The sequence below is a fragment of the Netta rufina genome (genome assembly GCF_964035555.1).
Source record: "Netta rufina genome assembly, chromosome: 16".
In the NCBI taxonomy this organism is placed as follows: Eukaryota; Metazoa; Chordata; class Aves; order Anseriformes; family Anatidae; genus Netta; species Netta rufina.
Genome location: NC_140140.1, coordinates 6,391,722 through 6,494,137, shown reverse-complemented (window position 1 = coordinate 6,494,137; position 102,416 = coordinate 6,391,722). Strand labels below are relative to the sequence as shown.

General features: G+C 47.4%; 1 protein-coding gene across 1 annotated transcript; it reads right to left on the bottom strand.

Annotated features, from left to right (window-relative positions):
• Window positions 1-3,747: 3,747 nt before the first annotated feature.
• On the bottom strand, window positions 3,748-71,142 carry TOP1 (DNA topoisomerase I). Its single transcript, XM_084296462.1, has 21 exons — window positions 70,949-71,142; window positions 70,274-70,298; window positions 39,632-39,734; window positions 29,478-29,604; window positions 28,818-28,876; window positions 26,041-26,136; window positions 24,687-24,762; window positions 23,572-23,669; window positions 19,768-19,883; window positions 16,329-16,450; window positions 15,513-15,635; window positions 13,800-13,987; window positions 13,081-13,225; window positions 11,868-12,011; window positions 10,531-10,716; window positions 9,271-9,339; window positions 8,504-8,618; window positions 7,640-7,767; window positions 6,499-6,593; window positions 5,569-5,718; window positions 3,748-5,184 (listed from the first exon to the last, which is right to left on the bottom strand). The coding sequence occupies exons 1-21, from the start codon at window positions 70,979-70,981 to the stop codon at window positions 5,082-5,084; spliced, it is 2,301 nt and encodes a 766-aa protein (XP_084152588.1). The 5' UTR covers window positions 70,982-71,142; the 3' UTR covers window positions 3,748-5,081.
• Window positions 71,143-102,416: the final 31,274 nt, after the last annotated feature.

Sequence of the window (102,416 nt, the reverse complement as noted above, 5' to 3'; positions counted from 1 at the left end):
GGACACGCGTGGGGTTCTCAGGGGGCCGTGGGGTGCGCGGCACAGCCGGTGGGGGGCTCCGGGGGGTGACAGGGTCCCGCCGCAGCCTCCTCATGGCACTGGGGGGCCGCACGGCATCGCCCCTCGGCGCAGCCCCCGGAGCTTCGCGCTCCCACCCCAGCGCCCCTCGTGCTCCGGGGGGCACGGGCACCCGTGGGGGGCCTCAATTTTATGGGGACACTCAGGGAAACGGGGGGCTGCAGGTCCCCAGAGATCCCCACAAGCATTGCGCCGGCAGCTGGACCCAAATCGGATCTTTTGGGGGACAAATGGGGGGGCCAAGCTGCACCTGGGGACACCGGGAGAAGCAGGCGGTGGCACGGGGTTGGGGCAGAGCCCCCCCAAACCACCCAGGCAGCCCCCCGGCCCCACAGCCGGGCTCAGCTGGCCGGCAGATGTGTGGCTGCCAAACAGCTGCAGGAGCCGTGCGGGACCACGGCCGTGCCCCATAGCGGGGGGCGGCCAACGGGGCTGCTCGGCGTGGGGGGCCTGGGCTGAGGCGGAGGGGACACAAAACCAGGGTTTTGCAAGGGAATCAGTTGGATTCGGCAGCGTTTCGGGGTGCTGTGCTCCGTTTGTGTGGTTAAAGCCCGCGGTTTCCTGGGGTTTGGTGGCCGGCAGCAGGCAGCGAGGGCGAGCACGGCCCCGGTGCTGGAGAGCAGCGTGGGGTGGGCAGGGGTCACCATCGGGGGAGGTTGACGGGATGTACCCCCGCGTGGAGGCTTCACAGGGACATGCATGAGCAGCCCTACAAGGTTCACAGTCATTTAGGATCCTACCCAGTTTAGGATCCTACCCAATTCTAGGGCATTAGGAAGGCAGGAAAGGACAAACAGTGGGATAAGAGCCTGGACCTGCCCCACAACCTAACCGGTGTGCGACGGTGCTGGCGAGGCAGTCGGGTGAGCCCCCAGCCCGGGGGGAGGCCCTGTCCCGGCCCCCTGCTCCCCAGGGAAGCTGCTCCTTGCTGGTGGAGCGGCCCCGCTCGGGACCAGCAGGAAGCAGCCAGCTCCCAGAGCCCTTAAAATAGCCGAGCGTTACGGGCACACCCTTGTTTTTGAGGGCAAAACCTGAGCAGGGAGCGTGGCCATCGAAGAAGCAGAAAAGGTGACGGCCTTGCTCCCAAACACCTCCTGGGCTGGCTCACGGAGAGCGTCAGCAGATGCTGCCAGGGAGCCCGAGCCCCCCGTGTCGCCCCCCGGCTCCGCAGACCTGGCTCGCTCCTGCAGGCGGTGGTGCCTTGCGATGAGGTGTCTTGGCTGGGATTTTTTTCTTCCCCAAGTTTGCCTAATCGCTTTGTAGGCTTGCATAATCTTCCAGCGTCCGCGATGCTGCTGCGTGCCGAGGAATTTCACGGTTTAATTTTGCAGCACGCAAACCCGCTTTTGTTTGCCTGCTGCCTGCCAGCATCCTTCAGCGCACGGCTCCTGCTCCGGGCAGCAGCGATCGCCCCCAGCAGAAACCTCCCTCGGGGCCCGGCTGTCCCAGCCCAGCTGCCCTCACTGGGGTCGGGGTGCAGCGGGTCAGGCTGGGGGCACTTTGCTTTTGGAGAAATTTCCCCTTGAACTCGCTGCACGTCTCCTCGCAGGCGCTGTCTGGAGAAGGGCCTCGCTCTGGGGCTGGGGAGCAAAACCCAGGGAAACAAAACCCTGGTTCACCATCCCTCTGACACGAGTGCCCCAGCACCACCACAAAACCCTGGGGACCACGTGCTGCGAGGAGGTGCCCAAGCACCTCGCAGTCCCCAGGAGAGGTGAACCCCCTGGATTATTTATTTGTTCCCCATCTGTTCTGCACTGCTGCACTTGGAAACACAGCCCCCAGGGTGGGCAAGTGAAAAACCAACCCAACAGCTGAGAAAAACCACCTGGGGTAGAGCTTTTCTGGCCCCGCAGCAATTGGAGAAAGAGTCCTGGAGCGCCTTAGGGGTGGTGGTGCTGAGCTGCCCCGTCCTGGGGAGCTGGCAGCAGCCACAGGGCAGCACGAGGAGGTTTCCTGCCCGTGATGGATTCAGGAGAACCACTGGGGCCACACAGCTGGCGATGCTGGCACGGTGCCTGCTGCATGAGTACCCCCCGAGCCCGCTCCCCCTGGGGTCCCGCTGCCCCTTCCAGGCTCTTCAGAGCCCCGCTGGGTTCTAGAAAACACCCGAGGGGAAACCTGCCCCAGCCTGAGCCCGCTGCCCGGTGTGGCTGCGAGGCACACGCACTTTCTTTCACCTCCTGCCTTCACCTGGTTCCAATTTGCAGCCCGTAAGGCTCCGAGGGGGATGGGGCCGCAGCCAGCGGGGTTTGCAGCACACGGGGTCCAGTTTAGGGGCGTTTTGCCCCTGCTCCGCTCACGTCACCGCTCGCTGCCTCGGTTTCCTTCACTGCCAAGCACAAACCGGGTCACGGGCACAGTGCCGGGGTCCCCCTGCTCCAAACCCACCTCCTCCCCTCCAGCTGGGAGCCGGAGGAGCCGCGCGCCTGGCCCAGCCGTCCCCCAGGTGACCCCAAAAGCCCCCCGGTGGCACAGGGAGCAGGAGGCCCCCCCGTGATGCCAGCAGCGGGGGCACCCCGAGGTGGGGGCACCCCAGCAGGCGAGGACTGGGCGCTCCAGGGCGGTGCTGGTGGGACGCGGAGCAGGACGCAGCAGCTTCCCCGGCCGTTTCTCCATCAACACCGAGCCGCCAGGGGAGGGAGAAGCACTTTTCCCCTGCTCAGCAGCACGGGATCCGGGAGGTTCACTCGGGCAAGCTGTATAAATAGAAAGGATATTTTTACGGGCCGCATTGTTCCAGGCACGGGCAGGTTGGGAGCACAATGAGCCCTTTTCCTCGTCGGTTGGCATTTTCTCCGCTGCACCTTGGAAAGGCCCCAGAGAGCAAACGCTGCCTGCTGCCAAGCCGTGAGGCTTCGCAGCCACAACAAAGCACCTCCAGCCAGCACGGCAGGGAGCTGGGGCAGGCTGGGGAGAGGCGGCAGGGCTGGGCCTGACACCACAGCCACCCCTGGGGGGTTTGGGAGCCCCAAAAGTGCTGCTCCAGCCTCGGGGAAGGGGCTGGGGTCTGCTCCAGGCTCGGCTCCCCAGCACCAGGGCTGGTGGAAGGCAGCAGAGCACGCCAGGAGCTCGGGGCTCACAGGACGAGGTGAGCGCAGGGCCCCAGCAGCTCTGTGCCAGACGAGCTCGGCAGGTCAGGCTGCTGCTGTTTCACTGTGGTTTGCACAAAGCCAGGGAAGCACGCTGCCACGTAGGGAGAGCAGCCAAGATTTGGGAACCAACCACGGCAGCACCACAGCAGAGATGCCCACGGGGCCACCGCAGCTCAGCACAAGGAGTTAAAGCACTGCAGCAACTGCTTCCAGCTGCCCTGGGAAGCCTCGTCCCCTCCAAGAAGCCAGCTGCAGCCAGCTGCTTCATTTTTTGATCCCTGGCATCCTCCTGAACCCACACACAACTCATCCCTGGTGGAGACACGTCGCTTGGTCCCTCCCCACGCACCTTGCCATGCGCTCAGCATCCTCCCTGCAGCCCTGGTGGGACGAGCAGGGCTCCAGGGCCTCACCGTGGAGGCAGCAGCCGCTCTACAGGGCTGCAGGGACAGGGGCTCAGCCCCATTTTTGGGACCATCCAGCGTGGCATCAAGCCTGACAGCCCCCCAAGCTAGGGGCAGGACCGGGGACCTCGGCCCAGGGCCTGAGGTGAAAGAACACACGGACGCCAACACTCAGTTAAGTTGTAGGAATTTATTTTAAATAACCTACAGTTGATTAAAAGGGAATTCATGATAAAAATAGAAGATACTTGTTGAGGAAAGGCTGCAGGAAATGGTCTTCGCACACACACTACGCTAACAATGCCTCTAAAACTAATGATTATAGCAAAAAAAGGTTTCACATTAAAATTCTGCTTTTTAATTTTTTAAAATTTTTTTACACAATTACAAAAGAAAAAAATAAAAGCCCTAAAATCTTAATTATTTTCCTTTTTTTTTTTTTGGACCGATGCTCATTTCCCTCGAAATTTATTGACCTGTGAAACTTCTTTTTACACAATAAAATCTTTCAAGTAAAAGAGGGGAGTGGGGCTTAGAAAAAAAGGGGGAAAAAGGTAAAACAGTCTGACAAACCTAAAAAGTAGATATTCTTGAAGTGTACAGAGCGTGCTCAGAACAAAGGGTGATAGGAATGTCATTTGTTGCAGATTTCACTTGTCCTCAGATTTCACACACATCTCCCTATCACGCGGCCCCCCCCACCCGCTCCCCCAATCTACACGATCTTTAAGATCAAGAAAAGACAGTTTAAATATTTTAAAATAATTAAAAGAAATAAAAATTCACATTTAAAAAAAAAAGGAACACTCAAAAGTCAGGAGGCCGATTTCCCATCACGCTTTGCTTTGAACAAATGCGGTGGATATTTGGAATTCATGTTCCGATGCCACGACTGTTTCAAGTGACAATTTAAAAAAAAATTGGGTATTTCCATGACTGTAAGTGACAGCTGTAACAGGTGCGTTGGGTTTCTTACATTTTGTTTTTTTTTTTTTTTGTTAAATTCTGAAATGGGGCGGGAGGGGGAGGGGAAGGGCAGGGGTTAAGGAGTCCATTTTCTATTAAAATATAGAAGTTATTGCAAAACCCTAACTGTAAAAACGCACCAATATAATTGGATTTTGTATACAGTAGCTAAAGATTCCCACGCTCTCAGTGTGATGGTGAATTTGCCTGGCGGAAGGTTGACAAATCCCCCATCCACTTGCTCTGCCTCAAGAGAAAAACCACACAAACCAGACAGCTAGAATTTGGATCTCTGAAACATTTTTAAATAAGTTGTCCATAGGACAACTGGCTCAGCTCCTTTAGGATATTTCCAGGTTATGCTTTCTACAAGATGTTGGCTGTTTTATCTGATGCTCACTTGCCCCTTTCCTCCCCCTTCCCCAGTATATCCAAGGACAAGTAAGGCTCACAGTTTATCAATCTTCCTAAAAACCAGGCTACTCCCCCTTTTTTTTTTTTTTCTTTCCCCCATAACATTCAGCTCATTAAAAACAGGTTAAAACTCATAGTCTTCCTCTGCCATGTCGATAGCCCAGGCGAATTTCTCTCGCTGGGTTTTGTTATATATCTTCTCTATAGGAATTCCCCACTTCTTACACCTGCAGAAGAGGAGATGCTGTTAGAGTGAGCACAACACAGGCCCCCAACCCCTCGTGGCGCAGCAGAGCTGCTCTGCTTCCCCCCCAGCACCTTCCTAGCTCTGCTTTGCTGCGAGGCAAACCACCCAGCTGAGCAGGAGCAGCCTCCCAGCCGCACACCCTGCAGCTTCTCTGACCCACCACCTCCCAGTGCAGTGCTGGCAGGGGCTGGCACGTGGCAGCTGCCCCAAGAGATTCGTTTAAAGCTTCCCAAAACCATTTTAGCATGTCAGGGAAGGCCACAGAGCTCTGTCTCTCTGTGCACGGGGGCACTGCTCTCAGCCACAGCCCTTGCACACAGGGGAAGGAGCAGTTCCCTCCAGCATCGCCCAGGGCAGAACTTACCAAGCAACAGAGATCCTGGGATCCAGATAGTTGAGTTTGGAGGTGCCCAAGGCAATCTGCTTGTTCTCCTCCCTATCTGTAGCCTGAACCTCCAGCTTCATCAGCTGCTCCTCAATCCTCTGCACTGCTTTCTTCTTGCTCTCCACTGTCCTGGGGTGAGGGAGGAAAAATATTTAATGCCTGATGCCCTACTGGGCTTGAGACAGCAGCACTGCAGGAAGGCAAAGGGACCCTGCTCAAGGTAAGCAATGCCACCAGCCTCAAAAGGCAGTTGTGTCAGCACAGATAATGACACAAAACAATCAGCACATGCAATTAAGAATAGACGTTTTCAAAGAGGCAGCGCAGAAATCCTAAGCAGCAGTTTTGCTTTAAAGGGTTGGAAGCAACAGCCTCAACTATACTGACACTACGCCCGCTTTAAACCCAGCCCAACTTTCCCTCTCTAAAAGTCACACAGAGATTCTGCCTTCAGAACTCCCTTAACTCAGGACCCCTGTGACTATTCCACAGAGCGCGCACAACGTCTGCACTGTGAGCTTCCAACAGAGCAGAGCAGGATCCAGGAAAGTGCATTTGCAAGTGGGTAACTCCTGGCTCCCCTTAAAGATGGCAATGTTGCACGCTCGATCCATTACTTTGCTTGGTCCTGGGCAGCAGGGTGGCTACCGTGGCACTGGCGGGTGCTCAGGGACACAGTGCAGACTAATGCTAGTGGCCACATCAGGAACTGCGGTGTCGAGACACCCTATGCTCCTCAGCTTGAAGGCCATTTCTTCATGCACAGAAGAAAGAGGGGACAAGAAAGCTTGAGAAAGTCTTCCCAAATCTCCTGGATCACAGGCTGGGGAAACAGAACACAGGGCTGAAGCACCCATCGGGAGCTCAAAGTACTGGGAGCATTGCACAGCCTCGTAACACCAGCCTTACTTTTTAGACTTCTCATCCCTCCGGACCTTGGCATCAGCTTTGGCGCTTTTCAGTTCTCTCCTGGCATCAGCTAACTGCTCCTTCTTGGCATCGATCTAGGAGAGGCAAAACCAGAGGGCAGCACTGTGAACAAGCTGCAGACAACTGTGGCGGTCACCCCTGGACAGCATGACCAAGGGAGCGAGTTTGTGAGCACTGTCAGAATTTATCAGCCCTCAGACACAGTTCTGCAGCACAATTGGGTGCCTAGCCTTTCAGTTTGCTGCAAGTCCTATCGTGGTGAAAAGTTCCCCTCAGAAAACAGGGCCCTAGTATTGTGTTCCCCCAAAACAGGGCCAAAGACAAGGTGGTGCTGACAGAAAGCTACTGGAAGCTTTCTCACACAGCTACACCCAAGTGAGTCTCCAGCATGTCCCACCAGTACCAGCTCTGAAGGCACCACAGAAGGATGATCCTTGTTCCCTCAGCAGGGATGGGTTCTTGCCACCAAACCCTACAGGCTGAAAACTGTTAAGGCTTCAGGCAGCTCTCCTCTGGTAAGTTTAGAATTCAGGGAGATTTAGCATTTTTCAGCCCCTTCAACCATTCCCCAGGCTCTAAGATCTAGGGTGAAGGCAGCCATGTTAGGTGTTACAGAAGCAGGGGTCACTGCAGTGCCAAACCAGAAGTCCTTATGTGAAGGTTATTCTAACGCCAGACCAGGAACAGACCTAACCCCTTTGGACCTCATGGCCTTCACCAGAAACAATCTGCAAAGGAAGAGGTCAGGTCAGAGGGGCGTAACGCACCACGTACACAGCCTGCACTGACAGGGGCCCGGGATTCACGCAGTAGGAACAAATGTCCACTCTGGGCCCTTTAGGGGATGCAGATCAGAGCTGGGCTGCTGCCCTGAAATTTTGATGGCAGCTATGTGATGAAGGGCAGATAAAGGGTCCGGTCTTGGTCTTTACTAGTAAAAGATGACTAACTGAAGTGTGGTCCTTTCAGCTCAATATTGTGCTTCTAGAGTCTGCCTCTCCCAGCAGGCCCATCTCTGATGTAACACTAATCAATTCCTGACAGGGGAGAGCAGGCTCTGCTTCCATTTTTCCCCATCTGAAAGGAAACATGACTTGTGAGATGCAGCAACTCAGAGTACCTTGCTCTGAAGGTTCATCATGGACTTCTCGAAGGTCTTCGGCGGAGCCCTCTGGTGGTTACACAAAATGGCAACCGCTCTGTTGGCACGGTTATAGGAAAGGATCTTCGCTGGGATGTTATCATCCGCTGCAAAGTACAAGAAAGTGGTGAACAACCGGTATTCTCCAGGGCCAAGCAGTCCCAGCCAGCACCCCACCATCCCTGCAAGCTCACAGTCACTGCAGAAGTGACCTTGCTCTCTGATGGAACCGTCTCAACACGTCTCTAACCACAGTGCTAAGAGCCTGACCACTTCCATCCCAAACCCTAACTTTCTGTGCTGGTTCCATCAATAGCAACAAAGACATTTGCCACTCAGGAGACAGGGGAAGCACATCCATGCTCAGAGTGAGAAGAGGGCAGCATGACCATACTGCTCAAGATGCTGTTGGACTTCAGTTTCCTCCAAACGTGTCCATTTCGTAAAGCTGTTGAAGTGCAAGTGAGCAGTGCTCAGCAGAGAAGTTGTTAACGAGCAACCAAGAAACATGGGGCTGTTACAGCTGTATCTGCCTTGCCTGCCACATACAGCCTTTTACAGCTAAGAGGAAACAAATGAAAGATTTGGTAAAAGCCAGGCATATCTTGGCAGGCAAACCACAGTATGCTCACAGATGAGCTTTGCACTGCCCCAGTGCTGGGCTGCTCAGCTACCCCAAAAAGATTGGCAGCAGATTTTTGGTCAGACTTCAGCTGTTTGACATTTACACTGGGAGAACTGCAACCAGGCGGTGGTATGCAGATAGAAGGTTAAGCTGAGGAAGGCAGGTCTGGATTGCACGATGGGAGCTGTTCCCCTCACAGTTGCAAGGACAGGACTTACGATTAGTGAGCTCCTTGAGCTGCTGCTGTAGCGTGATGGAGGCGTTGTAAGTACGGAATACCTTGGCTGTCAGTCCCTCCATAAGGTCTTGAAGATGTTTATTTAAGATACTGGTCTAAAGAAGCAGAAAAAAGATGACAGCATTAGAATTGACTTCAGTAGTGAAACCTCTGGACCCACTGCTAATGAAGACACACAGTTCACAGCCAAAACCTAACTAGGGGACTCAGACCTGACACCCAATGGCCAAAACTTCACTGAAACCCCAGGAAAAGTGAATAAAGAACCAGCAAGTATTAGACCAGGATCAAGTATCATAAACAGTCAAATTTTCTTCATTGTAGAGGTTTTGGTTCCCAGTAGGTAGGGACATGCCTGTCCCATCCCAGGGAAGGTGCTTAAACCACCACAGTGCTCCCACAGTGCCAAATGTGCAATCAGGGATGGCATTTGAAAATCTGTCAACTCACAATCATCTTTTCTGAATTTTGAAAAAACCTTCCCATGTCAGAGCCAGCCAAGCTCCACAGGGCCAAAGCCCATCAGTTCAGGAACCTGCAGGCACAGTGAGCAATACAGACACCAGATTGAGAGAGACTCTCACTCAGGTGTGTGTCTTTCACTCAGGTCACCCAGGACAGCTCTGAAATAAAAGAGAAACAAAATCTGCCACTGAAACCATTTTTGGAACAGAGCAGCTGTTATTGCCTGGTGCGGAGTGAGCCTGGTGCTCTACCACCATTCCTCACCAGTAACTACATGCTTACATTGAGGCGGTCGAAGAGGTCATCCTCAGGCTGCTTGTTCTCCATGAACAACTGGAGATTCTTAAAAACCTGCAAGAAGACAAAACACCCACCTTAAGGCACTGGGACTGAACAGCGCTAGGTAGAAGCAACACTGCCGAGACACCACTTAAACTGTTTTCAGGCAACACTGATGATGCGGGACATTACTTCCCAATGGGCAAAGGCCATCATCTCTTAAGACACTTGTGTTTAAAGTTCTTCCCCAGCAATCCTGAGTCCTGAGCATTTGATGTCCTTTATGCTCATTCTTTAGATCCATATTTCAGAAGACTCGATTCTGCTCTGGCTTAGCTACCTAACAGAGAAAGACTCCAAAGCTACCACCTACTTCCCTCACTCTCCATGATTATTCCGACCAAAGAGACCCCTGAGCAATTTCCCATGGAGTTAAAGCTACCAAAACCCAGCCCTTCTCATTACTGCATTAAATGTTTCATACAAGCCCATCCCAAACAAGTCTCACTGGGGCAGGGAAATAATCAAAACCTTCTTGATTACACAGAGACCACAAATCCCAGCTCTGTGTACTCCAAATCCCTCGTATAGATACCCTATGCAGAAAGATTTCTAGTTCCAAAATAATCAATTCCCCATTATAAGCATTAAAGAAAAGACATCAAGAGAGATCAACACTAAATAAATTTAAACTTAAAAATGTTTTGTTTTGTTTTTTTTTCTTTAAACAAAGAAATAAGAATTCTAGATTCCTATAGCACTATAGTTTATCTCCCCCCCCTAGCATTTCATTTGCCAAGAGGTTGACACTTCTGGCTCTTTGTCATTACAATTACCACAGTATTGCACATGTGTTATCTAACATTCTGTGCTAACTGCAGAGGTGTGGGTGAGGTGCGAAGCCTGGTTATACCCACAAAAGCAGCCTTTTTGGACAGTGCCCTCCAGTTCACATTGCTTTATGGGTATTTGTTCTGGAATAATGGCAAGATCGCAACAGATTAGTAATTGGTGGGTGACGGGAATAAAGAAAATGACACTATCTAAGAAAGAAGTCTTGGTTGGTAGGTACCCACGTACACAGACCGTAAGTATCAGTGTGTAAGCCTTCTCTCTTTCTAAGGCACAACCAGTAAGAAGGGAAGGACATTAACTGACTTGCCTTCTGACCAATGACAAAGTACTCTCTTATTGCCACTAAGACTGCGCTGACCAGATTTTTCTGCATTTCAGACTGTGTATGTGTTCGTGGAGGTGCCTTACCCTCTTCTCCACAGGGACTTTGTTGTAGTATCGGATGGAGTCTTTTCCGAGGAAGTCAAACTCAACCACGTATTCCTGGCCATCCAGTTCAGGATGCAGCTTGATATGTTCTACTCTCAGAGAGCAGCAGCCCACGGTGTCAGCTGTCTCTCCTTCTTCTTTTTCATTTCCAGCTCTCAGAGCAAGCTACATTTACACCAAGACAAGCAAGGTAAGCATTTCGGACTATCTCAGTCATAGATAGATACTAGAAACTTTCTGACACGGGCCTACAAATCAGGGGTGCCCACAGTAGAAGAGGGAGAAATATGCTTTTGAAGGGACAAAACAAAATTCTCCGAAACTCCCTAGATTGCCTTTAAATATTTTAACTAACCCTACACTAACGCCAAAAGTCTTCTATCAATCTACCAAATTACCTTCGTTTTAAAATGGAAGATTAAAGCAAGATGTTTTACCAGCTTTCTCACATTAACTAACTCAAATTATAAGGTAGTTCTGATCAACTAACAAAAGTTCATTTCAAAATGTTTGGTGTTTTTTAAATATTAGACTGACTTCCAAGTGAATTCAACCTGATACAAAATCAGAAAGTTCATTAGTTATGCATCTTCTTACTCTTCACAGGATGCTAAAGAAACACATTTTAAACAACATACATGACACTTTCTTCAGGGTACTTAAGTAATCTAAAAGCTACATTTGGCTGCATAAAAATATGTTGTAACTGTAGTGGCTAAACCAATTTCTGATTTTTGAAGAAAACCTTAAACATTCATATGAAACCACAATTATTCAAACCAAAGTTCCCCTATTTACATCAAACCATTCTGAACACAAACTGTTAATTTGGTTGGTCAAAATCAAACATAGCAGGGCAATAGCTCTATGGGAGCTGGCTTCAAATAGTGTTAAGTCAATCAATACAACTTCAGTTTTCTTTATTCTGCGGTGTGAAACTGAGCATAATTATGAAACCTTGCGACTATGAGGTGACCAAGTAGCAGAACTCCCAGCAGGAAAACTGAAACAGCTGGAGACAAAAGGTCCACACAAAGTTCCCAGTAATCCAACTGGGAGATTCTGGAACCCAGCTGTGAATTTTGAGCTAAAACAATGCTGCCTGAAATAGCCATAGGCAGTACAATAGTTTATTGCTCTTGATTTCCAGGTAATGGGAAGGAAAAGGAGAGGGGTGGGATTCCTGCCCACCAGGAAGTCTCAGGATACCTTAGTAACTGGGCTCAATTCTGCTTTAGGAACAGACACACAGCAATCCTGAGTATTCCCAACAGGACAGGAAAGGTAGGAGGGGTGTGCTGGGGAACGAGCCTTACTTTATCAATGAAGTACAGTGCCACAGCTCTCTGCCGTACTTTCATCTCTTTGGATTTCCAATCTTCTCTATATTGATTTCGGATTTTATCTACACACTTCTTCAACCTCCGAGCTGTCTCGTACTTCTGCCAGTCCTTCTCACCCTGCAGAGAAAGTTGGAATACAGTCAGCATCAGAAAGCAGGCAGAGGACCAGTTCCAATCTGCCTCTCAAGGTTTCACAAGTATGAGTGGCAAATGGTCTCACTGCACAAAAGCACTGAGACTTTACTGCTAAAACAGCTCAGCTCCAAACTATGCTGCCAGGCAGCTGTAAGCAATTCAGATTTCCATGATATGAAATGCTTGAACGGAAGCAACTAGAGACACAAGGAGACATTATGTCTTCTGTGCTTCTCAGTATATAAATGGTTTCCTCTGCTCTATTCAGATAACGCTTAGATTCTTTCATCTGTTTAATTAAATACCCATAAAACATACAAGCAACACCACCAGTTCAGTTCATCAGTATTATTATATGTTCAAGTCATGGCAAAAAGAAGACGTAAATTAACAAGGAACAGATTTCTCTCACACTTGTAGGACAAACTCCTCCTTTCCAATACAGGAAAAAAAAATCTCGTACAAAAATGATTTCATGAGAAGAACTTAAATTCTATCCCCAAAACTGGAGACTACTTATCTTTCAACAGGCTCATCATTTCTTTTACAGAACTGATCCACTGTCCACTTATTTGCTCCCACAGCAAGGATTGCTTTTCTTCAGCCATGGGCTCCTTATCAGTCTTCTCAGCCAGTAACCTGGCCATGTTTTACATTTCAGTACTGACTAATCATCAGCCCATGGTTAGAATTTCACGACATGATTAGGCAGGGGCCAAATCAGGGCCAAAAGAAAATAAAATATCCACCAGAACAAGCCCATTCTTGGGTGAATTACCACCTTTTCAACTTATAAAGAGTAAAGGATTCCTACAAGGAATGAGACAATATTGCTTTTCAATAGGTATAGAGTTTTCAGATTTCATCTCTCTTGTGCAGCAGTTGCATTCTATTTTTTCAAGGCAGAACAGAAGCACGTGTACTTTCATATGAATTCAATCAGCACAGGATGAAATAGCAAGATACTTACTTCCTATCACTCTCCTAGCCAACTGCTACATTTGCTTCATGACCAGTATTTTCTTCTTAATAGTATTAACTAAATCTGTACCTTAATTCTTGAGCTGGGGTTCAACATGATGTATTTGATAGAGCCTTGGATGTTCTCAGTCCACGACACTAGCCAGGTAACCTTGTTATCATGCCGAACCTCCTTCCATTTGTGTCCTGGTGGAGGGGGAGGGATCTTGGAATCCCTGCACAGAGTTAAGAGGACAACAAAAAAAAACTATTTAAAGAGATTTTTAAGCTTCAAAATTGAGAGAAGTAATGAATACCATCACACGAAGAAAGCACAGGTAAAGAAACCACGGCAAAGTAATTACAAATTTCAACAAGTGGGAAATCAAGTGAATCACAGTCGCAAAAGATCAAGTGTAATTGCTATCAGTGGGAACACATTCCTAGGACCAACTTTGATTTGTGGACACTATGATAGTGAAGATGCTTACCAGGGCAGGACCAAAGAGAAGCCCACCGAACCCTAGCCTTTAACAAAGCAGAACAACCTACTTAGCAGAAAATTAATTTTAGGTATTTGCAGCAGGAAAGAACATTTAAACACACAAGGATGAGGAAGAAAATGTGTCGATGAAGTTCTAAATGAAACTTGTGATAATCTTGTTCAGTCTCTGCTTGTATGACGCAGTTTCTTATCTACGTAAGTCTAAGATAAGCAGCATGTGTATCTCTACATGCTTGCACAGGAATCCCTACCGGATTTTAGAAAAGAAGCTATCCTAACCAGAAAGCAAAGCACCCAGTGCTTACTTGCTGCAGTTAATGATGATATCTTCTGGCATGATACGTCTCTTCAACATGCCCATCTTGGGATGGTTCCCACGACCTCGGAAGAGACCTGGAGGTTCAATCTTAAAGTTCGCGATCCTCTCTTTGTGGTTGTCCATCACACAGTAACCATATTCCTTCAATAGCCGCTCATTTTCCTCTTTGATTTTCTGGAAAAAGCCAAAAGCAAAGATGAAGTACTATGCCCAGCACCACACATCTCTACATAATAAGACTGAATAATTTTGATGTTTGCACTCCAGTAACACCGAAGACCAACTCAAAGCCAGACTCCAGTTGTGCCAAGTGCTGGACCAACACACAGGGCAGCAGACTGCTCAGGTAAGCATCCATAAAATGCAAGAAGCAAGACAAGCAGGAAAAAAAAAAGAAAGAATGTACAAAAAACCCTCCTAAAATCTGTATTTGAGTGGAACAGATTAATATTTATCTTCACCAGCCCTACTTTGCCACAATAGAAGCATTTACCTCCACCACATACCACATCTACAAAGGCCATTTACCACAGTACTGCTGGTTTATAATCTCTATTCAGCCCCAGAACAAGCACGTGACATCCACTGGACTTTACATCTTGTTGTTTATATAAGGGAAAAAAAACGTTTTCTGTGTCTGAACTCAGCATCAGAAAGCAGGCAGAGGAATGTCTCCAGTCTGCTGCTAAAAGCATGTGAAGTCTGTGTCAGCAAACGGTCTTAAAGGCAGAACACAGCCTCCTAAGATCATGCTGAGATTTCACTGCATACTTCTGTACTTGAACTCTAATAACATGGAGGGAAAAGTAGCAAAAAATAAGAACATCTCAGCCCAAAATAAACTATCTGTCCCATAGACAGCACTGGTGCACAAGCTAAGAAACTTAACAGTAAAAGCCACTTTTCTCCACTTCAATAGTGACTGTGAGTGGGAACGGGGAAAGGCTCCCCCATGTATATCAAACTGAAACAGCAATATGACATGGGCTCTCTACTTTGGCAGGACTCCTGACCCCAAAGACTGTAATTCCAAGCCACCAGGCCCCACAATTCAAGGAGAATTACTGTAGTGTTGGAAAGGATCAAGTGAGAACTTGGGGCCAGTTTCCAACTTTTATTGCCGTAAGTTTCATGTAGTACTTTTCATTCATTCAAAATCTACTTTTTTGCCCACAAGCCACTGCAGCCACGCTACTGAAAATAAAATTCCATTTTTGATTACAAAACTGCATTAAGTGGAGACCTAATTTTAAAGATTTTTTCCTCAATATATCTTACTCACTACCATCCCTCTATTGTTGCAGCATCCATTTCACTATCCTCAATTTTGCCCTTCAGATCTAAGGAACTCTTAAAATAAAAATCTGTCCTTACCTGAGCATACACTGCCCATTACTGGCCAGGGACCAAGGGTCCCATCAAACATAACACATCTTATTCTCTTTATTTACCTAAGCAGGGTCAGGAGCCTTAACCCTGATCAATATCATTTCGAGTCAGGATGAAGGTTCAGCTGCAAACACAGTGCTTTACATTACTTAAGCTGCAGAGTGAAGATTTCTACAATTAACATGAATGTAACAGTGTGAAAGCTAGTAAACACTGACTTATAAATGGCAAGGCAGGCAGAGAACAATTACACTAAGGTGTTTACAAGCCAGCTAAGCATCAAGAATTCTCCTAGAATTCCCTCTGGTACCTGTTTCTCCTCCTTGGACATCTGTTTCCTAGCTTCCGACTGAGCTTTGAAATACTGGCTCATGTGGGTGAAGTCACACTTGCTGAGGTTGGTGATAGTGCTCTTCTCTTCAGAGGTCATTTCCTTGCAGAAAGAAAAATAGTGCTTTACATTTTCATACACGTATAATAGAGCTTACCCTACCCGTGACAGCTTAAAACAGAGACAATGCACAGGTTCTCACGGTAATCCCCCAAGAATCCCTAAATTCTTGTACATGCTGACTCCAGCTAAGGTCAAAGAGCAAAGGACAAGGAACAGGGTGTATGCAATGTGTGGCCTCATCTCTGCAAGCACTGGGCAATGCTGCACCACCTTGCAAAGTGCTCTCAACTAACAGGGGCTGGCACTGTTGAGGGAGTAAAATCCAGTAACCCATCTGGAAGAACTGGGACATCTATCTAAAGGGTTGACCTTGTGGCTGGTAGGTTCACTGAGGAAGGTTTGGCTTTTAGGTCTTTGGAAAGGGCTTCCTTCTGCTATAAGGAAGGCCCTTCAAAGCATTTAATGGTCAGATCAGCTATAACCCATCACGCAACAGGCAAATTCGTTTTGGAAAATTCTGACATTCAGTTTAGAAACATCTGAGGGCCTTTCTTCCTGGAGAAGCTACAGGACTAACTGGAAACCTCATGGCTAAGGCCTGAGGCAACTTGCAGTTGCCACAAGCTAGCTCTCCTAGGCAGGAGCCTAGGACAGCAGCCTCTGTTCACTGCCTAGCAGTGAGGAGACACCAGCCACGCCTGCAGTCACCACAGCCTGAGACTACCTGCATACCTTTCTCCAGTCTTTGAAAAAGTTTTTCCTGAAGATCTCCTTCGTAGTGTATTCGTGATCAAGCATTTTTGCGAAGAATGTGGCAACTTCTTCTGCTTTGGTGCTCAGCTTCATGACTTTACCTACAAAGAAAGGTTTTATTTTTAAAGCACGTGGTAATATTAGGAACTGAAGACAGAAGGAAGCTACAGTAACTCCCTTAAAGAACAGCATACTTTTACCACTCTGAAGTTTTTCACAGAAGTGTTATATAGTACTGCAAATTGGATGGGCAAAAGAAACAGAGGAACACACTTGCTCGACCTACCATCAAAGATTTTGAAAAAAAGTTCTCTCTGGAAGTTAAACATTATAAAAAAAGCAATAACAGTCTGATGTGAGGTCTGAGAGACACAGGGCAGGAAGGGGAAAAGGCCTCTTGCAGGAAACCCTGTGCTGAGCCATCCCTGTGGTGTGTACGCTCCTGGGGAGATACTGCTGTTTGAAGTGGAAGAGGCAAGGAATTTCATTAAAATTCATATTCCGGCACTCAGACATATGGGAAATACAGGCTCTGTATTCCTCTCCTACCCACAGACAGACATGCTTTGGAACACCCCTCCTAGCCTTTAGCTATTTCTAGCCAGGAAGAGCCCTTCCTATATATACACACCACAAATAGGCTGGAAAGCGATGCCAAATATTTAATTCCCCTTCGTTGCAGGGAAATGTGTCAGGATTCTGCTAATAGCCTGAGTCCCTCACTGTGGGAATGCATCCCTCTGTCTCCAAATCAGGCTCAAAAGATAGTCGTTTTTGAGACAGACTGAGCTTTGAGTGAGCAGGAAGGTCACATTTCAGCTTATCTGCAAGACTGCAGTACAGACTGAAAGTGCTGCAAGGAAAAAGACTAGGACACAAGGGAGCAGAGGCTGCTGCAACACCGGAGCTGTAGATTCAACAACATCTAACGTTCCTATTGAGCGTCTTTTCAGTCCAGATTGCATTCCTGACAACGTGTGAGTGAACCCCGTGAAGGACTTTGCATGCAACTCACATCTCCAGCTAGCTGCAAGGAATATTTGAAGTCCCCGTGGGCTGGCAGACAGTCAACACCTGGGGATTTTTAATGACTGTTTTACTGCACAAAAGTCAATACAAGAAACACTACTGTTGATTCTGTGCTAGTGGAAAAAAATAGCATGCTTTTGATTTACTCCATGGTTGGAAAAGTTACAGCATCTCTAAAATTAAAGCACAGGAGTTTTCTGTAGAGCCTGAAGATCCGTAAAGTCTTGTAAAACAGGGCTTAGGCTAAAAGTCCTCCCAGCGATCTGAGAACATCGTGCAATTAAACAAAACCAACAGAAACTCTGCCAGTTTGTAAGCTGCAACCTAAAATACTACATTTGTTTGCCTACAACAGGAAATGGGGGAAGGGAGAGACAGCAAGGGAAGTGTTTTTTTTCCAGGCTGCAAGTCTAGCTCGAAAGAGGCTATCAAGTAAGCAACACATTATGGGGCTTAAATGACCAAAGCTGTTCCCAAATTGCTACAGAGTAGTACAGGCTCAGGCATCTTTACCTAACCACTTTAAAACAGATTTCATTGTACACAATTCCCACTTTTAAAAAACTTGGAAAAAGCTCTCAGTGACAGTTCTATATATTTAAAAAACTGATTTATTTCAGAGCCCTGAGCATTAGCTTGCAGTGTTCAAAAACGAAATTCAGGGAGCAACCCAGGGACATAACAGGCAGGAGAGACCACACCGCAGTGACAAACACCACTGCCATCATCTCCACTGTTATCTTGTCCATCTACAGAAAAACAGCGAGTTCAGGGTGCCTTAAACACACGAGTTCAAGCTGCCTTTGTGGTACAAGCAGTAGCTCATTAACCCATAGTCACTCAAAAATATAGCCAAGCCCTTAAAGATGGCTTTTGGCATTTCAGGCTCCCCGAGCGCGGTATTGTAAGCACTGACAATAGCCCCGCAGTCGTGTTGGATGAAATCAGGGCCAGTCTCGCTGCACTGCAATCACCAGGCACGGGAGGGATTCCTCCAGTGAGCTCTGGCAGCTGGCTGGCCAGCCACAGCGTGATTATTGGACTCTACAAATCATCCTAGGCTAATCTTGAAATTAGACAATGCCTTGTAAGCACAGACAGCGGTCTCAGCAGCTGCTGTGTAAATCAGCCATCTGATGCCCTCCCCCCCTCGGTTTCTCAGGGAAGATGTATGCGATTGCTTTGTTTGCCAGGATCCATCCCCGCCCCTAATTTTTGAGCCTATTGATCAATTCTTGCCATGACAAAGACAGAGGTTGCAACAAATCCCTGCGTTTCCAGGAGGTTTTGTGAAATAGGTGGCAAGATAGAAGCTCATTGCTGCCTGCACGAAAGGGATAATTATAGCATAATTCGCCCCTCTTCTTCTCTAGACAGCAGGAGAGATCATATATATTCTTCACTAGAGGGGGAAATAATATTTCCAACCTTACTACAAGTTCTTATCGAGCCCTAAGACAGCTAGAGGAAAATGGGCACCCTTGATCATTGTGCTGTTTGCTTAGAGATGGTCTTCAATAGGATGCAGCACGTTTATTTCACTGCCTTGTTGCTGAAAGTGAGTGCCACCTATTCCTCAGTATTTCAGTATGTGTCACGTCACATGAAAATATCGCCTTGCTTCTGGAAGAGTTCCACGCACAGATGTCCCCTTCGCCAAAAATTACATTTTCATCCACTCAAATGCCTCCCACTTAATTTAATCCTGGGCTAATTTGATCCTTCATTTAACATGATCACAGAACTAGAAGGAAACACACGGGTCATCAAGTCCAGTCTCCATCAGGCATCACATCATATAATCCTATCCACATGAGCCTCTAACAACCAGTCAGCCCAGCAGATTTGAACCCCACATCAATTAGTTCTACCATGCACAATAGTAGCTAAATGGGAGCATGACACACACTGGAGGGCTACATCCTTGAGATCAGGCTGATCCCACGCATTCCTGCAACATCCTAATCATTTGTAACAAAACTTATCTAGTTTTGTTCCATTAATGCCACTGAACGATCATGAAATTAATTACAGATTATGGAAATTTCAATTCGTAATATTGAAGAACACAAAGCAAGCCTAAAGATGACCAGTGACGAAGTCACTGCTCTTATTATGTACTGTACTGGTTACACAATACTTCTCTTGGGCATAAGACCCCCTCTCACATTATTAATGAAGCTGACAGATTTACCACAACAGAATGGGAACAAGTTCATCTCTGTGTCAATTCAGCAGGCTGCTCCCTTTACTTCTACCAAACCGTCCTTTTCTAAGCTGTTGAAGAACTTCTCTTAAACTAACCACTGAAACAAATCCACCTCCTCATCTCCTCAGAAAATTGCAACAACGCCCTGAGAATGCAAGCTGGAATTGTAAATTAACTCACCATCATAGTAGAATTTGACATTCTCAGGCAGAGGTTCATATGGTGGAGCAAACACAGGACCTTTATGCTCTAGGAACTTCCACTTAATTCCTTCAGGGTAACGCTCTTCTTCCCACCTTCAAGAGAAACATACGAACCAGTATAATTAAGTTCCTAGTCTTCATTTTATTGTTATGTTGATGTAAGAGTATGCTACAGAAAATTAGAAAGCAGTCATTACTGTGCCAGACACTGGCCAAGAACAAATATTCACACTTTTTTTTTTTTTTTTTAACAAAAACAAAAGCACAGCAACATCCACAAACAGAACACCTCGGGTCACAGATATCTGATACAGCATAGTCCTCACCTGCCACTTGCTCCTCCTTTCACAAAGACACAGCTGAAAAAGCTTAGAATTTGAGAAAATGAAGAATTCAGTCCCGTAAAGCATCAAGGATCATGCCAAATTATAGTCAGCTGTGATCTAACATCAGGTCCAGGATGCCTGCTCAGCAAAGCCAAACAACTGTAGTATATTATGCAGCTGCCTTCAGATGTGGACAAGTATCCCATTAAGGGCAGAGATAAAGAAACAGATGTTCATTTACGACCTAAATGAGAACAAACCTGCTTAGACAAGAAAGACTAAAACCTGCTTTGTCATTTTGAATTCATTGAAATTCTTTGGGTACGAAGAAGTGTTCTTGAAGAAAAGCAGAGTAGCAAAGAAAAAAGCAAACTTGCCTTGGAGCACCTCTATAAAAAGTGTTTTGTAAATGACACATCAAGCTTCTCGACACAGCAAGGTAGGCGCCACCAATCCCACGTTCCAGCTGAACAAACTCACAGGGTCAGCAATTCCTCTACAGAGGAAAGAAAGGAGTCCCACCAGGCCCGCTTCCTCCCCCAGCTCCTGGTGTCCTGTGCCCAAGCCACTGACTCCATATTCCTTCCCCTCTCCGCTTCTTCCACCATTACCAGAGCACTCCTGCTCCATACAGCTGGCACAGGATCCCCTGCTGAGACAGGCTGTTTTACCTTAGTGATCAATCAACTGGAAGGCCATTAACCTGTCACAGTGCTCAGTCTTTGAATTACCCAGAGCACTCTGTTGACCAGCCACGACGATACAAGAAGTTTAAACTTCCCCCTCGTGCCAGCCCTATGGAGTAGTTTCCTTCTCAGCTGCTGCTGCACCCAGAAGAAGTGCACACGTACTGCAGTGCAGCTCAGGAAGCGTGCCGCACAATTAAATACCTCATTCCTAATGAGACGACATGGCCACTGTACAGAAGATGAGCATTGTTCGCAGAAAAGAGCTTCTGCTAGAAATTACTCAAAATGCTTCAGCAGTCCCTGTATATCGGTAATTTAGGAAGAATAACAACGGTAGGAGATAGTATTTTACTCTAGCTAGAAAGGCACCACCTTTGACTGAAGCACTAGACCTTAATTTTTTTTTAGGTAAGGTAACTCTAAGGTAATTAGATAGCTGAAGCATACTACGCCTGTTGGGAGGGCTGTAAGGAAACATGAGATCCATACGGTGGTTTCTAAACCCACAACTACCAGAAAGTTTCCCACAAAGAGATCACAAATCATTTTCAGTCCCACCTCCACCTTCTTAAACCTCCTCGTACATAAACATCAAGACAAAAGACGAAGTAAGCCTCCTGAGTTCAGCCCTTTTTTTGGTCCTCATTTGGTTTTAAACAATAAAAAACCTGCCTGTGGTAGCTCTTGATCCTAGAGCAACGTTCTGCAAATGTTTTGGCAGGAGCAAGGAGAATGGTATCTATCAGGAAAACCACCTTACTAATTTCAGCAGAAACCATGCCAATCAGTCACACAGGCTCCTTATTTAAACCTCACACCAAATCCAAGAAGGCCAGGGTGACTCAGGAAGGTAGTTTAGGATTGGTTTTCATTTGGAATGAAAACAGAAAATTCTGACAAAAACCAGAATATACCTCAGGGATATGTTATTTCAAGGTAATTAACTTATTCTAACACAAGGTGGGAAAAGTGCTCGTAAGGTGTGCTTCTGGATCTCATATTTCACGCTGACAGGGTGTGAAAACGACCTCTAAGAAAGATCTCCACATGGTGATGACCAATGCCAATGCCTTGGGAACGGCTAGCATCAAGCATCCATGTAAGTGAGGATGAAAATGATCAAGGCAGCAAGCACTTGAGGAAGCAGCCAAAAAAAGATATCAGACTTTCAGAAAATTGGCTCAGATGGAACATAAAATGCCCTTAAGAGATGCAATTGAAGTGCAGATGAAACCCTGTCCAGCAGACTTGCTATACAAAGCCACAGATGGATGACACGAACCATCAGCAGAAGGATGCAGTTACCTACTGCCAGGTTTTGCAAAACGTGCTTTCAAAGGCAGTTTTCCCCTCAACAGTAAGCACAAATCTCAGAGCTTAACACATCTACCCGGAATTGTGCTGCCGAGGCAGATGAGGGGAGAATTGTAAGGCTTTCCAGTACAGCTCTGCTGTTGAAGGATACAGACTACAATAAAAGGGAGCTGTGGTATTAGTTATAGTAAAGTCAGACAGAACCAGCAAGAAGAGCTGACACAAAGTCAAAAAAGACAGATCATTAGGCTTAAAGAGACCTTCAGTGGCTTTCTCTCACTTCACGTTTCTTCCATGTCAAAGCACATTGAAAATATGCTGTCAGAGGGACCGAGGAAAAGCAGACCACTAAGAAAAAAAAATCAGAACAGTTACGGGGAAAGGCCTGAAAATGAAATTTCTAAGAAGACAAGTACGAAAAAATACTCAAGTGCTGATTTCTATTTGAGGAAGCTGTAGCAATCAAAGGAATATGCAGACTATGAACACTGCAGAAGATTTTTTTTTAAGGTGAATCAATAATAGAGACAATAAGGGTGTGTGCACATGCACGTATACACATGTAAAAGACTGAGCCTGAAAGGATTTAAGGGAATGCCTTTGCAATCCTCTGACACCACAGATCTATTTAGAACTGCCAAATGATCTAAGGAAAGAAAATGCTCATGGAAACAGCTCCGAAAGGTCATAAAAACACATTACAGAAGACTACAGGAGTGAAGAAAACACATACACTTTTGAAAACCACATACACAGTAAATCCAGGGAAGTACTAAGGTCTGAACTTCAAAACACACAAGTTCCTCAAATCTAGCATTAACAATAGGTTATATTACTGTGGATAGTTAAAAAAATATCTAGCATCTTTCTCATAGAGCACTAGCGTAGGACAACAAACCATGAAGTTCAGATCCATTAGAAAAGGCTCTAAAAATTTAAGTGCCAAATAAAACAATGTCAGTTAGTGATTTTACTTTAGGATCATGGGCAAGAAAGCGCTTTCCATTCAAAGCTTATTTTCAAAATTCATTTTCCAAATAGCCCAAGCTTAACTGGCCACTTGACCAGGTACCTGAGACAGGACCGGTTTTGAGAGACACACACTTGACATCCAACTTAAACAGCAGGGTGGACACTCAATGTTGTAGCCTTGTGGGCCAGGTTCTGGGTACAAGAACATCAGTAGCTAATCGTTATGAGTAGCCTCTATGTTCTACAGATAGAAACGTTTTTTGTCTTTGGTAGAGCAAAAAAGGGATTTTCACTTCTACTTGAGAGGATGAATATCCTGAATGAGAAGTTTATTTAAAGCTTATCAGAAAAGTAAGCCAATTATTCAGAACAAATCCTCATGAATCAACAAAAAGTCAGATGTGCTTACTCAGTCAGCATGGGAGGTAACAGGGAAAGTGCAGGTGCAGAGGGTAGCAGACATCATCAATATATAGTTACCATTTCCATTTTTGCTCCTCTTCTTTTTTCGGCTTCTTTCTCTTGTCTGCTTCAGGAACTTTCTTATCTTTGCTCTTAGCTTTCTTTGCTTTGCTGTCCTGTAAAATGAGTAAGAAGCTGTTAGAACAAGCTACCACATCCCACTCCTTCCTCTTCTCCCAGGAAAAGGTGCTTTAAAACTAAACAACCATCTCTTGGGATGCATTAGTTTGGCCACAAACAACTGAATTACCGAGGCCTAAATACCTAAGTGTGCTCTTAGACCATCTTCTTAAGTCAAAGTCTACTGCTGGCCCCACTTCAAAGTTTTAAGCCAAATTATTTTGCTATAGTAGTGGGGCATGTTAAGCGCACAAAGCCAGTTATTGTGCCTCACCTGATAAGCAGCAAGTCTGGGCCACAGTAACACGATTGTTCAGTTATAGGAACACCCTCCTGGGCCTGCATGAGTTGTATCTACTCTGGCAAATGCTACAAAGCACAGCTGTAGCACTGTAAGGTGGCTTCTGGGAATGTATGGCATACGTTCACTATAGAGACACTTCTGTTAAAAACTAGAGAATAAACCATGCTACCAGAGGCTGCCTGCAACATGTGCTTCACAAGGGTGGCTTTGCTAGATGCAGCAGCACAGACCTTTAGTCTCAAATTATGGCTAACCTCTCAATGCCAACTCCCTTTCCTAATTTCCATCCTAGGCTTCATCTAAAAGCTGTGTCTTTCTAGCAGCTAATCTAGGTTTCATCTCCTCTGCTTCTGAACTGTGCTACATCATTTGTGCAACTACCAGATACTGTTAATAAAGCTCCTCTACCCTCTACAAGCTTCTTAACAGAAAGACTGAACTGGCAAGAACAGGCTGTGAGTTCATAATCCAGAGGCATCTTCTCCATCTCTTGTTTTATGTCTAGGAGAGAAGCTTCTCCTGACTTTATCCATTATGGCACAGACAAGTTAACTCGCACAATCAGCGTGGATCTACCACATGCAGCTTTGTCCCAGGACTGATCCCTGCCTTTTTTCCCTTGAATCAGATTCCCCCTGCTCTACATAATTCAACATCAAATTGTCAGTCTTGCTTTTCTTGCAAGAAATAAACTTGTCTTCTGCATTACCTCTTCATCCTCTTGTTTCCTTTTCTTTGCTTTCTTTATGTCTTCTGTTTTGATTTTCTTGGGTTTGTACTCAGCACTGTAAGAACAGAGACTAGCTGATGAAAATAATCAACTTTTGAGTATAAAAATAAAATCATACACATACAAAACTTGTGTGCAAGTTCACAGTATTACTGGCATATTTAATCTCTAAAGAACATAATTTTGTGCCCTGCTCTTTCAGAAGGCTGAATAATCCCTATCCAGGAGAACAGCCTATAGAAAACAAACAAACACGGGCTGTTGCTGCAAATAATTGTCCAGAACTTTCAGACTGCTGAAGCACAAATCTTCCTTGAGGAAGAACCCATTCAAGAGCATTAGCAGCCACCCAGTGATTGCATGGGATGGGATAAATCAGCAAAAGCTTAGTGGCATGTTCCCCTCCAACCCGCTGCCCCTCTTCTAGTCATCAGTCTGGGATCTGCCCACAAGGCCCAATTTTTGCATCCCCCACTAGTTTGAACAATAGCAAAATTGACTGCTGGCAAATTCTTAATCTTTCCATTGCAGGCACAAGATGGGAGGTCATGAAAACTTAACAGAAGGCAGCAAATGATTACACAAAAGAAAAGATGTCACACCCGTCTCTCTTGGAAACTGAGAACTACCACATAGGAACAGAATGCTGCTATGGTTAAACTCCTCCAGCCCTTTAACTCGAGACCTCTAACGAGGTCACACCATCTGAAAGTTGGACATACATGGATGGTGACAGATCACAGCACGATGGAGCAGCACTTTTATTTTACTGGGTGGGCTACTATATATCAAACATCATGAGTATTTTTCTTTCGATTTAGACAAACCCTCAGCATAACCCACAATGTATTTAGAACTTTTTAAAAGGGAATCATGTCAAGCAGCGCATGCAAACCTCCTCCCTACCCTGAATAGGCTGACTGCATTTTCTTCCTCTTGAGCAGTTGTTTCCTCATCCAACAGAAGCCACTACAGCCACTTAGCTAGCATTAATACCTCACTTGTTCAGGTTTAGGCTTTACAGTCTTCATCACTGTCTTTGTTCCATTTACCTTCTGCGTATTTTTCTCTTTATTATTATTATTTACTAACACTGCAGTAATTTCCAACACTCTCTGCAGAAGCAGATAATGGTATTTTTCCATAGACAGCACAAATACTACCCTTGCCCTGCTCATAGAGCTTCTCACAGAATAAGGCAACTGGTCTCAGATCTTCAGTCCCACATCTGAACCAGCACATGCTGAATATCTGATCTCCTACCTGCTCCCTTAGTGTTCTGCTTTTAAAACTAAAGGCAAGCATTCAAGTCGCCAGTACCCAGGCCACTTACTCATCATCTTCTCGAGGTCTCTTCAGTGGTTTGGAGTCCTCTTTAGGAGAAGCATAAAATCCATCATCATCTGGTTCATCTTTAATACGTGGCGGACTACAAAAGGAAATAAAGGTGGTTCTAAACTTCAAACAGCAAGATTCATAGCAACCAACACCAACTCAGTTTAAGAAATGATAATCTGCAAAAAAGACACGTCCTTCCAGTTCTGGTCTGGGTTGTCTTCCTCAGACCCCAAACACCTGAGGTGCATTGTTCTCCGAACTTCCACAGAGAGCACAAGGAAAAAGCCTTTCAGCATCTACACATTTGCTATTTCTCAAGCAACGCCAGGATCGATTTCAACAAACAGCTTGAATTTCATTGTTTCTTTGAGGTTCTGAGTAAAAGCAACTGTAGCACTTCTAAAACAAAACTGAAATCCATGCATGTGTGTAGTCACATAGGAATGTTACGTAGTTTCAGCTCAATATCCTTACTGAGCCTGATAAAACTAAAAGATCATCAAGTAAGTAGAGACTTTAAAGCTATTCTCCTGAATGTTTTGCCAACTAAATATTGAGGCATATGAAAAGCAGAGAAGGAAACAAAGATCTGGCAAAGGTAAATTGATTAGTCTATTTTCACTATCCAAACTGCGGGAAACAAACAATCCTGTTCCTCTCCAACCACAAATATTAAATTAGGCTCAACGCTTTCAGCCATAATGTCCCCCAGACACCAGTAATAGCAGAAAAATACAGTATGAGTGGGTAGAGAGACTCTCTCTTTAAACAGGCTCATTATTTCTCGATTTCACAGAAGCATTTCACTTATCTTCATAAATAAAAAGACATCACAAAGAGTCCAAAATTACATTTTGAAGCACTTAGTGCTACTCTACTCAGGTACAAAAAGTAACAGTGCCATCTTGGGCTTTCCTATTCATATTCAATCCAAAATTTCTGTATCAAATTGACTCAGTTTCCAAGTCAACACACACGTTCTGCGATTGGGTGGAGTGGGAGAAAAAAAAAGCAGCATTTTGCTTTGTAGATCACAGACAGCAAGAGACATTCTGGAGTCTTATTTTAGCTGGTAATGTGCCCATGAAGCAGAACAAGACAGTTTGCTCTTTCACAGCTGTAAAGCCACTGCAGTGCTGGCAGATGCAACTCAGAGCAAACAGAGCCGTGCTACTGTAAGAAGCCATTTCTGCGGCATCACGTATGATCAACTAAGACACGAGTCTGCAGCACGCAGACAGCTGCAAAACATCTATGGTAAAAGAGATTTGTCCCATTTGTTTTCTCTTCCAGGCAGAAACCTAGTAGTACTGTTTATTAAGCTGTTAGGAATTTTATCTATTTTAATACTGAAACATTTCCCAATGTTTTGCAATAGTGGGAAATAAAGCATGAAAATATTAAAAGAAAGGAGCTGTATGAGCAAGCTGAACCTTGACTTGCATTGTTCCCGAGGTTGTAATATTGCTCATCCTACCAAGTCTTAAAGAAGAAAATCAAAACCATCTGAACTTGTAAAAGAACATTTCAGCTGGAGAATAAGAATAATTGCCCTTAGCCAGATCTTGGCCTTCAAGAAGGCACAATAGTGATGATTCCTCCAGGCTTTTTTTTTTTTTAACACAGAAAACACTCAGACCAGAAGAGGGCCCAGTTACTTTGACGTGAGAACATCCAATGTCCCTCACATGCATGAAATTCTGCCAAATGGCAGAGGTTAGAAAGCATTATAAAAATAGTCTCCTACACCATGAAACACCTAAACATCATTGCTTTATTTCCAGAGTATCCTCCAAAAGGCCTGGAGAGGGCGCCTCTTTCCTGTGCCAAGCATAACTACGGAGTCTGCATTTTTAAACAGGAGTAAGAAAATGAAACGGATGAGGGCACATTCAAAATGTGGAAAGAATCACTAACAGGCACCGGCTAGACAGATGCCTTCTCCCAAACTCTCTGCATCCACAGAACATGGTGAGACAAGAAGGTTTTTTTTTTTAATTATTGGTTTTCTAAGTGGACTCAGAACTGGATATAATTGAAAACTCTTCCTGAAAGCAGATATGGACACACAGACACACCTATCACACCAGATACATCTCCAGTATGTCAGTGGACCAGATGCACCACCTTAAAAATGTCACTGGTTAAGTGGCAGATATTAGCTGGTCAAATATTAAGAAAAAACATTTTTCTAACAATTACCCACTTCAGGATTTTAATGAAGTTATTCAGTGATGACTGATCCAACACCTAAGTCCAGGAAGCTCTATATGTAGGAGGAATTCAGCAGACATTAGAATTTTTCTGAAGGCACCTCATTTTACATAACCATTTCCCTTACCTGGAAAGGCTTTAGCCTCTAGTCACTTACATGAAAGACACTCAAAGGCAATCTGGACTGCCTTTACAAGGTCCCATCTCCAAGAGACTACTCGCAGGATTCAAGTACCCATTTTTACAGCTACAACAGAGATGCTTTCAAGTCCAGCTATCAATTTTTCCATGGTTCAATCTGTTCTCAGCAGAAATCAACTATTTGATACTTGGACAAAGCCAGCACGTGCAGGCAGACACCAGGTGTTCAACAGCTCCATCTCTAGTTACTAAGTCAGTGGATCAATTACCAGTTCCCTTAGATGGGAAGGATATATCATCTGAAGGGGTCAAAAGAATTCACAATTTTTTCCCCAAGACCATGTGAGAGTAGTCAAAACTGAGCACCTAAAAAGCCCCAAATGCTACTTTTTTCAGATCATAGACCTTATTTCTTACCTGGAGAAACCATTTTCCTTTTCCTTCTTTATCTTTATATCGCCAGAAGATGATTTCATCTGAAAAGCAAGAGAAGCAGGAGCTGATTAGCACTGCCCAGAGCACCTTGTTTTTCCAACATATACCATGGGCAGGATACTTAATTTGCTGAAGGAACCAAAGGGCACCTTTATCCCCTGCAGTCCTGAGAAAAACACGACGCACCAAAGAGCCAACATTTTCTGTAAGTACTAGTTGATTCAGTATTTTCTGGCCCTTGACTCCCAGCTATGGAAGGAACTGAAGTATGTAATCAGTCCAACATTCAATGCTTGTCTGTTTATCCTCATACAGAAGGAATGAGATTAACAGATTTTTTTCCTTCCTTGTCTCTGAATTTAAGTTTGGCAAAGTGAAAAATACTAACATGGAAAAATGTAAAACAAGCAGACGCAGCTCCACTGAGGAACTGTTTCCATCTCCAATCCCTGCAGATAAAGCCCTTGTATCTTCTCATCTAGCACTCCACAAAACACATCTCTCTAGTCATCAGTGTTGGGATACCTCTCTCCAGGTTCATAAAAACTCTGAGGCGTAAGCCACATGCACCCCATTGACTTTTCACCATTCAGCAGTATAAACCAGAACCATCCTCTCATCTGTCCCACAGGAGACACCTACCTTCTCTTCCTTTCTCTTCTCCTTGTCTTTATCTTTGTGTTTGTCTTTGTGTTTCTCTGAGCTGCCATCTTTGTGTTTGGTTTTCTCCTTGTCTTTGTGTTTCTTTTCCGAGGAATCTTTGTGCTCACTGCAAGACAAGAGTGTACATTTGGGGACACTCGAAGCAACGTAACCAATACACTGAACCCCCAATGGTAAAAAGAAAGCCCACATCACTACCAACCCCAAAACGTAAGTGATAGCCTGAACAGGAAGATCCAACCCAGCCTCCTGTTACACGTCTTCCATTTTCCTCAGGAGGAAGAGGAACGCGCCACAAAACCACAGCCACCACTTCCCATCAGGAAACCCCCGTCAGCCTGGACTGCCAACGAAATCCACAACTGCTCCGCTTGAAGTAGTACAACGCTTCAGGTTCAATTCCCACCGTCTCTGCTTTTCTTCTTTATGTCCACAGAAAAGGTCACTGCAATCGAGCTGTCCATCCTGTCAATGCCCATGTGAGCTTTTGTTCCGACAACAAGTTTAACAGCCCTCATCTCTGGAACCAAGAGAAAATCGCTGATCTCCACTGTTCTCAAACAGATGGGAAAACCAGAGCGAACAGGATATGCGGTGTCCTTGTGTTTATGCAAAGTCAAACAGAAAAGGCAGGAATAACGCCGCAGTCCTCACTCAGAGCTGTTTCAGCAGCTGGGCCCCAGAACCACTGCAGGCCAGGACGGGGACGGGCACCCACCAGAGGAGCTCTGCTAGAGCTCAGCCTGACATTACAGCACTGCTTTCCTAATGCCCCAAGTCGGATGGGAAGAAAAAGACACCCCCAAGGAAAAAAAAAAAAAAAAAAAAAAGAGGTACTTTTAAAATCCAGTTTCATCCCTTTCTGATTTTGGAGACGTTTGGGTAAATTCAGAGCGCATTTTCCAACTTTCCCCATCAACCAGAAAGCAAGCTAGGAAACATCCCCGCTTACAACTGAAAATGAGTTTCTTGTGGAATGACAGCTTGGAGCCAGAAAATGAAAAAATGCTCTCACCATACTCGCGGTACAAACTGTAAGGACTGAGCACGTGGCTTAGTCGCATTGCTGCAGAAGCCAAACAACGAGCCTGTCAATTCAACGTGCCTCAAATACACACCCGTACATGACGTGCCTCCAACACACACCCGTATGTATGGCTGGGTGCACTCCGGCATCACGGCGGGCTCAAGCAAGCCACAGGCACCGTGGAAGTTGGGCTCTCTGCTGCTGGGCATGGTTAGGCACCAAGCAAGCTGCCTTCCTCACGCTGGCAGTTCACGCTCCTCCTCACACTTGCATACTCCATCCCTGAGACATCGCTCTCTGGGGCCCTCTGCTCCTTCAGAAGACGCAATTTAATGCAAAGCTGTACCAGAAGCAGGCAGCTTCCTTATTTTGGTTATTTCAACACTGAAGTGAAGCCCAAACCAACCTGGGAGAATACAGCCCTGGAAAACAGCAAGCCTGGAATGCCAGGGGGAGGTTTAACAAAGACATAGGCTTCAAATCTTGTTTCTATAAAAAAACAGACTGCAGGAGGCTTGGATATTTGATGCCTACGGAAAGCAAGCAGCATGTTAACCAGCTCCCTTAATGCTTGCGTGTGACTAAGAGGAAGGCAACCAGTCACAGACACGTCAACCCACACCCAGCCGCAGTGTAAAGTCCAGCGAGGTTCAGAACCTCACGTAACACCAGCACAAATGGCCCTGAACCTACGAGAGGTTTCAGTTATTCAAGCTTAGGGTAGCGCATACTCCAATAAATACACGCTGGCCTTCCAAACCCAAGTGGATAAAGTAAGAAAATTAATCTCTAGAGGAAATCAGTACCTTCGTATACTGTGTTGCATCAAAAGAGATCAGTAGGAAGAGAAACCAGTTTCATTTTTAACTCTCTAGCAACTTCTCTTTATACCACGTATAAAACTGAAGCGAAATGCCTAAACATTAAAAGGCCACTGGCACTCTAGAAATTCTTGCAGACAGACGCACAGCACCACATGTTGGCTGTGAGTGAAGGTTCAACAACTGCAGACTATTCTTACCCAGCAGATCGTGTTATGTACACGGTGTGATCAAGACATGCAAGTACATACAGAACATCCCGACACTGAACCTCAGAAACCCAGGAGATGCCTGCTAGTCTTGCTCAGATTAGGCGTGCTAGTTTCTTTATCCTGTTTATTCATCGGTAGCTCAGACTCCAGATACCCATTTCTTTCTTCCTTTGCTTCAACTAGATTCACCAAGCAACCGAAAGCACAACCCCCCTGGGTGTTAGCAATCTTTTTTAAACTCAAAAGTCTGGAAATCCTGACCTGACGCCTTGTTCTGTTATCTGTATGCAAGACAGGCACCTCGCTCACCAAAGATTAAAGTATTTCAATTACAAACGTGTACCATCATACAGAGGAAAAACAAAAACAACGAAACACAGGGCTTAGATCCATCTTGCTTTCTGTAAGTCTGCTTACATCTCCTTTTTGACACTTTATTGTTCTTATTTGGGATTTAAATTCTACTTGCAACAACATGTTCTACTCTGTCAACAGTTTGCATCTCCAAAGCACAGTATCCACTGCCATCAGTGGGGTTAGCTCTCTAGGGTACAGTTCATGACTGTGCCTGTTGCATTGGGAATTCGAAATAGAAATATTTTTTTTTTAAAGGTAAGTTTTCAGAAGCACCATACTCATTCTCACTGGCAGCCAAAAGCACAAGCTTTCAGTGTGCTGAGTAGAGCCCAGGAAGTACACAAAATGTGACTAAGAACAGATTAATAGATGGCAATCTACACCTGCAAAGCTAAAACTGACAAAGGCAGAAAATCCAATTGGCCTAGAAAAGCAGTGACAGTCTTTACGTTTGCCGAATGCTTACACGCTACTGCTGGAAGAAAAAAGTGCTAAAAACTTTTGGTGGCTTCAGTAGAAACCTGAATGATGTTCAGAGGGCCACCATCACGGCCACCATGAAAAGCAGTACGCAGGCTGAAGCTGACATTTACCATCGCTGGAGTCAGAAGCTAGAAGGCTGGATTCCTGATTCAGTCCATCCTCTTTTTTTTTTTTTTTCCCTTAAATAAATCACAAGACCATCCTTCCTCTTTGCTTTGCAGCAAGCACTGAAGCAGATTTCTCACAGAAGCAACACGGGCTCAGATAACCCGAGATAAGTCGGTCTCTGGTTTCACTCCGCAGCTTCGTTTTCAAAACAACGGCCTTGGTGGCCAGACCTGAGGCCCTGGTTGTTGTCCCTGGTACGAGGCTGGAAGAAATCCCCCAGGTGACATGAAGAGACAAAGGCATGTGCTACTCGTCCCTGGGAGAGCCTGAAATCTGCGGCTCTTGATAAAGCTTGTTTGGGAACACACTGACAACAAAGTCATCGACCAACAATCCTAAAAGAAATGTTATTTTTCTCCAAAAGCAAAGCAAGTTTGTCACATACCAACTGCAGCCAGCAAGCTGAGCAGCTTTGGTCTTTCAGTTAGCTAAGACACTTATGCGAGCCTCCAGGGGAACACAATTTAACCACCACGCTAATCTCAAAAGAAAAGAGGAGGCAACAGGATGCCTGCCTTACCCTAAAGAAGAGGCTTCAGCCTTCCATCAGAAAGCTATTTCCAGACATCCTCAAAGCTATTATTAGGAGGGATTGGGAACAATTTAAAGATCCGAAGTCTGTCTTCCTTGCCAATTCAAAATTGGGGGAAAAACTCACTTTTCTTTAAAAGCAAACAAACAGAACAAGCGAACAAAAAGGGCTCGATACCACAGGCACCCAGATATTTTTTATCCCGAATCCCTGTCTCAGAGCACTGCGGATCCCGTGCTGTACCTTCCTGCTGACAAACCAGCTGCGAGTCACTGAAGTGGGACAGCAAAACCCCCAGGAGACAGGGAATTTCACTGCACGTGAGCCTGACGAGAGGACGGCTGGTGACAACACGCTTGTTCCCACGCTGTGTTAGAAATGCCCAGCCTCGCCGACAGCACCAGGCCTTCCTCGGCACCCCGGCCACGACAACTGAACAGCGCTCCGAGTTCCGCACCTCTGGCAGTGCTTAACGCTGACATCCTGCTCCACTTGGCATTTTGAACGTAAAATACAAGCGAGTAGGATGCCATAACCCCACCACGGTGCAGGCAGAGCCAGGGGTTGCATCACCCGGGGCCACCCCATGGCACTGGCGTTGTTCAGACCAAGGGCAGACAAGCAGCAGCGTGTCTCCTAGCGCACTGCAGCCTTTTTGCTAGCGTGCTGCCTCGAATTTTAGTGTGAACAAGGCCATTGGAAGGCCTCGGGGCTTTGAGGCTGACGTGCACGAGGCGATAAACCTACCAGAAGCGACCCTCTGCCTGCAAGCACAGCTGCGGTGCCCGGCGAGGATGCCCGCAGGAAGGCAGGAGCAGGAGGCAGAATGGGCACCTGGCAGCAGCTGCTTCGGCTGCGACCACTCGGGAAAGGCGCAAGTGGAAAGAGCTCCCAGAGGGCAGCAGATGTGCCGCTCACGGCTTCCTTCTCCAAACTGCAACAGCTTCGTCGTAATTCAACGCTGGATTCTTCAGGTGCCATTTATGTACGTTAATAATCCCTTCCCAGGACCTCTTCCATTCCAGCTTCAAAATCACAAGCTGGGAAGGATGCTTTATCTGAAGCGTCTCTTATTTCTCCTCTCTCATTTTCTCAGCTGTAATTAGCTCGTGGCTGAGAAGCTGCTACTAGCAAGCAGCAGAGCCTGCCGCAAGCAGAGCTCCGCGTGCCTCCTCGCTAACTGCTGCAGCACCACTGAAGCGTAAAATAAAAGGAAGCTGTGATTTTACCTAAATCTAAAAGCACAAAGGGACAAAGCCTACGTTACACGGCCCGTGTCTCCTTTGACGTAGCATGGGACTAATGGAAAAACGGGCTCACGTGCAGACTAACGCATGCCAAGGACCGGCTGGCTGTGCGGGGAGAGTTTCAGGAACAGGAGGCACCCCAGCAAAGGACAAGTTTTCAGCTGCCTTGCAGTGTTTCGTGCTCGCTGCTAGAGAGCTGTAGTATGGTATTACAGGGCATGAGCACGTGAGCCTCGATGGTTCTCTGCTGGGATTTCAGCATTATGGTAAAAATCTGAAGCCACTTTTTCCCAGAGCTGGAGCCCTTCCTTCGGTGCTCGCAGATAAGAGATCAAGCTTTCAGCAAGGGGAACGAGATAAAAAGCTGCATTAATCAATAGGTGACAAAAATACTCGGAAGTCAAATTTACACCATTAAATGTACACCATTTGTGATTCTGTAATTTGTAATTTACACCACTAAATGTACACCAGTACGCCATTAACTGAAAAAGCAGAAATTTCTGCTGCTAGAAGGGATTGCATTAGAAAGCTAATGGAGGTCAACTGCACTCAAGAGGGGGAGGAAAACTGAAGCACCCACACCAGGGGGTGCTGAAACCCCAAGTCAGATCTCTCTGCCTCTTCGTGCCCCAGATGTACACAGTTCCTCGCAGCTCGGGATCACGTAGTAAATCAGTCAGGAGGTGTGTGAGATGCCAGAGCTGAAATTTATTTTCATTCACCACAAGCAAATGCCTTGGATCTGTTTTTCCTAGCAAAACCACAAAACTCAGAAGATGCCAGTGAAGATCAGGTCTATAAATCCCGTATGTTCCCTGCTTCTGTTCATCTCAAGCTGTGATCACAGGAGATTTTGTAAACGAAGGGAATATGCAATCTGACAGAGGAGTTTTTCCTGCAGCTCAGATGCCTGTCACACTGACAGCAGGGATCAGCACTGCGAGAGGAGCCTCTTTGCTCCCTTTCACTGTCACAGCCAGTTCTGCACGGCGCCGGCCACGCTCCATGCAAAGCCCAAGACACCCAGCAGAAAGACACTCATTACTGTGAACACTTCGAAACCAATCTCTTGCACGCCTTGGCTTCAAAGGGACCATTATTTCATTATTTTACATGGCTTCCTTGTTTGAAATGCTCGTCACCCAGAGATCAGAAACCTATTGCCACATCAGATTTGTTTCATTTTATTTTTTTAACTACTGACATTTATATTTAATGAGTGTGTGTAGGATTTTCTTTGGGGGATCAGGAAATAAAGGGTTGAGAAAAGGAACAAAAGAAAACACTTTGCTGGGTAGTGATTGCTCGATAACGATGTGGATTTATTCTGAGTTTTGTTTTATGGGCTTTGCACTTTCTTGGAGGGTGAAAGATCTTTGAGAAGACCCTCATGAGGCACATGAAGGCTCTCCCAGTACACTACAGCTACAAGTGATTAAGATACAGGAGTGTCATCTTGTGAGTGGGAATGGAAGAAAGCAAGAAGCAAAATTAGGAAGTTCCACATCCCAGTCCACACACTTCTGCCATATGAAATTAAGATAATCTATTTTAGGTGTTTCTGGGATTTATCTTGACAGCGTAGATACTTCCTTCAAAGTCTGGATACAGGAAACATTTATTCGGAAGTTTTTCTGCCTTGTTGACGTAGGTTTTATTTTAAAAAGCTTGTTTTAGTACCAGGCAGGAGATGAAACGGTGAAACTACCGCAGACAGACATTAAAAATGATCTGCTTTGGATGCAACCAGACAACGCTCTAAAACTGCGTACAATGCGTGACGCAACACCAAACTTCTCAGCGAGCAGTCAGGGGATGCTTCACACGCGGCACAATGCATCCCACAGGTACAAACCCAAGCTTCTCCAGCAACAACGGCTTGGATTTCTGCTAACACACAGCTCAACCTCTTTAAGAGCTAAAAAAGATACAGAACATCTCCTGCAATATAAAAGCTGATGACTGGAAGTACAGAACGGAATTTCTCAAGATTTAAGTGCAATGCTATTAATCTAAGAATTTTTTCTAAATGATTCAGTTTCAGTTTTAGCAAGAGGTTTGTATCAAACGCTGTAAGAACTCCCCGTACAGGTAGAAACCATTGGAAAATCCCACATTCTTGGTGCCTTGTAAGTTTTGTCTAATTTCTAGTGGAGTACCAGCTATTTTCACTCACATTTCATTGCCAAATGCAAAATGTATGGCTATTGGGATTCTCATTAGCAGGGCAGAGCATCTCAGAGCCTACCAGCCACTGCCTCTGCTCACCTGCTGTGCTTTACATCTTCCTCCAAGGACTCTGTCTTGTCACATCACAGCAAAGACAACCCTTTAGACAGGGGACAATTCTCCAGTATTTCCCTGCAAAGCAGCTTCCTCCCCTCCAACTGCTGGTAAAAATCAGAAGCTATTAAAAATGGCAAAGTGATCAGTAGTCCCCTTAACCTGTTCATTGCGAGCTGTCTGCTTAGCAGTAAGATAGCGAGAGGCGCTTGACAGTCATTGAAATGATTCCCAACTATTTCACACCAGTTGCACACTCACAGAGGACATCCTAAAACCCAGACTTCTCATTTACTCTTGGTTCTGTCCAAGGAAGTACTTTTGCACAGCAACCATATTAACAGAGCCATAACTGAAGTTCATAGAGGAGCATGTGCAGGACCAGCAGGAGTTTCAGGATGGATGCTGTTGGTTTTTGCTCCCTCCCAGGCTCACGTTGTGTTTAACCACCCCAAGTTTTGTATTAGGCTGAAACTCTGCATTTTAAAGACAGGACTTCTAACTGTACACTTGTGCAGCTTGCTCTGGTCCTTCCCCATCCTGTCGTGTAGTCTGCCCTCTGCCATCCTTGGAGTCTCACCTTCCACATCAACACTTGGCAGTAATCGGCCCACAAGGACACGCTCCATTCAGATCCTTCCAGAAGCTCCCCTCTTTAATTCCATGCTCATCACAGATCTTCCTCTACCCCCATGCTGTGAGCTGCTGGGCTATCTCCTCCATAAGATAATTGTTACCTAACTCTAACCCTTACAGGCACAGCTTAATATTCATGGAATTACACGCACGACAGCTGAATCAAAAGTCTCGGAGAGGAAGTGCTTAACTTTCAATTATGGGGTCAGTTATTTCTAGAAGGTTTGTTAGAAGACAGCTGGGCTTGCATCGCCAGTGGCCACGTGCCTTGTGCACGACTGAGCACGACTGGGGCAGTGCAGATCTTAGAAGACTCCTGAAGGATGGATCCAAGCAGAGCACTGCACACGTTTCTGTGTACGTTATCTTCCCTGAATGACACCTCCGTGATTCAGCAGCCCAATACATTAATTTTTATGGTGTCAGTTTTAAAATGCAGGAAACACTACAGACAAACGTTGCAAGCTGTGCACTCAGCTGGGGAACTGTCCCACCTTGTGCAGTGGCCTAAGGGGCAAGGCAATATCATGTAATCTCTTCCCAAAATATGCCTCAAAGAACAACCCTGCAAAACATGCATTCAGTCATGTTATCTACACAGGTGCGTCCTTCTATGACACAAAAATGTAGTATATTGTGCTCAAAGAACAAACAAATATTTAAATGAAAATAACTGGAAGCTTTAAGCGCGGTGTCTGGAAAAAGTGCTACCTTTCTTAAAGGGACTTTGAGGCAATGCTGAAGGGAGGGAGGAATTACTTCACGATAAAGAATGTTTACCTGTCAGCTCATGACAAAGCTACAGCTCACACACCACATTAGCCGTTCTTATCTCCTTTTTAATGTTTTGTTATTTATTATTTACACAATTAGCACTGGGCAGCTTCAACTTACAAGCCATAATTAGTTGGTAAAAAAATATTTCTTTCAGTTAAAAATATCCTTCCACCTCCTACACAGAGAAAGCCAAATCATTAATGAATTCTGGAAGTTTGAAAAGATCGTGCTTACATTACTCCTTACAAAAGAATGTACTTTGCTAAGATTGCAGGAGAATGGTTTCCAAGTGAAGCAATAAGCACTTGGAAATGTGAGGCAAAATCAGTTTTGGGGAACATGCTTGAATATAAGAAAAAACAGAACAAAAGCAATAGAGATACATGAGAAAAAAAGTGCAAACAATGCGTCCAGAGCATTTAGTCTTTGCCATGGAAGCCAGTAAATGCTGCAACTTAATTTGCCTAGATTTTTTTTTTTTTTTGCTGTCATCTATTTGTGAAGAAGAAACTAAAGAAAGCTATACAACTTCTTAAAAGGTCACAGAAAAAGTGTGACCACAATAAAACAAACCCACTGGTCAGCACACACTCATTTTTAAAATTGCTTCTTAATAGAAATTGTTAATACAGACCACTCATTTGTTTTTAGTTTGTGTTGTCACATTTGCACAGCCATTATTTAATAACACTTGCTTGGCCATAACAATCACTCCCTGCCATTCACCAAGTGCTGGGACAGAAACTTACCCTCCAGTGCCTGATTTGCAAATACTCACTTGCACATCAGGAGTTACAACCAGGAAAGCTTCTCTGTCTAATGTCCCGTGTGTGCCCCACACTGCGTTACACCAAGTCACCAAGGACAGACCTGCATATTCTGGTTCTTATAACTCACCCAGCACCACTGCAAGTGCCCTCCATCACCACAGAGTAAACAAATGCTTATCTTATGTTCAGTGTGGATGATACTGCAGGTGCGTCCCGTGACACACATTCCCCAGCCAGTGGCAGTGTAGTTGTCATTCAGACCAGACGAACCAGCAGGCAATCCTTTCAGATTTATCATCTAACCCAGCAGCTAAGATGTGCTCATAATGCCTGGCAAATGTAAAAAGGATTGCCCCACAAGCTGCCTGACAGTGCTGAGATATTCAGTCGTTATAGGAAAAGGCCAAGGACATTGCCATCACTCCAGGGGACCATTTTTCCAGATGCTACTAATTATTAGGAGGCTGAGTAGTCACATCAGGTTCATCTATGCTAAAACAGCAGGGTTTACAGCAACACTTATGAGTGCTCCACGTTTCTGACAAACAATTGCAAACACACAAAAGATTACGAGCAAAATTCATCAGTCTCCATGAAGATGAGGTTAAACTAGTTTTCACCTTCAGTCACACTGTGCTACATTAATCTTATATACAAAAATATCGGATCCCATTTGCAAGATGCACAGCTTAAGCTACCCATATAGAAATGCATGCAATTACATAATTGAGACTTTAATCACCTACACTCGTAAATTCTGAGAGTGCATGAGCAACAGAGGTTTAACCTACGAGGGTTTGGTCAATTTTTTCCTCACCTATTACTGTGCTTGGACTTTTCCCGGTCTTTTTCCTTGTCCTTCTTGTGCTCTTTGTGCCGGTGTTCTCGGTCTTTGTGTTTATCTTTGTGTTTGTGAGAATCTGCAAGCAGAGAGGCAAAAAAAATTAAGCAATGAAGTTGGGAGAAAACTCCATGCCTCCCTCATGAACCTCTGCATGTTTCCCCACCCCATTCCAGTATTTTGTGAGATGCAAAATTTGTAACAAAAATCTTAGTTTTCAGAGCTCCTAAAAGGATTTATTGTTCCTGCAGGACAAGTTAATTTACCTTGGCAACAGCTGCATTTATACGGTCCTTAGTTCAATGATCTTTAAAACCTTTACGGATCCTGAAGAAACACAACCCATTTTGTGAAATAGTTAAGTATGGCTACAGCAAGTTGAATCTTTCTGCATAGATGGGAATCCTACCTTCCTGTGCCTGTCAGTAGTTCATGTCAAACAGATTACAAGGGTACAGAAACCAAGCATAAAGCTGAAACATTAGGCTTGCTGGATCTAAAACGTAGCCACTATTTCCACAAGTATCTAGTCTAGACAAAGAGTACCAACTCTCCCCCCCCCTCCCCTTAAAATCATCTTATTTTTACGCCCACATGGCATGACAGGCACGCAGCGAGGGAAAGATCAAATGATGAGGGAAGAGGAGAACAAAAGATGGAGGAAGAAAAACAGACAGGGAACTCTCTCCTCGTGCCCTCTCCTGCAGGAGACGCTAGGAGACACTTACCTCCCTTCCACAACAGAGCCCAGACAGTGCAACGGGAGAGCTGTAATGAGCACGCGCTGGTGGAAACCCACCTACACAGGTCAGGGCTGGTCCAATTTAAGTGACGAGTCAGAAATAGGAGATGGCACTCAAGTGAGCGTACACAAACACTGTAATTTTAGTGGTATCCATTTCTACTTCCAGTAACATTTTCCATCCTCGGTGACAACTGCACCATGCAATAAACAATGAGGTCCTCCCAAAGCACCAAAGAAAACAAGATCCGCCACAGCGAAAGAGCAACAGAGCTGGAATTGTAACTAAGCACTGACAAGCATTTTTAGGCCCATAGATGTTCTTTTTAAGTAGATCAGGAAGGAGCTGAGGCTGAATTAGCACCTCAAACCCAGGACAAAAGGTGCAACCACCTACAATCAAGGTCACTCCTGTAAGCCATGCCAAAACACTCCCCTCAGCTTCTCTCTTTTTTTTTTCTTTTCTTATTTTATACACATTTCTCAAGCAACTAAAATTAAATAGCTCTTCAGGATACCTAAAAGGCTGTGATGACTTTGGCAACCGCTTTCGGATAATAGTGCCAGCACTTCCACCACAGATCTTGGATGTAAGGTGGTAATGATTAATTGATTGTAAAGATGTTAACACGCCTCTGAAAAGGCGACTGCCCCCATATGAGAATAGGGAACTGCAACAGAAGGAGTTTGGGATTTCCACAGTCACAAGGGAAATGCATTGCAGAGCCAGGAACTGCCTCATCCTGCACGTCTTTTGCCACAAGTTCACTTTTCTCCTTACCTGACACCGGTGCTTACAAACCCAAAACATTCAGCTGTTTTTTGGGGGGAGCCCCCCCGTCACACATTTCTGCTCGCAACCTGCTGCTGCCCTAACTTCAGGTGTTGCTCTCAGACGCCTGCAGTAAAACAGCACAAACCAACACACGAGCGTTGACGTTGCAGCCTCCAACTTGCCTTCTGCCTCGATCCTCCCAAAGTTGGCAACACTTCCCAGTGCTGCCCTACACACCGCATACACGTTTGAAGAGCAAGACTGAATTTTCTGTCCTTTGATACCCAGGGATGCGTCAGGATTTGTGCAACATTTGGCGTTAGAGCATAACCAGCTCAGAGTTTGCAAGTACCCAAACAACAAAACCCATTTCCCAGCAATCGCTAACGAACGGTGCGGGACCTGACACCTACGCTCCCTGAAGTGCCAAGAAGCAATTTCTTGGTACCCTTCTCCTTCCCACCAGGACAACACACATTTCACTGGCAAAAGTGTTTTCGCAGCACATTTCACACTTCAGATTCTTCAATTTAGCCAGGAGCTGGAAGCTCAGGCTGTTTGCAAACTGCCTGCATTTTATTCCACAGAGTTTACTCCCCAGTTCCTAAAGCACCGGCTGAAGCAAACAGCCATCCATTGACACCTGATGAGTAGGTAAACCACTAGAAAAAACATCACGATGCTATACATAGAATGCACACTCATTTTACCACATGCTCACTTTTTAAGGGAGCACAAACCAACACAGTTTTGTTCCAACACACAATTTTTGTTCCAACAACAAACCGATGGAAAACGTGTGCAACTATTCAGTGCTATTCTCTTTAGAGCCACGTGATCATTTTTTGCAAAACCCCACAAAACGGAACAGTCTTTTCCTTTCATCTCCAGATGCCCTTCCAACTGACTTGTGCTTTCCAGCTGAAATTGGTATTTGCTTTTGAGAAGTAGTTCTAGGGCCATACCCATGGAGTCACTGGAGTCCAACAATGCAACCTCTGCTCTGCTGACAATAACTCATTCCTTTCAGGCAATGCATGCCTGGTACAGGAGTGAAAAAAAAAAAAAAAAGCTAAACTAGCTCTGCTCAGTGGCATTTGTCTTCCCTAGCTTCCCATTGCTGAAAGACTTGTAGCAGAAAGGCCTTTTTATAGAGGTGTTCTGGCTAAAAGGCAGGCCATAGCGGCTGGGCAACAGGAGGTTGTGTGCGTGGTCTTGCAAGCAGAAGGGAAAAGCTGGTGGGAGAGCTTTAACCTGACTGCAGGCAACACGGGATATGTACTGGGCCTCTCAACACACCGGACCACAGGTGAAATTCAGTACTTCCATGCAGGCAAGCATACTACCTCCCAGACACATCTCCTAAGAATTAAATTACTCTGGAATATTTGCCTAGCACTCAGACTCGCTGCTGTTGCTTTCTGACACCATGCCATAAGGTAGGTTAAGACTGAGAACTTCTAAAGCTTTTATTAAATAATCTCAAGCTGACACATGAACATTACCAGAAGGCATTAAAGCTCTCAGATTTCTTTTCTTTTTTTTTCTTTTTTTTTTTTTTGAGGGTGAAGCTGAATGTAGTTCAGGAGACTGGATTGCTAAGAAGGACGCAATGGCATGTCATATATTTTTTTCCAGACTGACTTTATCTAGCAGACCAAATTGATGGTTATTTGGTGGCTGACCAAACAAGTTCAGCTATTCCAGTTTGTGTCCCCACTGCACAGAAACCAGTATGACATCCAGTATGACATCCTCTCCACCGCATTACACAGGCAGCAGAAAACTGAATTTAGAACAAAACTTTAGAACACAATGGAGCTCCTCACAGCAAACCAAATTAATACAGAAGCAATCAATGGAAATGCTCATGACTACTGTCTGTATCTTCTTTGATGTGCTTAGTGTATCAATTCCTAAAAGCATCCTTCATCCTCCAGTAACTCTCCCCCAGCTTGCAGCCGACCAGCAGTTGACTAGATCCAGCCTCACATGAGCTGCAGTGAGGTCAGGCACCATCACACACATTTACATTTGTTTCCTGCCTTTTATGTCTTTCCTGATGTCTGCTCCCTCTCACGCTAAACAAGGAGATAAATGCGACCGCTTCTCCAGGAGCACCAGCAGACTCCGCTATCTACTGTGAGCAAAGTTCAAATGCCCAAACGCCCGTGTGACATTTAAAGGATTTCAGAAGTCAATGAGTCTCTCCAGCCCCAAGGTTACAGTAGGGACAGGGGTTACGCTCACTGGGCAGGGATCCACCACCCCTAAGGCTCTCCCTTTGGTATCCACTAACCCAAACAGAGCGTTTGGCATCTCTTCTGTTCTAGAGAGCTTGATGTCTCTGGCACTGGATGCCTGTCTGTTAGTGCCGAGCCTGGTATGTCTCCAAAAGATTACCGCAGTCCCCCTGCTATTCCTGCCTTTCCCTCTGCACCTCCAACAATCACGAGCAGCTCTGCATTTCTGTACGTTGATTCATCTTTGAACTCTGTTTAATTACAAGGACGCCTGATTTAGGGATGGGAAATTCTAAGCACTTTTGGTCTGTGGCCCTGTTTTGTCGTCTTCCTCCCCCCCCGCCATTAAGTCTCTGGGGAAAGGCTGAGTCATAACCCTATTTGCAATACTTGTATACACGTATTACTGGAACAGTGCAGTTTTACTCTTTATCCAGGAACAGAGCTGTAAAAGGCCAGGCATCTATTTAACTACAGCATGATGAGAAGAGAGCTGCAGGAAGAGAAAGCCCTCCTGCGGCGGGCAGCCGGCACCTGGGGAGGCAGCGTGCCAGAGCCTCCTCCCCAGCAGGACTGACCCCAGCCTTAACGGGCTGGGCCGACCACAAAACCAACGTACAGGGAACTACACTCCTTTAATTCATACGAAAAATTCGTTTGCTTTTAAAATCTTTTTGAGCTTTTTTCTCTCCCCGCTCCCCCAATAAAGTTTACTTAACTATGAAGGGAAGCAGGCCTACTCCTTACGTTAATATTTCAGTTTTTGTGGCAACATTTCTAATTAAACCCTGAAAGTGCATAGAGGGACGTAGGCTCTTGTACAACAAGAGCCAGTACAGTTAGTATTATGATCTGGGAGAATATCGTTGGCAGTTCACTTTAGGATCATCTTTTTCAAGTGCTGAAAAAAGGATGAGAGCAACAATCTGGCCTTTCTCATTTCTCTTAAACTAAGTGAGATAGCTGGCAAATTAACACCTGGTAACTCCAGCTCCTCATCAACAGTAGCTTTTTTAGCTAAATCTATTAGCCTTCCATATTAGCTGTCTTTGTGTTCATGTTCTTGTAAGCTTTTTCAAGTACAATTTGAATACCTTATCAACCTGCTTACAGGCAGGTTTCTGCTAACAGTCTGTTCTTCTGTTATATTTTGCTAAGTTTTGGGGATAAAGGATTTTTGTATTTTTCCTTCTGGTTCCAGCAATACCCCACTTGTTTCTCTCCATTAGACAGCCTAGAAATACCTCAACTAGTAAGTATGCTGATATTTTGTCTGTTCAAAGCACCACCTACACTGATGTCCAAAATGGCAGTTTAAGCTTACTTGATTCTTGGAACTGAAATCTGTCTCCAAATCTGAAGACATAGTATGAAGAAAGGGGGGAAAGTCACAGTACCATGTCAAAACAACACTTTAACTACTTGTTACTTCCATGACACTTCTGCTTTAGAAAATGGGCTGAAATTTCTGCCCTGAGTCCAGTGCCTTGATACTAGTTACAGGTTACAAGAGAAACATACGACCTTTTAAGAAGTTCTCAGCATCATTGGTATATATGAGTGTGGTGTGCTTTCTGTTACCGGGAATTTTATCCATCTCAAATTTGAAGCACAAGCAAGAAATCCTTTGCAATTGCAATAGAGGATGTATTGTGTTACAGCAGGGGGATTCTACGTATGCAACTTTTCAGTCTCTTCTTTGGAAAGGGGAAGAAAGTCTTAAAAAACAAACAACAACAACAACAAAAAAAACCCTTCAGTTCCACTGCGAAATCATGCAGCTTAAAGAGACAACTCAGTAACGCTGAATTAGTTTCAAAAACTGGTCAAACTGAAATATTCTCAAGAGCCGTCCTCACCTGAGAAATTGGTGGTCTCTTTACAGCTGAAACACCTCTTAGACCATTTACTACACAACTACAGCATTTTACAGTTTAGCCTAATTTCCTTCTCACTTGTTCTGACATAAAAGTAAGCAAAGCAAAAAGACCCCATATGACCTCAATGAAATGATTTCACAGATTTTTCTACTCCTCCCAGGCTCTTCTCAGGAGCAGTCATCTTGAAGTGTAGATGATCAGAAAAAGGCCTCTTACCTTCAAGTTTTACAAGTCAAATTTTACCATTTGTTACCATTTATTTTGCTAAATCACATTACTTCTGAGTTCTAATTTCCCATATATGGGGTATAAAAGACTACCATTTGATTCATTAAGGTTCAATTGGTTAAATGATGCCTGGAAGGGCTGTGAATGCTCAAACGCGTGAACATAGTTCAAGGTGTCTAAAACACTCTTCATATCCCTGGCAAAGAACATGTACTTTTGCCTGAGGCATCAGATCACAACAGTTTAGTGTTGGAGCAACTTTGACAACATATAGATTACACTTGCAAGTAGAAAGATTGTAACGTTCAGGCAGTATCAAAGATCTTTAACAGGAATAGCGATGTGGTTGGCAGGTTCCCTAAACAAACACCTGCAATCCCACGTGTGTAAAGGTTGCTTTGTGAGGCTCTGGTCAATTTATAAACCATTCATCTGAGAAAGGAGCTACTGTGTGGAGATGCAGAAATCCGTCTGAATTCATACGGCTCACAAGGGCAGCCATACACTGGAAGCTGGACAGTCTGAGGCAGGGGATGGGGATCCTCTCTGTCAGATTCATTATGGCATTGGGCAAGTCACTTGAATTTACATGTTTTGATTTACGATTTCAAAAGGCACATACAATAATCCCTCCTGATCAATCATTGACTGTCCTGAGTTGGAAGGGACCCACCAGGATCAAGTCCAGCTCCTGGCTCCTCACAGGGCCACCCAAAAATCAGACGATGTGTCTGAGAGCGTTATCCAAATGCTTCTTGAACTCCAGCAGGCTTGGTGTGCTGACCACTGCCTTGGGCAGCTGGCCCCAGTGCCCGACCACCCTCTGGGTGCAAAATCTGTCCCTAACCCCCAGCCTGACCCTCCCCTGTCCCAGCTCCATGCCGTCCCCTCGGGTCCTGTTGCTGTCCCCAGAGAGCAGAGCTCAGCGCCTGCCCCTCTGCTCCCCTTGTGAGGGAGCTGCAGGCCGCCATGAGGCCTCCCCTCAGCCTGCTCTGCTCTGGGCTGAACAAACCCAGGGACCTCAGCCACTCCTCATACAACTTGCCTTCCAGACCACCCCTTCATCATCTTTGTAGCCCTCCTTTGGAGGCTCTCTAATGGTTTTAAGTCCTTTGTATTTTGTGGCACCCAAAACTGCACACAGTGCTCAAGGTGAGGCCACACTGGTGCAGAGCAGAGCAGGAGAATCCCTTCCCTCACCCAGCTAGCCATGTCGTGCCTGAGGCACCCCAGGACAAGGTTGGCTCTTTTGGGCTGCTGGGGCACACTGCTGGTTCATATTCAGCTTGGCATTGACCAGAAACCCCAGATCCCTTTCTGCGGGACTGCTCTCCAGCCTCTCGTCCTCATCTATGCGTACAGTCAGGGTTACCCCATCCCAGGTGCTGAATCTGGCACCTGGTCTTGTTAAGCTTCATGCAATTAGTGATTGCCCAGCTCTTTTAATTTGTCAATACCTCTCTGCAAGGCCAGAGACCAGTGTGGAAGAGCTTTATATTTTTCTACAGTGTTTGTATTGCAGTTGGAGGAAGTCACAATATGATCACGGTGTTCCAGTAATTGATTACACTGCTTCTGGACTTTGTTTAAATGGATTGTCATTGCTGTAGCTGAAAAAAAGGGGAAGAAAACCTATTGCACAGAAAACAGAATTGCATCCAGGTATCAGGGACAACATCTGTATGCAGCTAGAAGTCTCAAAAGCAGTAAAAAACATACCCAGAAGGTGTTTTACAGACAGATGATGGTATTGTGGATGATACTCTGGAACAGAAAACCATAATCTAAAATAAACTTCCCATGTGAAACTGGATAAGTCACTTACTGGCCTAATGGCCCTATTTACGCAACTACAGAATACACATAAAACATTTACCCTGGAAAGGTATTGCAGGTCTGTTTGCTGTGCTGTTTTATTTCTCCAATAGCTGGCTGCAAAATATTTGGAGTCCTGAAATGAAAGTGACTAAAACACCGAGATCAGGATTTGAGACCCCTATAGCCATTACCTCGATCAGAGTAATTCACCAGAACATCATCATCTGTTCTACTGAAATACAGTTTGGGCAAGCAATGCTTCCTAAGCGTGACATTCAGTGAAAGAAGCAGGACTGGGCGTTCAGTTTGTGCCAAGAAAGGAGAGAAACCACTACGACAGCAAAACAAGACTGCTGGGCTTCCAATTCCTCGTTTTTGAGTGCCATAATTAAAAGAACATTTACACCTTTCAAAATCAACTTCACCTGCAACCCTTTACCTACAGTGTTGAAAAGCATCTCCACAATCAACACTGCTGCAGATTCTCTCTGGCCTGTTGTGTATTTTTATGTGCTATTTACACAATAATATTTTGCATTTTATTATTACACAGATGTGTCTGTACACTACAGACAGCCTATTCTGACTCTAAATAGATATCAAAGCTATTTCTAAATACTCAAAACCCTTTCTGAAGTCAAATTCAAATGAAGTATAGTTGCTGTGCTGTCACAGACTTACTTTGCTTCAGGCGTACCATTGGATCAGGTGCACCAGTCCAGGGAGGCTGACACTTTTGTAACAATGCTTAAAGAAACCTCTTTGTTTTCCTTGATAAACTATAGTAAGACATGAATTTTATGCTTTACTGCCAAACATCTAAATCAATTTTGACTAAACACAAGTGGAAAGCAGCTCTTGGTTGGAAGCTTCATATACTCATCATTTATTTTCCAAACGCATGAGAGAAAAAATAGAGGAAAGAGACAAGAAAGCTTCATTGAGAACAGAGTCTGGAAAAGTACAACAGAATAAGCGAACAGTTCATCCTAAGACAGTAACTTTAATAATAAACCGACTCCAGCAAAGTGCGTTCTCCCTTTTCCAAGGGTTCAAATGAAAACATTTATCAACACTGAGTAGATTTGAGTCGACCTGTTTTCCTGGGTAGTTCTTCCAAGACAAAGACCTGCTGCATCCTCCTCTCCTGTTCACGAAGGAGTCCAACAAGGAAACATCTGGGCTGAGCCAGAACCGACCGCACTACTTGGTATCCTGCAGTTCTGCTTCCTAAAGCTTGAAAACTGCCCAATTCTGATGGGAAGAGTAAAGCCAATGACCTCACAGCCCCTCTCCATACTTTTCAGTTATTTGAGGCAACATATACCGGAGGGGCAGACAGATATTGTGTTTTTTTTTCCTTAAAAGGATTTTGCTGGGATACTTGGCTTCAGAACAAGACAGACCCCTTGGTTGCTGCATTCTTCATTAATCTTGTAATCCGATAAATAGATAATTTGCTGAAGAAATGTCTCCAGCCTCTGTCCTTTAGAATAATTTCTATGAACTTATTGAGAAGTCCCACTTTCTCTCCAGTGAAGTTTTATTATGCAAGCAAGGATCTTACACAGCTTTTAAAATACAAAGTTTGCAAAACAAGATTAACGCACCTTCTGCTCCACCGAAACCCCAGGGCAACTTCAATCTAAGGAAGAAAGGTAAACAATGTGACAGAAGTGCTAACAGGGAGAGAGCACAGTGGCACAGCACCAAGTCTGCAAGCTGAGCTGCACACTCGTGTATCCTTCCAAAACTTTAAAGCTTATCATGGATAGGTTAAGGAGGCCAGGAAAAAAAAATGAAAAAAAAAACAACAAACCACAGACTGATCTTTCCTATTTTGTGTGACTGAAGCCTCAGGGACATGAATGAAGTTAACCTGAAGCAAATGCCACTGCTGGCATTTCATCAATCTAAACAAACCTGCAGAAGCTGGGTAGATAAGCAAGACATGCTGTGAGAGCTTATTCAGAAAATGAAGGACAGATACTCTTCAATGCACTTGTTTTGAGGCAACCCCCCATTTTTTTTTTTCCAAGCTGGATTAATCACTCAGTTTCTGTGCACCAAATGTTTTCATCTGCTAGGGAAATACTAAATTCTCTGATTATCAGCAATTAATGCTTAAATAATCAAGACACTCTGTGGTACAACGGGATGATGACCTTACATTGCTATACAGAATGTATTCTGCAGAAAACCTACAGCACAGACAGCAGCAAGTCTAACGAACCGTCAGTGCCTTCTCCATGGCCTCTTCTGAAAAAGGTGGCATGTTCACATACGACTGTTCTGCAGCATATCTTAGTCATTGAGTGAAAAGCAGAAAATCACTGCAAGAACACATTACACAAAGGACAAGAGTGGGGAAGCCTTATAAAGCACGAAAATACAAGTTTGATCAGTAGAGAAAGGCTAAATTAATAGCTGCTTCTTACACATGCCAAAGGGCTCCCGACTGAGAGGCAACAATGAAGTTTCAACCCATTATTTGCATTCAAAAATGAAAAAAAATCAATGTGAACAGAAACATGTGTTTCCAGGGATTCCCAGGATGTAAAACATTCTCCTGTAATTGCATAAATAAGAGTCAGAGAATGAACTCCATTAATATGCTTCCATTAACCAAGCAGAATAAAATAGATCAGCAAGTCAAAACTGCCAGCATCAGCACACAGCTTAAAAAGCTCCTAGCATGGAAGAGAAGAAAGTCAAGAAAGTCTCTTAAGAAAAGAAGGTAAGAATCACCCTGTTCTTGTCCCTAGCAAAGTTTATTCTTATATGGCTACACTATTTTACACTATTTTATGAGTAGAAGTACTTTCCATAGCCTCCTCCACTCAGAATTTGAGTAGCGTGCACAGTAACAGACCCCTTCCCTTACTGGGGCAGAAATAGTTCAGCATTTTGTCCTGTTGGTTTAGAAGTCTTAACCCACATGCAAAAGCACAGCTACGCACTGTATGTACATCTCTAAAGCAGCATCAAGACTGAAGATACGCTTTTGCTTTGATTTTCAGAAGGCACTGCCCATCACATCTCTGCACAGCAGGAAGCCAGAGCAGGGTCTAAGGAAAAACCCACCCAGTGAGCACTGGGGGACTCAGGAATACTCCAGGATGCGCTGGAGGCACGTCCAAGTTTATTTGGTATATGCCTGCTTCACTCCTAGTCCTTGTCATGTTCAGCCACTGTCTTGCTTTCCCTAAGCATCAATTCTTCCTCCTCCCACCTCAGACTAGCCCAGGATTACTTTTCAGGGTCAGTGAAGGGGTCCTAATAGATAGAAAAGTGGAAAGCTAGACAACTGTAGCAGCTAGCTAGTGACCCATTTCAAAGTCAGCTCTGCCTCTGTCTGCATTTCCCAATCAGATCCAAAACATAGGAGCAAACAAAGGATGGCTACAAGCCTGTGCTTCATTACCTCTCTGGTTCCAAAAGCCTTAGGCTCGTTACAAATGTGTATTCCAATTAGCTAACAGACGTGTACAGGACAGACTCTGGAGGGCTGATGGGTGCATAAAGCGCGTGTTGCCGGGGAACACACAAACAAGAATCAGCTTTGGGGAAAAAAGTTGCATAAAATAGAAGCTGCAGGTAGGTTCCCTGGGGATTTCCTTTGGATCCCCTAACACCGAATGGTTGTTACTAGACCATCTAATCTCACGCTTCTCCAAATTCACATCCGTTTCCTCCCCACTGTGCAAAATGCAGTTAACAGCGTGACCAGCAGGGCGAGGGAGGTGATCATCCCCCTGTACTCAGCTCTGGTGAGGCCGCACCTCGAGTACTGTGTTCAGTTTTGGGCCCCTCGCTACAAGAAGGACATCGAGGTGCTTGAGCGGGTGCAGAGAAGGGCGACGAAGCTGGTGAGGGGCCTGGAGAACAAGTCCTACGAGGAGCGGCTGAGGGAGCTGGGCTTGTTCAGCCTGGAGAAGAGGAGGCTCAGGGGTGACCTTATCGCTCTTTTTAGGTACCTCAAGGGAGGCTGTAGCGAGGTGGGGGTTGGCCTGTTCTCCCACGTGCCTGGTGACAGGACGAGGGGGAATGGGCTTAAGTTGAGCCAGGGGAGTTTTAGGTTAGATGTTAGGAAGAACTTCTTCACTGAAAGGGTTGTTAGACATTGGAACAGGCTGCCCAGGGAAGTGGTGGAGTCACCATCCCTGGAAGTCTTCAAAAGACGTTTAGATGTAGAGCTTAGGGATATGGTTTAGTGGAGGGCTGTTAGCGTTAGGTTGGAGGTTGGACTCGATGACCTTGAGGTCTCTTCCAACCTAGAAATTCTGTGATTCTGTGATTCTGTGATTCTGTAACGTAACCGGCACAGCAGGAAGGACTGAGAAGGGCTGGATGATTGTACACGAGCCGGTCTAGCATACAGGAGTATAAACTAGCTCAAAATGATGAAAGAAAGTAAAATTTAAGGGCGTTCAAATGGATAATGCGAGGGAGACTGATCCCATTGCCAGAAAGCAACAAACCTTCAGCACGGACCCACGGCTTGGCACAGGAGCTGCCACGCAGCGCTGCCGCACGCAGTCAGCTCTCAGGAAGAGACAAAGGAGCCGTGTCCGCACCGTGCAGATGGAGACAAAGGAACGGCCCAGGGTCACGCTCAGCTGGGGAGCCAGGCCCAGGGGTGCTCCTGCCTCTGCTCGCCTTCTGCCTCGCTTCTCCGGAGCGCGCTGCGGCCGGGCAGTTGCGACACGCCGTCATGTTTAGACTTCGGAGTCATCAGCGGCTGCAGAAGATAACCTATCCCTTACTTCAACGTGGTTCAAAGCAAAATGGCTCTGTTAACCCTTATCTTCCCGCTAGCTGACCCTTCCAGCTTCTTGAACGGGAGTTCTCGTCCAGCAGAGCTCTGGGGACACCACACTGGACTTCAGCAGTCCCCCTCGGGAGGGATGTGAACGCTGTGCTGCATCGCTGAGCTCCCTGCTGCTTGGCCCCTGTGCCCAGGCTCCCCAGGCTCACTTGCTGCCTGCACCGGCTGATCCACGGCTCCTTGAGAAAAAGGCTCAGCTCCTCCTGAGCTGAACCTCTCCGGGTCTGTCACGGCTTGGAGAATCTTGCCCAGGTTATGTTCAGCTGTGGGAGAAGGAGCAAGCCTAGCTCTTCAGTGAGGAGTGCAGGGACTGGGCTCCTGCCTGCACCACCGACACACGTAGGTGGGCTGAATCACCCTTTCTGGGAATTTTTGACAAGAAAGCACCCAGGGAGCAGCTTTACCAGTTACCTCAGCAGACTGGGTCAAGAGCAAAGCAAACGTTTTGGTGCAACCCGACACATTCGCACTGCAGTCAGAGAACTTCACGTACTGTGCTCCATCCACAGGCTGAGTCAGTGCCCCAGCAGAAGGTTCTCCTGCCTCCAACTGCTCTCTGTACCAGTAGCAAAGGTGCAAACAACACCATTTGTAATGCAAAGCCAACAGCTGCTTACCGCATGCAGCCAAACCTCCAAGACAGGTGAATCAGGAGGAAGAAAGGAGAAAACTAACTCCCAGCTCTTAGAGGAGATAATGGAAACTTCAGCTATATTAAAAAATAAGGAGATTTGTATCATTTTGAGGCATAAGAAGTAAAGTTTCAATTTTAAAAACTGCCTTAGCCAGCAGGAAAACAGCTGTGTTGTCTGAAATAATTACTCTGCAAATGGTGTCAACTAGAAAAATATTTTCACTCGCTGGCTGTGTAAATCACCAGCATTTTTGGATTCACTAAAAAGAGTTTTGTTTTTATTTTCCTTTAAAGATTCCCTGAAATCCTGACACTTCCTCAGCGCTTGAGTGATTTCCCAAGAGCAGCTCGAACCAAGCCAGCATTCATCCCAGCAGCATGAGGACAGGGCTGGCATGTTCCTGGGGCTGACCTAGGACAGGGGCTCCCCGAAACCCAAATTCCCACAGCTCAAAACAAGCAGAGGCATTGAAATGTTTCTCCTACGGCAGTCAGTGACAGGACTCCTGTCAGCAGGCAGCATCACACACACGTGTACACGCAGGAGCAGTGCAAGCAGCGCCCAGCATCCTCAGAGAGGCTCTAATAGCATTGTTCAAAGGCTTTTATTAACCAGCAATGCACGAGATGTGGCTGTGGCCAGTGCTGGTCTTCTGCCTGCTGTAGGTGGCAGCACCCTTGGAACAGCCCCAGGCCTCCGTAGTGCTCCGTGTTACGGTACACACTGAGCCTGCACGACAGCAAGCGGCTGGTACGATGCTGAAGTTGGCTCTGCCAAGCAGTACCGCTGCTTTAAGCACTGGAACTAAATATTTGTCCTACTACTTGCCTAATATCGTGCCCACAAAGCTGAGCTAATGGGCCAGTGTTATAAAAAGTTCATTTCAAAATAAAGGAAGTGATTGGTCTTTTATCATGTTCGTTTCCCGTCTGTAGAAGCAACTCCCACACGGATCCCAGCCAGGGGGTTTGCTGGTGCCGTGGTGCCCCCCACCTCCAAGCACGTTTCCCAGCAGGGGGCACGCAGGCTGGACTCAGACCACTTCACCTCCGCCTGCTCTGCAGGCGAGTTATGCGATCGCGCACCCACGCCAGGCTCAATCCCGCAGCTGTCTGCAAACATCTCGTCACCCCGCGCTGCCACAAGGCCCACTCTCAAGACAAGGCAGGGAACGCAGCTCCCCCGCCTTAAGGAGCCATCGCCACTGCTAACACACAAGAAGAAGTCTGGTGCCAGCCCAAATCCACAGGAGGCAGAGGTCAAAAACGAAAGGTTTAATGACAGCCGAGATTTCCGCGCTGCCTGCAGTGCTCCTGAGCCTACTGAGAGGGAGGCAGCGGGGACACAGGGACACCTCTGTAGCAGTGCAGGTGACAGCAGCTTCCTTGTGAGTTTTAAAATGCACAAGGCTGTGCTGGCAATACTTACATGCCTGATACATAGAGCTCCCACAGGCAGCGCACCCACTCCGCCAGAAGCCTCCCATTTAAACCAATACACAGGGAACTTGCAGTCACTGATTTTATCCCTGTTACGTGTTGGTATTCTGTTTTGTTAAACACAGGTCATGTCTCACTAGCTGCCAGCTGTTAAATCACACTGACATAGGTAACTGAACGCCAGTGTAAGCTGTCACTGCAGATCAGCATGCTTAATAGACTCCGAACTTCTATTAAAAGCAGCTCTACATATTCTACTCCCTTCCCCCCCCCTTCTGAATGGCTTGCATCTCTGGATGGTTATCAAAATTTTATTAAACTCACAGCCAACGTTTTCAGATTGCATCACACACAAGACTCACAAATGCCTCGAATGACTTATGAATGGGACAAAAACGTTTACTCCATTTGTTTCATGCCTAAACCCTATTAAAAGGGGAGAAGTGTAATCCTTGAAAACTGAACAGAACCAATTGCCTCTGGTTAACCTGTTCCTCAATTTTACCAGCAGACCCGTCTTTACCAACGCAGAAATAACTAGGTGTGAAAGTTAGCTTCCCTTTTTCAGCTTTCAAACAGTTTCCACCATCACAGTCACTAAATGAGCTGTTCAAACTGAAGGAAATATGCTGCAGGTGCAGAGCCTTCAATGGTTGGTTTATCACTGCACTTCAAGATGTAAGTGCTTAACTAATGACTTCCATCATCTCAGAGGTTCTGCTTTACAGCTACAGCAACACGATCGCACTATTTTTCAAGTTTCCTGAACACGAAGCCTGACATCATTTAGGTATTTTAAGAAGTTGGTTGGTAAGAGGCTCAGAAAGATGCTCGAAGAACTACGAGCACTACAGAAGCACCCACAGGGACTCAAGGGTTTGTTATTCCTCGTTAATGTAATCCGAAATGAGAAAACAAAATGGTACAGCTTATTTGCAGGAGTGTTGCAATGGAAAAATTGAGAGATTTCTTTGCACCTGCTCATTTGGTGGCAGAAATAGGCAAAGGAAACAAGGGTAACTGGTACGAATATTTACAATCTAGTAATTCCTGACTGGCTCAGCTATAATGCTAGGAAAGAAATATTTTAAAGGCTTCTTGACCGCCAGTCTTATTTACGTTGAGACAAATTTTTAAAGGTTTATTACAAATACTGTTAGAGTCAAAGTTAAAACAATACTTCTGTTAAAAAAGATGAATTTTACATCGAGTACCAGTGCCACCTTGAAATCTACAGCCACTGCAGGGATTTAGCATTTGCTCCTCTGCAGACACCCAGAGCAGCAGCTGTGCCCTTTCCTCCTGCCTTTCCTTCCCTTCCCTTCCCTTCCTGAAGCACCCCGGGAGCCATCCGTGCCCAGGTTCCCCGTTCCCTTCCCCTCGGGAAGCTGCTTGCCCCAGGGGCTTCTGAACCCGCAGCACTCGAACCTGTTTGAGCCTCCGTGCATTTAGGCAACGCTGTTTGCAAGTTTTTAAATGCACCAGTTTATTTTTGAACTTGGATCTTTTACAGCTAGCAATTATCTTACTTCCTGTACTCCAGTCCCTCGCAGACCAGAACAAACTCCCTGTTTTTCCTGTGATCATAGCTGTGACCTGTGATCAGCTTTACTTGAGACTATCAGAGGTGAAAAGGCGCTGATACCGATACACAGGAGCCTCCAGTCTTTATTAATGCATAGTGGGAGCGTTACGTAAAGCCTGCAAGTGAGCAAACTGCACGATGAGCAGCTCTAATGAGGTAAGAATAAATGCAAATAACCTGCACTGAAGATCAGCAAGAGATGTGAGATATTTAACTTCATGTTCCCTCCCCAAGACTAACACGCTGCACTCACAGATCAAGATACCCCCGGAGATAAGGGTATGATGAAATTGAAAATTAAAATAACTGCTTTAACAGTAGTGTTTCACTGCTAGCGGTGACGTTACCGAACACTCCACATTGGCCAGAAACACTATTAGGTTAACCTGGTTTCCTAAGGACATTTCTTTGCAGCTCTAAGAGGCAAAACAGTTCAGGAGCCTCTACGCGAGAAAGCATCTGTGACCTGGCAAACAGTTCCACATTGGTTCTCACGACAAAAGATTTTACAGAAAGTACCAGTTACCTAGCGATTAAAATACAAAATGAGATACTTTGTGCTGCTACGGTCACTGTAAGGAAGACTGGAATCTCAGCTCTAGCAGTTTACAGCAAGACAGCTGCCCTGATACACAACCTGCATTTTTTTTTTTCATGCAGAAAGCAATAGCCACGCACAAGTAACACAAGGAAACTGTTTGCTAATGCCAAGCATCATGTTCTCAAAAATCTAACTTCACTACAATTCAGTGTGCAGTTAAATCAGCATTTGTTCCATCAAGGTGTGCTTTAGAAGTTGCTTTATGAGCTACTGCGCATCTGGATGCAAGAGCAAATCTGGTTTGAGCAAGGGCGAGTGTAAACTGCAGTGACCAACAGGGAAGAAACCTCATTTGACTCGGCATACAAAGATGCTTGACAACTTCTTTCTGTGCTGACGTCTTCTTTAGAGTATCAATCTCCATCAGTAGTTTGATCTGAACCTAGTTCTCCACGTACTTAAAACCATTTGGCTCACAGGGTTTGGGAAATGGCAGAGCAGGATTTAGCAAAGCGCTGACAACGCCACCGATCTGCTGTTTGGTTACTTAGGAACGAAGGGAAGGAGGCGATTAAAATTTGGGGTATAGCTTACAGGATGATGAACCGAGCAAACATCACTGACGCTTGCTGACAAAATGACACTGACTTCAGAGCACGGAAATCAGACCTACGAGCCACGCCACTGATTTGCCTTCCTTAAGCCTTCAAACACTCACGGATGCTCACAAGCAAGCCCTGTTGAATACCAGCCCTTGTCCAAAGTGAAAACTAGCAGAACACTTCCCTTTCCAGTCTCTGAAACAGCTATTAAAAACGCCATTAAACTTGTTTGTAGTCCACAGACCCCAACAAAATTACTATTTTTTTCCATATTGGGGAAGAACAATTGAAGTGAGAACTTCTTTGGCTGCATTTGCCTATTGAGCTAATTGCCAGAGACTAATTCCAGAGCTCTGCTGAGATTAAACCAGGAGTGTACACAAAGGGGCACTATAAAAACTCAGCTTAGAAAAATCTAATAGCATATCTCCATTCCATTCAGAAAGTAAATATTTGCCATGTGCAAGTTCACAGACTTCTTCTCCAGGACTCCTCTATGAAAATGAAACTGGGAAGTGTTCCTCTCCCCAGCTCAATTGCCCTCCCAGACACAAACACACTGGCGTGATGCAAGGAGGGCTCCTTGAACTACACGCTAACAAGTTCCCTCTGGGATTTAAGGTTTCGTAGCCTGGGTTAGCATCTGAGGACAAGGCTCCTGTGCCGGGGTAGATGGGTGGAGTATTTACAGAAAGGGAGAAAAACATCAGAACTTAAATTAAAAACAAACTAATTTTGACATTAATAAATGAGGCTCACATCTGTTTTGAACACTGTTTCTTGGTCTTGGGAAATACAGCTACAGGGGATGCATTTCACAAAACAATGCTCCGCAGCTCCATTCTCCATAAATCCACAAAGGACTCCGTTTAAAAACACACTGACTTCAGCACACCACAACTCTGTAAACCTGCCGATCCTTCAGAAACGTGGCCAGGGGTTATTGTTGTTGATCCTTCTAACCGAGCACACTGGTGAGTCAAGCCCGAGGCACAGCGATCTGTTCCCAGCAGACCCAACCCACCTTCCGAAGCAGCTCTCCCTGCTGTCAGCACCAGCTTGCTGAACTGCACGCAGAACAGATCAATCTGGCTCGCAAAAGCGGCACCAGCAGCTTCAAAAAACAACCCAAAAAGCGGATTCCTAACAGAGAGGAGAGTTGCACACGATGCGTACAGTAAGAGGCGTGCTCACGAGCACAGAAAACGTAAAGTTTTTAACTCAGCACACACACAGGTTCATGCTCCAGCAGTGATGCTCAGCAGCGCCAGGAACTGAAGATCACACGGCACTGGACAAACGTCCAACAGGACAGGGCGGGAGGGAAGGGGCAAGCACTAGACATGAAGTTAATGCTTGAAAAAGCTGGAGAGCAACAGCTTTACACCTTCACTTACGAAACAGGAAACTGATCATCAATTCCAGAGCTTGACTTCCGCATAAAATTCAATTTAAGGATTTAATTACTAGCATAGGCAGCTTATTGCTACCTGCTCTGTCTCCAACCACTGCAAGACAAGCTATGGACCAGGGCAAGTACAGCCACAGCGTGCTGACGCTCAGCACCAGAATCCAAGAACAGAGCATCAAGTGCTAAGCCCCATTTTCTCCTCACATCTACACAATTAAAGCAGTCTAAAAACCTAAAAAGAAGCTTGCCTTAAATACAAGCGATGCTGAATAAGCCCACTTGATGATAAAAGGAAAACTTAATTGTTTACGACAGCCATCAAACTCCAGAGAGAAGCACATTTTAAATTAGAAGACTGCATCTACTCATAAAAACAGGTATTTCAAGGACAGCTTGCTTGTGCTTCCCTAATAAAGTGCAGGTGACATACACAGCTGTAATATTATGACTCAGACAAGAGGCTAGCTCCTCCGAGAGGCTTCCTGGTTTTGGAGTAGGAAAAACACCAGAGGATGGAAGAAAACAAAAAGAAAAGACTCTTCAAAAAAAAACTCATCATCCACCTTCATGAGGCAAAGATATCCGGGAGAGCTGGAGATGTTTCCACCTGCTGGAGCAAGGCGCTGCAACCTGTGTCCAAACAGCTCCAGCGCGATGCTTGCGAGACTCGGAGTCAGCAGCGCTGGCAGATATCCTGAGTCGTGCCACTGCCTCTCTGCTAAAAGGATGGATGAAGATGACACCGACATGGGGACGGGGCAATGCTGCCGAAGCATCAAGGTCGCTTTTGTTAAGAGTTCGTCTTTTGCATTGTATTTCTAGACACACGAAGCTGCTGCCTCTAGATCTGGCAATTGGCGGCAGCGTGCTACAACACAACCTGCACCTCGCTCTTCTGCTGCCCGAAAGCACCCACGCCTTTTCCCTCTGTACCTCTGACTTGCACCAAACCGAAGGAACCTCATCCTCCATCAAAACCAAAGCTGAAATCTAAGCATTGAGGGGAAACGGCAGCGAGGAAGGCTTACTCTGATCCGCACGTAAAGGGGTTTACTGCGCACAAGGAAGCGTTACAACAGATAGAGCACATTTTAATAGCTCCAGTGACATTCTCGGTCCTCAGAAGAGGAGCAGGCAGCTTTTTATTCCCCATCTGGTGGTCATTAACTCTAGCGTACAAACCTCAGCCTACGTCAGTAGTGCTACTCCATCCCTCCATTTTGTAGGCGCTGCTTGTGTTGCAATGAATCACGCTCACACGGATCTCTCCAAAGGGTTCCTGCTTCCAGCTTCCCAAACGGCTCGATTAAAATGGAGAGTGCTCGTCTAACCCGTAGGTGTACCTTCTTAGGCAAGTACCAACTGGTACCTGCCCTTCCCTGCTGTTTTATCTCTTCGGTAATTGATCTTACTCACATGCTTGCTAGGATTCACAAACTGCCAAAAGACGCAATATGCTCTGCTGATGCTTTTCCTATTGCTCAAGGCACAGTTAGCAGACACTCGTGTGTGCTGCCATGTGTGGTGCAAGAGACTAACCTGAGGAGTACGCGGTGCCAGAACCCCACACACGGACCAGGAAACCACTGATCTCACTGCTGTAAATCCAGCAGTTTCACTAATTACAAAACCTGACTTGCAACATTTTAAAACATTTTAATATTTGTCAAATTATTTCGTACAGGAAAAAAAAAAACAACAAAAAAACAGGTTTTAGCTCCTGAGAGGCATCCTGCATCTAAAAATATAAGCTGAAACTGCAGAAAGGTTTGTTGTTTTTTTTCCTAACCATTTCAGTCGTAGACTGGAGAGAATTAAAGATCAAAACCAAAAGTCCAAGTTGGAATTGAACCTGAGTCGTAGCCAGACAGCTTTGTGTCTATTTCTGTGCTGAGAGAAGTCACTCCCACTCTGTTCTCGCTTCTCCACCTTTGCAAAGAGCACGGCCCTCCCCCTCTCCCACCGGGCTGCCTATTTAAACAGCGGGGCCTTAGGACAGGATAACAATGTACGTGGCACAAAGGACCTTAAATCCAGGCACGGGGTCGTAACAGAACATCCCTCCTGGTGCTTCATGCCGCCACCTTCTGAAGTCTCCCTCTGTACTCGACCCTGCATCCTCGTGCAGCCTCGAGCATCCCCAAGCAGCAGGGACTGGCAGGGCAGCACCGCACCAAGCCCCGAGCTGGCAGAGCCACCGCCAGCTCCTGGAGCTGCCGAATTCCCCCGGCACAGGCCAAGCTCACCTCTGACTTGCGTCCACCGCAGCGAAGATCAAGCAAGGCAGCCCTCCTGCCTGGTTAGGAGGTGTCCCGAATACCTCGTTACAGCCTGTCCCCTGCCACCGTTTGTACTTTTCCCCCCATAAAATTGCTCTGCAGACAGCAGAAATAGCAGCCGGTCTCTCACCGTGCTATCCCAGCTCCAGAACTCTCTGCGCTTCGCTTACAAGACAACTGTGGGTTTCTGAACTCTTATTTCTGATACTGAGAAACCCACAACAGGCATTTGTCATATTGCAGAGGAAAGCAAACGTTTCTGTGAGCTTCCACTTTTTCCTCATTCTCTTCCCCAAAAGGTCTTTTTAGGCCACCTCGAGCCATCTCTCCAGAGCAAGAACTGCAAGCTCCGAGGAAGACGAACAGCTGTTTGACAAGCCTGGCCCTTGTTCAAATACTGCAATATAAGCCTTGGGCACTGATACATCGCCATCAATAAGAAGTTCAGCCTAAGTACATCGCCCTGACCCTAAAACAATGATCATCTACGCCGTGCTATGTACAAGGAAAAAAATACTGCGTTGCCATTCAAACCTAAAAGGTGTAGGGAAGAAAGATTGCAAATAAAGGAAGAAAATAGCTCCTGGGTAACACTCTGAGATTTATATTCTCGTGTAAGAAGCTGTGTTAGGCAATAGATCAGAGTAAGTGACAAATGCCAGGAGAATTTAAAAAGCTACCTGTGCTTGGGCATTACTCTGTTCTTACTAATTATTTTCTTGACTTCTTACCACGAAGGCACATCCCTGCTCGATTTAAAAAAAAATCTTGAAAAAGTTGTTAACACTGTTCCATTTAGGCACCGCCACACAAATCTTCCAGCTGCAGCAGGATGACAGACACTTGGATGGGGACGAGACAACTTCCAGCCCCACGCAGTATCTGCTGAGCAGTGCAGCGAGCCCAAGGCTTTGGGAATTACAAAGCACTTGGGAAGCTCATTCCAGAGCTGCTGAACAATGCTCAGGCGTTAACCCAGTGGGTTTCAGACGGACAAGCCGCACGCAGTCTTACCCGTGTTGAACGTGAGTCCTCGTATTTCATTTCTCCCCATCATTTGCTCCCTCACAGTGCAGGATTCTTTACTAGCGAGCTCCCAGATGCTCGCTGCAAAGATTACTGTGATGCTGCAAATGACTGAGGGACTTCAGACTCAGCAGCAACTAAGTAGAAGTCACCAGCATCTTATTTTGTAGGAAATCTTTGAAAAATGGCTTTACGGGAGAAAGGGACATTTTGAGGAATCCGAATTATTGTTGCACTGAGAATGGGAGCAGTCCTCCCCCAAAGAGAGCTGCACCACGTGCCAAAACGTTGTGTCTGTAGCAGACCACGGCAGCTGTAGGGCACAGCTGAGGGGACGCAGCCAGCGTGTCCTCACCACAGCTCCTCTCGAACGGACACAGATGCGACCCAGCCAAAAGCAAGCTGCACAGCCTGATCACAACATTTCAGCAAAGCTATGAGTACAGTCCAAGCTTTCCTGTGGCAGAAATCAATCCCTCGTCAGCCAGGGGAAGATAGAGCCAAGCGCAGGGCCGCCCAGCTCCACGCTGTGCCGTGTGTCCGTCTGTCTGGCACAGGCAGCCCATCCACGCAGGGCACCATTAAAAGGAGCTGATCTCCATCGTTTGGTGGGCACCACACAGCTCAGCGCTCTGCCATGCTCAGAAGCTGCTGTTTTTGTAACGCTCCTTAAAAACCCCTTCTCACTGATGAAGGTATGAGATAAAAATACAGACGCACACCCCCACAGCTCACAACTGCACAAAACATATGGTGAGCTCGTGAACATGAACAAGTGCAGTCATTTCCAAAATATCGATAGAGAAGCCCAGAAGATCTGCTGATCAGCAGCTTCGTGAGAAGCACCTTTTGGCTTTAAGAGCCTGGCAGGATCCTTCTTACAAGGGAGTTTCCCAATGGCCCAACGCTGCCGCTGTTCACCCCACAACCATCCCAGTTTCAGGGGTTGTGGCCTTCAAACCCAAGAGACGATTTAGGTGCTTTAGGTGGAGACACCTTGTTTGTCTTGCTGATGCACTGTCTGCTGAAGCCGAGTGACAAGTACCTGCACCAGCCTTCCCGCCATGCCTCCCGTATTTGAGCCTGCACTGCCCCCATCCCATCCAGACACGTATTTCAGACGTTTTCCAGCCCCTACCTCCAAAGTTTTCCCTGAGAGGAGCAAAGCACGCTCAGTGCTGTCCTGTCCGTCCTCGTGACTGCTTTGGGGTGGAACTGGTGGCTGGACAACTCGGAGCAGTTGTCAGTGCAAGCAAACTGCCTGTGCTGGACTACTCCAGCCACCAGCATCACGTGAAGCTGCTGGGCTGGAGCGAACAGCCAGGAACAAAGGAAACTCCCCCCGAGTGGAGCAACGGTATGAAGTGTAGTTTTCACAAACCTTACCCATCCATTCCTTTTTCCACACTCAGTTGTGTTGTTCTAACAGACAAAAAGGCCCAATAGTGTAGGAAATGTCAGTACAACTGACATTTGCAACAGATCTCACAGACGTATGAGGTGGTTCTTTTTTAAGGTGCAATCCCTTCTCCGCTCACCTTCCCTCACTGCAGAGCTCCGTCTCTGTTATTAGTAGCTAACAGGAACTAATTGCTGAGGTCTCCCACTTCCCCAAGAGCATCAGGAGCACCGGTTGTGCTGGAGGATCTCCCAGAGCATTGCTCATTGCAAGGACTGGAACATTTCACACCTGCATCTCTGCTGATACTGTTAACGCGGGCTGAGGTTTAACAAAATGCTACTTTTACCTCAAAGAAGTTTGAGCACCATTGATGTTAGGCAGGTGCTACAAAGGAACGAGTTTCGGGACTGACTGCGGCTCTGTTCTCTCTGCTTTCAGTCTCAGGTCTGCAGCTCTCACTTGTTCATCAGCTGAGGCCAATTTTAGGAAGCAAATTTCAATTTGAAAAGAAAAATATGCATAATGCTCATGTTCCTAAGGCCAACAGCAACCAACAACTGCTCTTCATACCCCGTGGAGCACAAGAGTAGCCTCACCCCTTCTCTTCACGTCACTTTCCGAGTGTCCCACCTCTGTGACACCAGGAGGTGTTCCTGCAGCTCTCTCCTTACCATTATCAGTTTAAAAAGCTGTCATTGAAAAGATTTGTAATTATAAACTCAATAAACCCACTGGAAACACTTAGTATCTGTGTCAGCAAGGACATTTTGAACAAATACTGCACTAAGACACGTTTCAGCCCTGCAGACCTGGGGAAGAGCAGGAAAGGCTCTGCCCAGGAGCACTTCAGCACCGTAGGAACTCCCGTGTTAAACCAGCCAGAGCGGGAGCTCCCTGGAGCAGGCATTTAGCAAGAGAGGAAGGGCAGCAGCAACCGGGAATACCGTTCAGGAGGATTCATCCCGCTGTGCTGAAGACTTGTTTCTAAGCCGTGATTTTCAGCTGCTCTTTCAGAAGCACAGGTCAGCAACAAACTCACGCGCTGCTGGAATACCAGCAAGTCCCTGCCCTCCTCTTGTTCATTTAAGGGGAGAAAGCATTCTCAAGTCTAATGATGATACATATTTAAACGCTGACGGTGCTAAACAGCTCAGAACTGATAGTCATGCAGGGAGAAGGCATGGCCGGGCTTATTTGTCATCTGACGCTGCCTCGGTTGAAGAAAACAGCCTCAGGAAAGCAAGGTGATACACACCGCCTCCCACTACGAGGATCCTCTCTCAGATTTGGGCATCTACAACTCCTTTAAAAACAGGGGCAGGAGCAGAATACACAGTGCTAACTAGCATTTTGCTCTCATGTTTCAGTGTGAGGTTTTATATAAAACTTGGGGCAGTTTCCATAAAACTAGCAGCTGCAAAGGCAATTCAGTTTAATAAGGCAATAAATATTTCTGAATGACTGCATGTCTTACAAGGATATCAGGAATTTTACTAGCCCAGCCAGCTCAAGCAGACTTGAAAGAGAAACTATCCTATCTTGAACATGCGCAGAAAGAAATCTGCGCTGATTTCTTAAGGTAAATTATCCTTTTCATAAAGAAGTCATTGTATCGTTAAAGCCCATCCCTCCGGTGCAACAACAAAGGAGCAGGTATAATGGCAGGACACCACTGATTTTAGTGGGATCACAGCAATTTACACCACCGGTAAGAATCTGACCCCGAGTCTCTCTAAGAGGGCAGTGACTTGTGCTATTTCAGCAGGTATGACTTTAACAGGAATCCAGTGAAATCATTAACAGAGGAATTTGAGTCAATGAGATGTTAAGTACTTGCTATAATTACATATTATTGCAGTTTCTGCTGACAGCACAACTCAGGAGGTAGGAATTCAATGAACTATCCGACAAATACCTGAAATCACAGTTGTAAAATGAAATTAAATCTGAATTTGTTCGATTATGCTTATGAGCCGTGTGCCTAGTTTACATAAAGCCATGTAAAAAGCCACACTTTTACATAAATATTGGTTCCTTGGTTAAATTTTTTTCATGTTTTACAAAGTAAACAAAGCAGCCCCGATAGGAATATTGCTTAATACTGCAGTAAAAGGAAAAACATCTTAAGAGAATGCGAAAGCAGAAAGCACACAGGCCATTAACCCCCAAAACACATCTTCCAGCACATTTAGGTAATTCTGCTGAGTTTTAACAAAAACAAAAGTTGGCCGCAGATAACAAATGCGTTCAACTCCCCACTCCCATAAGACACCCATTAAGTCCTAACCCAAACACTGAACGTGTCGGCACAATTAACACACCAGACCTCCAGGTCTTCGCAGAGCCCTTCTGATGCTACTGCTGGGAAAATACATGCAAACAACTCAGGCAGCGCATGATAGGCGAGAGCAGCTTACCAGCAGTATTTTTATTTACATTTCACAAGGTCTCCCTGCAGTCTGCCTTTCTGAGACGTGTCAGAAATGATCAGCTTACTGCAGGGTACCCTCACTGCCAGCATCTCGGGGACTCCTGTAGGAAAGCTGCACTGTTATGTCCTACAGTCCTGGCAAAAGATTGCTGGAGATGCTACAAACCAACGCTAAAAACACACACACACACAAAAAAACACATTAAAAACCTTGCAAGGATCAGGGTCTGACACGAAATACTTTTCAGATTTAAAGTTTCAGGTTTAAAACTGCCTCGAGTGTTGCTCTGAGGACCGGCTGTGGGCAGCACTGCTCCCAGCGCTGGCTCAGGCAGGTTCGAGGCTTGTGTTGGAAGGAACGAGTTACATGGAAACGTGCGTCCTAAGGAACGTAGCACAAAAAAGGGAAAGGAAAATTTCCGCGGAGATATCAATCTGCTGCTAAATACCATTAGCTACCTTTTGTATGGTGGATCCCTGGCCAAACGTTTGACATTTAAAAGCGCCGATGACATCACGCTCCCAGGGAACTTAGAAGACGCTTTCGCCCTGATGTGTGCAGGGATAGAGCACAAGAGTTTACCTTCGAGCTTCCTAACTTCAGGAGGTTTGTTTGGTACTGTGGCTCTGCAGCAGCTCTAAGGTACACAGAGCCAGCAGATGTGACCCTGCTCTCCTTCCAAAAATCCTCCTGCCCAGCCAGAAGGCACCAGCGAGGCAGAGGGGAGCAAGAACAAACCAGGGCTCCAGCAGATTGGTTCCCAACCACTGAAAAACCTTCAGGACCTCTGCTGTGTCAGTGTTCAGCCTGTCAGCATTTAAGCCATCCCCACCCTTTGTGTGCCCAGCTCTGTCATTGTAAAGGAAATGTGAATTTAATGCAGAACACAAGGGTGCTGAAATACCCGAACTTGTAAGGCATTTGTTCAGCACCCTGGCTATTTAAACTACACTTCCCTCTTGCTCACTCCCCTTCACGTCTTCACCCTGACATACAGAGGTGCCATACAAGCATTCAGGACAACAGAAAAACCTGCCACTTTCTGATAAGCAGCACAAGCTGGAGCAGAAAGGACCCATCACCACCCCGGTCCCAAAATCACAATTAAAGCGAGCCTCCCACTCAAACAGGCTTGACTTCCACATGACGACTTCTAGACAGACAATCAAATTCACACATGACTCCTGTTAACATGCTCTTAATGGTTGCAAATTCAATCTTATCATCGTTGGTCAAGTCATCTTTCTTCACTTCGGGTAATGCCTTCCCTTCCTACCTAGGAGAGTGCTGGATTTTAAAAAAGTGCTGGATCTTACAGCAGCTCTGCCGGCAGGCTGACAAACAGCCATGGCACTTGCAGCAGTTACTGCAGTTTAGGAGCCTTCGCCTTGAATTTGATCATTTTGCAACCAAAAATAAGTTTTATCTACAGCACTCCACAAGCATAATAGGAGAACTGAAAGTTAAGATAAATTCCTTTCAGTCTCAAGGTTGTCCTCAGGGGCAAGAAGCTGTTATATTCAACCTTAGCAATAAAGCTCTTACAGCTAAACTAAACAGAATCCAAGCAGGTTTTACATCTGAAGTGATCTCAAATTCACCAAGTGAGGAAAAAAATTTCAGAATCTCTTCTGTACTCCAGGGTACATGGTTATGACTCAACATTCACAGCTGTGGAGAAGGGGTCATTTCCAATGACCAAGCTGTTCTTGGAAATGACAGGTTTAGACTGCTGCTTCCCTTCTTGCATGCTGAAGACTGTAGGATGTTACTTGCAAAAAAGACCTACTGTTTCAGCACAATATTGTTCGCGGGATGGTTTGCAAACAGCCACCGCTAGGGCTGCACATGGAAAATTCTTTGCAGTGTGTACCGCCACTAAAAATACAGTTAAGGTGAAAAAAATTACCCGCTATGGCCAAATTAAACAGGAGGGGGAATCTGGATATCGAGATGGAATGCAATTACCCAAGCTGGAATTTGCCCAGGACACTCTTGCTTAGAGTAGCCAGAGGGATCTGGCGATTCGATGTCAAGAAATAGCCAAGAACACGTATTTACAAGTGGCATCCTCTCTCATACCTAATAGTATCCTGCTATCAATGAAACCGGTCCGTAACAAGATCCAAGTTCTTTGCTACAGCCAGCAGGCTCCTCTCTGTGACCTGCAATCAGCTGGCAGATCCACCTCCACCCACCCAGCTTCGGCTGCAACAACTTGCGTGATGGCGGGGAAGGCAGCATGTCCCCTGACCTAAATACGAAAGACATTTGTAACAACAGGAAGCTTTCAAGTGCTTAAGTTGCCCTATGACTGATACACTAATCAGAAGTCACCCAAAGCACTTTTTGTTAATGAAAACGTTCACTGCTGTAATTCAACAGTTTGGATTAGCCCTCAGAAAAACTTCCCTTTCCCCAAACGTGAAGATGTGAAGGCAGCCTAAAAGGAGACTTGGCCTCTGCTGTTCCGAGCTGTCTGACAATAACCGAAGCACAAACCAATTCTTAAAAGAAAACGTACTTGAGATTCCCACCACCCACTTCCCCCCTTTGCCACTAAATAGGATGAAAACTAGAATAAGAGCCAGAGCCTCGCCGCTATGCCTAAGCCAGAGCTGCTTTTCTCAGGCCATGCGTGACAATTCCCAACACAGAAGTGCAAAGAACTCCTGGGTGGAGGAAACAAGCCGCAGCACAAGCGGAGGTGACAGGTTTTCAGGAAGATCAGTCCTGGTCACAAGGTCAGGGAGGACAGCGACCATTCGGCATTATTCTCCTGACAGGACTAACAGGGTTACACGCACCTTTCACCACTGAAGAGGATTTCGGATTTTTGGGACCTCTGAGCGGCCACAATGTTTCGTGACGGCCATAAAAATAATTTCAATAAGAGGAAAAGGGTGCTGATACCTACGCTGGTACAAATATTGCTGCGTGTGTTCGATTTACCAGGAATTCAGTTTTTACATCAAGGTACCTTACTTTAAATTTGCGTCCTGAATTCTTCCAACACATGGTAGAAATCAAAACGGGGGGAGTTTTAAGCACTGAATGCCTAAAACCCTGTAAGAATAACACGGCCCGTGGTCATAATAGAGGAGAGAAAATCCTCAAAGAGCTTCACTGGAAGCTGAAGGGGAAGGGTCGAACGTGCATCATCTCCCCTATGTAAATCAGCAAGTAACTGAAGCTTTCCAGGGAGTACTTTTCCCTAAATAGAAATGATCGTGAGGCAAATATTTCCCAGCATAAAAAGACTACAAGTATTCAAATACATGCTTGTATTTAAGTTGCTTCAAGAGTTCCTACTGCACTTCTTGGGAAATCCACTTGGCCTTTTTCTTCCTGCTAAAATTTACTCCTAGAGATTTGCTATATTTCCCATCAGAATGGGAATAAAGTTCAAAAACTACTGCACGCTCCAACTGCACACAGACAATCACATTCCGATGAATGGACAGAAGGAAAGGTGCAGACAAACGTAGATTTGTAAATATTTACACACATTAGCCTACAAAGCAACCGGGGCACATGGGCACTGCCCGGAAAAGCATGCTAAATATTGTTATAAGAGAGCACTGAGTAAAGCAAAGCCATCTTCATCATTTTTTTGTCCTCTACCGTTCAGGGGAGAGCTCAGAGTTCCTCAAACATCCCAAAGAGCATGACAACAACACAGGCACATAAAGGTAGGTCGGGCCCTGCCAGCTCCCCCCTCCTTGCTCAAACCCTTTGGTTTGGCACTAAATGGCACGGGGAGGGGGTTGCAATCGCTCAGCATCCTGGAAAAATTAATGAACAGCCAGAAAAGGCAGGAGCCATGAGGTTTAGTGGGCAATTTGTAGGAATATGTACGAATATAAATAACAGGCCGATATATGTATATATAAAAATAAATAAATAAAATCACATGACTCCTACAGTGTTTCTAAATGAAATGAACAGTTACAGCGTGCAAACTTTGGGAAGCGATGCTGTCTACCTTTCTGGAATCGTCTGCACTGCTTGTGTTGCCTTTTTTTTTTTTTATTATTTTTTTTTTCCCCCAATCCCACCGCGGGTTTTTATTTTAATTAAAAAGCCCCACCCAGCAAGGTAAAGTCCCATCAGTTGGCAGGGCAGGAGAGGAGCAGGGGGTGTTCGTAAAATGGATGCAGCAGATCCTGCTGAGGAGCAACATGTTGCAATCACCTTTCATTTTAGGGGAAGGGAGGGAGGGATTCCCTGAAAGGAACAGGGCCGGAGGGGGGGGGTTGGGGGGGGGGGAAGGGAAGGAGCGATAAAAACGGCTCGGGGATTTATTTAACCCCCAAAATAAATAAAACCCCCTCGGCTTTCCCGAGCAGGGGCTGGGGCCGGCTCCCCGGCAGGAGGGCGGCTGAGGAGGAGGCGGAGGAAGAGGAGGAGGAGGAGAAGGAGCCGAAAGCCACACAGCAAAGCGAGGAGGAAAAAAAAGAAAATGGCGCAGAGACTAAGTCCCGACCGTCGACAAGGCGACTTTCCAGCGAGGAATCGGGGCCTAAAAACGGCTCCGAGGGGGTTGAGAGGAGCCCTGGGGGGCCGGCGGTGCCCCCGCTAGGGGCTGGGGGGGCGGTGGGGAGCCGGGGGGGCCGGGAAGGGGGCTCCGGGGGCGGCTGGATGGGAACAATGGGGCCGGGGAGCGCGGAGCCGGGACTTAGTCTCTGGGACGCCATGTCTGTGTGTGGCTGCGTGTGGCTGTGGCCGGGCCGGGCCGCCTCGCTCACTCACCGTTGGCTCGGAAATCCGCCTCGATCTGCGGGGAGAGGAGACAACGGAGAGCCCGTGAAAACAGCCGTCCCGGCAGGGGGGCAGCCCCCCTACCCCCCCGTGTACCCCCCCCTTTAATTCCTCCCCCCCCCCCCGCCTTTTAATTCACCCCCCAAACCAAACCACCACCTTCATCCCCGATTCCTCCCTCCTCCCCTTTCTGATTTTTTAAGGGAATTCAATGACCCCGCGAGCAGCGCCGTGCCCGAGGTGTCCTTCACGGCGGGGACCACCCCCCCCAAAAAAAAATAAAATAAATAAAAAATAAAAAACCACCCCGGGATGGGGATGATGGGGGGGATAGGGGGTAATAGGGGGGATGTGGGGGTCTCCCCGCCGCCCCCTGCCCCTCTCCCCGCCGCCCCCCAGCCCCCAGCCCGCTGCTCAGCGGGGACCCGTCCCCAGGGGGGGCTCAACGAGGGGTCTGGGGGGGCCAGGCCGGCTTGACAGGGCTCACCCCAGCCCCATGGGTCACCCCCCGGGGGGGCAGGCAGGGGGCAGCACCGGGCCGCGAACCCCAGCGCTGAAAGGGGGGCAGCGGGGGGGGGGGGGGGGGTCTGCAGGGACCCCCCCCCAAAAGGGCGGCGAGGGGTTGGGGACCCCCCGGGGCACGGGGGGCGGTGCGGGGGCGCTCACCTGGGAATCGTTGTGCAGCTGGTCCCCGCTCATGCCGGAGGGTGCGGGAGGGTCGGAGCGGAGCAGGAGCGGAGGGAGGAAGGGAGCGGAGCCGAGCCGAGCCGAGCCGAGCCGAGCCGCCGGGGACGCGCGGAGCGGGGACGCGCCGAGAGCGCAGCCCCTGGCTGCCCAGCCGTTGTGTAACAGACGCTAAGTCCGACTTTCGGCGCACTGCGCAGCCGCGGAGCCTTTTACCCAAGGGGCGGGGCCGAGGCAGCGTTAGACAGAACGCCGGGGCGGGCGCCAGGAAACGGCGGCTCTCATTTGCATACGAGCCCCGCCTCCCGCCGGGTGTATTTACATACAGGCCACGCCCCCCCCCGCCGCCGTCTTTACGCTCCCTCCGAACGCCGCCGACTCGCCCGCCCCCTCCCGCAGGGATTTTTACATATCAGGCCCCGCCCCCTTCCTCCCTCTCCTCCAATCGCGCCGCGCGAGCTGCCCTTCATTTGCATGCTTCGCCACGCCCCTCCCCGCCGCCGGACGAACCCGCGGCATTGTGTAAGAGCCCCTTCCCCCGCTGCGCATGCGCCCCGCCCCACCCCTGCAGGGCTCTCTTTGCATGCCGGGCCCCGCCCCCCGGCGCTGGCCCCGCCCCGCGCGGGCAGGGGAACATGGCGGCGCCGGGCGGTGGGGGGGAGGTGTGGGGCGGCCCCTCAGCGGCTCCTGCTTTTTAAAAGGGATCAGCCAACAGTTTTATTTTTCTTTTTATTTATTTTTTTTTCTCCCCAGTACGAACAGGGCTTTTAATTTTTCCTCCTGTGAGGAAACTGAGTGTAAAAAGACAACAAAAGCTTCATTTTCTTGTAGCTGTACAAAGCACGGACCTTCCCACAATAACCCAGCCCCATAACCCCCAGCCCAGCCCCGTCAGAGGACATTGCTCCTGTTCTGGGGTTTCCTTTCGCTCTGCTGTGTGGCAGGTTCGGTGCCCGTGGCCTGTTCGTGGCTCCCAGGGCTGCCTCCGGTCTCGGAGCTTCCCCCCTGCACCTTTCCTCCGCTTCCACACGCAAGCAGAGCTTTGGTTTGACGCTAAAATAATCCAGCCCTGCCAGGTTATCTGAAGAGATACATCAAAATGTAACAGGGACAGCAGCCACCTATTTGCGCTGCATATTTATGTGCCACAAAGGGAAAACTCTGTCACTTTCTTGCAGTCTTCAGAAGAGGATCTGAGGACTTCCTTTTTTTAACCAGAGCAGACAAATATTTCTGGCTCTAGAGCTGTTTATTATGCAAACTGCTTTAGTCACTGTTAGATTTTTAAATATAAACATAGTCAAAAGGCTGCTCCAGACACCTCTCCTGTGCGAAGAGGTGCTTGCCCCCAGCTCACAAGAACGGCATGAGAGGAGGCTCCTGGAGCAGCCAGAGGTTCACTGCCAGGCAGAGCTGCACAGCCTGAGCTTTGTGGTGGGGGACAGCCTGGGAGCGGGCTGGCACGTCCAGAGCTGGGCACTGGCAATCCCTAAAAGCCCTTTCTTCTGAAGCAGCAGTTTTTTGTTAAAGATTACATATCCAGCCCCCCGAGAAGCCTTGCTCAGGAGGCCTTGTAAGAAAGGGAGCTGCCGCAACGCCGGTCAGAGGGAAGGCTCACCACCTCTTCCAGCAGCTGCCATCTTCAAGGCATTTCTGAGCGCACTTCTGGTTGCAGAAGGAAGCCTCCAAAGCGGCACGGGAGGCCACACACCTTGTATGTGGACCCAGCCAGCCGAGCTCTGCCTGTGAAGCGAGCTGCCCAGTTTGCGAGCTCAGGTCCTGATAACGACCACAGTGCCCCACAGGGTCACCTGAAGGTCTGACCAGAGCCTGTGAGAAGCCGCTGCCCCGCCACCATTCCCCTGGCAGAACCCAAGAGGCAGGGAGAATTAGAACTTGTTCAGAGGTGTATCGACGCGTAACACCCCCTACAGCCCCCTATAACACCTCACAGCCCCCTTCCAAACCTATAACCTGCTCTGTGATGCTCCAACAGAACTGCAGCACCTTCCCTCACCCCCTTCACAGCTCACAACCCTCGATGGTGGGAGGCTCTAAGCAAAGGAAGGGAACAGCCCACAGAAGACACACTGCTGTACAGCCAGCCCTTTTGACAGCAGAGGCTGGCAATGACACACTGGAGGTGTGTGGACCTGCTTCGCTGGCAAAATCGTGTTCACCCCCGCCAAGATAAACGGGGAAATTCACAGCTCTGAGCGCTGTGGTCTCACTCTGTCTCTCTGAGGGCTCCCCGGGACAGCAGTACGTCACCATCAGGTTAATGTAGCCTAGGTGATTGCTTGCAAAACGAAACAGCTGGAAATGGCACGTTTAAATTAAATCGTAAATCGTCCTGCATATAAAAGCTGTAGGAAAGCCTCCGCTTCTTGGTCCTGGTGAATTGTGAGCTTTGATTTATTTGGTGCACTTGGGGCTTCTTGCTGTGTTCAGGCTCAGGGCATGCATTTTAGGAGAGAGGTGGGTGCCTTTTTCCTGACCAGATTTGAGGCCAACACGATTCTTTGTCAGGATGGGATCCTGTGGCTTGCTCCAGCCCAAATCCTCACTTCTGTGCATGGAAATCTGCTTTCCAGACCAGGCCTGCATCCATGCTGTGACTTTGTAGGGCACTTCATCCTCCACTTCTGCTGGAAAAGGTCATCCCAAAGAGCGCACAGAGCTACGCTTGCAGGATCTGAGAGAAGCAGGGACCCATTCCAGCTGGGAGCTGCTTCCAGGGCTCCTGCCTTCCCTGAGCACCACAGCCAGCACAGGCTCTGTGCTATCGTGGTGCTCAGGCCAGAGCAGGAGGCAGCAGGAGCTGAGTCCCGCCTGGTCCTCTGCTTGCCAGCATCCATCTGGGAGAGCAGGTGGCAGCACTGCAGCTCGTCACCTTGGCCAGGCCTGGGCATGGAGATGGTGCAGCTGCGGCCATTCAGCAGCACGTCGCTGCTCCAAGTAGGTCACCAGCCAACAGGGGGAGGGAACACCACAGCACGTAGAACAGCTCGGGCTGTGATGTTTCAGACCTGGGAAATGGGAGGTAAAAACAAGTGGGAGGCTCTAGGACCTATACAGGACACAAAACCTGTGTATCCAAATCCCTGGATCCTTTGAAGCCCTTTTCCCAAGTCACTGCCTTGTTTTCAGCCTCACGTAAAGACATCGATGTAGTGTTCATTCAGTTAGTTCTTTTATATTCAACTTTACTACATGTATATACTGTTTTTTAAGTTTCACTGTGAAGCAGATTTTATAAGTAAATAAAGTACTTGTCCTGATAGTTTGATAGCAGTAGTCATAATAGTCATATCTATGACCGTCCTTCAGAGTGCAGGAGGAGGCGCGCAATACTGCCAACTCCCCCGTTTTTTAGCAGTCCCAAGATATTTAAGCTTGCTTATTTTGTCTTCTATGATGTTACTTCATAAGAATCTCAGCTTTTGCGGCTCCCTCTAACAAGTTTCTAGCACTAATGTTTTAGGGGAAAAATAATAATACAAAAAGCTTCCGAATACAAAACAAGTTCATTCTGCCAATGGAGAACTAACAAAAGACCAGTTACAAAACAGATTTAAACCCTAAAATCCCATCTTCAGAAGCCCGTTGTGATTTGAGTTTTAGCTCCACTGTAAAGGCTGTGGTTTGCCTACTTACATTGCTAGTCTACATTTTTTTTCACAGCCAGAGAGACCTGCCTGATGAGAAGGATTCCAGACCAGCGTAATCCTTGAACCCTGCTGTCAGTAGAACAAAGTGACACTTGCACGAAATAGGAGCAGTCAGGTGTACGGCTCCCCTCTCACTTTTTATTAGGAGAATCTTCTCAAAACATTTGTACCTATTATGTACTGTTGAATGCTTTGGAAACTCTTTATTTTACACTTTAATAAGCCACAGCAATTATTCACAGTTTTAGATGTAAGACAGGGGAGCAAATTAAGCAGAACCAGCAGATACCATTGTAAGTGGGAGCTTGCAAAGGTCAGTCTTAATTACTGAGTTTCACCTGGGATGGGAGAGGCTTGCAGATGTCCTGGGGAATTATTTGTTACAAAATAAGAGCTGATATCAGTTGACGTATATTATGCCCTCATTTGCCTCGATTAGGGGAGCTATGGGTGGTAGAAAGGTTGGTCATATTATACACAATATAAAAAATGGGATGGGAAGAAGAGATTTTGGATTATAATCTAAAGAATAAATAATTTCATCTTCTCCTGACAGCACACACGAAGTCCAGGTACATGTGCTGTGACTGGGGCTGCTGCCGCCTAATGCTGAACGCAGTTGGGTGCACATATTCCTCAGGAAAACCATGTGCTTACCGTGGCAAGTGTAGGAGGTGATAGGATGGCTCCTTTTGAGCACTGTGTTGAAAGTATAATTGAGGTAAGGAACAATCTGCATCCCTGGAATTAATTTCTCATGAATTTAGGCTAGCCGGTTTCACCTCTTTTTCTCCCTCAACCCATTTTGGTCGCTATTTCTCACATAGTGACATAATTCTGTGATGCAGATTCCTGATACTGCAAGGAAAGGGTCCAAACGTTTCTATTTCTATCAGAACTGCTATTAAAAATACTCCGAGTTAAATTTGGTACCCACAGTTAATAAATGGTGCTCCTCCATGGTACAATGAGATAATATTTCCCCTGTCTGTAGTATTTTCCATCCAAAGGAAAGAAGAATCCCCATTTTGGGAAAGAAACTGCTCACTTGGAGTGCTTCCATTTCTGGAGCTGCGCCACGTGAAGAATGCTGGGCTGAGCTCCAGGAGATCTGAGCAGCCGAAAACCATCCAAAATATCGATGGGAGCTCTGATACTCATCACTGCACACCAGGCCAGATGCATCCCAGAGCCTGCCCCTGCCACACCGGGGAGCGCTTTTGAAATGGGGGCTTGGAAAGCTTTGCTCAGATCAGCAGTGAGAGCTGAAAATTCAGCAGAGGCTCCTGGTGAGGCCCCAGGTGCAGAGGCCGAGGCTGGCACCACCACAGACCCACCTTTAAGCCCACCGAGGTGTTTTTCCCTAGTCCCTATGTGCTTTCTCTATCCCTGCCCTGCTTCTGCATCCGTAATCCCCATTCTTCCAGACTCTGCCATGCTCACAGCCTCCTGCATACCAGCACACCATTGCCCTTGTACCCCAAGACTCGTGCCACAGACTGTAGCCCAGGGGCTCTGGGACAACGATGAATCCAGCCCTCATCTCATCCCAGAGAGCTCAAGGAGAGCCCCTAAACCACAGGGAACATTCCCTTTGCTCCCAGGGGGGTTTCAGCTAGTAGAGCATTCAGAGCTTAAATCCTGAAAGATGTGCAAATAGCTCATCCCCGAGCCAGGAGGTGGCAGGTGGCCCTACTAATGGCTGGCAGCTTCCGTGCTCACCAAATTGCTGCTTTCACGTGGCAGCGGGTGGGCTGGCAGGACCGCATGGCAGCTCTGCTCCTCGCTGCGTGCACCGGGCTGCTGGCGAGTCCCTGGGCTGGTTCGGGGGCCACCCCAGCCCCCTAGGCATCTCAGCTCCCTCTGCTCCCCACAGCAGCTTCGAGGGTTTCTGCTGTGCCATATCTGAGGGGGCAGACCCAGTGCCCGCCCCCATCTGGAGTCCTGGCTTTGGGGCTGTAAAAACTGCCTGCCACCCCTGCTGTGCTCCAACTCCTCATCCCACAAGTGCTGCTGGCAGCCTCCTTACCAGCACAGGTGATGGGGTGAGAAATGCAGCCGTGGGATCCTCTGCTAACCAGCTGAGGATGATTCAAAGGAGCCAGGGCTTTTGTTAGGCTTAACCCCATCGGCCTGATGAACAGCACGAGCATGCTGCCTGGGTGCAATGCTGCAGTGGGATGTGGTGGCTGCAGACTGTGCCATGCTGGGATGATAGGAAGTTTGGAAAATGCTTCTGTTTAAGCCTTGTGCCGTCCCATTACGGGGTTAAGGCTGCTACTTGTGTGAAAATGCAGTGAGCTGCTATTTCAGCTCTTTGACCCTAAACTGGAAAGTAACAGACCACTGTTGGAGTGATTCTGATCAAACTTGTACATTTTTATCCAAATAGATAGCTCTATTTAAAAATATTTGTATTGCTCTTCTTAAATTTAACTTGATATTAGCTAGAACACAAATATTTCCTAAAATAGCTTGCAATGTTAGTATTGTAACACAGCTACCAAATCGTAAGAGTAATCAGGAAATCCTGCAGAACCACAAGTGGAAATAACTGCTTCAGAGTAACTTTGTCAGGAAGGAGCTAGAGAAGGTACTTTATAAGGAAACAATAGTAAACCTCAAGTCATGAATGAAAACAATCATGAAACAGAGTTTTTAAATAAAGTGATTTTTATTGGACTAATATATATGTTTTAATTATCATTTCTAAAAGTAAGTTGTGGCCTTCAGTGGGTTTTAGATTCATAAACTCCTTAGACCCTTTGGGAACATTAATAAATGTTTGCACGTCCTGGAGAGACCTTCATAAAAAAAAGAAAATCAAGATAAATATTGCCAGCACCAAGGATTTCACAGCCCCTTTCAAAAATCTACATCCCAGGAATAATAAGATTGAATTTTAAATAATAAGCGTAACTTTCTCCTGGAATTCTAATGTCTTGAAGATGTTATTTAGTATGATTTTTATGATGAGGCAGAATAGAAACTTAGAGCCAATCTGCTCAATATAGCTGCGCTGATTTAACACAGTAGCAAATCAATTTAATTAGATCAGTGATTATACCTTATGTGAGCACACCTTCGTGCTAGAGGAGGCTGAAATGAGTGGGAAATTACTCCTTGGGGTTAGAAAGATGAACCCAACTGCAGACTTACACCTCCCATCCCCCCTGTCCTGGCTTCAGTTAGGACAGAGTTAATTTTCCTCCTAGTAGCTGGTAGGGTGCTGTGTTTTGGCTTAGGATGAGACGAGTGCTGATAACACCACGATGTTTTAATTGTTGCAGAGCAGTGCTTACACCAAGCCAAGGACGTTTCAGCTTCTCGCTCTGTCCTGCCAGTGGGCAGGCTGGGCGTGCAGCAGGAGCTGGGAGGGGACAGACCCAGGACAGCTGACCCAAAGTGGCCAAAGGGGTATTCTGTACCATATGGGGTCATGCTGAACGATATAGAGGGGTGGCTAGCCGGGGGGAGGAGGGCCGGACTGCTCGGGGTTAGGCTGGGCATCGGTCAGCGGGTGGTGAGCAATTGCATTGTGCATCACTTGTTTCATACACATGATTATTAGTTGTACTATTCTCATCATTATTGTTGCTATTATTATTATTATTTTCTGTCTTAATACACTGTCTTCATCTCAACTCATGGGCTTCACTTTCCCATTTCTCTCCCCCATCCCAGAGAGAAACATGATCTGTTTTCCTTTAAAACAGACCATTTTTTTCTGGACCAAAGTATGGAGTGGGGCAGGCAGGCTGCGAGGAGGGAAAGTGCTGTAACGTCTGGTGTCAAGGCAGCCAAGGAGGGGTGGATGGAGGAACTCCTGCGGGGTAACCCCTGGACCCCGACCACAGCCAGCAGCCCCCTGGGTCCCCAAGAGCGAGCAACACAGGGCAGCATGGACCACAACCAGCCAGGGGATCGAGTCTTGGATCGGTGCCATCTACATCTATATCTATATTTATGTAGAAAGGGGTAAACAGACACAATCATGGCTTTAGAGAGCTCTGATGCTATGGAGATAGCACAGCAGCGTGGGTAAGCAGGTATCTGAACTGGTGTTTAATTTAATCGAAGGCTGCTGGCGGTGATGAGGGTGCTTCCTTTTTGTTACTGCTTTGGGCATCTGCAAGGAGCTCTGCGTGAGCAGCCCCGGTGCTTGCGTGGGAAACCAGGAGTGTAACACGGCACGGATACAGCTGGGGGCAGGATCAGTGCTTCTGCTCTCGGGTAGGCAGCATCCCAGCCTCTCTCCACGCAGCCCCGAGGTGCTGGCAGCACCTGCGGCACAGACAGCAGGTACTTCCTAAGCCCTTCTCCAGGGGGGTGCATCTGAATTCAGCATGGAACAGCGATTTCCACCCACGCTGCCCACAAAACCCACAGCCCCTGCAGTCCTGGGAACTGCTTTTTGGTGATCGTGCTGAGAGCAAGCTAGATCAGAAGGAATAAATACAAGGTCTCCTGCGTGACTTGATGCTGATGGGCCCAACGTGGCTCAGAGAGGGGTTGGATGCATTTTCCCAGGCATGTGGGCAGAGCTGGGGCACACGAGATGCTGGGGTGCAGCATGTGTCACGTAACGGTGCGGCCACCTGGCACAGGCAGCTCCTGGCTCAATCCTGAAGAGTTCCCAGTGCCGCCTCTTGCCTGGCCACCAGTGTGCTGCCTCCAACAGAACCCCTCTGTGCTGCCTGGGGGGATCCCATGGGGACACCCGCCCTCAGTGCATGTGGATGGAGAGGTGCTGAGCTCTGTGAGGCCACGGATGTGAGCCCATCTGGGTCTGGGGGCAATGGCAGGGTGAAGAGGAGCAGGGGGCTTTGCCAGCAGGACAGGCAGGAGCGATGCACTGGGTTGCTTTGGAGGTGGGGGTGCTGGTACTGCTCCCAGGCACAGCAGGGAGCAGCGCCCAGCCCAGCACTCGGACATCAACCCCTTCCTCCCAGCAATGGGCCAGCACGCTGCAAAACTGCATCCCATACAGACCCTGCCCAAAGCCCACCATGTCCTGGGTCCTGCTGTGCTCTGGCTCGCCCTGCACCAGTCTGCTCTGACTGCACCAGCAGCTCTGGAGTTACTTCTGATTTACACCTCATCTGGCCTCATTTTTTTTTTTTCTCCTTTGTACCAAATTACAGGCATGTGTCTGAGATCCAATTATTTTCATGGCCGTTATAAAGGCTAATAAACTTCAGCAACACCTCTGGAAGCCCCAGCCGCCCTGTTTGTGTGTCTGTGCAGCCACCAGGGCAAGAAGCATCCATACTGTCAGCACATACAGACTGCTACAAGCACCCTGGGGGCACTCAGGATGTGGTTATATTGCTTAAGACCATGCAATGCAATCGCTTGGCCAGTAATTTAAATAAAATGCAGCGGAATAGCACCAGCCCAAATTGCCATGAGCAAGAGAGAGGAGAAGCAGGTCTGGGGGCAGGAGCAGCGGAGCAGGCAGAGGTATTTTCTGCTTCAGTTAGGGAAGGATATTTGCTGGCCCCTGAGCATGAACTGAAATTTATGGGCAAGAAGGTGCTTTTGCCCTTTTTCCTTCCATCTGTTCCTATTTTGACCAGGGTAATCTCACCAGGATGAATTGCAGCTCCTTGCCCAGTGGGTGAGATTTCAAAGTCTGGTGTCCTTCACTAAGCCCAGGCAGTTTGTGTCAAGCTGAGCCCATTTTCAGGCAATAGAGGGGCTGGGTGCTTTCTGCTGCCTGCCCCACTTCACCATTTCCCCATGGTGCAAACCCCGCTTGCTGTGAACCCTCTGCCCCTCCTGCCCTAGGTGTACTGGGGCAGCAGGGAGGGAGGTGGCGACTGGCAGAGTCACACCAGCATGTCCCTTGCTCCACGTCCCAGGGGCAGCTGCCCCTTTCCTTGGAGCCGCTGATGGTCAGAGTCACCGACAAAGGCAGGAGATGCCCCGAATACAAGTGCAGCCGGCTGGAAATCTCTGCAGCCCTCGGTGCCCTGACCTCTGGGGCCCCAGCCTCCCATTAGCATTGCCTTTGTGCTGGAAGGGGCTTTTCTGGCTCCTAGCACTGCTGCCCGATGGAGGGATCTGGATGCGATCAGCTTTCGGGTGAGGGGGGCGATAGATAGGAGCCGCTCGCTGCAAACATCTGGACTGCAGAAGTCCCAGCAGACGTGCTCAGGAGCATGGCTGGGAGAGAGGCTCTGCAGCTGAGCAGCTGCAGCTCAGCGCTGAGGCTTTGCGACCTGATTTATCACCAGCCCTCTGCCTGCTCTAGGGCAGTGTTGCAGGGACCTCAGTGCAGAGCCAGCTCAGCTCTCCCCACGTTCACTTTTCAGAAGGGAACCCCGAGTCCCACTCTCCCCGCTGGCCCTTGGTGGCTGCAGCCAAGTCACCGGGACTAACGCAGGCTGGGGGACCACGGTCAGGACGTGCAGGGGGCACAGGGCTGAGCGTGCAGGGCTTTGGAGCCAGGAATAATCAGCAAGCGCAGAGCAGCCAGCGCACGCGTGTCGCGGGTCTCCTCTGGTCATTACTGAGCCCTGCAGAGCAGATCCGCGGTGTTCCACGTGGGACTGCTGAAAGCTCCCGGTATCAAATGTCAGAAACGCCTGCCTTGCCAGTGCTGGGAGCTGAGGGCATCTGCTTGGATTTTCTTGCTTTCAGACTGATCAGTTTTAGAATTCAGAACTTGCAACCTCTTTTATTTTTTCACATTTCATTCATCTTGGTGGATGAAAATAGCCTACACAGTTTCAATTCTCTTTTTTTTTTTTTTCTTTTTTCATTTTTGTTTTTTTAAAATCATTCAAGTTTCATTCTCAGACAACCCCTTTGCTGCAGAAAGAATAAATGTGTCTTTAAGAGCTCTGCCTTGGTTTAAAAGCTACTGGGAGCATGGCCCAAATAAGTGTTACCTCTCTGTGCCCTGTGCCCATAAATCCACCCTGTGTGCCCTGGCTGCCAATCTTTCCCAAAGCTAGCCAAAATCTGAAACCAAGTGATACATGGTAAGGGCTCATTTTTGCAATTAATAAAGTGATTAACAGAGGTGATTCTGAATTGGCAGAAAAATCCTGTGCTGTGTGTGCGGAGGCTGCTCTGTGTATGGGACAAGGGAAGCACTGTGGCACCATGTTCATCCAGCCTTGATGATAGAGCCGTGTTGCTGCATCCCCATCCTGTCTCCTCCAAGCACAATGTTTCTAACTAAAAAACAAAGGTGGAATGAGATTAATATTTTAGATAAAAATATGCCCGTAGTAGTTATGTGTCTCTGTGTGCAAAGGCGACAAAATGTGCCAGCTAACGCATGGCTGCATCTTTGAAAGGAAGATAAGAAGCTTCGCCTATTAACGCAGGAAGAGAGAGGGGATGCAATCAGATATTGCTGGTGAAGAACAACTGTTAAGACTGACTGAAATCAAAACTGCAAGAAATCTTCTCTGTCGGCTCCGTGCTGCAAACTTTTCCCATGCACAGTACGTCCAATCAAGCTGGAGCCCAGGGCAGAGCAGGGGTGGGCGTGTGGGCTCTCCATTGCCACAAGCCCTGGACTCTGATGAACATCCTGGAAGCTGGGTTAATTATTGGCCTTGCCATACATAGCTGCTGTCATCCTGTTCTTCACATGCCTGATGCTGGGTCAACATCTGGGAAATGCCTCTGCGGGTGCATCTCTTCAGGCGCTGCTCCTCATCCCCCTTCCTTGGCTCATGGCTGAGTCCTCGACCACTTGGACCAGGAATGAAAATAAACAGCGAGTCACAGCTCTGCTGCGGGCAGCCCAAGGCCTTTGCTTGGGTTTGTTTACAGCAGAAACAAAGTTATAACAGGAACCGAGATTTTTACTCTTTGCATTTGAAATGTCACCCAGGGGACAGCAGTGTTCTTGCTGTTATTGTAAATGCACACCTTGAGCTTTTCCCTCTGTGATCCTGCCGCACGTGGGGATGCTGAAGCTGATCTCCTGCCCCGCAGAGATCGGCCATCCAAGTTTTCCCCCTGGCAAATGAAACGGGGCAGCTCGAGCCAGACGTCCTCCATCTGTACAGCTCCCTTTGTGCACCCACGTACTTCCACTTCGGCTCTTAAAATTGACTTTGCAATACTGAAGTTCCTCCTGAGTGCTGCGATTTATCAATGACTAATTACTATATAGCTGAGAGCATATTTTTTCAGAATATTTTAAACTATTATTGTTACTGGTAAGTTTGGAGTAATGCCCACAGGAGCTGGGCTATCACAGCCAGGGATCTTCCTTGTCGGGTGCTGAGCAGACACGGGACAAGAGGACAACTGCAGCCCTGAAAGCTGAGCTAAAACATGGTTTTCTAGGAGACCTGCCTGGCTCCCCTGTGCCCCAAAACTCATGACAGTGGGAAGAGGGCCTCAGGTGAGCAACACGTGTGGGCTGAGTAGGTGCAGTTGGTGCTGCACATGAAAAGAGCCTGGGTCTCAGAAACAAAGCCTCGGATTTTTCCTGGAGTGATGTGCTTTTGGGAGAATAATAAGCAGGAGATGGCAGGGGGCTGTGTCAGGTCATGCACCTCTCATTCCTGGTTCCAGCAGATCAAAGGCAGTGTCCCCAGCCTAGCATCACTCTCCATGTGGTGGCTTTGGCCATCCTCAGCACTGGCCAGGCTGAGCAGGGCTCTCAAGCGGCTCCCCCACAAATGGAGGCTGGTGGAGATGATCTGGCCTCCTCCGATCCTCCAGGTCGCTGCCACGACACAGCAGTGTGGTGCAGAGCCCGGGCTGGCACCATGCCGAGCCGATGGCCCTCATGGTCGCTCTGACGCGGCATCAGAGGCCTGCTGCAGGGAAGGGCCGCGGTCTTCTTTGTTTCATTCACTCCTCCTTGAAAACACTCTTTTTCTTCCTCCTCAGCAGGAAAAGGAAAATAAATCAAAATGCTGCAGGAAAGGATCTGGAACATGCTAATACGTGCACCCGCCTCTCGGGGCATGTATCAATCTTCCCGCGACGTTCCCATGGAGATGACCCACTACGCCGTTCCCCATCCTTCCATTTCAGAGCTCTCTAACCTGCTGCACAGGCAGGAAAAGTTTAGAAAAACAAATCCCTGCAAATCCGTCTCGCAACACTTCTTTTGGGAAGGGAGCTGTGGAGCTGCAGGCCCTTCAAAAGCCCTCTCCTCCGCAGTGGGGTGCGGAGCTGCTCCTGGTGAAGGATTCTTCCTGGTGAAGGTGGGGAAGGGCCTGGGACACAAGTCCTGTGAGGGCTGCGAGTCCTGTGAGGGCTGAGGGAGCTGGGGATGTTTAGTCTGTGGAAGAAGAGGCTCAGGGCAGGCCTCATTGCTCTCTACAACTCCCAGAAAGCAAGGTGTGGGGAGCTGGGGGTCAGCCTCTTCTTGCAGGTAACCAGCGATAGGACCAGAGGGAATGGCTTCAAGTTGCACCAGGGGAGGTTTAGGTTGGAAATGAGGAGACATTTCTGCTCAGAAAGAGCAGTCAGGCATTGGGACGGATTGCCCAGGGAGGTGGTGGCGTCTCCATCTCTGGGGGTGTTCAAGGGACAGTTGGACCTGGTGCTTAGGGACATGGTTCAGGGGATGACATTGGTGGTAGGGTGATGGTTGGAGCAGGTGATCCTGAAGGGCTTTTCCAACCTTTGTGATTCTGTGATTCTACGAGCCCAGGGGAGGTTCAGCCCCTCGGGAGGAAGGAGAAGGCCGATACCTGCATCCATGCTTGCCTCGGTGCTACCTCCCTGTGGCTTCCCTGTGGGCTGTGGATGGAAAGACAGCAGCCCCGGGGATCCAGTTACCTATATATATATAGATATGTACCTTGGGAGGCAGCATCATGCAAAAGTCAGAGCTGTGTCTGCTCAGGGACCGCTAGTCAGCAACCGACGCTGCATGGTTAGAAAAAGTCCTCTAATGATCTCATGCTGCTTTGTAAGGGCAAATTTTGAGAGGGACAGGAGGAAAATACAGCTGTTGAGTGAATGTATTGCCACTCAATGATTCCTCACTTTTTTAAGTCATCTTGGAAACTTTGGGGATGAAAAGGTGTTGAACTATGTTGCTATAAATTCCCAGCGACTGCATCATGGGGGCAGCATTGCAGCACTCTCATTTTTGAGCATGCCTAGCCTGTTGCTTCCCAGTTTCTAAACCAGTAGGACATACTCTGTGAGCTATTAGTGTTCTCAGAACAATTCCTAAACCCACAAAAGCAGCAGCTCTCACACCGTGTAGAGCCACAAGCCGTAGAAAACTCCAAGAGCCGCTGTGGAGATGGGCCAGGGCCCTGCATGACCCAAGATTTGCACAGTTCACAGTGGCAAAGGTAATGACCACGTCCTGCATTAGGGCAGATCCTGCTTGTGTCCTTTTGAATGTCAAAGCCCCACAGCGATGCAGCCGCAGGTACCCAAACACGGCTTGACCCTCGAGCGCTTTCCAACTGTAGCTGCGTGATGGGCTGGGCAGGGAGAGGACGCATGGAGCCAGTTACGTGGGACACCATGTTAAGGGCTGTTCTGATCTGCACATGGGAACTGACATGTCTCTAGGGGTGAGATCTGCCGTGGATTTCCCATGGGATCCTCTTTCTACACACACACAATCTCTTTGTACCGTGCCCATCGCTCTGATCTCTGCCCCTTCCCCTAAATCTGTCACTGGCAGCTCCACCATAGCTCCCTGCTTCCAACTTCACAGGCTGAAGCCCTTCTGTGAAAAAAAAAAAAGAAAAAAGACAAAAAAAATCACCCTGAGCCCCTGACACTGCTATCATTCTCCTTAAGTGTGTGTTAAAGACGCTATATAAAAATAAAATGCATCTTTTCTGATGACACAGAATCCTAGTCTTAAAATGTAATTTATAAGGGAGGCATAAATCGCGAATAGCTAGCATTGCTTTTGCTAACTCATGAGAAAAAGCCTTTGTTCTGAAATCTTGCCTATGGTGTTATTGGCGGCAATCATTCTTCCGAAAACTGCACCAAGTTTCATCCCAGCTCCCCTGCAGCCATCACTGGAGTCATTTCGCAGCGAGCCCTGCCTGCTTCCAGGCAGCGTTTGGTCAGGATGCGCTTAGGCCACAGGCGGACTGGATTTGGTGGGCGCCTCTCCCTCTGCTCCAGCACCCAGTGGATGGGAACTCCGGGCTCACTCCTGACCCACCTGAGGTTCAGCTGTTTTGGCTGAAAGTCAGCAACAATACAGGTGCACTTGGTAATACTTATTTATTTATTTTTTGCCACCCAATTGTCCCAGCATTTTGAGATCCAGCTTTATAACTGTGTATTTTCACCACATAGGAAAATATTTACAAACAGAGCCTAATGATGTCAGATATTCAACTCGGCTGCAGGGGATTTTGAACACTAACACCTGCTATTTCCTTTGAAAACCATTGCCTTAGGTACCAATGATCTGCTCAACTCACCCCTGCTCTCTTCAAGCTCTAACCAAGTCCCCAAGCTCCATCCCCCGTAGCCAAGATCTGCCCCCAGCTTTATGTCTATCAAAAATACAACACGTCTATCAAAAATACAACACAGGTCAGTCCGAAATCTCCTGTTTGCAGAGCAGAGCTGCTCAGCTCTGTTCAGCTTCGACTACACATGTGTTTTTCAAACACAGTTTAAATCAGCTGCTCAGGAGGCCAACAGGGATACGAGCTGGAGCTTCCCACTTCCAGCCCCTTACAGTTACCAGGGCCCAACGCCTCTCTCTGGCACTGCAAAGGGAAGTTGCCTGTAAAATCTCATTTGGGAACAAAACAAAACAAAACAAAACACCAGGCTGCAACTTCCCATGTTTTCTGTTGTGCTGCTGACGTGGTGTCGGATGGGTACTACCTGCTCTGACCACCAGGACATGATTTATGGGGTGCTACACCACTCCCATCTCCTCCTCCCTTCTGCTCTCCGGCTACCTGCCCTTTTACTCTGACACTGAGACCTGACAGATCCACAGCGTCCAGAGACTGTGCCGAAATTCCTTCTGACTGACTTCCACTGAAGCCAGTGAAGTGACAGAACTGATGCTGAGGGAGGCTAAGGACTGGTACTGGGTGGGGATTTCACTGTCAGGTTGGGGAAAGAGTGCTCAGGAGCAGAGAGCTGATCCTGCTGATCCACCCCAAAGAGTGACACAGCCTCCAGAGGACGTATCCAGCCTTATTTACAATCAGATTCCTCAGGTGCACGGGTTTTGCAGTGGAAGCCCTTGCTGAAGCAGTATCATCCCCATGGACCCTGCATCACCGTGTGGCTGCTTTCTTGCCTCCCCATGCTCTTGCAGGAGAAACTGGGAGAAACGCCCAGAGCCAGCGTAAAGGCGAGAGGATGAGCGGGAAGCGGTGCTGTGTCCAGGCCTCCTTCCGAGTCTCTGACACGAAGAAATCCCTGAGCAGGAGGAGAAAGCCCGGCAGCGCCGAGCACCACCTCGTGGCGTAGGGCTGGCTGGGATGGATCCTGCACTGCTGCATGGATCCTGCACGGATCCTGCACTGGGCATGCACAGCACCGCACCACTGTAGGTACGGCATGGTGCTGCATACCCCGCACGCTGCTCCACGCACAGCACACGGCTGTACTGACTGCATGCTGCTGCCTGCCCTACACGCTGCTGCATGGACTGGCCCCAAAGCTCGCTGCTATAGGGGCTTCCCATCCACATAAATCAAACCTTGGCAAAAAGCTGTGAGGAGTTTTACAGAAAAAGAAACCAAAGACTTGGAAACCTCTGCCAGAGGGTCACAGTCCCCAGATTATTGCTTCCTCCTCTGTTCCAGCAGTGCTCTGACCCCCTTCGATCTGCAGCCCTACAGCTCGCTGTTCCAGCTGGGACATCTCCTTAGTTTTAAGCAAAAAGTTTATTCTGAGGTTGTCCTCCCTTGGGATTGGGCTAGGAGTTTGTGATATTCCGGGGGTATTTTATGGCATGTGTTTCTAGGACTAAGCCTTTACAAAAGTAAAATCATTTTTCCTTTAAGAAAGAAAAGAAAAGAAAAGGGAGGCCTCTGTTTTCTCAGTGCTGAGAAGAGCTTCAAAACAAGCACAAGTCTGGGGTACGACCCCATGGGGGGCTGTTGGGTGTCTCAGAGGCTGCACAGACCCCTCACGCACCCCAGGGAGGGCAGCGAAGCCGAACCCCTTCCCACCTCCCTGCCTCAGTTTCCCCCAAGAAGGCGAGGGGCACGGCGCTGCCCCCACAGCGGTGGGAATCCTAAAAACGAGGCCCATTGTAGCGAAACTCCTCTCTGCACCGAGATTTATGGCACGACCACGGGGGAGAGCCCGGGACCACGGCTGCAAACCCCCAGAAGATGGCACTCTTGGTCTGCAGATGGAGCCCGGCTCGCCCAGGATGGGCCCCGCAAGCGAGCCCATAAATAGCCCTGGCCGGGCTGTCAGGCTGCCTGATTTAGGGACCAGGAGCAGGGAAACTGTATAAAGGTTTCTCAAAAATTAATTTTTCCAAAAGGGGAGAAAGATGCAGCTAAGGAATTTTTTTCTTGCCCTCTCCCTTGCAAGCCTCTTCCTTGCCAGGAAGGTAAATCTAACTCCTTTGCTGCGGCTGCCCCGGTGGGGTCAGGGGGGTTTTGGGGCAGGGGCCAAACCCTGCCGGTGGCTGTCACATCGCCCTCCTGCTCCCCTGCCCCTTGGCAGCCCAGGCAGAGGACAGCAGTGACATGGGACAAGGTGCCTGCTCCCTGCCCTGCCAGAGCATCCTTGCCACTCCAAGATCCGGGGAAGGAGGAGAACAACCCAAAGTGTCTCTCTCTTGTCCTGCCCCAAGCCTGCTCAGTGTAAATGATGCCCCAATTATTGAGCATGGCCTGCCCCCTATAAACTATGGCTCTGTTGCTGTTTGCTCCCTCAGGAGGAGGTAAGGGAATTCTTGCAGCATCTCCACAGCTGCACGCCTTGCACAGCAGCACTGGTGCTGATAAACCATGCCAAAACATTCCCAAACAAGGATTTTTTTTTCATCATTTCTGCCTTGCATTTGAGCTATTACTTGTGCAATAAATTCGTTATTCACTGCTGTTCTGAGTGATCTTTCTTGGTAAGAGATGCTGCTGTTAAAGCATTAATCACACGCCAGCCACCTACATTCCCCCTCCCTCCACACTCCCGACCCAGGACAGGGCAGCAGCGATGCCCGGCCTCCTGCAACATGCTGCGATGTGGCAATGTGCTGCTGCTGGGAGCTGCTCGGTGCCAGAGGGGGCTGCATTTCACCGGGCAAGGGAGCTGTACTCCCCACGCAGCTGGATAGTACTGGGGTGGAGAAAAAAAAATCAAGTAAAACAACAGAAGCTTCGTTCGAGATCTCACAGATGTCCAGACAAAATAAGGTGCTCTCTCCCAAAGAATATACGTGCTACATCTGATATTTTCAGAGTAGAAAGCAAAGAGAGACGAGTCCGGAGTGAGTCACTGGCAGGGCTGGGAGCAGGGTCCCAGGGTGATGGGAAATGGCCAGTTTGTTACATTTACACGTGCTTCTTAGCACAGAGAACATCAATGCCAAAAGTACCTATGTAAAACAAGGCTAAGGGAGTTCAGACCCAGAATATTCACCACGGACCTCATCCAGGGGTAGATGAAAAGAAACCTTTAGGATAATGGGATTTATTTTAAGAAAGACTGTATTTTCAGTAAAAGATCAGAAGGGGAACAAACATCTTCTGCACATGCACTTATAGACAAGCATCAAGGAGAGAAATTTAGAGGGTGCTTCTGGTTTAAGCCAAAAATGCTGGGGAAAGCACCCAAATTATTTGCCAGTTGATTTTAGGAAAAGAAAAGTGCCATTACAGCTGAGCAGCACTGTGTGCTTGGTGCCCTGTATTGATCTGCAACTCAGATCCCACAGTGTCAGTGGGCTCTGTGGGATTTCTTAGGAAAGGACCCCAAAATGCCCAGCCTCTCCCTGCATTGCTCCGGTAATGCCATCACCTCAGTGAAACACTTTGTAGTATCTCTGGAGGGAAGGAGGATCACACTGACATCTCAGCTGTGCAGTCTGGAAACACTGCACAGAGCTGCCTTGTGTGTCATTCGAGGAGTTTGCTCTTTGGGAGGACACGCTCACCAGGTAGAGCTGTTTGACAGAGCCACTTCATCCTCCTGCGCAGGGCAAGGGCACTGACCACATATTTGTCGAGGCAGAAATCCTCAGAATCTGTGTTATCCAGTAACTATAGCCTGCAGATGTAAAAAGCGTTTTCAGTAAATGAAACTGAAATATCAGATATGGGGGCTTAGCACCTTGTTACTTAAAAGTCAGTCTGTCCTCCCCCCTGTCCCCTGATATTTATCAGCTCCTTACTGCTGTTTTATTATCCAGTGAACTCCCTTTTCTTGCATTTGAGTTGTTCTTGCTCTGTAGAACACACTCTGAAACACCAAGCTGCTCTCTAGCGTTAGGGTGCAATGAGGTCTGGTGAGGGTTTGCAAATGCTCACAAAAACCGGCCGAGCCAGGAGCATTTTTACCTGATCTGAATCACACGGTCAGGCCATTTGTGCAACACCCAGTGCTGGAAACGTGAGAAATGGACTTCTTTCCTCAGCATGCAATGTCAGGACCCATCCTGAAATCCGACAAACGAAGCCATTTGCTTGCCTTAATCAAGGGATCTCGTTACAGGCTGGTCCTAGGAGCGAGTATTAAACATACTGTACTGTGGCATTATTTATGACTTGCACTGACACTGCATCACTCTGTTATCCATACTTATAGAAAAAGACCCACTGTAAGTATAATTAGTTAATAAATCACCATGAGTGATAAACAGAATGATGGATGCAGGTTTCAGTTGATCACTTTTTTATTAAGGGGAGATAAATCAGCATCATATTGTTGCTGTAAACCTTTCAAATTGGTCAAAAAATCTCGCCATGCTGAAATGCAGCAGGGAGGTGATTAACATGTCAATTGTGCAGCAACAAATTGCACCTGATAATTGATATCAATCAATCCCTTTAATTTCTCTTCGATGTAATGGGTGTTACACATCATCCTGCTCTCCTGCCTTTCAGCACAGCTTCTGCAACCTTTCCTCTGCCAAAGACCTCTCCAGGCTTCTCCTCCAGCCTCAGCCCTCAGACTCAGCCCATCTCCCTGGGGTTGCTGCAGCTCCTGGAAACCTCTTAGACTCCTCCGGGCAGCCCCGCGCTGCTCTTGGTTGCTGCTGCTCCGGTCCCCAGCTATCAAGGCAGGGCAGTGGTGTTGCTCCACCACCGTTTGGTTTTATTTTTGCTAATGACACCACCTGGTGCTCACAGCACTCAAGGAGCAAGGTCTGGCTCTCCACAAACATTGCTGCAACACTGCTTTACATGGTGGGTGCCCTGCTCTGCATTAACCCGGTGCAAGCCCAGGTGCTGCTGGCCCCATATCCCCAGGGACAGGGAGCTGTGCCTTCCCTGCACCATGTGCAGTCACATTCAGCCACCCAAAGACCCACTGTGCCTTGTTCTCCACCGAGAAAGGTCCCAGGGTCCTCCCCGAGCTCAGGACGCCACAGGCACTGCTTTAATCCACAGCTCCCATTAGATAGAAATTTGGTCTCTGTTACCAAGCCAAACAGTTTCAAGTGCAAAATTGCACCTGCAGCTAAAGGCAGGGGACAGAAATCACTTGGAAATTACTTCAGCTATGGTTTTACATGGCTGTAGGGAATGGGGAAGGCTTGCTTTGGAGCAGTTGGAGCATTTGGCCTGCTGTGCATGCTCAGGTGTCCTGGTTTCAGTTAGGACAGAGTTAATTTTCCTCCTAGTAGCTGGTAGGGTGCTATGTTTTGGCTTAGGATGAGAAGAGTGCTGATAACACCCCGATGTTTTAAGTGTTGCAGAGCAGTGCTTACACCAAGCCAAGGACGTTTCAGCTTCTCACTCTGTCCTGCCAGCGGGCAGGCTGGGGGTGCAGCAGGAGCTGGGAGGGGAAAACTCAGGACAGCTGGCCCAAACTGGCCAAAGGGGTATTCCATCCCATCTGGGGTCATGCTGAACAATATAGAGGGGTGGCTAGCCAGGGTGGGGGGCCAGACTGCTCGGGGTTAGGCTGGGCATTGGTCAGCAGGTGGTGAGCAATTGCATTGTGCATCACTTGTTTGTACACATTATTAGTAGTAGTACTGTTCTCATCATTATTGTTGTTATTATTGTTGTTATTATTATTATTCTGTCTTAATAAACTGTCTTCATCTCAACTCATGGGCTTCACTTTCCCATTTCTCTCCCCCATCCCAGAGAGGGAGGGGGGAGGGCGAGCAAACAGCTGTGTGGTGTTCAGCTGTCGGCCGGGTTAAACCACAACATCAGGAGAGAAGAGCAGCTCCAGGTTTGCCTCCTGGAGGGGCTGCGATACCCAGCTCTGTTTGGGGAACAGCACTATACACGCTTTCTGCCCTGGCCCCAAGCGAGGCTGTCACTTCCTCTGTAAGACCACGCAGACCTTTTTCAGCCTGTGCACTCGCATGGCACAGTCCAACCATTAGGAAGACATTGGAAGCAATTGTTCTTTGTATCATGCCCATAGCTCATTTGCAGTGGTCCAAGCCCCTGGTGCTGCCTGGACAAGGATCCACAGGGTGCCCTCGATCACTTCTCTGCTGACCCACACAAAGCTGAGCAGCTTTGCAGCACGCATGCTGAGTTGGGCTTGGCCTTGAGCTGCGAGGGGATCTTCAGGGATAGTTCACATCAGCTGGGGGATGCCCACGTGGCTCTGCGGAGGTAACGGAGCAATTTCAGCTTCTGCACGTGGAGGATGTGGGTGGCAGCTCCAGTTCCCATCCGCATTCAGTCTGCAGCTCTGGCTCCTTCTGCCTTGTTCTGTTTCATCATGGTCTCCCTCTGCGCACATCGAATCTGTCAGGTCTCATATCCCCATGACATAGCATCCTCTCATATTATACTTGCCATAATACAGAGAAGATGAATATTGCCCCATAAATGCCTCTTAAGTTAATGTAAAACTACATCTCGCTACATCATGTATTCAACAAGCCGTCATTTTCCTCATAAATTTTGAAGAGCATTTTAGCTTCTTGAAGCAATTGGCTTGTGCGTCCGGCTGGGAAATAATCACAGCCCCCGGCCCAGGCTGGGTGTGGGGCTGTAAATCAGCCCCAGGCTGAGCAGTTCAGCCATCCCTGCCTGAGCACCCACGCCTGCTGCTGGCTGCTTTTATGGCCTCAGCTCAGCATCAGTGACCCTGCTCGGCAGCCAGCCCTCTAAATCAGCACCAGGCAGGTGTCACTCCAAGGAAAACAGCCTCACTGCTCTCTTTGGGGTGGAAAATGAGGATTTCTGGTGCTGTAGTATCGGTCTGGTACAGCAGAATCATCACTCAGGGACATGTTTGGCACTACAGGGCTGTGATGCTTGATTTCACTGGGGTATTCCCACTCTTGCTATGGGGTGAATACACAGTGCTGGAGCCATCCAGCTTCTGAACATGCTCCAGATTTGCCATTTTTGCACAGGACCATCAACCCAGCAACCTTCCTGCAGCCGAGAGGCACGCTCCAAGCTGCAAACTGTGCGAATCCTTTTCGGTGAACACGACCGAAAGGAGAAACCTCTCACCTTGGATGCTCAGCTTGAAGGAAGCTCGGAAGGTTTACAGGACTTGCTTTAAAAACACCACGATGTAGAAAGATGCCCAAGCATTGGGATGGACCTGCCTTGCTAGAAAGAAGACCATGAGCTGCTCACTCCTGCATTCTCCAGGGGTTAATAGAGATCAGGGAAGCAAGAGCAGCCAAACCCTCTTCCCAACACACACCAGCCCCTTTTTCTGGTAACCACTGTGACCTTTAAACCACAGCAGATGAGTTTCCAGGCCTCCCTTGGCGGTCATTCCCCCCGACAAAACTCATCGTGCACTTTGGCATAAATAGCTAGCTCCAGCTTCTCTTTTGGGGAGGTTTGTCAGGAATATGCAGGGACACACACACTGCATGGCTGAAGTACACTTCCACGCATCTTGAATCAGGCCCTTGTTTTTCCCATACACAGCTGCTGTTGCCAGAGGCAGCCCTGCTAACACCGATAGCATCTTTTCATCACACTTCTCCTCTCTGACAAAAATCCCCCTCTGCAGTCGAGGCTTTGTTTGCTGTGGAGCCAGACACAATTTTTGGGCAGCACCTCCTGGTAATGGCAAAGCCCACCAAACCCCAAAGCCCACTGAACCCCTGTCTGTGCCCACCCCGGGGTCCCCGCAGCCTCCCTCGAAGGGAATCGATTTCCTCCCGGCCACCGCTCCTCCGCAAAATTGCCTTTGGGGAAGCTTCAACACCACCAATTCCCTCCTGCATTCGCGTACCCCTGAACGAATGACCCTGCTAGTGGTGCAGTTTTTCCCTTCGCCCGCTTCCCCCCCCCTTCCTTCTCCCCCCTAACTTTGATTTGATCAGGCCAAATCTGAAATGATGTGTGAAAGTAATGATATTTTGTAATTAAATCTCTGGTGATGGCGCCTCTAATTTGTGGTACATGCATTGTTCATAAGGAAAAAGGCATCAATTCATTTTCTGACTGGCTACTCCAGGGACTCGTAATTAGACCCAGTTCATCTCTTGCTGCCTTGCATATTAAAGAGCTACTGAAACGCAAAGGGAATTTGGGAAAGGTTTTCTTTTCTTTTTTTTTTTTTTTTTAAACCTTCTAATAATGTTAGCTCAATTAGAAACTCAGAAATTAAAAAAAAAAAAAAAAAAAAAAAAGAGAAAGTTCTGGATCATCCAGAAAATAGAGGCTGAATTTTTAGCAAGCTGGCCAGGTCAGGGTGTTCACTGACCCACTGTGAGACCAGGGACCAGTTTTCCCTCTTCCCTTAGAAACTGGGGTATTTTTGCTAGGATTTGTGGAAGAAAACCATGCTATATGAGGCACAATCCTGTCTTAAGATGCTGCCTTTCTGCTCGGTCTCCAAAATGAAAGGGAGAAAACTTTGGCTTGCTACGATTTGAAACGGATCATCAAGGAAACGCCTCGGAGAGCACACTGCTGGGGACAGGGAGATGAGCCAGCAGGCACACAGGTTGTTTTGTAGGATCAGTGCTATAAATGCTTGTTTACATTCTGCACTATTGTACTTTCACAGAATTTGCTGGGAGAATTTTTTTAAAACTGAGTCTTGGAAGGAATAAAGTCAGTTCTGTCGTATTTACCAAATAACGTAATAAAAGCAAATTCAGAAGGTACTGGCAATTATAAGCACCAACCCCCAAAGATTCCCCAAGCTTCCCACTTACAGCAGCCTGAGAAACTACATTCCCATCCCACAAGGATTTAAGAACAAACTCTCCCACTGAACTAGTACAAAGTTGAATTCTCAAAAGCACTTGTGTCCTGATCACCCAGAAAAACAAGTTGCTTGGGTCACAAGTATTTTGGTTGGGTCTTTTTTAACACAAAATAGATTAACCTTGTTGGTGTTTGCTTCCAAAGGGGAAGTTGCTTCAATTTAAGAATCAAAAGCTTTAGTGCAAAAATGCCGAACCCAGACACTGACATTTTCAATGCTTTTCTTCCCCTTCAGTCACTTGTCAAAGGAAAGTGATTTTTGGGAGGAGTTTGGCAATTATTGACAGCAACTTGCTGACTGCAGATGACCTATTGTGGCCGTGCCCACTGCTGCAAGCCCCTTGTGCTGCTGGCACCCAGCTGCCCGACGCACACCAAGAAGCACAACAGCCATGGTACATCCCTGCCACCCCAACTCCGTGGTTCCTCATGCCGCTGGATCCAGACTATTATCAGAGAACTTGCTTCAGCAAAACAACAGAAAAGCAGCAAGCAGGGCAATAAATATCGCTGAGACGTGGGGTGAGACACGCTGCCCACCCCAGCAGGAAGGCTCCACCTGGCAATGCCTCTCTGCACTTCATCTAGCTGAGTTGGGCACAACTGAGCAATTACGGTGGAGTGCACACGCTTTAAACTGAGAGCTATTTTCAGTAAGTTCCTCTGCTTTTATCAGGGGGACCCATCCTTCCAGCCTCACATACAGCCAGGTTGGTTTCGTGCTGCTGTGCTTCAGCAGGGTCTCCCAGGCCAGGCCCCAGCTCCCAGGATGAGTTGCCCTTTCCTTTATTATTATTTTTTTTTCCACTGGAGCAGCAAGAAAGCACTGACCAGGCAGCAAACGGGAAATTCAGTTCTTGCACAGATGGAAGGCAAAGAAAATCACCATCCAGACCTGACACCGTACGATTTCTGCCCTCTGGGCCAGAGCTGCCATCACGCAGAGGACATCCCCTGTGCAGGTGCTGTGCTCACACTCCGTAAGAGGCTGTCTCCATCCTGGCTGCAAGGCAGGGCAGCCAGAGCTGCCTCTCCGCATGCAGCAGGTGAGGGGTGGCTGCTCTCCAGCCTTACCATAAGGAAGGTGCAGGGAAGCACAAGGCACTGCACAGGGCAATGCTCTAACAGCCCGTCTGCTGCCCCATTTACAAGCATGTGAGCGCCTCGCAATCCCTGCCAGACTGAGCTCAGCTCTCACTGGGCTGTCCTGCTTCTTCAAGACTTACAAACACCCTGCTCCACGGCAGGGTGAAAGGCACAGGGATGGGGACCCTTTTCACCCCTCATCTCCACTGCCTGCCCAATGCCCCCGCACCTTTGCAGACCAGGGCCACACCGAGGGCTTGCTAATGTGTTGGGCCATGGCAATCATTTCTAACAGGGAAGGTATCAACATTTCAAAACAGTTTAATTATTCTGAGAATGCTTAGCTATTAGCAAAGACAAGAGAGCTCAGGGCTATTTTTCAGCATTAATTTTCCATTTGAAATGAATTCCTTTTGGTTACACTTTTTAAATGTTTCTTTTAATTAGACGCAATTACTTCAGAAGAATTGCTTTTATTTCTAAGCCTGAGATCTCAATGATAAAGCTGTTAACTGGCCGAGCTGAATGCTGTGTATGGCTCATTTAGCTGGTACACTAAAGTATATTGAACTAGGAAATTATACAGTGAATCAGCTATTAATTCATTTTATGATCCTTTCACTCTAACATCGTGAATGAGATCTTCAGGGGGAAATTTAGTCACAATACATATAATTGTTCAACTATATATATGCCACTGGTTTACTGCTCTAAGGTTACCAGCACTGCAGGGCTGATCTGAGTGCAACTGTGCAAATAGCCCTGGCTCCTGACAGCGGGAGGTCCTGCACCAGCCACGGACACATCCCCTGCCAGCCCGGTGTCACTGCGATGTGTAAGGCAGGTGGGAGCTGCTGGGGAGAACTGAGCATCAAAACCAGGTGAACCAAAGTGCCAGACTGCTGCAAGCCACCTGAGAGCTCTTCACGAGGTTTTCTCCAAGGAGTCCATCCAAATCAGGGCAGTTCCTCAGACCAAGCAGTGCTTGCATTGCAACTGTGATCCCAGTGGCGAGTTAAGCAGCTGCTACAACAGCAATTGATCCCGTGGAGGTGGGATGAAGCCTGACATAAAGAAGCACTGCTGTGGCCACTGTCTTGTAGAACAAGATCCCCCCTCATCCCCAGCTCCATACCCACTGTAGCTTTTCCCCTCACTGGGTGTCTGCAAAGCTGATCCTGATGCAGGGACATCAGGGCAAGGCAACAGGAGCATGGGGAGATGGGCTCTGACCCTTTGCTAGCTCCTCTGGGGCTCTCTGGCACATCCATGCCTGGGATGATGCCATTTGTGTTTGGGTCTAAAACCCCACCTGTAACACTGCTGATTTCCCAGACCACTATCAGACTGTTAAACTCATCCTCACAGCCCAAGAGGCTAAAGAAATCCGGTGGTCCAAAAAGGACACAAGGACTTGCACTTCAGCCCCAGCACTCCCTCCTGCAGGGAACACCATCACACAGCCGGTGAGGGAACCAGGCTGGAGCCCTGTACCCAGAAAATGATTTACCAGCACGTCGTGAGCATTGCAGTAGGGCTTGGATGCGTGTTAGGCAGTTGTACATACTGCAGAGTCACCATATGGATATCTTTGTAATTGAAAATGTAATGTAAACCTTGGCATCCAGGGCCTTCTGGAGAAATCATTGTGGAAATGTCATATAATTAATGAATTGCACCAGCTAGCAGGGGAAAAAGACATTTTAACCACAGGATCATGGGACTTTATTACTGTAGATGGACTAAATCCTTCGGCATTGATCAGACCTGACAAAAGTGAGGTTGCCAACTGGCCAGGTTTGTTTTTACTAACTTAGCTCTCTTATTATTTTAATGAAGTCCAACTGATGCTGCAGAGAAGCCAATTTCTCCAAGTGCTGCCAATAAATTAAAATAAAGATGTTATGTATGAAGATTGGCAGGTGTCTCCCTGCAGATTTTATCAAGCTTCCAAGAAGTCCTGCACTTCAGCAAGAGCCACCGCCAGGCATTAGCTATGGAAGGGAGCAAGACAGTGGAGTTTAGAGCAATTAGCAGAACCGTAATTAGTACCAGCTCAGCACTTAACAGTGTGTATATGCAGAGAGGTTCCCTTTGGACCACTGAGACACAGGCCTAGGGCTTGTAGCAACAGCTGAGGGCTGGCCTTAGAGCCTCCGTGGGCACATGGGACCTGTCCTCATGCCCTGGGGCTTTAGTCACGTCCATCTGAATCCAGCCTCACTCAGACCTGCAGTGCAACTGCGGCTAGATTTTCTATGAAAGGCAGAATTTAGCAAGTCCCACTCCTTATGGGACCGGTCCTGTTCTGGCCACAAGCCCACGAGAGCCTGCAAGCCCCGGGGGAAAAGCAGCACTGGAGCTGGGCTGCAGCCAGAAGCAATGCAGCTGAGACTTTCTGGGTCTGGGAATTTGATGGCAAGCTGCCACTGCCACAGTCTGCATGGGAGGAAGCTGGTGGGTGAGTGTTCACTGCTGCAGTCTGGGCTTTCCCTAAGCACAAAGAGTTTTTCTTCAAAGCCTCTACAAGAGGCAGGAGAGCTCACATCCTCCAAGGGAGCAGGCTGCTGTACCAGAGAGAAGAGAGATGCCCTCCCTCCCCTGTGAGCACGGGACAGGCCAGATCCTCATGCAAGAGCCATGTGCTCTGTTGTTCCCCCTGTACCACAGTGCCATTACATCCACGTGTCCCTAAACCATCTCTGGGGACATCTCTTGGCAATCTTCCTGGGACAGCCTGCCTTCTCCATTCTCTGCTGTCCATAGCAAGGGTGAAGGAAATGCACATCCAGCTTTTATGCTGTTGACACACGGTCCTGGTGTGAGAGTGACACTTTGCAGCCTGAAAATAACCATGCTTAGGAAACAGCAGCTTGACACACTGATGACAACAGGATAGAGCAGAGGTACACACACACACACAGAGACTACAGGATGAGAATGCTGTGTGCAGAACGAGGACCCTGAATCCAAACACAGGTGCTCATAAATCCAGTGTCTGACCTGGGGAGTTAATCCAGATCTACTTCATCAGAACCTGTCCCAGAGGTGTTAAACCCATGATGCAAAGGCTGTTTAGTGGAAAAGAGAAGGGAATACAACTGAATTAGAGTCCCACCCACCATCAGTTCTGTCTTGCATCTATTCAGTTCTAAGATCTTACATTTTTTATTGCTTAAAAGTGTTTGTTTAATCCATGGTACAACAGTGTATGAAAATGTACTGTTCAGGAAGAGAAAATACCCAGGGTTATAGCAAGACTATGCATTAATATACATTAATGACTTCAGTTAATTAGCCATATAAATTAATACTAATGTGATGCCCTTCCTTAATTATATTTATCAATTAATGAAGAAGCTTTTTAGTATTGCCATTTCACATTTCCATAAACTGGAGACAAAAGTTTCAGTAAAATTCCTTGAAAGTACAGAAGGGCTGTGCTCAAGCACTCCTGCCACCTCCTAAAATCCATCCCAGATGCATCTCTCCCTGAGCATCTTGCTTTGCACTTTTTCATTTCACCTGCACTTATTATTTATATGGAAAACCTCAGAGGTTCAGTTAGAAAGCCAGCCTGCATCGTGCCCAGCAGAAGCTGCCCAACCTGTGCCTGACCTGTACCCACTAAATTTATGTGTTCAAGGGGGGTGCCCAAACCGTTCAGGCAAAATTTCCCTGCAGCCTGGCCCGACTCCTTACACAGCACTGCAGTGTCCCAGCTGGAGATGTGCACACACCTGTGCAGGAGGAGAACTGGTGGCACCCCACATATCATCTCCATTGACACCTTCCCAGTTCCTGGTGGTGCTTGACTTCATATCCATCCTTTGCTTGATTTTTTTTTTTTTTAAGAGAAATAAAACACCCCCCATTCTCTGAAGGCAAAGGTGAACAGCCCATTGAAACAGACCTGTTTTCCTTTCTTGTACTCCTACTACCCAGAACCACACAGCAACAAAAAGATATGATTCAGTAAAGTTATTGAGTGCCAGGCCTTCACATTTGTCTTCCAGTGACTCTTAAGTCTTCCTTTTCTCTATTGAGTTCCATCTCATTGACTTCCTATAAACACTAATACAGAGCCAGGGGCCCACGGACATGCCTGGAATACAACGCACACCGCACAGGCACAGCCCTTGAGGCTGGGCTCAGGAACCCAGAGTGCAAGCTGATGGGATGGAGCTAGCAGAGCACTCAGGAACAGGAGCTTCCTCCTTTGCCCCTAAAGAAACCCCTGAGTGTTTCTTTTTTTTTTTTTTTTTTTTTTAAATCTTCTGATCAGAAGTTATAGGTGACTTTTCACCTTTTTTTAAAAATTTCCTTTCCTTATATTCTTGAAGGCGAAATCCCCATATATTTTCACAAAACTTCTGGAAGTGACCAAATCCTCTGCTCCACACCAGCCAGACAATGAAACCACCACGTAAGAAGACTGCACAACAGAGCCCCTGTTAATGCTCAACCACGTGCAGCATTCAAAGCGTGCCTCTAATTAATCACCAGCTAGCTGTCTTCCTCGGGCGGCATCTTCCATCTTGTTTGGGACACAATGAGCTTCCTCCCCCTTTGTAGTCCTACACGCTCCTCTTCCTGTTGGGCTTGATGACTGCCGGGCTCCCCTCCCATGCCAGCCTCCCACCCAGACATCCTCCCGTTCAAACATTAACCCGGGGCACTGAAAGGCTTTGCTGACTGCTCCATAAACAAGTGAGACAACTGCCATGTAGCTACCGGCCTGCCACAGCGCCCACTGCTCTGTACGATTTGCTGCAGGAAATATCCCAGTGGCTCATCTTCCTGCAGGCAGCCTGGGAGTCACTGCCCCTGCCATCTCTCAAGCCCATCAGTTTTGTCCTTTAATATTCTTTTAGCTGTGATGTTTCTGATGGACCACGGGAGAGGTCCTGTGCAGGATAACTCCTTGGGCTCATGCAGCACGCAGGCTGAGAAGCATAAACCTTCCTCCTCCTCTGTACCTGCAGCCTATTGCTTTGTGTAGCTTGCAAGAAGCTGAAACGCAGGCTGGCCCAGAAAAACTAAAACCCAGAACTCATACATAACCAAACTGAACCCCTTAGAAAGGTTAATCACAGGCCTCTAATTAAACTTCCTTTGAGATGTGGTTAGGAGGTAGAGTCCAGGCTGGTCGTGACCAAGGTGAATTTGGGGACTTGCTTGCTACCCAAAACCTCAGCTGAACTTCCCTGGAAGCTTGTCAGGAATCCTTTGACCCCCAGGCTGCACCAGGGCCTTATGCCTCCAAGAGCAGTCCCAGGCACGGCTGGGTCCAGACCTCCCCACCAGCACCATCTGAGCCCGGTGCTGAGCCAAACAGCAGCCTGGTGGGGAAGCAGCGCTGCTACCTGCGATTTTTCACACCTTCACAACCCACACCAGCTCCCACGCTCTCCTCTGCTTTCCAGACGCTCTTTGTGGGATAAAAAAGAATGTGATAAAGCATCTGATGATGCAGGTGGTACCATCTGCTCTCTCACCAGCTGCTGCTGCCACTTAACCATCTTTTTCTATCAAATATTGGAGAACCAAGGCGACCACATAGGAAGCAGCTTTCAGGGTAGTCCCAGCACAGGAGAGAGGTTCTCTTGTTAGGAACTCCTGGTCCTAGAGCCAGCAACAGCCATCCCTTTCCTATGAGCAAAGTCCTGGGTGTGCTCTAAAACTCAAAGAAATTTAACTGGTGTCCAGAGACTTCCGTGTGGCTCTACCCATAGGTTTGCTTCAGAGCTGAACACCAGGCTCCTGGTGCAGAGCACAGAGCTCTGTGCAATCCAGAGACCGGAGGAAATGAGACTTGTTCCACACACAAGGCTGGGAGACTGGTGCAAGTCTTAGGAGCATGCAGCCTACCAACAGAGGTAGCTGCAGAGGCTGCATGCAAGAGGAGGGCTGCAGCACTGTGGTTTTGCAGAATGCAGCTGTGACTACGCTACTAGATGAGAAGGGTCCAACCCCAGGCTCCACACTGTGCTCCCTCCCACCCTTGTAACATGCACTTAAGTGCTCAGACAGACAAAACCCTGTAGCATCCAGCGAAAGCCTGGGCACACTTAACTACAGCCTCCTTGAGCAGTGTCAAGACATTGTGTTAGTGAAGGCCACATCCAGCTGGAAGCATAACCCACTTCAGAAAGCATCCTCAGCTATTTCAGTTTGCTCTATATGACGGCTCAGTGGCATTGTCCTTCTGCAGAAGCAGGTTATTCACACCATACTCAACACTTGAATTTGTCATTGCAATGCAGTCTGATTTTGGTGTCAGATTTACTATGAAAGAAAAAAACAAAACAAGAAATTGAAAATGCAAGGCTACTAAAAACATTAAAATGGACAGTAAACCCTAGTCCTAAGATTTAGGAGCCCAGTAACATCACTGCACAGTTA

What these genes read in the sequence shown, in the direction of transcription:
- TOP1 (XM_084296462.1), bottom strand. Translation starts at nt 70,981, where the DNA reads ATGAGCGGGGACCAGCTGCACAACGATTCCCAG. An exon ending in AGAAGAGAAAGGAAGAGAAG is followed by an intron (nt 28,877 to 29,477) that starts GTAGGTGTCTCC and finishes CTTGCTTTTCAG; the next exon opens with ATGAAATCATCTTCTGGCGA. An exon ending in GGAAACAAGAGGATGAAGAG is followed by an intron (nt 23,670 to 24,686) that starts GTAATGCAGAAG and finishes CTCATTTTACAG; the next exon opens with GACAGCAAAGCAAAGAAAGC.